Genomic DNA, 144,179 nt, shown 5'->3' with positions numbered 1-144,179 from the left:
CACACTGTGCAAACAAGAACCAGAATGCATCCTGCATATAAGTCCCTTGTTGATTTTGTGTCTAAATTAATGCCCAAGATTCAAATAGCAATTACAAAGGCACATTTTTTTCTTGAAATGTAAACACACCTGAAGAAAACTACTTTAAAAACATTGCTTTAGATTCCTTTTAAAAACTTGAAAATATTTTTTTTCTCAAAATTCTGGAAAATACTGGTAGTTTAAATTTAGAGTTTTAGTAGCTCATTGAACCACCAGAATTTCAGTTCATGATGAAGTTCCAGTTTATGTTATTTTTCTTGATAATCATTTTCTTCCAAATAAACATGCACAAAAAACATTCTTAAAAGTTTACTCTTGATTCTGTGGATCTTTCACTCAGAGAGTCTCATAAATATGAAATTCAGCATTATAAAATAGCCTCATGTGAAATAGGAGAGTTAGCTCAGCAGTTGAGAGCACTCAGTGGTCTTGAAGGGGCCAAGATTCGGTTCTCACCAGCCACATGGTAGCTCGAGATCATCTGTAACACCAGTTCCAGGGCAGCTAATGCCCTCTTCTGGCCTCCATGGACACAGTAAGCCCCCATGGAGTACACATGCATACACACATGCAGGCACAACATTCATGCATATAAAACAAATAAATACTTGTTCAGCCAAAATATTTATGTGTGAGTGAACAACATATGAAATAATAACTTTAGTTTGATGAACAGAATTTTCATTTTGATAGGTTAAGTATATATGTCATAATGGTGAGAATATTTACCAACGAAACATGAACTATCATCCAGCAGGTAAACACATTCTCCAGTAACAGGCCCAGACTTTGGTAATGTAGGTTGGCAGTATGTATGTTTGTAAGAGCAGCTTCTGTCAAAGTTTATCAGTCACTGAGACTGAGATAGTAGTTGCGAAATGCACAGAAAGTAGCCAAAGCAGCAGAGATTCTCTATCTCCTACTATTTCTGGATTACATGGGGATCATAAAGAAAGACCAGAAAAGCAACAGCGCAACTTTAATAGATCAAATTTTCAGCTAAGAAAACTGTTCCTCAGGTGTTTCCGTCTGCGAGAAACAAAGACGAGAATTATTCTGCTCTGCTGATAAACTTCCTCCCTTAACAAACCCTTATTGTTTTCATTCTGATTTTTACAATTTAGCAGAAGTACAAAGATGTTTATTCTCAGGGGGTTTGCTCCCCATTGCACCAGCTTTTGCTAATCCTCTGCAGCCTCGGTTCCTTTGGTTGGTGGCCATCTGGCACATGGCCTTTGATTTTATGAATAGGGTCTCCAATTGTTTCTGCAGCTGTTATCAGTGCAGCCTGACCTGCTCCAAATGGGGAGAACAGGGGGGAAATAGCCCCACAACCCGCACAGCATTCCATTCCTGTGGCTCTCTTCCCAGACCGCTCATTGTGATTTTCCTAGTGTATTTTACTCAATGCAGATGGTGACACCGCTAGACCTGAGTGTAAGGAGCACATAAAAGTGAGCTTTTCTCGGGAATCGTTGTTTATAACTAGACTTACGAATTACAGGTGAGACGTATTAAGTCTCTGCATCTTACATATATCATTGTTCTCATTCATGGTCCTTAAAGATGCTTGCAACTAATTTCTTTATATTTCCAATGAGCTGTTTCTCATGTCTTCAGTAAGGTTAATTTTTGACATAATGATTTCATAATATATAATTATTTTTAAGCTGTGTGCCTAGGAGCCCAGAAGAAAAGGGGCAATGGACAGCTAGCTGCTGGTCTCAGTTTCAAGGACTGAGATACAGGGGTCTTGAGTGTGAGGCCAGTGTGAATTATGCAACAAGACTGACCATATTATGACATGGGAGGATGGGAGCATTTCAGCACTGTTTTAGAGGATAATTGGTGTAGAAGATAGAATCCAGTCAAGCACATAGGTAGACAAGCTAGTTGCTTATTCTTTCCCCCTCCAAATGGATCTCTTTGTAACAAAACTTCCTAAAATTTCAGCCTCTAGTCCTCTAGTTAAAAAACACACAAAGAATCCATTTTCGGGCAGCTGTTCAACCAGGGAGTATGTTAAATCACCTAGGAGTCCCTCTGTGGAAATACATGCATCTGCTTGCTCTTGGGTTTTAGTAGGGTCTCGAGAAAGCCTGGGAAGATCTGACAGGGGATGACAGTAATAGAGAAGAAACATGTTTCCTAGGTTATCAGTTCAGGAAACCGTAATGCGTCCTGGGGGCCACCGAGTTAGGTATGGAGGGGAGTTGAAAGAGGAGACAGAGAAGGCAGTGATAGGAAGATCAGGCTCTTGGACCTGAAGGGAAAGATACTCAGCAAGGGGAGGGGCCTGCCTGGGAGATGCTAGGAGGTGCTCTCCTCCTTTATCCCAACAGTTAGTCAACAGTGTTCCTACTTCTAAAGCAACACAAGTCTTTCTTTTTCTATATGAATCCTCTATTCCTCTGATCATAACAACAATAAAGATATATTTTCACTTCTATATTATCACCCTTACCCATAATAATGATAAAATGTTATTTATCTGGAGTTATCTCTTTCATTAGACACTTTCATTAATCTCTAGGTTTGGCCAGGAAACTTCAAATATGCATGAAATATGTCATACATCTTGACATTCATTGTCTCTATTTTTCATGGAACTTTACTGGAGGGTGCTCAAAATATAACATTATAACTCTATAAATATATTCTCCCTCAGAGAAAGAAATGATCTGAGTATTTATTTAACTTAAAAAAATATTTATTTATTTATTTATTTATTAAAGATTTCTGCCTCCTCCCCGCCACCGCCTCCCATTTCCCTTCCCCTCCCCCAATCAAGTCCCCCTCCCTCCTCAGCCCAAAGAGCAATCAGGGTTCCCTGCCCTGTGGGAAGTCCAAGGACCACCCATCTCCATCCAGGTCTAGTAAGGTGAGCATCCAAACTGCCTAGGCTCCCACAAAGCCAGTACATGCAGTAGGATCAAAAACCCACTGCGATTGTTCTTGAGTTCTCAGTATTCCTCATTGTCCACTGTGTTCAGAGAGTCTGGTTTTATCCCATGCTTTTTCAGACCCAGGCCAACTGGCCTTGGTGAGTTCCCAATAGAACATCCCCATTGTCTCAGTGTGTGGGTGTACCCCTCGCGGTCCTGAGTTCCATGCTCGTGCTCTCTCTCCTTCTGCTCCTGATTTGGACCTTGAGATTTCAGTCCGGTGCTCCAATGTGGGTCTCTGCCTCTGTCTCCTTTCATCACCTGATGAAGGTTAATATTCAGGAGGATGCCTATATGATTTTCTTTGAGTTCACCTTCTTATTTAGCTTCTCTAGGATCACGAATTATAGGCTCAATGTCGTTTAAATGATGACAAAGTCTATGGTATCACCTTTTGTATTATATTAAAGTGAGAATCAAGACTGAGTTATTAGTGACTCCTGATGTTTGAGTTGTTTTAGTCTTGAGCTGTCCCCGAAGGAATGATCTTTAAGTATGCCTCCGTTCTCACGCAGTGATTTGGGGTTTCTGAATTAAGAGTTAATTCTAAAAGACAATTTGCTGGCAACTTAATTTACACACAGGAAAAAGAAAGCACCAAGACTGTTTAACTACAGCTTCAGCAAACGTTAGCTTGAGATAAGAACCGGAACTAAAATGGAGATAAATTAGAACTCTGCCTGGCATTTTCTTAGCAACTGTTCTTGCACTTGTATGTGAAATTTCCAATGGTAAATAATATTGCCGTCGAATCCTTTACAGTGGGCAAAGCGCTTTGATGTCTATGATCTCTGCCTGCCATCAGACCAGGGTGAGTGATATCCAGGATGCCGCTGTGGCTGAGAGCACAGCTCCTGCTCCTTTCTTTTTTTCAGTAAGTACCAACTCTGTGGAAAGTGACGAGGATGCAGCCACGATCTGCCTGTCCCTGCATCAGTGCAGTTTTACTACAGGAGGCAAGGTCAAGACCAGGAACACCCTGTGCCTTCTGCAAATAAGAGACCTCTTATTTGTCCATCACACTGGGAGGTATGGGGTAGGGGGAGACTGGTCTGAAGTGCAAATACCTTTCACAGTACTCAGCACATCAGGGAGGCTAGCAAGGGCTGATGTCTCCTGAATTCTCACTTCCTTTGATGATCAAATTAAATGAGCCCAGCTGCCTGCTGCTTGAAGCTCCGCTCTCTCCAGTCTCTGCAGTGGGAGGCCAGAGCAGCAAAGGTGCTGAAGACTTACTTACTCTGAGCTACCAGTTCCTGCTGGTCCACAGGGAGGGAAGGTCCAGGCAGCCTGTAGGTGTCTTCTGTGATCCATTTTCTAAAGCTCCATTTGTACAAATTACCTTCTTCTTCCTTTCATTAAGTAACCAGAATTTCTTTTCTTTTCTCCCTGTATCAATCAGGAACACATTCATATGAAGAACCGATCAACTTTTGTGTTCTTATTTACTTTTATTTCTGATGAGGCAGGTTCAAAACAAACAGCAAAGTCAGAAAAAAATAATCAAGCAGCTAATGGTGGGTTATTTTTTACCTTGATGTGATTATCCCTTTGGGGGATCATTTTTAATTCTCTTTTTTTATCAAGGGATAGATGGTAAGTCCGGATCTTTGTACTCAGCAGGGAAAGGAAGCTGTAAGAAACCACAGCAAAACTCCCACACTCTGCAGGCTTGCTCACCCTGGGGCTCAAGCGTCAACCTCCTCTCTAAAGAGACCTCCAGTTGAGAGAGCAAGAATCCTTTCAGAAAAAAAAAAATCAGCCGAGTCCCGCAGAACCCCAGACAGCCCTGGCCACCATTCATTCGGTACATTCTGATTCTTGCCCAGGCTTTTCCAGCATCCCTAGATCAGGGTGGTAGGAAGGATCCCAGGCAGGAAAAATCCCAATTCAAGGCTGCTAGAAATTCTGCTCCCTTGGGGAAGGACATAATGTGCTGCTGCTTCCTCTTCTTCTTCTTCTTCTTCTTCTTCTTCTTCTTCTTCTTCTTCTTCTTCTTCTTCTTCTTCTTCTTCTTCTTCTTCTTCTTCTTCTTCTTTTTGAGGTTTGCTTGGTAACAGGGAAGACTCAGAAGAATATAAACTGCTCAGAAGACACTAACATTAGAAACCTTGAGTAGGTGAGTCTCGGATTAATGAGCAGCACCCTTTGAAAGAGACAGCACCCTCCTTTGAACCTCCAGATCCTGCAGATAAAATTGGCTCTGGGACGGAAAAGGAGTGAGGGGCATTGTTGTCGTCTGTTATTAAACACTATAGTGGCCTTATGGAAAAGCTGGTGTGTTTGTGTGTTGGGGGGGGGCGGGTTGGAGTAATCTAAAATGCACCTATGAAGTTCTTAGGCGAGGAGGGAAAGCTCCATTGAGGTGCCCAGAGTTGTGTCTAAAGGAAGACTTAGCCTAAAAATCTCAGCGTCTCCGTGTCAGTCCCAAATGAGTCCTGATATAAACCTGATCCACTCACCTAAACAAGCATTGGTAGGAGATTTGTGTGTACTGTGTGTGTGTGTGCGCGCTCGCGCGCGCGCGCGCGTGTGTGTGTGTGTGTGTGTGTGTGTTTCAGCAATCCTCTCCCCAGTGCCTCAAACAGGAAGCCCTAAATAAGGATTAGCAAAGGGAATGATGGGATATCAGAATCTAACTACACAATGGAACAAATGCGCTTACTAGCGAAAGAGAGAAAGGAACAAATCCAAAATGCTCTTTACCCACAGTTTTGGGGGAAAATGTCCACAGATAGTGTCCCAACACTTTTTAAGTACTCCTCATACTAAAGAGAAGCAGAGTCCTACGTGGAAGGAGGTTCAAGATTACAGAGTGCTTGTAGGACATCTTTTTTAGTTTCTGGAGAAAAGGGATCCCGAGATGCAGGGTTCAGTTGAGAGGTGGAACAAACATTACTTCCCGGTATTAAAGGAAAATCTGCGGAACTTTCAAATTGCAGTCTAAGTCGAGGTCTGTCCTGAGACTTAAAACCCGACTGTTAGGAGGGCTCGGGAGTAGCTGCAGTGGCCGCATTGATCCTCTTAGATCTTGAAGCTTCCACTCGGTTCCGCTCTGCACCCTAGACGCTGAGGAAATGGAAGCCCCAGGGTCCCGGAGGCCCACAGACTTGACAGTGGACTTGGTAGGGCACAGCACAGTGGGAGACTTTGGTGTTGGATTCCCAAAGCCCTCTGTGGGGCCCCAGTCACTGTCATCACACTCTCTGGCTTGGTTACTGACAGAGGCCATATGCAACCGCCGTAAATGTATATAAAAGCATCTCTCCAAGGCGTTGGTTTCGTCTGTTCTTTGAATGCTTTCTGGCAGCTCCTCCTCGTTTTCCTGTTGTCATCGGAATTCGAAATACGTTTTCCTCTTTATTTCAGACAGGACTCTAAGTGTGAACTAGATGGTGCAATTCCCACCACTGACTTACCGTACTTCCTGGGCCAATTGCCCACTCTTTGCAGCCTTAGAGGCACTACAAAACTGGCCCCAGGAAATAGAAGGGACCAGGCAAGTGTCCTGTGGAAGGTGGTTGGACCAAACTAGGAACCGCTGCAGTGGCTAGCTTTCGCAGGTCACCTGGAGAGTGCTGGGGCTGGAAGGAGCGCCAGCATCTTGCTAAGCAGCGCAACCACGTTCAAGGAACCGCCCCTTCACTTTGCCTCCGCCAGCAACGTTTTGAGAATTAATCGTGAGTGCCAGTGGCGGGTAGAGAGGGTGAGGCCAAACCAATGAGGATGGGGGAAGGGCAGTCAGGGGAGAAGCACCTGGAAAGGCGAAAAGAGGAGTCTGCTGATTTAAGGCTCCAGGCTTTGATTTTTAAGCGGCAGTCAACCTGGGTAGTTTGACACTCCACCCCCTGCCTAAGGCTCAGCTTGATCCTGGAGCTAGTTAGGGCGTTAAACGGGTACGCGGGTGGGGCAATTCATTAGGCAAGAAATGGATTAGTTGTTTATTATCTATAAACATTCCAACCACAGCAACGGATCATAAAACCGCGGAAGGGCCTGTAAAGGGAAGGAGCGAGGAAGCCTCCATGTGGGCCGTGCGGACTTAGCGATTGTTCCCATGTGATAAAGTGTCCATTAGAGAGGGAGAGGCAGAGAAGGGGGAAATGATTTCCAAGGCTGGGAGTCACGATTTCTCGAAGCTGCATGGGGGTAGACACGATGTTGGGGTGAGTTGGTAGGAGATGATGAGAGAATGCACTGAAGATTGAAAGGCCGCGGTGGGGCCATTAGCAAGGCTCATGCAATAAAAGCTGTGGATTAAATGAGGAGAGCAATTTAGTCTTCAGTTTCTTGGCGAAATCCTTCGAAACCATGAAAGCAGCCCAATAAGATTTTATGGAGGAAAAGAAGTTTAAAACCCACATCTTTCTGAAGGCAGACCCATTGCTGAGGGTGGGTTTTTAAAGTTTTCGTTCAGAATAGAAAGTTTTTAAGAGGAGTTAATCTCAAACAATTAAATACTTTTTAAAGTATAAATTTAGTATATATGTACATATATAAAATATATACGTATATTAACAAATAGCTTTTCTGTTTAGTAGTTATTTCTTGGAACAAGTTTTGAACTCTCCTGACTATATCAGAAGCAGGGAAGGCTTTATTTCTATTGATTCCTAAGCAGCTTATTGAGTTCATTTTCAATCGAATCCAGAACCTAGGAATTATTGGTAACTATCTTGGTGCAGTTTATGCAATATATTGTTTTTTAGATGTTTAGGAATGGCAGTTTGATAGAATAGTGCTATAGAATAGAGAGGGTTCTTAGTTCTCCCATTTTCAAAACTTAGTAAACAGAACATGCCATGGGGGCATGCCTCATAGGTGAAAAGACGATAAATTATAAAACATAATAATCCACACAGAACGACTCAGAAATCAGGATAAAGGGGTTACCAGCATCTCAGGAAAGTTCTCCTCCTACAACAGTTTTTTTTTTTTAAAAAAAATATGTTTTAATCTATTAAAAATAAGCATACTTGGGGAGATGTTGCTATTGAAATAATTGCTCCAGTTCAGGAATTCCTTCGGGGTACCAGTGTTGGTGCCCACAATCTTTTTGAAAATAAAAACAAAACTCCTTTTGGGTACTCCAAAGAGGGAACAAAAGGGGGCCTCCACATTCAGAGCCCAGCCCCCACCTCTCCTTGTTCCACATTGAGAGACATAACAAACAAACCATTACATGTTGAAAAACACATCTGAAAACAGAAAGGTCACATTGCTGCCAGTCCTGGGGAACATTAGCTGGTGTTTGGAAAATAGTTGACAGTTGAAGGTTGAGGTTTCTCTCTCTTCAACTCAGAAGGGAGAAAGGGAAGAAGGGAGGGGGAAGAGGAGGGGAGGGGAAAGAAGGGAGTGGGGGAGAGAAAAAGGTTAGAATGGAATAAGGGGGTGGGCGGGAAGAGAAACTATGAGGTACAGCCTTGTAAAAATAAATTATTTGAAGGCTACCAACTTTCTATCTAGATTCAAACACACATATACACACATACACACATACAGAGACGTAAGCACACACAAACACACACAAGTGCAGGCACTAAAATAATATGAAATGACGGGAATTTGCATTGACTCAAAATATGAAGAGGAGTGGGTTTTTGTTTGTCATCATGAAACATCTAGAAAATAATCACAGTAATATCAAACCCTGGCTTTCTCAAAGGAAATATTGTTGGACAAAGGAGGGTTCCTTTGCCAGTATCTTCAGGAAAGGTAAAAACGGTGGCTTGATGATAATCTCAGAGCACCAGGATCCCTCTCACTCCAGTTAATGCGCTAAATACAGAGTCCCGTAGACTCAATTGAGTGAAAGAAACACCCCCTCTTCCCACCCCTTGCGCGAAGTATCTTTTTGCCTCTTAGATCTCTCTTATCGGAAGGCAGACATCCCCGGAACACTAAAAATCATCTTATTGAAATCTGTATTGGAAAATGGCACTGACAGTCAATAGTGAATCCTTCGTGGCCTGTTCAGGTCTCCAAAACATAATGCATTTCCGAGGCAGGACCAGGGAGTGAACGATGGGTAAAAGATATTTGGGATTAGACAGAACTTTGCGTAACCTTGAGCGTGTCATTTTAACCCGAAGGGGCTCAACTTTCCCAAGACACCTAACTGTATCTGCTAATAAGATCCTGCATTCTTTGATTGTGGGACAATGATTAAGACATAGCAGGTAATGTGAGCCCCGCCCTTTACTTGTCTGTTAAGTGTGTGTGTGTGTGTGTGTGTGTGTGTGTGTGTGTGTGTGTGTGTGTGTGTAGATCTGTCTGCGGGAATTTTCTTAGCAAAGATTCGGGCCTGGGAAGTTTCGAGCCGCCCAGACCCCCCGCAGTGAACCGGCTTAGGGTGAGGCGGCTCTGCAGAGCTGAACTTGCTGAATCCAGTACCAGCACGCTGATTCTAGCCTGTGTGACCCACGTGGGTTGCACACCAGGTTTGTCAGACTGTTGGGAACAGCGACTGCTGCAACTCTCAGATCAGAGGACCGGTCTACCCCGGTCCTGCGCTCTGCAGCTCCAGTCCTTGGGACCTCAGGTCTTTCTGCTCTGTTGGAACCACTTTGAACACCCCAACCCACCAAGTCCACTGTGACCATGCCCACTGCCATCAGACCTGCAGGCTCCTGGGGGGAATTTGCAAGAGTCTAGTACGCAACACGGCGTTGCAGGGGGCTCAGAGCTCCAGTGCAGACGAGGCAAAATCACAGCCGCTTGCAGTAGGAATGGCCCGCCTGGTGCTGAACAGGAATAGCCTCGGCAAAAGGAGAGGAAAGGATCCTTTGCCTTGGGGAAGAATTATTCCTAATCATTTGTTTTAAGATGCAATCTCCCCTAGAATTCAGACAGTGGTTGCAGCCATTCATAGCACCAGTAAAATGCAAGAAGCTAAACCGTGCCTTCAATGAAGGAACAAAACTAATTCCGCTCATCAGCAAAAGGTTTTGTTTTTTAAAGCAGTCAGGTCCCTAAGCGCATTCCTCCTACCCCCAGTCACTTTTCTCAAAGACTCCCAACCACCTCTCCAATTCTGTAGATATCAGCCACCCAGTCTCTTGTAGGGTGGGTGGAAACTAATTTGATGCTTTCAGGTCTGTTTCTCAAAGCATCATTTTAAAAACTTAATTTAAAAAAAAAAACTGCTTTCAAACAAGCTGAGATGTATTGCAAACATTTAAAGCACCCCGCGTCAGTATTTGGGAAAGGTTTCACTTGGAAGACAGAGCTGGATGTCCGCCCTCATTACAAGTCACATAACTTCCTTCGTGTTATTAATATTCCTTCCCGAGTCCGAATTGCTGACCTGAACTACAGGTCTTGATACCTCCTGCAGACGTACTGGTCTGGAAATGCAGGGGAAAGTCAAGAGACACTGAGAACCAAGGTCCTGTGGAAAGTCTGAGATAAAGAAGACCGGTGGGGGCCTTTAGAGCAGAGATAAGGCCTGCAATCTCGAGGAATTTAGCCTGGTTTCCGTGCTTCAGCAGGCTGCTTTGTTTTAATTTCACCTCAGGCCTCACCTGGAAGATGGAGTGGTCCCAAGAGGGAGGTGGAGAAGACTTTCACACCCCCACCCCCAGGCTTAGCCCCAGAGATGCTAGAGAGAAAATACATCAAAAGCAGAGCAAGGAGAGTTGGAGAGACACTTTCCTGACTCAAAAGGAGTAATCCGAATGTGCCTGAGTAATTCTTATTGTTCAGAATGTTGATTTATGGGGAGAAATAAGGAAAGTACACAGGCATGCCTCTTTAAGTAACCATATCCAAGGGCTTAAGTTTAGTATGTCGGTTACAACTAAGAAATTGCATATAATAATTAGTTCTCTAAGTCACTTTGTATTTTTTTCTATACCAAGGACACTTGGCTTTTTTTTAATTTGCTATAAGTTTTTCTTTATTAAAAATGATTTCAAGTGATAGCAAAGAGTATCTGACTTTTAAACATGCTCTAATTTTGATACAAAATGCTTTGACCCACCTGATGTATACACAACACAGTACAAATAAAATTATACTTCAGAAATTAACAGACTTCATTTCCTAATACAAGGACTCACTCCAGTCTAACCAGGAAGGAATGGGCAACTCTGTGTTAAACAAGCTTTTCTTTGACATTCTCAGCATGGGTGGATTAGTTTAAAACAATCACATTTTCAGAAATTATTAAACATTGCAAGAAAAAAGTGACCATAATCTTCTTGGTAAATTATAAATACATTTTTGCATCTTATGCAACATAACTCATTTACAAAAGATCCAATTTCATAGCAAAACGAGAACAAGAAATATTACTGGTCTTGATTTATTTATTTTTCTTGTAAAAGTCACCAATGAGAGAGAGACTTTTTTTGCCTTCTTAAAAGGCAAATATTTAAATTTACAATCTAAAGGGATTAGCTGTTTGAAGATCTTCTTTCAGCTTTTGAGATTGTATTTGTTGGGTTATCATTTATTTTTATAAATTTTCATGTGTGGATATTTGGATGATGCCTAACGATTTTCCACATGTCATGCATATTAAGCAAGAGAAATTAATTTATTTCATTCTTACCTAGTTTTAACTTGACATCCATGGCCACTGCGACCTGAGTGAGTGATGCAGTATTTACTCCCTGTGATGAAGCAAATATACACACTAATATGCTGGGGAGGTAGGATGGCAAGACCTCTGGACTATGAGGTTTTGAAAGATGTTCACAGAAAGTTTGGACCAGACTACCCATATAATGCATGCTTCTTCATAGTAAATATTAATGGCGGGACCATAGAGTTAGAGTTGTTCCTATCCACGAGATCTTTTGAATGACAGTGGAGAGTGAAGACATCTCCCACACACACTTCCCACCCCTGATGCACCAGGAACACTTCCTCTCATTAAAATAGTCAGTAAGAAAGCAATGTTTGAGTCTCCTACCTGAAAGGGTCACTGTGAGAGGGATTGGCACTGTCACTCCCCTGTGCTGTCTGTTATAGTCCTGGCTTCTGTGCTGTATTGTGTTTGTGAATCCTGATATAACCACGGATGACTATAGCCTCCAGGGATCCTTAGGAAAACGAGATATGTAGTTGGTGCAAATAAACACTCATGACCTTGACCTGGGAATCCAGTTGAGAAAGCAAGTTGCTTCTCACATGCTAAAACATAATTAAAATGGCATTGTAAACTGGTTTTTGTGTGTATAGTATTTTGTACGTGCATATTAATTCTATATTCAGTCACAAAGCTATGTGCATGAAATCACAGTATGCATGAAAATGTTATGTGATCTTTCCTTTTGGAACGCCAGACATTGACTGCAATCGCCTGTTGCTTCCATCTTCAAATATCTTCCAATATTGCAGATTTTTTTCTTAAGGATACATTTTAGACCCAGAGTTTTGGGGAGTGCTTGTAATCCTAACTCCTGGAAGGCTGAGGCAGGAGAATTGAGAACTTAAGATCAGCTTTAGATTCACACCAGAAACTTGCATGTTCTTGCATGCTCCCTCCCTCCCACTCCCTCCCTTACTCTCCCTCTTCCCACTCCCTCCCTCCTGCTCCCTCCTCTGCCCTCTCTCTTTCTACTCCCTCCATCTCTCAAACAGAGCCTAGTACACTTTCAGAAGGCAGCAACCGCCTTCCACTCCCCACCTTCAACATAATCTTTTATTTTTTTTTCTTCCAAGTTTAAACTTTCTTGAGTTCTTCATTGCTGGCACCTCTGGACTTTACAGTTTGGCTCTACAAGCATTGTTATATCTTCTGTTGATTTCGCGAAAATCAAGTTTGCCCCTCACTGAGGATTTACATGTTTTTTGAAATTGTATTTGAATTTGTCCAAAGGGTATTAATTATATGAAGCACAAATGAGTTTTTTATAAAGAGTATAAGCGCTAGAGAGACGGTGCAGTGCTAAGAGGGCTTCTGGGTTTACAGAGGATCCCTTCCAGTTCAGTCTTCAGCAACCTCTTCAGAGTTGCTAAGGGCCTGTGTCTCCAGCTCCAAGGGAATCTAATGCAGCCCTCTTCTGGCCACCACAGGTATTGCACCCATGCAAACATAATTTAAAAAAAAAATAAAAAGGAGCACATACATTTTTCAGCAAAAGAAAATGAGATTTGCATCTTAACAACATATTAACATGATATGTCATCATCACTCCAACTGTAAATTCACTTGAAAACAAAACAAGTAAGATCTTCCAGGGTGTGATTGACAGCTTGCCGCCATAACCCACGTGTATGTATGTGTTGCTGACTCCAGAATAGAAATTGTTCCTTAAAAGAACTTTGAGATAGATTATCCAGTAGTTTTTCAGTGTAAATGTATTAGATTTAAGATGTAATCATATGCTTTCGTTGTAAAAGATCATATTCAAAACAAACTCTCACAAAATATATAAGACTAACTCTAAAAGTACAATGATAATTTAGCTTGTTTGGCTCTTTGCTTTGAGAAAGAGTTTCTCTGTGTAGCCAAGCTTTTTCTGGAACTCACTATGTAGCTCAGACTGGGCTCTAATGTGCGAACCTCCTGCCTCAGTACCAATTTCCTGAATCCTAGGATTATATGCATATGCCATTATTTTCTATGTCATTCACTATTTAGACTTATTAACTAAGCACAAACTGTTTTTTTCAAAAAGATGAGAGAGAATAGAAACATGTTATTTTGTATGCCTATATGTTCTTTTTTAAAGAGAGGGTTAAAGACAGCATGGGGTTTATGCCTGTAATTACCCTGGGAGTAGAAGCTTAAGTTTGCCTATATCATCTTTTCATATGGAGCCATAAGGACACTTCCTATGCCTAATAAGGTATATCACATAATCACTACCATGTCGCTATAGACTTCATCGTTTACTTTGGGAACAATTCAGAAATCCCCCCTCAGTTTTATGAAGCGTATTTCTATCGACATAATTTTGAGATTGTAATTTCAGTAACACTGCCCATCAAAATAATCTTTTTTGTTTGTTTGTTTGTTTGTTTTTGAGACAATGTTTCTCAATGTAGTAATGGCTGTCCTAGAACTCACTCTGTAGACCAGGTTGTCCTCGAACTCCGCCTCCCTGAATGCTGGGATTAAAGGCGTACGCCGCCAACACCCGGATCATCAGAACAACTTTTAAGTGAAGTATACCTCTAGTGACCATGCTGACTGCCAGAAGTTTGGCACTATTCTGGGAGCAACAGTAAACAAAACAAAAGGCCTGCTGCAGGTAGAAATAGGGCAACCTTTTCAACATCAAGAAAATGAATCCTTGGGAGAAGAAAATCTGTAATTCTTGATGTAGCCACTAGGTGGCAGAGTGCGCGATACAGATAGCATTCTGCAGAGGAAAATTTGTTGCGAAGAGTCGCTTTCTGTAAAACTGTCTAACATAGTTCGTTGCAAGTGTTTCTTCTTTAGCAATACATCTAATAGCTAACAACCACAGCACATCAAGTTCTCAATTTTACAAAGTGTCCATCCCCTGCTAGGCACTGGTCTGTTCAGAAGGAAGAGAGCCTGCTGGGTCCATTCAAAAGCCTGCCTTCCAGCTCCCTAAATTTATGTTAAGTAACTCATTTCTTTTCTTCCTTACATGTGTTTGTACTCTAGATGTACAGATTATAACAAGAGTCTGAACATCTGAATTCAGAGTCAACTAAGCCTTGGCTCGATTTTATTTAAATCTACGTAAATACATTTAACTATCACACTTTTGTCTGTTAATCTGGGAAGTTAGGATCCAAACTAACATATTGGAATAATATTCATGGGGACAAGAGCTAAACACAAGCCCCAATAGAAATACACATCATCATGCACATATTCAACCAGATCTCTTCTTTTTTTTTAATTTTTTTCCACTCAAAAATTTACACTTCCTCCCCCTCCCACTCCCCCACTCCCCCTCCTCCCTCCCCCTCCCTCCCTAAGAGAGGGCAGGGAATCCTGCCCTGTGGGAAGTCCAAGCCCCCCCCCCCCTACATCCAGGCCTAAGAAGCTTTGCATCCAAATAGACTAGGGTCCTAAAAAGTCAGTATGTGCAGTAGAAACAAGACCCAGTGCCTTTATCAATGGCTTCTCAGTCAGCCCTCATTGTCAGCCACAATCAGAGTCCAGTTTGATCACATGCTCATTCAGTCCCAGTCCAGCTGGAGTTGGTGAGCTCCCATTAGAACAGGCACACTGTCTCAGTGGGTGGACCATCTTCTCACGGTCCAGACTTCCTTGCTCATCTTCTCCCTCCTTCTGTTCTTCAACTGTACCTTGGTAGCTCAGTCCACTGCTCTGATAAGGGTCTCTGTCTCTATCTCCATCTGTCGCTGGAAGAAGATTCTATGGTGATATTCGAGATAATCATCAGTGTGATAGTGGGGCAAGACCAGTTCAGGCACCCTCTGCTCTGCTGCCCAAGGACCTATCTGGGGACATCCCCATGGACACCTGGGATCCCCTCTAGAGCCAAGTCTCTAGCCAACCCTAAAATGGCTCCCTTAATGTAGATATCTTCTTCCCTGTTCCTATATCCACCCTTCCTCCATCTCCACCCTCCCACCCCCCAAGCTCTCTCCCTTCTCCTTTCTCCCTTCTCTCTCCCCCTATCCCCTTCCCCCAACCCCACCCCCACTTCTCAGCTAGAACTCACACCCCTACACTGCAGAATTAAATTGCTTCATTTATTCAGACTCCTTCTATGGAACAGAACTGTTATATTTTTTTCCAAATGAAACTGGACTTTCATTTATTCTTACATCGGTCATAGAGGTTAAAAAAGGAAAGCAAGAAAACCACATTGTCTTCTTTGATGAATAGTTTGTACAAGATGCAGAAATATCTGCAATCATTTAAATACAGACTCTGAGGTTCCCTCAGCATTGGCCTGTGAGGTCCATATTCTCGTTTTTAGATAAGTGCTCTTTGATTCTAAAAGAGAGATGAGTAATACCACTGTCTGAAGACATTATATCCAGGTGATTATGGTCCTTTTCTAAGGACATACATGGATTTTATTTTTTGACTTTGGTGTTGGAGACCGAATTCAGGGGCTCACACATCTCATGCATGCTAGGCAAGCACTCTGTTATTGGACTGCGTTTCCTCTCCCTCTCCTCCTCCCCTTCTTCCCCCACCCCCATCTTCCTTCCTCTCTAGAATCTTGCTATGTAAGTAAAGTCAGTTTCCAACTTGCTGTTCCCCTGCCTCAACTCACCCTTTTTAGTGCTAGAATTACAGGTGCCCTTCCTCTGTAATCCTAGCAACATTGTATAGCCCAGCCATAGTTATCTTATTAATTATCTGACTTATCTTTTTAAAAATATTTATTTGTTTATTTGTTTGTTTGTTTATATAGTATCTGCCTCCATGTCTGCCTGCATGCCAGAGAGGGCACCAGATCTCATTACAGATGGTTGTGAGTCACCATGTGGTTACTGGGAACTGAACTCAGAATCTCTGGAAGAGCAGCCAGTGCTCCTAACCTCTGAGCCATCTCTCCAGCCCTTGACTTATCTTTTTTGCAAAATCTCTTTCCATGCAATCATCTTATGAAATGCGGTAATCACTGAACTACAATTCAAATAAATAGATTTCTGAACAAAGAATATTGATATCGTACCACATGTCATTTTAGACACAAACTCTCTTTCATTAAGATTGCCACTGTAACTGACATTACAGCAAATCACAGTTTGCAAAAAAAATAAAAAACCAAAAAAAACCCCACACATCTCTCTTCAGAATATCTCGTAAATGCTAACGGGTTGTGAAATGGAGACCATTAGCAAAATCAGTTCAGTGAAAGACTAAGCTGCATGTTATCTGCAACTCTCATTTCAATATCATTGTAAATTAAGTATGTAAATTGTAAATTAATATGATTTCTGCAATCCAGATAGTAATGGCATTTTTTTTTCCTACAGGAAGCTACTGGCGAAATGCATTTCTCAAGCACGAGTTTCTGTCTCAAGCCAGTGCTGAGTAATGAGGCATGATACAAACGGTCCCGGCCTTACAAAATGGCTTTGCCTTTTCTTTTTATCATGGATTCCAACTGAAAAACAATTTAAGGGTGTGTTTTATTAAAACCAAATTTTGAGCCCCGTGTGCATCCAACAACTCCACCTCAAAGTGTTTAAACTTTTATTATTGCCTTTATCACATTGTATTACAGTCAAGAGGATCACGACCATACATCCTTAGTTTATGTGTCTTATGCTGAAGTGCCATATGGTTTAGCATTTTAACACTCTCAAGCATGTCCTGGTTTAGGCAATAAACCCCAAAGTTCTTCCATTACAAGGCAGGTGCCTGGCCGAGAGGCTAAGACTCACTGTAGTGGTCCGAGGCTGAGAGTGAATCTCCGTGACTAAAGTGATGTCTGGCTGGTTTGTCTGCAGAGAGACTCAGGAGAAACACAGGCGAAGGGTCAGAGAGGCAGAAAGAGTCAGTGGAGGTATGTCTAGAGGTTTCTAAGAACAGAACATACTCAAGATTGTAAGTACTAGAGATAACTAGTTATTTCTATTATATTATTCTGTTATTTCTATTATTACTTTTTATTTCATGACATTGGTACCTTCCCTGCATGAATGTCTGTGCGAAGGTATCGGATCCTCTGGAACTGGAGTTACAGTCATTTATGAGCTGCCATGTGGGTGCTGGGATTTGAAACCGGATCCTCTGGAAGAACAGCCAATACTCTGAACAGATAAGCCGCCTCTCTAGCCCCAGTACCTGTTATTTTAAAATTTGGTCTCTGTAGCCCAGGCTAGCCCCAAGCTCCCTGTCTCACTTGCCTCAGTCTCCAGTGTGCTGGTACACCAGTGCAGTTTCTTTATGTTTGTGACGGTGTTAGGTGACAGCCCCTTGGTGAAGAAGGTAGAGTGACAAAAAACACTAGGAGGTGACATGCAACTCGGAAGCATTCCCACGACATGTTCAACGCCGAGGTCGAACTTGGAGTGAAATTGTGGTTGCTCATGTCATAGTCATCAGGGTTAGATTTAATTTGGGTTAGTATATTTGGTTTTGAGTATTTTGAGTCTAAAATTGGTTACATTGTATTAAGTAAAAGTAAATATTCTTACCTGATTTTTGAGACAGGATCCCACATAGCCCCAGGCTGGCCGTGAGCACAACATATAGTTGCTGATGACCTGTATTTTGGGTTGGGTATGTAGACTTGCACGCAGTAAGCACGTAATCTTTGATGATATTTCACTGAACTCTATCCTATCTTGTTTTCTAAGGTGGTTGTTTGGTATTTTTGTTTGTTTGCTGAGGAGAAAGCTTCATGTAGTCCAGCCTGGACTAGAACTCATTGTGTAGTTGAAGATAGCCTTGAATTTCTGTTGTTCCCAATCTTCCTTCCAGATAATTAGGTGCGGTCATTGAAACTGTACATAATAAAATAGTCACACATGGGGTTTCTATGCATATCAATTGCCTCAATTATTCATCCGATTTTTTTTCCAGGAAAAAACATTCAAAATATTTTCTTCTAGCTTTCAGAAATATGTGCTACATTAGCAGTACTTGTACTGTGAACTGATAAGAAAAATATCGGTAATGGAACTCCTCATGTACTGGCGAGGACATAGGTTGGCCAAAGAAAACATTCCCGAATGCAGTCACTTGGAACTGAGTGTTAAATACATTTGTAAAAGATTTTTTTAAATTCACTTATTTGAGAATTTAGTTACAAATGTGGATGCGGATGTATGCACACATGTAGGCAGTGATGAGCTACCATGCTCCCGTGGAAACCAGAGGGTGAACGTCAGGAATCTTTCTTGCCTTCCGCCTCATTGAGGTGAGGTCTTTCTTTCCATGCGGGTTGTGGTGGCTGAAACCAAGTCATTAGGTTTAAGTGGCTAGCTCTTTACCTGAGCCAGCTGCCCACCTCCAATACTTCAAATTAATAAAGGATGGCCAAGACATGTAAATTAAATTCTTTGATATTTCAGGACGTTGGGTTGAGAACACTTGTGAAAATCAGTTTTGACCATTCAGTGAGTCCTTGTTTAGATCTGAATAAGTGCCGTGTACTATGACACGGGTCTATGCTTCAATGGTTTCTCTTACTGGCCTATATTCCTTCAAGGTTCTGTCTTTACCTTTATTTCCCAAATGAATACTAGATTACCGAGGAAATCTGAATGAGAAATGTCTCCCGTAGACTTGGTCATTTAAACACCTGGTTCCCAGTTAGTGGCACAATTGTTGGGGGTTTGGGAGGTCTAGACTTCCTGGAGGAATTCCATCACTTGAGGAAAGCTTACGGGTCTAGAAGTCTCCACCACTTGCTCTCCTTTCTGCTTGTGGGTCAGTACGTGAGCTCCCAGCTTGCTGCTCCTGCTGCCATACTTGATGCTTGCTGCGATGCCTCTATGATACTGTGGAAGCAAGCGTAGGCCTCTGGAACCAGAAGCCAAATACCCTGCCTTCTGTAAGTTGTCATGGGGTTTTGTCACAATGACCGAGAAGTAGCTAACACCACAGCTGTCTAGGATCGCCTTTACAGAACTGTAGCTTCTGTCCTTTAACCAATTGAAAGAGAATGTGCCCTCTCTTGTGCTAAGGCCCTCCCAGCTTGTTCTTATCTTCTTCCCAGCCCAGGGAAACTCGCCTTTATTCCCTGCTCACCTTCTGGCGGCAACACTTTCAGCCCACATGGAGTAAGCGTTTTCACTCTCATCTTTGTATCCAACAGTCGGTAATACCCTAAGATGGTTTACTCTAAAAGTGCCTCTCGAATCCTTTACTGGCGATTCTTCTCCACTGACACTGCTGACGTTCATATTTCAATTGCATTTCACTTGCATAACTATAAGCACGTAATTATGAATCTGCACTGATTTCCTTATAACAGAGTTCATTGAAGTTCTGCTCTGTGCTTTGTATTGTCATTAGGAAGGATGAAAACAGATCAGGAGTGACATATTTTGTTTTTCAAAATCCCAAACATAAAATGCTGAATCTCTTTTTCAGTGCTGCCCCCATATTGTTTAGTCATTTCCTAACTAAACTGTGTTTATACTTTACTCTCCCACTACAAAGGGTAAGTCAAGAATCCAATACACATTTGTGTCTGTGCTTCGGCTGGAGAACACTTGTCAAAGTCACGTTTCCGCCAGTAAGGAATTATTCAAATAACACACTTGCTCTCATTATGCTTATGGTTCCTAATATACACAAAGCACTTGAGTGCCTTTAAAGAACGGTGGGAGTTTGAACGGAACTGGTTCCCATAAGCTAATTATTATTGTTATGGTATTAGCGGCATTATTAGGAGGTATGGCTTTGCTGGAGTGGGTATGGCCTTGTCAGAGAAAGAGTGTCACTCTGGGGGCAGGTTTCGAGGTTTCCTACACTCAGGATATCACCCAGTGTCTCAATCAACTTTCTGTTGTCTGAAGATATAGGACTCTCGGCTATTTCTCCAGCACCATGTCTACCTGCACACCGCCCTGCTCCCCACCGTGATGATAAAGGACTGGACCTCTGAAACTGTAAGTGAGCCAACCCTATTAAATATTTTCCTTTGGAAGAGTTGCCCTGGTCATGGTGCCTCTTCACAGAAATAGAAACCCTAACTCAGACAAATACCACAAGGTAGAGTGTAGCTTGTGGGCCCTGTAATGGTCTTGTGATCCTCCGAAAGCCACACTACCTCATCTCCTGCGACATCACGTGTGCCTGTGTGATCTATGACAGAACTGAGTCTGGCCGCGCCTGCCTTCCTCCACCAACATCGGAACCTTTGACAAAAAAGGCATCGTTTTCTTCCTCTATGTTTTCTTTGAACCCCATAAAGTCCTTCCTGGCAAAAAAAAATTCTTTTTATTTGTTTTATATTAACAATTTTCAATTTTGTATATGCCTGAGTTCAGGAAGGTTATGTACATAAAAGGCCAGCTGCCAGCCGAGGCACGAGGCATAGGATCCCCCAGGAACGGGAGTTAGTCACGATATGTGCGGACCGGGAACCACACCCAGGTCCTCTGCCAGAGTGTTGTACTCTTAACCTTTGAGTTGTCTCGCCAGCTGCACAGGCTATCTTAATCTGCTGGAGAATTTGAATAAATTTAATGTACAATCATGTCCTAAGTTTCTTGCCCCGTTAGGTACTAGGAGCTATGTTAACCTTGGCTCTACGGAGTAGAGTATGAATATGTGCGGACTGAGACTTTTCTTTACAAAGTGAGAAAGCCGTAGAACGCATCAGAAAGACTTAAGCCTTCGATAGAATATGGCTGGCTAGATAAACGCTGAAGTACACTGAGGCCATTAGCGAAAGTACTAGACATAGTCTGAGCCACAGTACAGAAAAATGAGTGAGGAAGGGGCAAGACACTTAGAATAGGGAATATAAAAGTGATAGCAATGAGGTTGGAAACACAAAATCTGACAAAATTCTAACTTTAATCCTTTTCTTAGTCTCCAACTCCATAACCACTGTCTTCACTCAGATTTCAGCTGTTCCTTTTATTTATTTCTTCATCTCATCGCACTTCCTTGTCCATGAACATTTTACAAAGCAGCAATACAAATTTCTCCTCTTTAACCTGCCGCTTTCAGGAAATCTACAGCTAAATATTTTCATGTTAAAGTTTTTACTTACTGTGAAACCAGGGTTCATTTTATGGTGAAGGCACAGAAGCAAATGCTGGTAATACCCAGAAGAAAGTGATTTTAGCTATCAGGTTTTATATGTGCAAAATGATCTCTATTTAAAAATGCATTTGGCTATTGTGCCTGACATGAGATAGGAAAGCATTCCATTGGGGTAGGGCCCCTTGCGATGATTCTATGAACACCAATCTACTTTATATGTCAACTGGCAAAGTGACAGACTTTGCTGGCAGGAGGTGAGCACTGAAATATTTTCTTTTTTTCCTGGGTTTAGAGTCAATGTCATGAAAAATACATTTGCTTCAGATGTGTTGACAAAACCAGATTTCTGAGGTGGAGAACCAGACCCAGAGTCAGCACAGATCCGTCATGGTAATAAATTCTCCCCTGGGACGGCAGTGGCAAGGCATTGGGTTGTACCTAATCTGGGAAAGTTTGGTTCCACTCAATATTCTAGAAATGCCTATTGCTTGTTACTCAATACTCTGTTGATGGACATCCTAGAAAACTGCGCACATTGGCTTTGTTCTAACATAATTAAATGAAAAAGAGTTCTGATTTTTTTGGTACAGAAGAAAAATTTCCAAAGGGAAGTAAAATGAGTAATTGTGATGTCTTTTGTAAACACAATTGGATTTTGTGGTTTATTTTCTGATAGTTCTGAATTCTATAAACTAAACTGTGTGTATGAGTTTATGAGTATCTTTGAGATACAATCAACTATTTGAGAGCCTTATGAGGCTTTGGAAGAAACTCACCACAGGGCGATGTGATGGGTGACTGATGTACTGTTAATACACATACAAATATGTCATTTTACTTCTTTGTTATCTGAGTAGAACAGGCAGCCTTGGCAAGTGACACACCAGTGAACAGTCACTGCAAACCTGGCTGTGGCAGAAGCCTTCTCCATGCAGGGACCAGATAGCCAAAACTGATTCAGCATCAAGGTACTAATTCATCCTGTTCGGTGAATAAACATCATATTAGATTTCTGTAGAAATAATCCATAGGTGTTTATTACATCCTCAAGATCTTTTGAATGATGCCTTTGTTGTAAGAAATTTCTTTTGAGTGAAACCTTTTGAACAGATTTAAAAACAAACTCACAAACATTGATACTTAATTGCTGTTGATAATTGATGCAAGTAACAATTTGTATGGTGTTATTGCAATTTAGTATTGATATTGATAACTGGTATTTTTATACTTGATATTGGTACATATGTTTAAATTATGTACAATACAGTAATTTTATAAAAACATGTTTATAATATCAATACAAAGAAAAGCTTTTTATTTTTACTAAACAGATAGTCATATTCCATCCTTCAGTGTTAGCTGATCATGCAATTCATTTTGGATGTAAATTCATGAATAAAATGATATATTAAGTCAACTTTTAATCACACAGATTAACTCAAAATCTCCACGAGATAGCAGGTCATGCTTCTCTGTAAAACTGTGTTTTAAAAAGTGTAAAACAATTTTTATGTTCAAGTGCTTTGACTCAAAAAAAAAAAAAAGGAAACAGAAGGTAACCTGAGATCCTAAATTCTTTGTTTATTTTAATTTTTGAGATGCATTGGAGGGGAGGGAGGATATTAGCAAGGATTTTTGTCTTTAAATATTTTCCTCTACAGGTTGTCAAAAACCTTAACATTCTAACAAGTGATTGACTGTTTGAGAAAAGACTGGAAACAATATCTTAGGTTTGTGTCCCCAAACATATAATTTCTGATGTAGACCTTTAAAGTGTCAACACAAAAGAGACAGGGCCATTGACTTGTACCTGGCACTAGTCCCTCCAGTTAATTTCGTTCCTGGAGAGTGGCTGTGGGCGACAGAGCGGCGTCCCAGTTTCCCAGGTTTGCGGTCTGACAAACTGCAGTGGAGCGAAATTTAAGGAGCCTGACAAAATCCCATTCATCATTTTAAATTAAAGCCAACCATCCTGTCCTGCCCCACCAAGAAGAAAGACCCTCCCCCAACTTTAACAAATGAAAACTTTTTCCCAGTATAGGTTTGGTATACCTCTCTCGTTGGTTTCTAATTCAATTAGACATAGATAAAATAAAACAATCTACTTTTCTACACTTGAAAACAAAACATTTTTCCGAAACCCAATTTAGTAGACTAGCCCACTGCCTAAAAAATATCAGGAACTTTCGATAAAAAAACTTGAAATCATTCTGAGGGTAAACTCTTCCAGTAACTTATAAACAGTGTTTAATTTTATTTTCTTAATAGTACAGTGAATTCATTTTGTTTTACCTAAAATATGTTTTTCTTAAGCATTTTTTAAAAGAAGATAAGAAAAAAATCTTTATAATGTATGTTGGTATGTTCTTTTCCCATCTTTTTTTCCCTTCATAACTTCTGTTTTGTTTCAAATGGTAGTTGTAATGTGTGTATATATTTATATACATATTGGTAAACCTTCATTAGAATGTATTTGGGTCCACCCAGATACCTTGCAGAGTATCCTATGCCTAGGTAAATATCTCTTAGGACTGACTCAAGATAAGCACATTCCAGATGCTTCCAGTTTTTCTGCTTTTCTTTAAAAACAACAAAATAGTTAAGTGTGTGCTTACTCTTTTGTGTTTGAGAATATTTCCTGAGGAAGGCTTCCAGGAAGAAAACAGATTCTTGGGTGGATTTTTGACGTGAACTCTGCTGTGGAATATGGTGATATTCAGAAGTTGGCAAGCAGATTTCAATTAGGATAGACTGCTATTTTAAATATTGAGGCTTGTGAATAAGCCTTGTTCTTGTGAACATCATCCTCGGTGGTAATCATAACATTACCACACACTTCAAAGAAAAATTAAGAGAAGTAGAATAGGAAGAGTAAAGGCTTCAATTTCTAAAGTTAAAAGAGGGGGGAGATGACTCAGCCATTAAGAGTACTGACTGCTCTAACAGAGGACGTGGGTGCAATTCCTAGCCCCGACATGGTGGCTCACAGATTTGTCACCCTCTTCTGCTCTCCTATGACACTGAAAGCTCATGGTCCACAGACATGCACACAATCAAAACACCATACATATAAAAAATAAAAATAAGTAAAAGCAGAAAATGTTTTTACTTTAAAAACTAAAGCAGCAGTGATTCGTCCAGTCTCCTCAACTTAGGAGAGTGGGAGGTTGAACCTTGTTATACTTAGTCTCAATTGTCTACTCCACAGAGTCTTTAATCACCACGGATACTGGCTACTAGGTTGGGATAACTGGGGTGGGAAGACCCAACATTAGGAGGCTCCATTCCATGGATGGGACCCTAGTATGCACAAAAAAGAGAAAGTAAGCCACATGCGAGCATCCATCACTTTCTTCTTCCTGGCTGTGGACACACTATAATCTGCTTCAAGATCCCGCTGACAAGATCTCTACTGTGGTGCTCTGTACCCTTGAACTGTGAGCCAAATAGACCCGTTCTTTCTTGAGTTGCTTTTTCAGAGTATTTTTATTACAGCAACAAGAAGTAATGTGTGCATGTGCGGTCTCTCCTCTCAATCTATCTCTCTCCTCTCAACCTTCTCTCTCTCTCTCTCTCTCTCTCTCTCTCTCTCTCTCTCTCTCTCTCTCTCTCTGTCTCTCTCTCTCTCTGGTGTATGGTGTGTATCTTTGTATTGTGTGGTATGTGGTGTATGGGATATGGTATGTGGTGTATGGTGAATGGTGTGTATGTATTGTGTGTGTCTATTGTGTGTGTGTGATACAAAAGTAGAAAAGAGATTTATGAGAGGGGAAGAAGAGATATAAAGGAAATGGGAAAAGGGAAAGAAATGGAATACTGTGATGTGAAAGCAGACACATATTAAATGATTTGAGAGGACAAAGGGGTCAGTATGAGGGAATTTGTGAGGTCAGTATAGGGCAAATAAACAAGTATACAGATAGATATGTATGAAAATGTCACAATTAAACTCATTATTTGGTAGCTAACAAGAACAACTATCAGTGTTAATTGATAGAGTGTCCTTGGGAAAGAGCTTTTGGTGACAAATTTGGAGGAGACTAAAAATATTCTTAAGCACGTTCTTCTTCCTCTTTCTCACTCCTCCCTTTTGTTTTCCTTTGCCTCATTTTCTTTGTTTCTCATGTTTTCCTTCTCTGTCATTTTTCTTCATCCCCCTGCTTTCCACCTTCTCTCCTTTCTTTGCCTTTTCTTTCTAAACATGACTTCTCTCAGAAAACATGACTGGTGACTGTATATAAGAATTTGCCCACTTGGTACAATGGTACAATGTAGACTTGAGACAACCCAGCCCTTATTGGGGAAGGAAATTGTAGACAGGCTAAGTAGCACTCTTGGGGGTTTCAGCAGAGGTCAGATTACATATTGGGTGAGGGAATAATTGTTTAGTGACAATATAAAAGCCATTAGCAGTAGTGTGACTTTCTAGCCTCATCAAATTTAGCCCCAGGTGGAAAGAGATTCAAGAAGCCTGAAAAGAAATGGAATAACTTCAGTGTATACTATACAGTAAGGGTCAAACTCAGCATCCCTTTGGAGAAGTGAAACCCATGACCTCACATGCTAAGCAAGTTCTTCTCTAGTGAGCTATACCCCTAGCCCTCAGTACCCTTCTAGACAGTCTTCTTCCCTAGCCCCTTCAATACCAATTTCCTTTAGTCTTCTAAAGTTTTGGTTTTCTTTTCATACCTCCCTTTTCTACCAAAATTTAAAATTATATTTATCAATTTTAATTTTTTATTTTATGTATTTGGGTGTTTATACGCATGTATGTCCATGTACCGCTTGAGTGCTGTCTGGAAAGACAAGAAGAGGATGTTGGATCCCCTAGAACTTGGTTACAGACTGTTGTGAACTGTCACGTAAGTACTGGGAATCAAACCTGGGTCCTTCAGAAGAGAAGCCAGCATTCTTCACTGCCGAGCTATCTCTCTAGACCCCCAGCATTGCTTTTACTAGATATTTTGTGTGTAGGGAGGTCACAGGACCTCTGATCTCTACACCATGACCAGGCAAGCACACAAGCACACATACACAGCTATTTTGTCTAGCAACGAGAAAAGTCACATTTATAGATGACAGGCACTGCAGCTGCTGCTATGCAAATGCGACCCCACGGATCATCAGCCTGGAACTGGCGAGTGGGAGGATTGTGGGAAGGTTAGGAACTAGACTAGAGAAGCCCCTACACGCTGTAGTCAGAGCGTTCGGGTCACTCTACAGGAAGTGAGGCAGATCAGAAGGATAAAAAAAGTACACGTGGCCGGGCGGTGGTGGCGCACGCCTTTAATCCCAGCACTCGGGAGGCAGAGGCAGGCGGATTTCTGTGAGTTCAAGGCCAGCCTGATCTACAAGAGCTAGCTCCAGGACAGGAACCAAAAAAGCTATGGAGAAACCCTGTCTCGAAAATTAAAAAAAAAAAAAGTACACATGGCAAACACTGGGTGAGGGGAATGTCAGAGGGGAATAGAGATAGGAACAGAAGATTTCGGGGAAGATAGCGATCTGGAAAATCAACTGGCACATTCTGTCTGTCTTTAAGTGAGAATGAATTTTAAGATAATGGACTGTTTTTAGGCAGCAGAAAATTGATGGTAGCGTATTTAGATTGCAGTAACGTTATAGTTCTCTGCTCTCAATAGATTTACAGTGAAAGACAGCAGAAAATGTGGGAAATGTACATTTGGGCAAGAAAAGAAGAATGAATGAATTTCAAATTGAGGACAAAGTAGCTGAGGAAAAGCTGGCAGTAATGGCTAAAGAAACTAGGATCATAGAAGAGTAGCTTTGGAAACTCACAGTGATTGGTGGTCTAGAATGCACTTATACCATACTGCGACAATCAAGAGGAGGACTGTGCACATCACCTGTCAAACCCCAAGGGTGTGAAAACAGAAACCCAGGAGAGTGCCTAGGTAGGTAAGACCCTCCAGGGTACATGCTAAAGCTGGACTGGCTGGAGAAGGGACTTCCCAGGTTCAGGCAGAGTGGCACACAGAAACTACATCACCTGTGGTCCAGCAGTCCAGTGGTCCATGGTATATCTTGAGCTGGCAGTTGAATTTGGGGTCATTACTGACATGAATGTTGGCAGGAGTTTTTGGAACATCAAGGTACTAGAAAGTTGTTGTGGCCAGGCAAGGTGTAGCAGGGAGTTTCCTTGGACTTTCTGAATGAAGCATGAAACTGAAATTGAAATCTGTAAGTCACAATAGCAATCTCAGGAAACCGGAAATGTCAGAAAAATGAATGTCTTCCAGGGTCAGCGGAAGGGACTGAGTGTAGCGTCTAAGAAGGAGGTCATGTGTACTTCAGGTGGCAGAGCTGGGCTAATAAGATTATATACGTCTGTTGGAGCCTAACTGATGTCATCAATGAGCTCTAGATCCAGGTCAGGTGTGTAGAGTTTGTTATTTTTCCTGCTGGGTTTTGATCTCGCTTTCTTCCAATTCTTCCTTGCTCTGTCCACACTCGTCTCTTTTGCAATGGGATTCTGTATGGCACTGCATATTTGAAACATATAATACTTTGTGGTTTAGAATCGATTTTACAGAAGCTCATTACTAAATAGGTTGCTTTAAGTCTACAAGAGACAGGTTTGGATTTCTGAAGTATTTTTGCATTGAGACGGCCATGGGGTCAAAAGGGATATTATCGTTTAAATGTGGAATGTCCCCAACTGACTCATGTTCTGGAACACTTGGTCCCCCAGATAATGGTGCTGTTTCCAAAGGCTGTGGGACCTTTAAGGAATAAGGTTGGCTGACAGAAATGAATCCTTAGATTTTACATTATTGTCTGACTTTGCTCTGTGAAGATTTCCTTTCTGATCTGCAGAGATGTAAAGGGGGTGTGCTGGATGCTCCCACCTTCTCTGAAAGCTTTCACCACCAGGGTACCAATCTGGTACCAATTGCCATACCTTCCTTGCAATGCTGAACTATCATCTCTAACTCATAGGCCAAAAATAAATCATTTCCTAAGGAGGGGTATAAAAGAAAAGGATGTCAAAGTAGAATTGCATATTCAGCGAAAATTTCTTCAAAAAGAAAGGTAATTTCAAATATAATTATGAGTTCTGGGCTAGAGAGATAGATAGCTTAGAGGTTAAGAGCATTGGCTGCTCTTCCAGAGGTCCTGAGTTCAATTCCCAGCAACAACATAGTTGCTCACAACCATCTATAATGAGATCTAGTGTCTTATTCAGACATGCAGGCATATATACATAGTAAACAAACAAACAAACAAACAGTCTTTACAAAAAGTATGAGTCCCACAAAAACACCAAGCTAACAGCAATAATATATATGCAGAGAACTTGGTGCAGACATATGCAGGCCCCACGATTGCCACTTTAGTGTCTGTGAGCCCATGTGAGGTGAGGCCTGCTTAGTTGAGTTGGTGGATCATGGTGTCCTGGTATCCTCAACCCCTTTAGCTCCCAAGAGAGGAACCTAATAGAAACCTCCAATTTTAGACTCTCTCTGCATAATGCCTGGCTGTGGGTTTCTGTACTTGCTTCCATCTGCTGCCAGAGGAAGCCTCTCTGATGATGACTGGACAAGGCACTGATCTAGGAGTATAGCAGGATAACATTAGGATCATTTCATTGATTTTTTAAAACCAGTTGTGTTTGGGTCTACCCTATGCCTCTGGGCTATCCAGTCTCCAGTTCCTAGACAACCAGGTAGTGTAGAACATGGGTTCCCTCTCTGATTATTTTGCCTGCTCTTGAGACTCTTCCTTCTCTTGGGTTACCTTTCTCAGCCCCAATACAAGAGCTTTTGTCTTGACTTACTACATCTTGTTTTGTCCTATTCGGCCATTGTCTTTTGGAGGCCTGATCTTTTCTGAAGAGGAAACAGAGTCAGGAGTGGGTTTAGGGGAGAGGGAAGGAGGGGAAAAGCTGAGAGGAATGGAGGGAGGGGAAACAGTGATTAGGATGTATTGTATAAGAGAAGAATCTATGTTCAATAAAATAAAACAACAACAAATCAAATGAAACTATGATAACTAGATGACCACAATTACAATAGATGTTCTCATTTTGAGAAGAAAAATACTGTAAAAAGGGTTTGAATCTTCACACACATACAAAGAGTATTTAAAATTATATTATTAGTAAATACAAAAGATTATTTTTTCTTACTTCATTTAAAGTAAAGATGCTTGTTAAAAAAATAAAAGACTTTGGATTTTATAATATATAACAACTCGAAGATTGTGGGTAGAGAATATGCCACACAAAGTGGTATAATATTAATTATAGTTAATTACAGTAACTTCATATAACTGACATAATTTAATTTGCAGAGGGTCAGCATTTGGAAAGAGTCACATAATACTTTTACATTTCCTTGAATGTAAATTTTACCTCAAAATGAAAAATGGCTAAAAATGTAGACCTCTAGTCAATGATGTAGAAATTTAGCAACAAAGAATATATATTTTTGAAGCTAATCTTGGTATGTTTAAGATATTAAGGTAAGTTGGCAGATGGAGGGATGAATGAATACATGATGAAGCAAATAGTGAAACTGTAATTGCAGAATTACAATGGGGGAGTGTGCAGGCTTCCACTGAAAAATGTTTCGACTTTCTGTTTGACTATGTCCATAATAAAACTATATTGAAAAAAAGAAGGCAGAGTATGAAAATCAAAAGGAAAACAATAGGGAAATGAAGGCTTAAAAAAAGACAGTCAAATTGAGAAAAGGGGTAGGTAGAGAGGGAGGGAGATATCAGCAGGTATGAGAGACATCTAAAAGTGAAGGAGGTAGACAGAGGGAGAGGTCAATGCATCATTCACCAAAAAATAACAACTAACTTGAGGAAAAAAAAAACCCACAGCTTCCCTCTTATTCCACCAGCATGAACTCAGTCTAAGCATCACTACTATAACCTAGCACAGAACACATCACATGGGAGCCCTTGACACACGCCTGAAGAGTAACGAGTATATAGTGTGATTCACGGCGTAATATCCTTTTATTAATTAACTCTGAAGATAGATTGAGATTAGGAAAATAGTTAAGACCAAGTACTTCAGAAACAAGGAAGTAAAGACTTCCACAAGTTCTAGGGAAGTGTGACTTTTAAATTCTGACTTTTTTATATTCTAAATATTTTATATTCTAAATGTATTGAAACTTTATTAACTAAGTTTTAAAAATGAATCAAATGATAAATGGTATACAAATAAGGCCAGTTTTGCATAGTATATTAATAGAGTAACAAATCAACATTCTTTTCAAAGTTCCAAGAAATGGGAAGCTGGTATTGGTTTCCAGGTCAGATTTGACTTTGACAAAAAAATTTCCGAACTCAGTTCAAGAGAAAAGGAAAAGTTTTAGTTAAAATCTTTACAATAAAATAATTACGATTATAAATCTCTTTAGTTAAATATGCATACATTACATGGTATTTTAAAGGATGGAAATGGATCGTTTTCAGAGAAATCTAATGCACAAACACTCCACCTTAGAAAGCATATGTCAGTTTAACATTCTCTACAGCTGTGTTATACAATGGCTGTTTTGTGCAAACATGATGAGCAAAATTGAGAAATATTCACCAATATTAGTTAGTTTTGAAATTTCTAAACTAGAAAACAGTGAAACAAAAAGAGGCTGTGCACTCCAGGTTGATCGCATACAGAGGCTGAGAGACCAGCATTGATGCAGCCCCCATTGCTGCTAAGTCCTTTCCTGGATAGACTTAGTCTGGAGTAAAAGTTGAAGTACCAACAATTGTGCTTTTATGCAGCCACATGGCCAATAAGGTAGATGTTGTCATAAAGGTGTCCTACAAAATCTTCACTAATGTTCTGAGCAGCACGGCGGGTATTTCGAATAAATTCTCTTTTTGACATTTTATTCTTCACATGGGGACTAGTGAGGTCAATGGACAGCAGAATCAAAGAGTAGCACAGTACGTAGACAGCATCTGAAGGAAAAGGAAACACACCGGTTATTGGTTTGCTCAAAATATCTCTGGTGCTAAGGAGACAAAAGTTTCTATCACAAAATGAGTCAGGCTTTTCTTCCAGGTTAGTCTTCAAAGCTCTGGGAAACTGCCTATGACCAGGCAAACCGAGGTAAACTCAGCCAGTCTGATTACCAAGGAAACCAGCAGTCTCTCCAGTTCAAAGGACCTTCAAGATTTTTAGGAGTTTGTTGTGAAAATACATTCCAGACGTAACATTTCAGAATTTGGTCTACTTTCATTTTCAAATGGGATATTTACATCCAACTATAATTAAAATAAATTCTACCATCTTGATTTAAAAAAAATCATGATATTTATTTACAAAGAATGCTTTTTACAAAACCTAATTTAATTTGAGAGTATTTTTAATGGCATGAAATGTATTACCTTGGCACTAAAAAGAGATTGCAAAACATTTTTAAGGTTGTTAAATTACTATTCACATTTGAGAGGTGTACTCTGAACGTGGGTGGAATCTGTATATGACCTTCAAAAATAAATCTTTAGGGAAAACATTGCCCTGCTTGAGCACATGCAACAAAGGAATTTTCTTTTTTCATATAATCACAGGGTGCTTAAGATCACAACAGTAGCAACACTTACGATATTTATAGTATTATACTATTTTAGAATCCTGAAATCTTATGTTATATGTTAAATGTTATAAATGTTATATCTCATAAAACATACTCGGCAAATTTCATATGACAGGTATGTTTTGTTCTGCAATCATTGCTTAATAAGCCTAATCTTAAAAAAAATACAAGTAAGTCTATAAAATGAAAGTACACATACGAGACTTGAGAGCTAGCATGTGTATATACGTACACACAGTGAAAATTAATTGTATTAAAACAAATTTTAGTGGAAAATATATGTTATCTATGTACAGCTTATTAAAAGCTTCAAAAAACTTTACATCAGCTGGTAAAAAAATAACAAATAACTTTAAAAAATTGACATAGTTAGTCTAACTTCTTCCTAATGCTGTGCATCTGTTATATGCAAAGGGTTAGTGCATGTCCTTCTGAGTCTGCTCCCATGTCATCCCTGTGCAAAGCGTAAGTGCATGTCCTTCTGAGTGTGCACCCATGTCATCCCTGTGCAAAGGGTTAGTGCATGTCCTTCTGAGTCTGATCCCATGCCATCCCTGTGCAAAGGGTAAGTGCATGTCCTTCTGAGTCTGCTCCCATGCCATCCCTGTGCAAAGGGTTAGTGCATGTCCTTCTGAGTCTGCTCCCATGTCATCCCTGTGCAAAGCGTAAGTGCATGTCCTTCTGAGTGTGCACCCATGTCATCCCTGTGCAAAGGGTAAGTGCATGTCCTTCTGAGTCTGCTCCCATGTCATCCCTGTGCAAAGGGTTAGTGCATGTCCTTCTGAGTCTGCTCCCATGCCATCCCTGTGCAAAGGATAAGTGCATGTTCTTCTGAGTCTGATCCCATGCCATCCCTGTGCAAAGGGTTAGTGCAAGTCCTTCAGAGTGTGCACCCATGCCATCCCTGTGCAAGGGTAAGTGCATGTCCTTCAGAGTGTGCACCCATGCCATCCCTGTGCAAGGGTAAGTGCATGTCCTTCTGAGTCTGCACCCATGTCATCCCTGTGCAAGGGTAAGTGCATGTCCTTCTGAGTCTGCTCCCATGCCATCCCTGTGCAAAGGGTTAGTGCATGTCCTTCTGAGTCTGCTCCCATGCCATCCCTGTGCAAAGGGTTAGTGCAAGTCCTTCAGAGTGTGCACCCATGCCATCCCTGTGCAAAGGGTTAGTGCATGTCCTTCTGAGTGTGCACCCATGCCATCCCTGTGCAAGGGTTAGTGCAAGTCCTTCAGAGTGTGCACCCATGCCATCCCTGTGCAAAGGGTTAGTGCAAGTCCTTCAGAGTGTGCACCCATGCCATCCCTGTGCAAGGGTTAGTGCAAGTCCTTCAGAGTGTGCACCCATGCCATCCCTGTGCAAGGGTTAGTGCATGTCCTTCTGAGTCTGCACCCATGCCATCCCTGTGCAAGGGTTAGTGCATGTCCTTCAGAGTGTGCACCCATGCCATCCCTGTGCAAGGGTAAGTGCATGTCCTTCTGAGTCTGCTCCCATGCCATCCCTGTGCAAGGGTAAGTGCAAGTCCTTCAGAGTGTGCACCCATGCCATCCCTGTGCAAGGGTAAGTGCATGTCCTTCTGAGTCTGCACCCATGCCATCCCTGTGCAAAGGGTTAGTGCAAGTCCTTCAGAGTGTGCACCCATGCCATCCCTGTGCAAGGGTTAGTGCATGTCCTTCTGAGTCTGCACCCATGCCATCCCTGTGCAAAGGGTTAGTGCAAGTCCTTCAGAGTGTGCACCCATGTCATCCCTGTGCAAGGGTTAGTGCAAGTCCTTCAGAGTGTGCACCCATGCCATCCCTGTGCAAGGGTTAGTGCATGTCCTTCTGAGTGTGCACGCATGTCATCCCTGTGCAAAGGGTAAGTGCATGTCCTTCAGAGTGTGCACCCATGCCATCCCTGTGCAAGGGTAAGTGCATGTCCTTCTGAGTCTGCACCCATGCCATCCCTGTGCAAAGGGTTAGTGCAAGTCCTTCAGAGTGTGCACCCATGCCATCCCTGTGCAAGGGTAAGTGCATGTCCTTCTGAGTCTGCACCCATGCCATCCCTGTGCAAGGGTAAGTGCATGTCCTTCTGAGTGTGCACGCATGTCATCCCTGTGCAAAGGGTAAGTGCATGTCCTTCTGAGTGTGCACCCATGTCATCCCTGTGCAAGGGTTAGTGCATGTCCTTCTGAGTGTGCACGCATGTCATCCCTGTGCAAAGGGTAAGTGCATGTCCTTCAGAGTGTGCACGCATGCCATCCCTGTGCAAGGGTTAGTGCATGTCCTTCTGAGTGTGCACGCATGTCATCCCTGTGCAAAGGGTAAGTGCATGTCCTTCAGAGTGTGCACCCATGCCATCCCTGTGCAAGGGTAAGTGCATGTCCTTCTGAGTCTGCACCCATGTCATCCCTGTGGCAACACTTAAACGTTTACAGTTTGTGGAAGTATTTTCCCCACAGTGGAAAAAATGCCTCATATTATGATTATTTTTTCCACAGATGGTAGGGATTGGAAAAATAATGCAAAACTTGTGCATGCGCACACGCACACGCATACACATTCACACACACAGAGTTATCCTTACCAGGACTAAGGCCAAGTTCTCGCATTAGGTCAGGATTACAAGCACAGAACCTATGTGAGAACTTTGTTATAAGAGTTTCAAGGTACTCCCCACGTTCCTCAGGAGCATGAATATGACGAAAAAATTCTCTCAATGCATTTGGCAAGAATTGATTCCTAAAATTATGCAAGGTTACAAGGTCATCCAAGACATCTCTCCTAAAGAAGGAGAAAAAAGGTGCAGCTGTAGTTAATATTTCTAAAAAATGAAAAATTATAATTTGTCATTTTTGTATAAAATATAAATCATCATTGATTACTGTATCAGTCAGTCCTATAAAGTATATAATATCTGTACCCTTTAAAAACATTAAATATAATCATTTACAAAGTTAAGATACTTTGAACCCCTGCACAAATAGCCTAAAACAAGATAAAGTGAAATATGGAATTTTACTTAAAAATAATACACTTATAAAATAATTCTACTTATCAAAAATTTGAAGTATAGAAAGTGCTACTGAGTTGGTATAGTGGCACTCATGAAGCTGAGGCAGGAGGATAATGAGTTCAAGGCCAGTCTGGGCTACACAGAGACAAACACCCTTCCCGCAGAGAAACAAAGAAACACTGCTTCTTTACCAGTCAGTACCTTCTGATCTAAGCCAACCAGAAGTAGAATTCATGCCCTTTAAATTAGAAGGAATCTTCCTGTACTGAACCAAGACACATTTTCAGAGGTAAGAGCTATTTATGTAGACTTCCAAAAACACCCACATAGAGTATATACACACTGCTTTACAATCTGCTCCTCCTTCCTCATAGTGTTCATTGTACATGGTTTTGTCTTTACAAATAGATTCACTTCATTCTTTTCAGTGGCTGCTCACCATCCCAACATATGGTTATAATAATTCTATGATATATATTTAAGTGTTTATAATTATGTAATTATTGTATCATGTATAAATATATATATGTGTTATATATTTTAACCTATAGAATTAAATACTCTTTGTGACAACATTCTCTAATTGTTGCTGAACTCAAACTTGATTATATGACCATAGCCTTCATTTTGACCAATTGCTTATGACAAGACTAGGCAAATACAGCAAGTAGGCAAACTCTGGCCCACTGCTTATATTTGTAAATAGAGTTAATGGAATAGGGCCATACTGCTTTGTTTGTAGTTGGCCTATGTCTACTTACACAACACAAATGGCAGAGTTAAAGCAAATGCAACAAGAGAGCACAAGGTCAGCAAAGCTAAATATGTACAGAAAGATCTACAGAAGAAGCAACAATCTCTAGGTCTCTAGCATTTAACGACACAGTAGCAAGGACAACACCTTTCATAGGAGACTTCATTCAATGACAAGTAAGCTGATGTAGATGCTCTCTTAATATTTTCATGTCTCCAATTAGCTAAAATATAAGGGTACAAGTGAATAATTACCAGATGAGAATGCAATATGATCCATTATCTCTACCTGTGTGATTGACATACTTAATGTCACCTTTTTAGACTTTTTTTTATATATACATGGATGTTTCATCTGCATGCTTGTCTGTGCATCACTGAGGCCAGAAGAGAATGAATGATCTGGAACTGGAGTTATAGACGGTTGTGAGTCACCATGAGCCTGCTGGGAACCATACCTGGATCCTCTGCAGGAGCATCAAGTGCTCTTAACTGTGAGGCATCTCTCCAGCTTCACCTTTTCAGACTTTGTAGACATGTGCATAATGTCTATGCAATATTATGCAACTATCCACAACCCTTAGAGTCCCTAGGTTCTGCAGTTTACAGTTTGTCTTTACAATAGATTTTTAAATGAGCAGTTTCAGGATTTAGAACTTCTGGTCACCTAAACACTTAGTTCATGGCTAACTATTAAGTTAGGGCTGCAACTTCCACAAAGATGATACTTGATCTTAGATTGCGTCCCAGGGATGCTGGGCTATCATTTTGTATCTATTTATGTTTCTGAGACAGTGCCTCACTCTATGGCTGTGGCTGGCCGCAGCTCTGAGATCCTCTGCCTCAGCTTCTGATGCTGTTATTACAGATGTTTATAAGCTTATGTCAGACCACACGTGGCATCTGTTACTTTCATAATGTCAAGGTTTCATTAGCATTCGAAACAAAAAGTCTAATCAATTGTAAGACATAATAAACCTTTTTATGCTTTTACTCAGTTTTACAACTAGATTGTTCTATGTACTATAGCGTTTAAAGTAAAAGTTAAAACATTACTTAACTCATTTCTGATAAAAATTTAATTTTTGCTTTACCTTTCATCAAGGTAGATTCTCAGTTTTTTCCAATTTAGTGTTCTTGTACAGAAGATAAATTTTGCTATTTCCTTTGGCGAATCATCTAGGATACCCTTGGACATAAAGTAGCTCACTCCCTAAGGCAGAAAGACAAGTCTACATAAGCAAAGTCAGCCTTGGTTTATAAATTTTAGTAATTAGGCAATTGCAGAACCATAGCTACGGGTCTTTCCAGCATTACTATAACGTTGATAGCTTTAACATGCAAAAACACAAACTGGAGCCTGAGCTACAACTAGTATGTAGAGTTGATAATTCACATGCAATGAAAAATAGGAAATTCAAAGTTGAGATTCATGAAGAGATCCTATTTTCTGGCTCATGACAGGTAGTAAGTATATAGAAATATGGACTAATTTAGGAGGGATGTGGACACGCCATGATATAGACTATAAAATGAGCTTTGCAACAGATACTTCCCTTTCCTAATAGAAAGCATAATTTTTTAAAGCTCAGGTATGTACTGTGGTATACATTTTAAGAAAATAGCTTTTGGAGAAAAAACAATTAGATTCTCCAAATGGAAGGAACACTAACAACTTCTTTCTGGAAACAAAGGTAATTACATTATGTAAGTTACAGGGAAAATGGCCAAACTCCAGGTCAACTCATGGGTTTTACTACTTTGGCTTTGAGCACTACTACATTTTATAAGCATCTAGTTAAAGTACCACTGAGAGAAAGCATGTAAGACAAAGCTTTCAGTTGTACTTGATATGTTTCTCTTTGAATTTCCTTTTCTCTGCATGCAGAGTTGTCCAGAGAAGCACTACCCTCACATTTGTATCTACTTTTCACTTAAAAATCAACAACAGAAACATCAACAGCAAAAAACTAAACGCTGAAAGCAATGTTCTCGCACATATAAAAAAGTCACATTCAAATAAATGCCAGATTCATTTGAATGTGCAGTTATTGAAATAAAAGGCAGGTGTGTTTATTTCAACTTGTAGTTCTCCAGATACATGCATTCCCATGAATCCATGTGTCTGGATACTAGTACAATGTGTGCAGCTAATTGGCAGAGAAAATGACATATAATGTACATGCAACATACTGTTTTCACACATAAATTCCTTCAGCATTTCTTCAGTTAGAAATATTGCACATATTAGAATTTTAAGAGTTGGAAGAATTTTTATGAAAGACTCTCAAAGATAAAAATGTTCTCATTAAAATTTTGCATTAAAATTTTTAAAAAGCAATTTGGTACCATGAGGTAATGCTTTTGAAATGTTATAATTATCTACAAATTGCAATTTGAAGATAAGGGTTTTTATATAAAGCTGATTTTATGAGCCAACAGAATCTTAACAGCAACACTATCAACTTTTCATGTGAAATGTAGTCCTATAAAGCAATGCTAAGGCAGCACCTCGAAAATGCACACAAAAAAGAGCAGACAGTGATAGCATGAGGCTTTCCTGTCAGTTTCGGCTGTATTCCACTGGCTCCTTGGAAACAAAGGCTACATGATGTACTGTGATCAAGATAGAAAGCCTTTTTTCAGAGGCAGGCTTTCTTGGCAGTGTTTGAGGGGCGGGGACTAGACAAATTTTAATGCTTGTTCCATCCTTTCCTCCATTAGTCTGAATGATTGAGAGTTGACTGTATGTTTACTTGATCTAACTAGACAAAGGGAGTCATGTTTGTTTGCCAAATGGCTCTATGTAAAACTGATAAAACTACGTTAGAATTATTGCAGTGTTTTATTTTAACTGAAGTGATTTAAAGAAAAAAGAATGTTTATTATACATTACAATACTTTATTCATATCAAAATTACCATTTAAAAGATAAAAAATTAATTCTAGTCTCCCTGTTAAAATTACCCAAAAATAAATTAATTCTTTTTCTAGATAGAGTGTGGTGACATTTCAACATCATTTAATACTATTTAGTTATACTTGATATTTGGCTCATTAAGTATCATAAAATTAATAATAACAATGCACTGTTGATCATTTCTTTTTCACGGAATGTGTTTTGAAAACTTACATTCTAATCTAACTTAAGTTCTCTAAAATAATTAAATGAAAAAAGTAAGTATAGATAGTAGTTTTAAAGACAATCCTGAAACCTGGAAAAACGATCTGAAATAAGCCAACTTTATTGTTTTGAAGAGGAAAGGAAGCAGGTGCCAGTTTTGAGGTTGAGCTTTCCCTGGAGCAGGCAGGTCAGTCCAGGTAAGCACAGGAGGTATAGGCAGCGAGCACGGGGATCAGTTCACATTAGAAGCATGTAAGAAACAGGCTTGCAACTATAGCTCAGCTGCTCAGTCAGTCTGTCATCTGCTTGATTCTTCTTCCTTTTTGCTTTTCCAAAACAGACTTAGGTTTCAAATTTACTACTTTAACCTCACATTTATTTATTTAATCCCATTGCTTATTAAAATTTTAATTCCTAATATACTCTATTCTGTTCTAGTTTTAGGATTATTTAAGTTGTGATCAGAGTGCAGTTGCTAGTTGTCACTTGTGGAGAAATCTAAAATGTATTTGTTAGGTGAATGCAATTGACCACATGGTGTTCAATCTTGTAGTGAGCTGCCCCAAGGCATAAAGATAAACTCAGAAATATTAGCCAAAGCAGATGTTCCCTAAAAGTATTTCTGAAGAAAAGTTACCATGGGGGTAAATAAATTGTATAGAAAAACAGACATCATGCCTAATATTTCTTCAGAAAATGATAAACTCATAATGTTTATACTAAAAACCTATTTCTTTCCTGCAACTCCCCCTTTGTAGACGAGGCTGGCCTTGATTCCAGAGATCTACCTGCCTCTGCCTCCTAGGTGCTGAGATTAAAGGTGCACACCACCACTGCCTGGCTGAAAAACCTATTAATATTTGGTTCATAAAAAAGTTCTCACAAGAATTTACCCCTAACAGAGGCTCTAGAAGGCCATTAATGGGCACAGGCACCTTGACTCACTAACTGAGCTATATAATCAGCCCAAAAGAATTAGGGACATTTAAGGAAATAGCCACTTAAACTTCATAGTTGAATATAATGAATACCCAGAGACTAGTTTATAAAACAGATCCATGTGCATATTTACATATTTTTCTATATACATCAATCTTAAAAGTTTACATAGGTATGGTATTCAGTAGCAGGTTTTACCCAGAGAAGAGACACATAGGTAAATAACAATACACCCACAAGACAAATTAGTGATACAAGATGGTTGAATAAAGCTTAAATGAACATGTAAAATAAGCATTTTAACAGTTCAATGCCAGAAATAATTACTAGGAACTAGGACACTTGGATAAGACTTGAAGGAGTGGAAAGGTCTCATTAGCTCTGATGGGGAGAAACACTGAAGAAGGCCATCTTAGTTTATATTGTATCAAGAGAGCCAGAGAAACACAATATACCAAGTTAGGCTGTTTTTAGGAAAGAGGGAAGTATTAGATATTTGAGAGCAAGTTTCAAACTGGATTTATAACATTATTTAATTTTATGGTAAGATTTGTATATTCTATCCACATATAAGTGAATACCTCTGAAGGTTATATAACAAAGAGGAGCAATAGTCTATAATGTGAATTTGGCAATGTAACAATCCTTTCTTACTATGGTTTGGCTTTCTGGCCTGTTATTTAGTCAACCTTGATAAAAAAAAATACAAAATGTGGAATTCCAGAAATATTTCCTAGAACTTCTTAAGTTTTAAATTAATCAACATACTTAAGATTCTCAGTCCAACCTCATCTGATATGCATCCCTCTTGTATCTGATACAAGTTCCATGCTGGCTATGAGATCACTTGTCCTTGTGTTACTGTACTTGTGTTTAACTGATCTGTGTTTTACTTAAAAGTGCCCCCAAAGCATAAAACCACACAATGTTAGCAATGCTAGCAAAGGGAACCCAGAAGGGTATTGCTTTTAAAGAAAACATGCAAGTGCCATAAGTCATATTAGAGAACACAGTCACATGCTTTTTATAACAATATATTTTGTGAGTTTTCTATTAATGTTGTATCTATTCCTCATTGATGAGTTATGGTTATAATAGTTACATATACATAGAAAAACAAGGTATACGTAGACAGCTTCACGACTGTACACACAGGAAGTTTCAGGGAATCTTGAAATGTGTACCCTGTGGAGATGACTATAACATAAAAACAATAATGCAATATAAATTCCAATAGTCTGCAGTAGTTGGCTATCACAGATATCCAAGTATGAGCATGTAGAAAACCAGTAGAAGTAGGAAGTAGTAGATTCTAAAACCATATTTTAAAACTCTATATGTTACAGGAATGAAGTTAAGAGAGGAGCTTACTTGATAAATATGTTGGACATCAGTCCACAATGTAATGAAAAGTGAAAGATAACCAATGTTTCTGGCCTGATAAAGAGAGAAATGACTATAAAAAAAACCCCAGCAAAACAAGAGATAGGCTGAGATGTGGCTCCGCTGGTCTCAAGAGTGGTTGGCTACACACAAGGCTTTATCCCCATCAAGACATAAAAACAAACAAACAAGCAAAATTAGGAATGACAGTGCATGTTTGCAATTCTGGAATTCAGGAAGGGGAGACCGGAGGATAAGGAGCTCAAAGGCCAATATGGGGTATGTGAGACCCTGCCTCAAAACAAACAAATAAGGGTCTTAAGGCCTGGGGAGAACTCAGTGCTATAGTACTTGTTCATTGAAGTTCACTGTATGCAGGACCCTGGGCTTGATTCCAAGATGAGAGGAAAATTGGGAGAGAAAGAGGGTAGACAAGGATCACAAAAAACATTACATTAAAAATAAGACCTATATATGCATGGTTGCCCCCAGTAGGAGTTAAAAACAAAATGAGTGGATAAAGATTAAAGAACTAGAACAAGAAATATGAGAGGAAAGGAAGATAACAGAAGAATATCTCAGAATCTAAGAGACTGAGATTATTTTCAAAGGTTTATTTATTATATTTACAGAGTATACATATTTATTATGTATACATACACGTCTGCATGTATGCCTGCAGGCCAGAAGAGGGTGCCAGATCTCATTACAGACAGTTGTGAGCCACCATGTAGTCACTGGGAACTGAACTCAGAACCTCTAGAAGAGCAGCCAGTGCTCTTAGCCTGAGCCATCTCTCAAGCCCAGAGACTGAGATTTTTTTTTTTTTTTAAAGGATCCATAAAGACCAGTGCTAGGCTGGTGTGGTAGTCAATACTATAATCCCTGTAGCAAGAATGCTGAGGCAGGAGAGTCAACACTAACCTAGGTTATGCAGTGAAGTCTAGGCTGGCTAAGACCCAGTTTTAAAAAGTTAAAAACCTCACATACACATTAATACACAAAACATCAATCAAAAATACAAGACAAAACAAAAACAAATGAAAAATCAAAACAAATTCCTGAATGGCAAAAGAAGCAATTACTCAGTGGAGTTACAGGAGCATAGTTTTCAGATGTGGCATTAAATCTCAGCTCTGACCACAGCTTTGCCACCCAATGATGTGGAAATAATGACTTAAACTTCCTGAGCCTGGGGGTGGGGAGCTGGAGAGATGACTCAGCTGTATTAAGAGCACTGGTTGCTTTTCCAGAGATCCTGAATTCAACTCCCACAACCACATTGTGGCTCACAACCAACTGTAATGAGATCTGGTGCCCTCTTCTGGCCTGCGAGCCTACAAAACATGAGCCTGTTCACTAAACAAAAAGTCTTGAGATTGATCCCGAATTTCCGGAGAAACCGAAACACTGACTTCCACAGTGGTTGCACAAGATTGCATTCCCACCAGCAATGGATGAGGGTACCCCTTCCTCCACAGCCTCTCCAACAAAGGCTATCCTTGGTGTTTTTGACTTTAGCCAATCTTACAGGTGTAAGATGATATCTCAAAGTTGTTTTGATTTGCATTTCCCTGATCGCTAAGGAGGTTGAGCATGACCTTAAGTGTCTTTTGGCCATTTGAACTTCTTCTGTTGAGAATTCTCTGTTCAGTTCAGCGCCCCATTTTTTAATTGGGTTAATTAGCATTTTAAAGTCTAGTTTCTTGAGTTCTCTATATATTTTGGAGATCAGACCTTTGTCTGTTGCGGGGTTGGTGAAGATCTTCGGAGCAGAAGGAGTGAGAACATGAGCAAAGATGTCGGGACCACGAGGAGTGCACCCACCCACTGAGACAGTGGAGATGATCTACTGGGAGCTCACCAAGGCCAGCTGGACTGTTACCAGAAAAAGCATGGGATAAAACTGGACTCTCTGAACATGGCGAACAATGAGGGCTGATGAGACGCCAAGGACAATGGCACGCGGTTTTGATCCTACGCAATGTGCTGGCTTGGTGGGAGCCTAGCCAGTCTGGATGTTCACCTTCCTAGATATGGATGGAGGGGGGAGGACCTAGGACGTACCACAGGGCAGGGAACCCTGACAGCTCTTTGGACTGGAAAGGGAGGGGGAGAGGAGTGGGGGAAAGGGGAGAGGGGTGGGAGGAGGGGGAGAGGAGTGGGAGGAGGGGGAGAAGAGTGGGAGGAGGGGAAGGGAAATGGGAGGCTGGTGGGAGGAGGTGGAAATTTGTTTTTTTTTTCTTTTCTTTATCCTCCTTTTATCAATAAAAAAAATCAAAAAAAAAAGAAATGATTTGGTTTGCATATAATTTTTAATTCATTGTGTCTTCAGATATGTTTACAGAATAAATAGGATATCATTTCCATGCCAAAATAAAAAAAAAAAAAAAAGTCTTGAGAGAGTTTTTTACGGCAATCCGACAGTGACTGACAAAAGCACAGTAAGTTTCCTTCTAGACAGATCCAGCAGATTAATGGGAAAAAAGGACACTATAATCAATGACTGGGAAATAAGAAAGCAATGACCTTAAAGAAGTCTCTCCATAGACTAAGTTCAAAACTACTACATAAGGAGTGAGCTCATGTAGCGTGGCTGTGTATGGCACACTTACCTGAAAATGTCTTTACACAGTGGAAAAAGATGGAAAACTTAATTATTGAGAGAAAGAAAAAAAGAGTATCTTTAAAGATAATTTTGAGTTATACACATCAGGAGAAGAAAGAAAGTCGACAGAAAGGAGACCAGAGCAAAGCAGGTGAGGAGAGCAGGAAAAGACCATTGTCTCTGGAGGGATACCTTGCTCAGCCTAGATATAGTGGGGAGGGCCTTGGTCCTGCCTCAAAGCAATGTGTTAGACCTTGTTGACTCCCCACGGGAAGCCTTACCCTCTCTGATGAGTGGACGGAGAGGTGGGAGGAGTGGAGGGGGAGAGGGAGGGAGCAGGAGAAGGGAGGAAGTGAGAACTGGATTTTGGCATGTAAATGAGAACAGATAGTCTTAAATTAAAATAAAAAACAAAGCTTAGATAATTAAGAATGATTTATCTGAGGGTTTTTGTTTGCGAATAAAAGTCACCCTTTTTTACTTGCAGTGAAACAAATGCTTAAGATGTATTAATGAGAAATTTAGACTGTTTTTATCTTGTTAATTCATCTTGCCATATACACTAAGTTTTGCAATATTTTTCTCTCCTCTGTAAGTGTGTACAGCCCTCTCACATGCTGCTTAGAGACCTTAATAATTCAAAAGTATTATGTTTTTAAGAGTAACCAAAATGAGTCATCTCAAAATGGCATATTTCCCAATGCCTTTTCAGAGGTGTTACAGATACAGGGAATGATTCTGAAAAGTTGGACTTTCGTACAAACAAACTTACACCTGTCTCTGTTACCAAAAATCTTTTCATAGCAAAGAGTGATTAGGGAAAACCCTTTGAAGAAAGACTTTTTTCCTTTAACATAAGCTTTCCTATTTCCTATAAGATACACCCACACTGAAGTTATTTACTGGAAGGTTCTATACTGCATAGAACTAAGAAAGGATATCCCACCTGTAGCTGTCATCTCTTCTTCCTAAGAACAGTGACCACATACTGCCCACACTGTGGAGAAGTGACAGTGTGGACAGTGGCAATGTGCCATGACTAATTCCCTCTAATGTCATACCTGAGCACCACATCTCATCCAGAAGGTGGGAGAAATCATATTCTGGCTTGAGTATGGGATTCAGGAAGAAACCACATTATTTAAGCATACTGCTTAAACTGGCAGAATCTTGGCTTTCAAGGACTTTGTGGTATATAAAAATGTAGGTGCTGAGAAATGGTTGAGTATTGACCACATGAGTCTGAAATGCCTTGTGCCTAGAATGGGTCAATAGGAACTCTCAATATAAAAGATAGATAGGTAAATGAAAATTAAAACAGAAATATGGGGAAATGGAGGGTAGATCCAGGACAGATTTTTCTGCCTGTTTTTCAAAAGAGATAAAGTGTAGGGCCCTGGTCTCCCTTATTCCTGTGGTGCATTTGTGGGGACAGTTTATGATCAACTTACTAAGCTTCCTGTGTGTTTCTGTGCTATGCCTGCCCCGCCTGGTGGTTAGCTGCAGGGCATTCACTCCATTGATAATATGGTAATTTCCTACCTGCCTGGGCGGAGATCCTTGTGCTGCAGTCAGGTAGATAAAAACTCCCCCAACGCTGAATAAAGTGGCATTCGGCTGATCTCCTTCCGAATGACCCTGGTCTCTCTGTGTCTTCTTTTCAATCTCCAGGCCCTTGCCCGACTCGCGTTCAGTACAGTGGCGCGCGAACTGTACCGAGGGTGTAACACCAAATCGGGTGTTACAATTGGAGGCCTCGCCCTTCTACCTATCTATATCGGCAGCCACAGCTGTTGCTGCCACAGCAGCTAAGCTGCTGGATTTTTCATTAGTCAGTCAGTTGCTTCCTGCTAGCACAAAGGATACCTTCTCAGGGCAGGTTGCAAATGCCGTAGCCATTCAAATTGAGCTAAATTTACAAATAAATATTGCAGTTAATTTTGCTCTTGGTTGTGGTTAAAGACCACTGCTAGATGTTACAGTAATAAGCTTATTGCTGTTGTTTACGGACCCTGAGGTGTACAATTTACAAATTGGCTCTTAAAATTATTCTAGTTAGCTATACCAGGGTTATTTTCACCAGCGCTGAGACCTTACTTAAAGGGCTCCTATTTGGGCAAAATTATTAAAAATTGAACAAGCACAGTCTCCTTAAAGGATGCTTACATATGCTGGAGCATCATCTTCATGGTCATGATGCCAGAGCCAAAGGCAAGCTCAGGTCAATGTTGCCACGTGGCAAGTCCCCTTAGCTATTGCCCCAGAAAATCTTTCAGCACAAATCTGGCTGAACTCGGTGTTGGATGACTAGTGAGCCAAAGACAGGAAAGGCTTTTGGGGGGCTGCCTCAACCTAAGACAGGAAATGTGTTTTGACCTGGATGCTTTCCCATGACGGGTAAGGGGTATTGCCTGACGTCCAATGCCACCCAAGACAGGCCTAGTCATAATTTATACAAAAGGGGGACCTGTAGGGCCCTGGTCTCCCTTATTCCTATGGTGCATTTGTGGGGACAGTTTATGATCAACTTACTAAGCTTCCTGTGTGTTTCTGTGCTATGCCTGCCCCGCCTGGTGGTTAGCTGCAGGGCATTCACTCCATTGATAATATGGTAATTTCCCACCTGCCTGGGCGGAGATCCTTGTGCTGCAGTCAGGTAGATAAAAACTCCCCCAACGCTGAATAAAGTGGCATTCGGCTGATCTCCTTCCGAATGACCCTGGTCTCTCTGTGTCTTCTTTTCAATCTCCAGGCCCTTGCCCGACTCGCGTTCGGTACAGTGGCGCGCGAACTGTACCGAGGGTGTAACACCAAATCGGGTGTTACAATAAAGCAATGATATTAGAAAAATAACATAAACCTTGCTATTTAAGTTTTAAGTACTAAAAGCCATATTAATTAATTTAAATAGAATGAAACAGAAAATGAGCCACATCTGTGAGTTACTAAAAGCCTCTAAAAGAGCCACACCTGTGACTAATGGGCATCATTACAATCACTGACTGATACGATGGTTTTTCTCAAACCACAAATTACTACCAATGATTAAACCTACAGTCATCATTGTGATTGTTTCTGAAACAGCTGTTCTTATCTGAGGTACAACTCTAAGAAGAGCCCGTTTTCTCTTCAGCCAACTTTGGGCTAGGAAGGGAAGCATGGAGAGGAAGTTTGATTAGCTAAGGTGTGATTGGCAGTGATCCAAACTGAGGAGACAGTGATATTTCGCACTATGAGCTGATTTAGAGTTCTTGCTTTGTAAAAATCATATATAAATATATAAATATTTCATTTGCAATGTATACATACATCTAACCCTGAAAATAAAATTATAGTTTTATCATGATTCCTACATTTGAATACTCTTAGACATATGGACATTTGAAATACGTCTGAAGCAGTTTTTGAAATAATTAACGTTTTTTAAAAGCCTTAAGAATACAGAAGTAGAGAAACATATTTATCAAAACAACATGTTACTGTGTATACATGTCAGGCAACACACTATTAAAGGCAAAAAAATCTCACCAGAGTTTGAAGATCTTGACCTGAATGATGCACACTTTATGAAGTACCACTTCCCAGGCTGCAAAGAGGTATTTACTAGCATCTAAAGGTTCGAGAGGAGCTTCAAGGCCTAGAGCAGCATGATGCACTTCTTCAAATTATAAGTTACTGAAGCTGTGCCTGGGGAATACATATCTAGACATAGCTGGTGAGGAGTTGGAAACACTAACCATTGAACTTCTTTTATTTTATTTTATTTTAATCACTACAATGTCACTAGTATTTTAACTCCCTAGTCTATGGAGCAGAAAACAACACAGAGGTTATTTGCTTAAAATCAAAGTGACATTACTCAAACAAAGTAAAGATGTTTAGTAAGACCCTCTCCAAGGATACATGGAAGTGCCTCACATTTACTTCCTGAAGGTTAGAGCACTGCTCCAATCAGCAGCTGCCAAAGCAGATCACTGCATAAGACTAACCATGGCCTAGACACTTCAGTATTAGGACCCTGAATCTAAAGAAGGTACCCCGAAAAGCTTAATGATAAAGAAGAAAACATGAAATAATCTAATGGGTAATACACACCGTCGTCCATTTGTTAAAATAAAGTTAATGTTATACTTATGCTAGTCCCATACTTTGAAAGCCATGACTGAGCTCCTGGAAGCTTCCAGTCAAGACATCCAAAAGCTGAAGGAAAAATGTCATTTATATTTTTGATACAGCAGCCATGTTGCTAAGCATCAATTGCTAAAGACAGGCAATAGAGGCAACTATCTTATTAAATCTGGAAAGTGAAATCAAGTATCTGAAACTATGGTTATAACAAGTGAGAAAACCCAGTCAGAGAAAGTATGCTAAAAGAAATTATGGAAAAGATATTTTTCTTTGAAATGTATTAAAATATTTAATATAAGATTTGTAAGTATATTTATCTAAATTGATAACAAAACAATTCAAATGAAGAAAATGTCTTGTTCATATATATTGTCCACCAACACACTGTCTACTAATTTCCCTTAGCATTACAAATCCTTCACTATACTTCTGCTCCTGTTGTAGCTAACAGGACTAAACTACATAAACACTTCTGGGTCAGCGGAGAGAAACAGAAAAACTGAATGGTTGGTTTAGGCCTGTAATTCAGAGACTCTGCTAGGATGCAAAGCAGGAAATCAGACTTTCATTAAGCACCCCTAACACCTTTTTAATGAGCAACCACTTGCAAAGGTTTGATTCTCTCTCCTCTAGTTCTTGTAGGGCCCATGGGTCTACCTCTCCTCCCAGGGTTCATCTTGAGGACATTTTCTGGCCAGATATCTTGCTGCATTTTTCAGCTGAACACCCTGTTTGTTCTTTGCTCCCTCTGCCCCCCTGGTGGTTAGCTATAGGGCCATTGTTTACTCCACCTTGGCCTCGGTAATTTACCACCTGCTGGGGGAAATTCTATTGTGCAGCAGCTAGGTATATAAGGGATTTCTGAAACTTGAAGACAGGGCATTTGGTATTATCTCCTCAGGAATGACTCATGTCTTTTGTGGGTCCTTGCAAGAATTACAGTTCTGGTGTCTGCTGGGCCAGATGCCTAATACCCAAAGGAAGAATATTAGCATCAGAAACAAAACTGAAGAACTGCTTTGCCATTTTAAATCCTCCTACCACTGAGTGAACAGAGGGCTATTACTGCACAGTAAAGACAAAGGAGGTAGATGTAGAACTGAGCTTCTAACATGACAGAAAAGAAAAGTTAATCACTATATATATATATATATATATATATATATATATATATATATATATATATTATAGTGTTATAATATTTTGGCTTTAACTCCTCACTAGAGAGACCACATAAATGACAGGTTACAGTCATGGCCTTTAGAGATGAAAATCGATTTTCCTACGATGACCACATTGATTGTATCTTCCTTGGATTTCTTGGCATCCATGTGATGCAGCTCTAACAAATGCATTTGCTGATTCTGATATGCATGCACATGTAACAACAAAACCACCTCCAGCCATCTTCCAGTTGTGAGGACTCTTAGCAATACACTGAGAAGAGAATATTGGCAAGAAAGAAATGAGTCTGATGTACCAACTCTAAGGCTAATAACTTTTTAAATCAAATGTATCCCTTCATGTGATTGTAATAAAGTTCCCTGTTGTTGATAGTTCAAAGAGTCCTTATGTATTGTTATCTTCATTACTACCCAAACATATAGGAGTTTAATAGGTAATCCTGAATGTAAGTTATTTTAAAACACTGTTAATTATCAAGGTAATTGATTTATCTTCATATTTGCTTGTGAGAATTTAACTGGAGTAAAAGGAGTTATTTGACAATTAGAGCAATCCCATACCCAAACACAGCTCATGTAGCTTTTCCTGGGGGAAGTTAAGACTTTTAATCTGTTAGTGGATTACAACATGACAAGTCTTGAAAAATGTGCTGGGGCAATGGTGGCACAGAACTTGTGGAAGTGGCCAGTCAATGTTTGGTTCAACTTGAGACACATGCTCTATACTGCCTGGATGACCAGGAACTGAAGATTGGAAAATCCAGAGACCTATGGGAGAGAACCAAACATGGCTGGTCTAAAAAGAAAAAAGAAAAGAAACCAATGACATGATTCTTAATGATACTCTGCTAATTCATAGACCGCTGTCTTGTTCAGTTGTCACCAGAGAGGCTTCTTCCAGAAGCAGATGGAAGCAGGTACAAAGATCCATAGCCAGACATTATGCAGAGGGAGAGTCTAAATTGAAGGTCCCAACTGGGTCCCTAACCTCAGAGCTTGGGGAAGCTGGAAGAAGAAGAGAAGAAAAGATTGTAAGAGTCAGAGGAGATAGAGGACATCAGGAGAACATGGCCCACTGAATCAACGAAGCAAATCTCATGTGGCCTCACAGAGACTGAAGGGACAAGCACAGGGCCTGCAAGCGTCTGCACAAGGTCCTCTATGTATACGTTAGCGCTGTCAGCTTTGTAGGACTCCTAACAATGGAAGTGAGTGTCTCTGAGTCTTTTGTCTGCTCTTGAGACTCTTTTCCTCCTATTGGGTAGCCTTGTCCAGCCTTGATATGAGGGCTTTTGTCTTGTCTTGTTGTATCTTGTTTTTTTCCTGTTTGGCTTTCATTTCTTGGTGGTGTCTTTTCTGAACAGGAAACAGAGGAGGAATGGATCTGGGGAGAGAAAGAGTGGGGAGGAGACAGGAGCAGACAGAAGGGACACTATAATTGGGATGTATGAGAGAATATGAGAGAATAATCTGTTTTTAAGTCATTATGAGACATCACCCTCAAGATGCCTTAAAGGAAAAAAAGTATACAGTTTAAGCCACTGTCAGCTTAGGTTCTCTGTCCCTTGACGTCAGAGCATTCTATTGGATACACACTGAAGGTAGCAATTCATAAAATGAGGCACTTCCTGAGAAGCACACTGCCAGGCAGCAACAACTCAATCATTCCAAGATAAACTTCAGTTTATAACCTAGTTAAGAATGGCCTTGATGCAGGGGGAGGAGCTTGGTCTCAACGCGTGACTGTGAAGTGCTTGTTGCCGCCAATGGGAGGCCTGCCCCTTTCTGGACAGATGAGGAACAGATGGTGGGAATAGACTAGACAGGAGGTGGGGCAAGGGAACAGGAAGAGAGATAGGTGGAGAAACTGTGGCTGGTATGTAAAATAAATAAAAAATGTAATTAAAAATAAGAAACTCAAGTTTCTTTATCTCTAGCTGTAAAAGATCGTTCAAGGTCTTTCTTCTTTATTTCAACTATCTACAACATAGAGTTATTACTGAGACTATTTTCTGCACGGGTAGGCAAGTCCCCGAAACTCCAGATCCCTGAGTCTCTTTGTTTCTGCTATGCCTCCACATGTTTGCCACTGACATTGCCTCTGGTATCTGGCACAGGGTGAATGGGAGTGAGGAATAAAGAAATAAAGAATAAAGAAAAAATCAGAAGGAAACCATTAAGAGTGTGTGTGTGTCTTTTCCTTCACCCCCTCAGATAAAAGGTCTTAATGCTGACTCCATGGATTTCCCTAAAGCCCTGAGCTGCTGGTCCCCCGAGATATATGACCTGTAAATCTTCACTGGAAATAGAGGAGATACTTAGACTTTATACAGTAATACATAGAATAAGACGTCGAAGACATAATTACAAATAGTTGATTAGTATCAAATTACTTACAGGGAAATTTGCATCAATCTATAGCAATACTGAATATTACTTCAGAGGATTATTTTCTAAAGTAACATTTTCCTTAACAAATTAGATAAGAACCAAAACATGAAAATTACCTCAGTTTGTCAAGAAACCACAAAACTGCTGTTTTTAAGTAGGAAGTACTACTAGACAATGGAAAAGAAAACAAATAATTACAGGTATATAGAGTCCATTATAGAGGTTACAGCTTAAAGTTTAAAACTAGTAATTATAACTCAACAGAGTTTTATTGGAGAGGTCACATTAGATAACTGTAAATGAATAGGATGGCATCTCAATCATTCTTAGATTTATAAATGTGTATCTAAGTGTGGTCCTTGGAACGTTTAAGAAAACCAAGTATTACTGTATCAAATAAACTTGGATGATGCTACACACCATGTTTACCTGTTGAATATTCATCATACTTCACAATGCTATATCGTAAATAAGCTAACTAACCAGAAATCTATCCTATTCAAATTTACCAGACTTGAGAACACTTCCCTTACTATGTAATTAGGAATGTTCTGTACGTCCTGATGAAACTTACTGGGGCTTTCTATCCTTAGGAGTGAAGGTTTAAGTTATTTTCACCACCGTTCCTATGCTATGAAGTGGATAATAACCATTTTTATACTATAAATAAAAAGCTCAGTCAAATCTCTAACATTAAGAGAGCTCGCTCTTAAAAATTTTCCTTTAATGGTAGAACTTAAACATTTCCTGATTCAACAGCAAAAAGAATATGTAGTTTTAACAATAAAGTATACATGTATATGAGTTCATTTCCATTTAAAGTATGTCAAACAAAATATTTTTATAATAGGTTTTTTCAAGATCCATTTTAGTAAAATGCATTAAAGTGTATGTAATTTTGCATTTCTGTATAAATATAAAAGAAATATGTTTATATATTTGAAGCATACTCTCAAAAATCTGACTAGATGATGTTAGACTATTTAAAGCATACAGAGATTAAAAACAAGTCTATATTTACTATGTGTACTACCTGTTTTCAGACTCTAAATTTAATGATAACTATGTCCAGAAAATAATCTAAAACAAGAAGGATCCCAAGAAATACTGGATGGTAGCTAGAACTACTTCATCACAACACTCCTAGAAGGGCAGAATTGACACAGCGAGCTGGTACATGCAGGAAGTACAACTTCATGTACACAGAGAACTCAGCACATTCCTCTACTAGAATGTGGTCACCACCACAAAGTCCACAAGCTCATGCACAAGATCAAGACACTACATACAGCTGAGATCACAGGGGCATGCAGATAACAACAGCGTGCTAGATCATCGTACCAAAAGTGTGCAGATGTTCTCCCCCACCCCATGAGCCACTGCCAGCAGTTGCTATGGAGTTTGGTTACCCATATCCATGACATGAACGGTGTCCTTTGGAGAATCTTGTTCCCTGTGGCTGTAAGTATTCTTATATTTATATTTTAATGATGTTTGCTATGAACGATCTTAAGTACAAAACTAGAAATCATGGAAAAGTACACTTTTTTTATAATAGTCAACAATTATATGCACCTTATCTCAAGCAGCTATGATAAACACCACTTATATTTGAACATATCATCAACAATAATTTATCGTTCACTTAGATGAACCCAGAAAAATATGTCTGATGACAGTGCTCCAGTGAGTGGGGGAAAAATAAATCTCCAAAAAGTACTTTGACTCTAGCATTCAAAAATCTGGGTAAGAACCACCCCACGACCTGGCTAATTTCACTCATATTGCCAAGTTCTACATGAGAATATCTTCCTGATAACTTTCTTTTATGTGACTTTGATTATACAGGCTTTACTTTGTAAACAACAAACAAATTTATAATGAAAATTAGAATATAGTCATTAAAAGGTTTTCCCCCATTTTTCTGAAGACATTAAATGATTTTCAGTATTTAAATGCCTTTTGGGGAGTGGCCTATTTGTCCTATAAGTGTATTCTGGTAAAGACAGAATTTTATTTTCCTATAGGTAATACCTACTAAAGTATTACTGATATTCACGCAATCAGAGACTCAGAGTCTGGAGCCACAGACATCTGGAGTGGCTCAGCTCTGTGCTGTTTGGCAGCACTATACAGACCTTTCAGGATAATGAATTAAATTATTCAAGAACACTCTATGGTATTCTAAACCAGGCCCATGAGTAAAAAAAAAAAAGAAATACAGCCAACTCTCAATAACAATGGAAGGTAGGATGGAAAAGCAAACTGACAATCTAAAAATCTTATTTTGATCAAATACTTAAAAAATTCAAATCATCACCACATTAAAAAAGGACTTGAATACTACCTTTTTTCTTATTTCCCTCAAAACACTCTTAAAGTTATTAACGAGAACTCTATGGTATATTGCACACAGTTGCAAACATAGAAACATATTTTTGTGTCTAACTTTTCCCAATTTAGACACTTAAAACTATCAAGCCCATTTCCTGATGTGTGACTTACCATGGTCAGTACCAGCAATGACATCTCTCTCTCTGACTGCACTACTTGGCACTTTCTGAGTTATACTTTACTTACAATGGATCATTTGCAAGTCATATGATTAAAGATGATAATTTGATTCAACATTAGTATAATTTATGACAGAAGCCAGTGAGACTTCATAAACTGAGTATAGTAAGATGGGGGCTTACAAAAGCTGTCTCTCCTGATTCTCACACATTCTGGAGCAAAACACTACCTACCCTAGCTGTCCTCAGTCTTCTCTGGCAATCACCACGCAATTGCCAAGCAGACCAAAGCAAAACATCAGAAAGCTCACCATATGTGCTGTTTAATCAGCAACCAGTAACAGCCTAATTACAATTAAAACACAAAGGCTCTGAAGCTACTCCAGTCTCTGAGTAACTATAGTGAGATCACTGTACAACACATGTTTGCCACAGAACAAGACCTGAAGGGTGACATGCTCATATTGCTATGTTTACACAGAAGATGTTATGAAAAGAAATTATACTCTGTAGCAAAAGAGACTGGGAAATTATAATAAAGGGATAAGTGATAAACTCTAATTTGTGATAATTCCTTATTGTTTATTAGCGTTTATAAGTGGCTTTTTACATTATAATGGCTTTAAATATATAGTTTGAATGCTAGCTTTTAATAAATTATTCCATTTTAATTAAGAATATCATGAGTTTTTTGGGCATGGTAGCACACTGTTTAAGGTCCCAGCACTCAAGAAGCTGAACCAGGAGGATCAGAAGTTCAAGGCCAGTCTGAGTAACATAGTAAATTCAAGACAGGCCTGGGTAATAAAAAAAAAAAACTGTCTCAAAAAGCCCAAACCACAACAGTAACAAGAAAAAAAAAACATTAGAATTTTACCTACTTCCTTAAAACATTGATAAGAAAAAAGACAACAGACATCTGATTGTCAATATTACAGCATATAATTTGCTATACTTGTAAGAATAAGACTAAATAAAAAAAAAGAATAAGACTAAATGATTAAGTGTATGTTTAACAATGACATTCAGTTTTATAAGTGTACAAGAAAAATTTAACAAAGAAACTATAAATAGTAAGTGAAAATCAATTTATTTAAAATATTCTGTCACTGGGTTATTTCATTCATAGTTATAAAGGTAATACTTAAATTTAAGCTTAAAATTAAAAACTGGCAAAATATTTTCCTAGTTACAACAAAATTGAGATAATTTTAAAAACTACTTGGATGCATGACTTACAATTCTTTTCCTCCCTGATTAAAAATGTATTTATTTATGCATTTTATGTATATTGGTGCTATACTAGCATGTATGCCCACATAGAAGAAAAGGACATCAGATTCCATTATAGATGGTTGTAAGCCACCAAGTGGCTCCTGGGACTTGAACTCAGGATCTCGGAAAGAGCAGTCAAAGTGTTTTTCTTAACTGTTGAGCCATATCTCTAGCCCCCAACTTAAACGACTTTTAGTAACTTTATAACAAGTGAAATCATCTTAAAATAACTATTAAACTAAGATAGTTCTGGTTAATGTTCCCATAGAAAACAATGCACCCAGAAGCAGTAACTTCCAAGGTCATTTCATTTCTATTTGGAGGCATGAGTCCAGTAGATGTGTAAGCATTTCTGAAACTTTTAATTTTTAAAAATACATTAAAATAAAAATAGGAAAAGGTGTGGGAAATTTTTCTTTTCACATTTTCATTGTTACATATTATGAAAGAAGTAAACATCATTTTGAAACAAAATCAAGAGGAGGTTCTAGATAAAGTGAAATTATGCTTTCTAATTAAAAAAATTATTATGTTTGTACATGTGTATGTGCTGGTTCCGTGATACAAGTATGTAAGTTAGAAGGCAACTATGGAGTCTGTTTTCTCCCTTTACCTTTGTAAGAGTTTTAGGGATTGAACTCAAGCCGCCAGACTTGCATGGCAAGCTCCTTTACCTGCTGAGCCATCTTGCCAGCTAAAGTCATCAATATTCAACATCTTGATACAGTACACTAGAATAATATTTTCTGTGATTATCTTTAATAAAGTACATTACTACTAACTAGAATAGATGGAAAGATAATGGTGCAGATATAATTTGGTGAACACATTACATGTATGTTCTCATTAACAATGTTTTGTACTTCCTGGTAATATGTACCTCAGACTGGTAGAGTACTGTATACACCTCAAGATGTTGTTATACAATGTTAGCAGGTGGAAAGATTAGAATATGATCAGGGAAGGCAAATAAAATGCATTATGACATATAACAGTAACAATACTTGGTTTTTCAGAGATTGGAAAGGCATGTTCAATTACTTTTAATTTCACCTGCAAGTTTATAATATTAGAAGATTGCAGCAAAATCAGAAAAGTCAGCCTGAAGCAAACAATCCTGTTCTCTCCTTACCTCCTCTGGGTTGGCATTGAAGGTGAGGCTCCCTTCATCCAGCTGCAGGTACAATTTCCTAAAAGAGAATCCTAAAGGTGGGCTCTTATTGTATATAGAACAGTGACCCCAAGTGGATTTACACAACCTAAAAAATAGAAAATAAAACCAAAGTTATAACATTTCCTAAGATAAACACATTCACATGATAAATTCTAAAATTAGATGACACCAAATTAGACTCTGCAGCTGTCAGAAAACCATCTAAGAATGGAGTCATACAAAGAGAATTCTCAGTGCTCATGAAAAAACTCCAAGAAAACAAGTCTTGTGACCTCGATTTCTTCAAAAACATGGACTTGTTCTTCAAATGTGCTCTCATGTTCCTCCCAGGGGTAATGGATAGGAGAGAGTTTACTTCAGATATCCATTACAAGTGGCTATTGCTGTTTGTTATATGCCTTCATGGAAACCATATTTTGCCACATAAGGCCTGTCCTTGTGACTGAACACCTTACTCATGGGATTCTTCTTAATCCTCAGAATGCAAGCTGTCTGATGCTCTGAATAAAGTTGGCTATACAGGAGAGTTTAGTCTGCCTCATTTTAGGGTCCTTTCTCCCAGGTCCCACTGCATTAAGAGCAGTAAATATGTGATTATAAACTTTTATTTTACATTTTTTACTTTTGCTTTACTAGAATATTACAAGTGCCATACAATTAGCAATTTCGGTTGCTTCTAAGAATTTCAGTTACAATGATTAATCATATTCATGAATACTATCTGAAGTTAAACACAAGCAATTAAAAATAATCAGTGATAAACAACAATCACTTAGAGATTACTGAAATGACAGTCACTATTTTCAGAGTTTTAGTTGTATTGGCTTGCTCAATCCTATCAACAATTCTCTGACATTGGTTGTAGTCAAAATTTCCTTTGTGAGACTGCCAGCCCACAAATAATGAGACCAAAACTTATTATTAATTGTGAAAGCTTGGCCTTTAGTTTAGACTTGTTCCCAACTAGCTTTTATAATTCAAACTAACATGCTTTTATTAATCTACGTTCTGCCTTGTAGCTTTTACCTTCCTCCCACCCTTTTTGTTTTGTTTTTCAAGACAGGATTTCTCTGTTGCTTTGGGGCCTGTCCTGGAACTAGCTCTTGTAGACCAGACTGGTCTCGAACTCACAGAAATCCACCTGCTTCTGCCTCCCAGATGCTGGGATTAAAGGTGTGTGCCACCACTGCCCAGAGTCTCTCTCTCCCATTCTGTACATCTGACTTGTTCCACATTTTGGTGGCATCTTTCGGCCTCTCTTCTTCCCAGAGTTCCTCTCTCTCCCTGGAAATCCCATCTATTCTTTCCTGCCTAGCTATTGGCCATTCATCTCTTTAGTAAACCAATCAGAAGGTGTCTTAGGCAGAGATACGTCTTCACCCAGTGTAAACAAATATTCTGTAGTAATTACTACACAATACAAGAAACAGAAACAAGAAAATTCCCAAAAGAAATTCAGCTAACATGCAGGTAGCAACATTTAGTCTTATTCAAAGCTCACAATGCTAAGAAGTTAGTCAGAATCTATTAAATAACCCACACCAACTGTGATGTAATACTAATGTTGGACAAGGAGAATTCACTTGCTTTTTCAAAAAAGCATATATTAACAAATTAGCAAAGAATAATTCTACAACTGTGCACATCAAGTACTGTGATGATGACCATGCTTAAGATACTGTTTCAGATCCATGATTCTTCACTATCATGAAGACATCAGCTGTTAAAATTTCTATTCAACGTTGAATAAGAACTGTACTTCATAATGCTCCATTTTTTCTAGATTAGAACTGTGCTTTCCAATCTATAAAGAGTATCTGAAAGCTAAAGCATTTAGTGTAATGCCTCAGAGTCCTGGAAATACATCAGGGGACTAAGTATATTACTATCAAGACAAAGAAAATACTGAAACTATATCTGATTATATTTTAAATGTCTTTACAACCCTGATTACAAGGAAATTCAGAACTGATTCCACTAAGTTTAGAATTGAATATCCTTTTATGCACAAATAGAGACTCAGTTGGGTGTGGCAGTGCACACCTATAATCCTAGCAATGAGAGGCCAAGGAATGAGGAGTTGCGGCCAGTTTGGGCTACAAACAAAACAAACAATAAAGTAAAACAAATTTAAAATAAAAGCTCGCAAGTTAAGTTTGTGGAAAATGCTAAGATGTAGGAAAAAAAAGGATGACAAAGAATAAGCCAGTTTTAAAGTATTATTCTAATCCCCTTTTATAATGATCAAAGCATTAAAGACTCACTTATTTTAAATAATACTACACAAATTTGTGCTAACTCAGTATGACAACACAGCAAATGTTAAAACAAGTTATTTTATGTATTTTAAAATACTTTTATACTACAATTCTGAGACCTTAGAAAGCTTACGTCAGAAATGCTGCTCCTAGAAATATTCCTCCCCTGGGATCTGGCAATTTCAATTAATTTATCAAGTCTCTCAATTAACTTTCCAATCTAGGTATGCTATCATTATTGATAAGTTCTTAATCATTATGAAAGCTACTTTAAACGATGAGTCTTAAACTCTGGGAAAAGTACTAGGACATCTGAAATCCAGTGACTCTTCTGATTGATAGCATTTTCAGGACTTAAAAGAAGAAACCACGTTGCTATGAGCTTTCATTAGAGTGGGAAGCTATTTAGGAACAAATGACATCTTTTGAAAAAAATATAGATTCCATTCTACAAAAGCTTGTGTGCAACAGCTACTAAAATGTCCACGTAACCAACTGTCTGTCATGGTTTCTAATGTTTACCTGCCTCAGTGATAAAAATGAGTTTTAGAAAAAAATATAGGTGAAGTTGTCACAATTTAAATGTTGATGACAGCAAATGCTGTTAAACAGAAACACGAAAACGCACCTGCTCACTTTGAAATTAAGGAAAACACTGTTTTTGACTGATGTTTAAGTATGCCTGTTCTTCAAATGGTACTCCTCTGGGAAATACAAACTGTACCAAGGTATAAAGACTACACACATTGAATTATAACTTCTTATGCAGCATGGGTGTGTTCTCAAATGGCTGCTGTGTACTAAACAGACATGTTTTGATGTAACTTCCTTCCTTCTCTCTGTGCACTCATCGTCCCATTGTCTTCTCTACTGTCTTTCTGGCGATATCAATACTGACTGAGAAGATAACTAAGAAGATAATTGTTCTAGGATTTAGTAAAATAAATAAGCTCATATTACATGAAATTATTTCACAACACATGCTAAGCAAAGAACATTAAACAAGACAGGGATCCGACTTAAATGCTCGTGGGTTGAACTTACCCTTGCCAGAGAAGTTCATCATTAGCAAGGTCTTGCCAAACACATGAGGCTAAGCAGAGGTCAGTTGCATTTAAATAGGACAAGATGGTGAAGCTTAGCTCAGGTGGCAGCATTTCCAGGTTAATGAACCCTTCCTGCTCTTTGGACTTTTTTGCTTTCAGAAGATGATATATATCGATGCCTCCTTGGGCTTGTTTCCGTTGGCTGGACTGAGAAATGTTGCTTGAAGTCCCTCTCCTGCTCTGCTCTCTGCTGAGGTAGCCTGGCTCACTGTAGGCTTCCTGTTGGAGATGCTGGTTTCTGGCCACTCTCCAGAGTCCTTGACCCATCTGCAAGCCTGAGAGAAGGGCAGAAGGTAATGAGGGTGACATGAAAAGTTAAACCATCAAATCTGACAGGACACTTGTTTACCAGAATTATAATTTCTCACTAAAGCCCCATGAAATCTGTAGGGTATTATAAAAAAGAGTTGGGGTGTTGGGGTGAAGCATTTGGGAGAGAAGTTTAACTACCTGGTCTGCTCATTGCCTCTTTCAGCTTGCTTGCTAAAGATTTTTAAGGTCCACAGGTGACATAATCATTTTTTCATGTGGTAGGAGTTAAGTTGCTGATGTCCTGAAGACACTTAAAATGATATTTATGTGAACTTGTGGGCCAGCATTAAAGCCAGCTCTGAGCAGAGCACAGGGCTTCAGTTAAACGGCCTCCAGACACTGCTTTTTATCACAATTCAGGCTCAGCTAAGCTAGTCCCTTTTAACCAGACTCCCAGATGCACACCAGCTGTGATGCAGGCTTTCCGTTTAATTCCTGCCAGTCTACACTTAGGCTGGAGACTGTAATAAACTGTAACATAGGCCCTGAAGTCTAATTCCAAACCTTATAAATTAGACACCTAGAACTCAGGGATAAATTTCTCAGCAATAACCAACTACTTGGTTTCACTGGTGCCTACAAATGAAGTTGTAATTTAGAATAACTTTCAGTTCTTCTCCAAACAGCCCTGTGGATTTGTCCAAGGCACCTGGGAAAAGGTGTAAGGTGTGTTCCAGTCTCCCCCACCATGTCACCTGGACTCACCAGACACAGGTATTTAGAAAATGACAGGCTTAAAATTATTTGACGCTGCTTTCAAAACAAGCAGTTTTTTTTCCTGAGCAAATAAGCTTACTATGAAAAACTAAACCAGAAAGAGCACTGAATACAAATAATTACTTTCACGAATCCCTTCTCAAAAAAAAAAAATCTTTTCTCATTACTCATTCAAAAATTGTAGAAAAAAAACAGATTTTCACATAAGTTAGTAAAATAACTTTCATGGTATGATCTGAACCTTAGATGAACACAAAAATACAAAACAACCCATTAGACACACAAAACGAACTACTAGTTAGCAAAATGGAAACGTCCTAGAAATAACTTCAGTTTCCAGAAGAATTTCAAGAATACTGAGAGTATTATTTTCTTACTTAAAAGAAGTCACATGAATATTTACTAAGTATTTGGCTATTATTGGGACAAAGCTACTATATGAGGTTGCTTATGGATCAAAATAGAAAAAAATGGTTCAGGGCGAGTTTAATTCTTATCCCTTACCTTGATGTCTTTGGGAGTCCACCTATAAAGGGTGCATACATATGCATATATAATATATATATATACACACACACATACATATACGTTCCCCCTTTTTGTGTTTGTGTGTGTGTGATGGTCACAAAGAGAAGGAATATACTAATGATTTTCAAATGTGGGAAATTTTGTTTTTGTACATAAAGAATAAACCTTTCCTGTCCTAAAGCACAAAACTAAATAATATTATTAAGTTGGAGGCCTCATCCTAGCCCCTGGCATCCATCTTTGGAAGCCCCCTCTCCTGAGAGTTGCCTCAGTCCAAACTCCACCTCCCCAGGGAGGGTCAAGACCATTCCCACAGGCTATTTAGACTGCCCCCCCCAGAAAATAAACACATGGTCTTCCCTCTTCCTCCAAGATGGTCGTGTAGGCTTGTTGTCCCCACTTCCTTTTTCCCAAGGCCACCGAGAGCACAGACGTACAATGAAACCTAGATATCTTTTAATTTGTCTGATTTGGGCTGCTAGGACTGGGATTATTTTTCCAATGGAGATGCTTGTTGGTAAGAAGTATTCCTAACATTTATCAGTTTAGCTAGCCTCAAATTTTAAAAATTAAATTCATGGGACTGAAGAGATGACTCAGTGGTTAATAGCACTGAATGTTCTCCTAGAGGACTGAAGTTCAATACCCAACAGCCACAAGTGAGTTCATAATAATCTGTTACTCCAGTCCCAGGGGTTCTCCAACGCCCTCTTCTAGTTTCTGCAGGCACTACACAGAGAGTGCATACACATACATTCAAAGAAACACTAAGACACACAAAATCAAAATATTAAGACAAACCACAATCTCAACTTCATATGGAAAAACAAAAAACTCAGGATAGTCAAAACAATGCTGTACAATAAAGGAACTTTCAGAGGCATCACCATCTTTGACTTCAAACTCTACTATAGAGCTATAGTAACATAATAAAAGCAGCTTGGTATTGGCACAAAAACAGACAGGTGGACCAAAGGAATCGAATAGAAGACTATGATATAAACTCACACACCTATGAACACCTGATTATTGACAAAGCAGCTACAACTATAAAGTAAAAAAAAAAAAAAGAAAGCATCTTTAACAAATGGTGCTGGAATAACTGGATGTCAATATGTTGAAAATGCAAATAGATCCTTATCTATCCCCATGCACAAAACTCAAATCTAGATGAATCAAAGACCTCAAAATAAAACTAACCACACTGAACCTTATGGAAGAGAACGTGGGAAGTAGACTTAAAAGCATGGGCACAGGAGACCACTTCCTAAATATAACCCCAGTAGCACAGACACTGAGAGCAACAATAAATAAATAGGACCTCCTGAAACTGAGAAGCTTCTGTAAAGCAAAGGACATGGTCAACAAGACAAAATGGCAGCCTACAGAATAGGAATAGATCTTCACCAACCCCACATCTGACAGAGGACTGATCTCTAAGTTATACAAAGAACTAAAGAAACTAGACATCAAAAGACCAAATAATCCAATAAAAAATGGGGTACAGATCTAAACAGAGAACTCTCAACAGAGGAATATCAAATGGCTGAAAGATACTTAAGGAGATGCTCAATATCCTTAGCCATTAGTGAAATGCAAATCAAAACAACTCTGAGATTCTATCTTACACTTGTGAGAATGGCCAAGATAAAAACTCTGATGACAGCTTATACTGGAGAGGATGTGGATCAGGGGGAACACTACTCCATTCCTGGTGGGAGTGCAATCTTATACAGCTACTTCGGAAATCAGTATGGCGGTTGCTCAGAAAGTTAGGATCAATCTACCTTAAGACCCAGAAATATCACTCTTAGGCATATACCCAAAGGATGCACACTCACATCACAAGGGCATTTGCTCCCCTATGTTCATATCAGCATTATTCATAATAGCCAGAACCTGAAAACAACGCAGATGCCCCTCAACTGAAGAATGCATAAGGAAAATGTGGTACATTTACACAATGGAGTATTACTCAGCAGAAAAAAAAACCCAGTGACATCTTGAAATTTGAAGGCAATGTATGGAACTAGAAAAAAACATCCTGAGTGAGATCCAGAAAGACAAATATAATATGTATTCACTTATTAGTAGATGATAGACATAAAGCAAAGAACAATCAGGCTACAGGCCACAACCCCAGAGAACCAAGGTAACAAAGACGACCTTAATAGAGATATACATGAATCTGCCTAGGAAGGGGAAAAAAGACAAGATCTCCTGAGTAAATGGGGAGCTTGAGTAGGAGGGGGGGGTGGAAGGGGAAGGAAGAGGGTGAAAAGGGAGTGGGGAAATTGTATAGCACATTCCTATGCAAACAATTAAAATAAGAAGGATGTGTATGTGTGTGTGTGTGTGTGTGTGTGTGTGTGTGTGTGTGTGTGTGTGAGAGAGAGAGAGAGAGAGAGAGAGAGAGAGAGAGAGAGAGAGAGAGGCAGGCATTCGTTCAGCTGCTAAGAGCACTCATTGACAGCTCTTGCACAGGCCCTGAATGTGGATTCCAGTACCCATTTACAACTGCCTAGTCCAGTCTCTGTCCAGCATGAGCACCACATTTTCCTTCATAGGCACTAACGCTTGTTAGGAAATGAGAAAGTGGGCACACTTGGAAGATAGTTCAGTAGTTTTTTGCAAAATTAAAATACTTTGCATCTATAATCAAGACTCATATTTCTTGTTATTTACTTACAAGGTTAGAAGCATCTGTCCAAACAAAAACCCTGTTCATGAACGTCTGTAACAGTTTTATTCAAAATTGCCCAAATTAAAAAAAAAGATATACTTCAGCAGGGAGTGCATACACAATGGCACATCCATACAATGAAATATTACTCAGCATAAATAGTTTAAGCACTAAAACACAATGCTAAAACAGATATAAAACTATTGTCACTTGTGACAGTTACTTGGTCAAAACAATTCAGATGAACACTGAGATCACCTAATATGTCAAAAATTCTAATTGAAAAACACATTTTTTGCCGGGCGGTGGTGGCGCACACCTTTAATCCCGGCACTTGGGAGGCAGAGGCAGGCGGATCTCTGTGAGTTCGAGACTAGGTCTACAAGAGCTAGTTCCAGGACAAGCTCCAAAACCACAGAGAAACCCTGTCTCGAAAAAGCAAAAAAAAAAAAAAACCAAAAAACAAAAAAAAAAAACATTTTTTTATATTTGTAAAAATGAATTTTGCTATAAATATTAATTTTTGTGATGAAGTTAGTGTTGGTTATTTATCTTTACTAAGTAAAATAGATAATTCTATCTTTAAAATATTCTTGTAAGAGTATACTAATTTACATGTAAATAGAAGTTACTCTCATTATGCATGGTAGTGATTTCTATAAAGTTGTTATAAACACTGGAATAATGAAGACAGAACCATCTTCCTGTGGAAAAATGGAAGGTTAAGTTTCTGCAATGACCAAATGAGTAAATGAACATGATGAAAGAATTTGTTTTCCTAAATTATGCAAACAAAACCCCTGACCTATCAAGTACTTACTTACTCCTTACACTATCAAGTAATGGTATGTGTGTCTCAAAGATATTGTATACATTTTTGTTTTAAGAGCAAAATAATTCATACTCAATTTGAAACACATGCACGTATGTCACAGTGGACAGTAAATTCTGAACTCTTACCTTCATGGATGCTAAGTTACCCTGAACAGTCACTGGGAACATGTTACAGGGACTGAACAATAGCTGTTTTTACTAATTTAATCATAAGATTTTTTATTTTGATTTGTTTATTAATATTTCTTACATTTCAATTTTCTGTTTCTAAATTTCAATGCTGTTATAGCAGAGTAGCTCAGCTGACATTAATTGAAACAAGATTTAGGATGGATTTGAAAACAAAAAAAATCTTTTGAAAACTATTTACTTATAATTCATAAGCTTAATTAGCTAAAGCTTCATTTAAAAATAAATAGCACATGAAATGGCTTAGCCAGCAAAGGCATTTGCTGTAAAGACTAACGACCCATGCTGGGTCCCCAGGACCCACAGAGTAGAAGAGAAACAACTCTCATAAATTGTCCTCTCGTCTTCTGATGGAGGAGGGTCATCTGTCTATGTGTTACTCTCACTGGTTAATAAAGAAACACTCTTGGCTTTTTGATAAAGCAGGATCTAGATAGGTGGAGTAGACAGAACAGAATGCTAGGAGAAAGAGAGCATAGTTGGTCAGACGCATAGTTCTCTTCTCCGAGATGAATGCAGATCTTTCCCGGTAAACCACCACCTTGTGGTGCTACACAGATTATTAGAAATGGGTTAATCAAGATGTGAGAGTTAGCCAGTAAGAGGCTAGAGATAACGGGCCAGGCAGGGTTTAAAAGAATACAGTTTCCGTGTAATTATTTCAGGTAAAGCTATCTAGGAGCTGGGCTGCAGCCCACCACTCCTATCACTACTGTCTTCAGATATGTGTAGTGACAAAGGTACACCCACACGCATACTGACATACTCATACAAATGCACACATATATAAACAACACAAAGTAAAAAAAATTACAATAGAGAAAGAGTTACCCTCCTTTGGAGACATGGCCACTAGTAGGTGGCTCAAGCCCCAGAGGGTGGCCCCACACTCATGTGCATATGGGCAGGACTAACTAGAGTCAAGAGGGTTTTTTTTTTCGTCCCTTTTTTAATATTAAGGAGAACATGACGTTGTGTGTATGGGTGTGACAGAAACTACAGGGAGCTGAAGGGAAGTCATGGTGGATGGCTATGACAAAAAACATTGGATAGATGTATGAAAAAATGTAAAGAATTATTTATAATGGAAGAAGAGTAGTTTTGAATATTGCAGAAAGGGAATCAGAAACTTAGATGTCTTAAAGATGTCACAAAAGGTGGAGGACTTGAAAACCACAGGAAAAAGAAGGGAAGAACTCAGGGGAAGATATGAAATGAAAACAAAAACTGCTTCTTTACTTCCACAATAAGGATAAAAAAGATTCTTCTTTTGGGTCTGGAGAATAATTCAGCAGTTAAGAGCACATACTGGTCTTGCAAAGGACCTGAGTTAAGTCAGCAGCCACTCTGGGCAGCCCACACATGCCTGTAACTCCGGATTGGTGAGATCGAATATTCTGACCTGTGAGTGCCTGAACACACATCCACAAAACAGACATACAGCACATACACAGAATTAAAAATTATGTCCTTTTATGAATAAATGGTTACAAAAAACACACCCTAAAGTAAAGACCATCAGTCATATTGGGGTCCATACATCTTAAGTCAACATTTTATTTCCTCAACAATCTAATGGTCAGTCATTAAAGTACTACTAAACACATACACACAGTCTAAAGAAATTTAATCAGTGACTCTTCAGCAAAGCTAGCAGTTTTCTAGGTGTATTTGTGTGTTTGGTTTTACAGTATGTGTGCATGTGCACAGGGAGGCCTGAAGCCCTCCACTGCTTTCCATCTTTGGTTATTAATACAGAAACAGAAGCTCATGGGCTTGGGGCAATACTGATTGGTCAAGGAGCTTCAGGGATCAGCCCCCACCCAGGCTTTGCTCATGACTGCTAAGGATCCAAACTCATCTTCATGCTTGTATAACTGAGCAAGTCCCCAGCCCAAAGTTAACAATTACAACTCTGATTTTAACAGACATTTCTCCTCCACACGTTGCATGTTCTGGGAGCCGCCTACAGCATTTCTGGAATATGGAGTTAGTGAAAAAGGTTCACCTTTCTCTTAGCTTTCACATTTCCAGGCCATTTGATATTTCCTTAAAATCTTGAAATAAATATTGTTTTGTTTTGTTATTGAGATTTGGTCTCTTTGTGTAGCTCTGGCTGTGCTAGAATTCAACAGACAGATCAGATTGGCCTGGAACCCAGAGATCCATCTGCCTCTGCCTCCTGAGTGCAGGAAGCATGTGCTAACATACTTGGCCTCTCAAGAATTCTTAAGGCAGCATTTCTTAAACACAGACTGAGTTAGCTAAAGGCAAATTAAAACAAAAGCAATTATGATACCTTGAAAAGGGAAGCTTGGAATTAACTTGACGATGTGTCATTACTCTTGAACAAACTTTGGACAATTTGGATATTAAGTAAGAAGAACATTCAATCAACAGTAGGAAAAAATAAAGCAAAAAGACAATGGACATTTAAAAGGCAAAATAGTGCAATTGGTATTGCTGTACATAACTAATATGATCAGGACTGTTTCAAATAGTTCTTATACATGTGGAAATGGTTTTACTCAATACTTTCTCAAAACCAGAATAAATTTAATTAAGTCACCTAATTTTTATATATACTTGTTTCTGCTAAAATAGTAAGATAAATATTAGAACAGTTTAATTGCACAAAACCAAATATTTAATAGAAAACCCAATTAAAAAATCTAGACATTAAGTACTAAAGTCTTGGGTTTTATTGTGTTGAAACTGGAAACTGTGAAGTATATAATGCCTGCTTCAGAGAAATGAACAAAGTGTTTTTGGCACTAGTCCTGTGAAGAAGTTTGTAGCTCTAATTATTTCATAGTCTGCTGTCTTTTAAGCCTCCATGTCACAGTGTGGGAGAAACTAAAAATCTGCCATGATATAAGCCAAGACAATTCATACAGAAATATCTTTTTTTTGTTAATGTGAATTACATTATCTTTTTTCTATTCATTTTTTCATAGGGCACATTTTGATAATATTTTCCCCTCCCTCCAGATCCTCTCATATCCTCCCCAACTTTCTTCTCAAACAGTCTCACATTATTTCTTTCTCTTTTTTGTTTCTTTTTTTAAAAAAAGAAAACAAACTATATTTTTCATTTCACATACCAATCCCAGTTCCCACCCCATCCCCTCCACCTTTCCTCCCTACACCCCCCCCATCTCACTCCTCAGAGAGGGTAAGGCACATTGCTTTGGGGAAGGTCCAAGGCCCTCCCTACTATATCTAGGCTGAGCAAGGTATCCCTCCAAAGAGAATAGGTTCCCAAAAAGTCAGTACATGCAGTAAAAATAAATCCTGGTGCCATTGCCAGTGGCCCTCCCTACTACATCTAGGCTGAGCAATGTATACATTCAAAGAGAATAGGATCCCAAAAAGCCAGTACTTGCAGTAGACATAAATCCCAGTGCCACTGTCAGTGACCCCTCAGTCTGCCCCAGCCATACAACTGTCACCCACATCCAGAGGGTCTAGTTTGGTGTTATGCTTGTTCCTTCCCAGTCCGGATGGAGTTGGTGAGTTCCCATTAGCTCAGGTAAGCTGTTTAAATGGGTGTCCCCACCATCGTCTTGACCTCTTTGCTCATATTCTCACTCCTCCCACTCTTTAACTGGACTTCGGGAGCTCAGCTCAGTGCTCTGCTGCAGATCTCTGCCTCTGTTTCCATCAGCTGTTGAATGAAAGTTCTATGGTAACATGTAAGATATTCACCAATCTGACTATAGAGCAAGGCCAGTTAGGGTACCCTCTCCTCTATTGCTTAGGGTCTTAGCTGGGGTCATTCTTGCAGATTCCTGGGAATTCCTCTAGTTTCAGGTTTCTTGTTGGCCCCATAATGGTTCCTTCAATCAAAGTATCTCTTTCCTTGCTCTCATCTCCATACTTCCTCCATGTTGTCCATTCCGTTCCTTCAAGTTCTCCTCCCCTCTCCTCTTCTTCTTCCCCCCTTTCCCCTTCTGCCCTTCCTTCTCCTCCCCACCCCCATGCTCCCCACTTTGTCAGGTGATCTTGTCTATTTCTCCTTTCGGCTAAAATCAATTGTAGTATCTGCTCCTATCAGAAATATCTCTTAAATGAAAAAGCACTACATAACCACCAGTTCCATTTTTCAAAAAAGTTGAATGTGAAAACCTGAAGGCCAACCCTACTGGTCGGAAAAGACTTTTGGATGTATCTTTTGTATAGAAGAAAAGCAGCCGAGGACTGGACAATGGCTCAGCACTTAAGAGCACAGATCTCTGCCATCCAGGGCACTCAGATAATATCCCAGCACCCACAAGGCAGCTAACAACTGTGTGAGACTCAGGGGAATTGATGCCCTTTTCTGGCCTCTGTGGGCACTTCATATGCACAGTGCATAAACATACACGCAGGCAAGATGCCAAACACATAAAATAAATGTCAGAAAATAAAAAAATAAAAGCACAGTTCTCATTTTTAGAAATATTTTATAAAGGATTTTTAAGACCTAAAAAATGACAAAGCTATTAGCAACAATGATATTAGTTTACAATAAAATTTTCTATACAATTTACTTCCAGTAGATGGCTGTAATTTTTAAAGATGGTATTTTTGACTATCACTTTTTCATTCATCACATATGTGTGTGTATGTGGAGAGAAATATATAGTTCTGTTCTTTTCAAAATAAGACTACTTCTATGAAAAACAAAATAAAAAATTTATTTGTAGCTCTTATATACTAAAATAAAGCCTGCCTATTGAAGAATGAACAATTTTAATCTAAACATTCCTATATAAATTGGGTGGTGGTGGCGCAAGACTTTAATCTCAGGACTTGAGAGGCAGAGGCAGGCAGATCTCTGAGTTTGAGGCTAGTCTAGTCTACATAGTGAGTTTCAGGATAGCCAGGGCTACACAGAGAAACCCTGTCTTGGAAAAAACCCAAACCAAACCAAACCAACAAAATTCCTAAGAAAAGGCGATTGCACTAATGCTTTTACACATTTCACTGAGCTCAGCATTCAGGTGGCACATGCTACGGCAGAAACCCTACTTACGTTACTACTGATTTGGTGAAACACCATGACCAAAAGCAGCTTAGGAATGAAAAGGTTTATTTGTTTTTTACTGCTGAATAGTACTCTAATATGTATATATTCCATACTTTCTTTATCCATTCTTCCATTGAAAGGCATCTAGGTTGTTTCCAGGTTCTTGCTATTACAAACAATGCTGCTATGAACATAGTTGAGCATATACTTTTGTTGTATGATAGAGCATCTCTTGGGTATATTCCCAAGAGTGGTGGTATTGCTGGGTCCAGGGTAGGTTGATCCCGAATTTCCTGAGAAACCACCACACTGCTTTCCAAAGTGGTTGCACAAATTTGCATTCCCACCAGCAAGGCCAGCTGGCCTGGGTCTGAAAAAGCCTGGAATAAAACCGGACTTGCTGAACATAGCGGACAATGAGGACTACTGAGAACTCAAGAACAATGGCAATGGGTTTTTGATCCTACCGCACGTACTGGCTTTGTGGGAGCCTAGGAAGTTTGGATGCTCACCTTACTAGACCTGGATGGAGGTGGGTGGTCCTTGGACTTCCCACAGGGCAGGGAACCCTGATTGCTCTTTGGGCTGAGGAGGGAGGGGGACTTGATTGGTGGAGGGGGAGGGAAATGGGAGGCGGTGGTGGGGAAGAGACAGAATCTTAATGAAAGAAAGAAAGAAAGAAAGAAAGGAAGGAAGGAAGGAAGGAAGGAAGGAAGGAAGGAAGGAAGAAAGAAAGAAAGAAAGAAAAGGTTTATTTGGCTTTTACCTCCGCATCCCTGTCCAGCATTGAAGGAAGTCAGGACAGGAACTCATACAGGGCAGGAAGCTGGAGGCAGGAATTGATGCAGAAGCCATGGAGGGGAGTTGCTTATAGGCTTGCTTATCATGGTTTGCTCATCCTACTTTCTCCTAGAATCTAGGACCATCAGCTCAGTGACAACTCCATCCACAGTGGACTGGGCCCTCCCTCATTGATCACTAATTAAGAAAATGCCTCATAGCTGGATTTTGTGGTGAGATTTTCTTTGTTGAAAAGAAAAACCATCTCCTTTCAGATGGCTCTAGCTTATGTCCAGCTGACATAAAAACTAACCAGCATACCCAGTAATGAAGAATGGTTCATCTTTCAGTTAGTATCTACACAAAGGCAATAGGAATAGAAGAGTCTCTCAAAGTCACATTTTAATTATTTATTTTCCTACAGCTAATTCAATTCCATAAAGTTCTTTCTGATCTATTTTAAGTCATATGTTAGTGATGACTGACAAAACATGAACAGTTTTATTTAAATACTCACTGTAAGATGCTAGCTTTTTTCCACTATTTTTTAAATCTAGATAGTGGAAATGAAATTAGTAAATAAACATCCTATCTCAGATAAAGTGCTAACATATTTCAGACAGTTATGTCTAAAATACAAACTTGATTAAATTTTAAAGAAAAGAAATCCACATATCTTAAAAAATGTTTTTCTCCAACAGACTGTAACAACTTGATGCTTGGTTATTTAGGTTTTAAAATCTTCAGGTGGCACGCAGTGATATTAATGGCATAACAATGTGGGTGAGTCTGTGAGAAAATTCTTTCTGCAAGGCATTCACAATCAGATTGGCAGGCTATAATTTATGTCTGGACATCCAGAAGAACAGACCACCAAAGTTGTTTAGAATAGACTGGTGAAAAAAATTTAAAAACACCTGATAACCAATCACACTCCTAAAATTTCGAGTCCATGACTCCAGAGAAATGAAAGAAGGTAAGTCTGCAAGGTGGGCTTTCTAAAGAGAAAGGCAAACAGCTAAGCACTAAGAGGTCACAAGGCGCATTAAACACATAAAAGCCCCACTCATTAAATGTAGAGATCTGGCCCTGCAAGAGCGGTTTTCCTTTCTAAAAGGCAGACCATTTGTGGGTTGTTTTAATTCAAAAAGATTTACAATATTGCCTTGTTTTCTAAGGTTCACCCCACCCCCACCTCTTTAATTTCTTCCTATAAGTGCTAGCAAAGAACATTTAAACAAATGTAAGAAAATGAAGACATGCTATGCAAACATAACCACAATCTGAGAAGTTCAGGCTTATTTAATTTTTTCAGTTTGCTTTAATCTAAACATGCTGTTATGTTTTAACTTGTAAATATAATTAATCTATCATATTGTTGACAGATACCAATTTTAACTAAATTGGCTCTCCTTTTAAAGAGTCACTATTTAGCATCAGGACTGCACCAGCACCCACGATGGCACATTCCAGTCTACTTCCTCAATGCACAAGTATAAAGCCAAGGACTGAGAGCAGCCAAACTAGGGAGGAGTCAGAAGGAAGCTGGTTTGAGCTCAGCACCTTCCTTAGCAAGCTGTGAGAACTGGGCTCTTAAATTTTAAAGTCTCAGTTTCCTCGTGTGTAAAAGAAGGGTTCTGAGCTTGATACCCCAAATCTCTTTCAGGCATACATTTTTTTTTTTGCTTCCAAGGATTCCTGCAATTAGTAAAGAAATATAAGACATTTAAGTAGGAAACCAAAAGTAAAATTATCTGTTTGCAGATATGACCTTACATGCAGAAAATGCTAAGCATTCTACAAAACCAAAAGTAAAACTATAAGCTAAAACTTACAAAGGAAGCCACACCATGTCAAGGATTCTTTTTTATAATACTGATTGATTGGAATTTTGTGATTATGGAGAGTTGGAATGTAGCAGACCTAGAATCAAATTATCTTAGACTACTTTTAACCCCCTAATTGCCATCCATTGCCCACTTGAGTCTGACCTAATGTCCTTGTGACTGTCACATGAAACCTTTTGGGATGCATTAACTTAACAGAGCAGCAGCTTTCACCAACTGAAAAGCTAAGCATGTGTCAGACAAAGTCTGAAACCTGTGGCAGAGATTTCCTTGATGTATTATAACCTTCCTCATTTTTTACCCTGCTTTTGAAGAGTGCCTTGATCTAGACTTTCTTTTGTTCTGTAGCTATAAAAATGTCACAAAACCGATACATGCTGGAACACGGTATTTGGGATAACCTGAAACCATGTTCTCAGACTGGAGTCATGTCTGGCTCCATAATAAACTATCTTTTAATCTCTTTGAAGTGAGAGCTGAGTTTTTGTGTCAAAAACAAAACAAAACCCTTAGAATTAACAAATTAATTCAACAAAGAGGCAGAATGCTAGGTCAACAGAAAAAATGAATTGTATTTCTATATCCTAGTGAACAATCTGAAAAAGAAATTAAGAAAACAATTTCACTTACAAGAATAACAAGAACACAATATTTAGGAATTAATTTAACCAGACTTCTACAATGAAAGGTGGAAATGTTGTTAATAGAATTTAAAGGTAAATAAATAGAAATACATTCATGCTCATGAATTTAAAAACTTAATATTGCTAAGATCTCAATACTATATACAAACAATCTACATGACAGTGCTTACATGAAATACTTAGAGTAGCCAAAATCATAGAATATAGAATGGGATTACTAGGACATGGGGAAAGTCACAGGGATCAGATGGTTGGTAGCACAGACTTTTAGTTTTATGAAACGCAAGGAATTATGGAGACAGTGGAAGTGGTCACATGCCACCAAGAATATACTTACTACCATTGGTCTGTATGTTTTTAAAGTGGATAATATGATGCATTTTATTTGGTGTACATTGTTTTACTGAAACTGAAAACTAGAAAACCAATTTCATGATTGCATAAAAACAAAGGAAAAAGGAAAAATACCTAAAAACGAACAACATGAAGTTGGTGGAGATGGTGGGGTATATTTAGCATCCATGCTTCCCACCTCACTTCTCTACCACCATCACATCTATAAAAAGCTAAGGAGTATGGGCAGATAAAGGCTAAGTTTGGTTTACTTGTTAAATCTGGTTCCTTCATTTAAAGTTTAAACAACCCTATGCACTTTATTCTTGAAGAATATGTAAATGGTCAATTCTAGAATTAAGATTCATAAATTTCTTGCCCAAACTTAAACTGCATATATTTGTTTTATGTCTATGAATTTGGATAATAGTTTACAAATAAATAAGCATTTGTAGAATCTTTCAAATCTGGGAAGAAGCACAGGCAATTTTATATTGGGTCTTAGCCCAAACAGTGCCATAACAAACACTGAAGCCAGAACCTTTGGCTCCCAATAAGCTTTTATAGTTTATGGTAAAAGCTGCACATATGAAGTGCAGTGAAGTGGATAGACAGGAGGTGGTGCCAGATAATGCAGAACAATTAAGAAAGGAAGAGAGATGCCAATCTGTACTGCTGAGAACCAAAGAATCTGACAGGATTAGGAATCACGTGTACAGTCAAAACATGTTCTGACTTTCTTGTGACCCACGGATTACTTTGACTGTTTTTTAATGCCTGTATCTTTATCTGATCACACTCAAACCTACAAAATAACATCAGAAACCAATGTATCTTATGTACTAAAGGAATGGTACCTAGATAAAACTAAGTAGACCCAAATCAGTCTTATTTACTTTTGTAAAACCCGAAATAATATAACTTTAAAGGCAATCAAAATTTTATGTATTGCTATTGTTAAGACACTTGAATACAACTCTATCTTCAAAAGTCCAAGACCACATTTGAGTGTGTACCCTCTTTTTCTTAAGTCCCTCTCCCTCTTTCAATGCTACTACTAAATTTACACTAAAATTTTTCTTAATTAACATTGCTTCATAGGTCTCATCCTGAGTTGGTTTTATGGTGTAGTTGTTTGAGGTTTTTTTCAGTATAGTTAAAAGTATTTTGGCTTCACTTGAGGAGAGGTTTCTACAAAGCACCCCTTGGGATACAAGTAGCAACATGGGGTATAGCTTATTCTGCTACCACTACCACTCACAAATGCCATTTAATGCTTTTTTAAAAAACTCAAAGTATGTTTCAAAAACACACCTCTCCCACCCTATTTAATCACATGGGTTTAGCACAAATTTGCCACTGACCTACCTGCATTTTATGTATATCCATTGCTACCTAGCCTTTCTTTACTTGTTTTCCTTTTCAAAAAGCTATCTTTGATACATTTATTTTGACCAAATTTCAGCTACATAAAACGGCAACAGGTAAGAAATACACAATCTCCAGTTGTGATATGTAGATCCTAAAAACCAAACATTCCTTTCAGACACTCTATTTTTCAGGTGATTAAATGATAAATGATATTCTTTCGTATAATTAATATAAAATAGATTTAAAACTATTTTCAGAAAGGGCTGATACTAGTACATATTACTTCAAAATCAGGCTGTTTCTCCACCTTGTCAGACTCAAATTCTATTGGACATATTTTGCCTCAATTATCCTTACTTATTAACTACTTTAACTGTTATACGTTATCAGCCACAGTAGCTACGCCAGGTGCTTCCAAAATGCCTTCCAGAGATCATGCCTCCTGAGCTTTGAGGACTGTGTTATACTTTCCCTTTCTAATGTGAGTTGGATTTAAGACTCCTAAGCACAGCAGCAATGATAGGGTATCACCTCTAAGGTTAGATTATAAAATACAGGTATTTTCCTTCAGTTTGTATCCTCTTTCCTGGATTGCCTGTAGTAGGGGAAATCAACTACCAATCTGTAAGGTAATGAAGAAACTCGAATGGCAAAGAATCTCGGCCAACCAGAAACCACATGTATGTCCTTGGAAGCAGACCCTTACTCCATCTCAGTGGAGCTTTTCAATAATATCACAATTCCCAACTACAGCTTAACTGATATCTCAAGAAACAACCTGAAATACCCTGTTGATTGTTGCCCTATTTCTTGACTCAAAGAAACCAGGATAATTCATGTTTCCTGTTGTAAACTGTATTAAGTTTAGGGATAACTGTTAACCAGCAGGGCATAAATAATGAAGTAACTCAGATAAGTGTCCATTTAGACAAGCTTCATCAAGATGGACGTTTCTAAATTAACCTGAATACAATCATATTTATTCTTCATTCTGAGACTCCATTCTGTAAACCACTTCCACAAAGGTAGTAGGAAGTTTCTCCCTTAGCAGTGTAAGTACCAAAGTTTAGACATTAAACGAAAGGGTAGAGGGCTTAGTAGGCGGTTGCAAATCCATGTTCTGAACATTGGGAAGCCAGGTCGAAGGGATTGCTAGCTAGGAACAGACGGGACTACAGAGTGAATTGTATACCAGCCTGAAGTATATAGGAAACCCTGTCTCAAAATAAAGCGAAAAGGGGAGGGCTGAAGTAAAAAACAAATTGCATTCAATTTCAATAATACAGGTAATGCTTTGAAAAGACCACTGGGGGGGGGGTCCTTAAAAATAAACGTATGGCTTGTAAACCAAGTAGCCACAATTATTAATTAGTAAATACAGAACGCAAACTTAAAATATATCAAACAGGAATTGCAAATTGATATGATTTTTGTCTGACGAGAAATATGTATTAAGTATATACCATATTGGGAAGTGTAGTCTAGTCAAAGAAAAACAAAAGACAAGAATTTAACTAATTTTATAGTCAAACTGACATCTGTAGCAACTAGCAATCAGCAGTGATCCTAAACTGTATATATTTGGACCCGTATTAATGGGGTGTCATAAAAAAAAAATCAGAGCGCCTGAGCACTTAATAACAAACACAATCATCACCATAAAAGCAACACATACACCTTTAAAAAAGTAACCTTCCCCATTCGTCATCTTTCTTTGAAGACGACCCACACCAAGTCGCTGCCGGCAAGTCCCAAGTCGACCTCTGTACCAATGGCCTTGAAAGAGAAGGAAGAGACCTACGCCCGCCTCTCGACAGTGAGACACCGTTTTCATAAGCTACCGCCGCTGTCACTCAGAATGTCGTACCGTGTCATTGGTCCTAAACGACAGCTTACTGGGCCGGTGCTGCCAAGTGGCGAGCACCCGCCGTCTTGATTCCCGAGCCGGAAAAGTGAAAGCGTACAGGTGGAAGAGGCCTCGGAAGTATCGGGGCCGACGCGAGTACCTGAGCGACCTGCGATCTTCACCGCCGCCGCGACGACTCAGCCTCTGGGCGGGAGCTGTCAGCCGAAAAGAAAATGGCTCAGCCGGGAACCGATGCCCAAGCCATGGAGAGGCCTGTGCAGACCGCACGCGTTCACGCTGGGGAACACGACTGCTGCGGGAGCACCAGAAACAGCCCAGCCTCCTGGAAACTCACAGCACCTCCGCCTGCAGGAGCCGGAGGGGCGGACAGGGCAAGTTTTTGACGTTTCCTATTGTTGCCGGAAGTGACGTCGCGGAGGGCTCCTTAAAGAATAAAGGTGGCACTTTCGCAGTTGCAGATTCTCCAGAACGTCTTTATTTCTCGCTTCTCATTCTGAACCACTATAGTCATAAAAATTGTACTAATTGAAACGTGACACTTACTATAAGTCATATAATTGATAATATTATCTTGAGCTTCAAACTTTCCGAGAAAGACGCGCAAACGGAGTATGGAATCTGCACCGAGGAATCTCAGAGTGTGGGGCAGCCCGTGGCTCGGAACGTTTAGCCGCTTTTCGCGGTGCGCTGGAACCCACGGTTCCGAATACAAACGGTCGGCGCGAGAGGAGCCCCGGGGCGCGGGCGCTAGGGCTCCGGGGCTGGACGCCTGGTTCTCGCCACTTTCTCGAGTTACTTGTGCTCCCTTCTCCTTGGTCCGATCGCCTTGGGAACCCTGGCGGCTGCTGGCTGCGCCAAAGCCTGCGGACGGGCTGTGCTCCGTGGACAGGGTCTCCTGAATGCTGTGCGCACCGAGGATCCGGAGTTGTAGGCGAATGATCAGGTCTGCTGTTCATCCTTTCACACCTAAGGGCAGAAGGGGAACCCTCGATGGGACTTGCTTATGTACCCAACTGGTAGATGCTTTGGAAGACAGCTGAGTAGGAAGACTCGCAGTCCACCTCTTAGAATTGATGTGTGACTGACTTAATTCTGCGAGGTTAAATGGACGCTGATATCTCTTGGGTCTTTTCAGTCAAGGATACATCTAGACTGGCTGGAGGAGTCGGTCCTTCAGGTTTTCATGGTGCTTTTAAAGAATTCTCTATCTACTTTTAAGACTACAGGTTTTTCTCTCTATAGAAAGAAAACTAATTTTAACTTATTTATTTGTTCTAGACTTAGAGCTGCATCAGATTATTTTACAGAATTACTTGCAAGCATTTTTTTAATCAGTTTTCTATGTAAACACAGTGATGCCACTGAGCCGTTGCTTACATTTGGCCCAGCAAATTCCTTTTTTAAATCCCTCATCAAAACATTTCTCTTGCAACAGCATTTTCCTAATATCTGGAGTACGGAGTGATTTTGTAAATTTAATTGCTACCCATCTGTATTCCTCTATCTAAAAATATGGTTTTTAGACATTTGAGCTGGAACTCAAAATCATAGCTATCCATTGCAATTATGAAAGTCTAGTTACTTCACCCTGCAAAAAATGATTTTTGAGTTCAGTGACACCTTATGTATGTAAAGACCTGTAACAACTATGAGATTGAGGTGGGGTTATAATGAAAAAAATCTTAGACAGCTGGGTTGGGGATCTAGCTCAGTAGTAGAGCCATTGAGTGGTATGCCAAGGCCCTGGGTTTAATTCCCTTTCCCCACCAATTCAGGTTGTGCTATTCTCACAACCTTTTCCAGAAATTCAGTCGGCAGATTTGATTTGTTCCTAATTCTTCCAAAAACTCCGTAGACTATTGAGACCTTAATGATTGAATCTGTATATTTTCTTTATTTAATGTCTTGTGATAGGTCATATAAAGTGAAAATGAAAATCAGTTTTATTTTTAAGTAGTAAGTTTTTTTATCTCAGAAATATGTTGAAGATCACTTTCTGGCCGTTTGACTAAGATCAAGTGTAAGTATGTAACAGTACTTGATTGGGTTCAATTAATAATCTTGATTTTAGTGTTTACCAATTAAAAAAAATAGGAAATCTTTCTTGCGAGCATTTTTTCTATGATCTTCCTTTAACGTCTTTGTGTTTTTCTTTCTTGTCATCTCATCTTTTCCTTTCACCTACAGATCCAAGCTGTACTTGAATCTTACTCTTCTTCAAATATTTACTCTGCTGGTAATGAAGAGGATGTGTTCCCGGGACATACTTTATTGTCAGAAATTCCATTATCAGAGGTAGAAATAATATAAAGATAAATGTGTTCTAGAATATGAGAAAAAGAAAAGATACCACAGAGTATTTGATAAAATCACATGTCCTGGGAAGATGGGATAGGATTGAAAGGAAAGAATTGTGTTAAGTCAGATGGGTCTTAAGACCTGCAATCTTAAATCCCATGAGCAAGGAGGTTTTTAGTTACAGCAAGAGCAGTTCCCACTTCACCTTTTCTAGACAATAAAGGCCGGTGTGGGAAGTCTGTCTTACTATTTCCATATGTCTGTCTAGCCCTGGCATCTGCAAAGTTGTGAAATAAGGCTTACAGTATTAATCAATACTTTGTATAATTTGATTTTAGGATCGCTTCTTTTTTTTTCTCCCTAAAGTCTTCATTGTCTAAATATGTTAATCTTTTTTTTATTAAAAATTTCCGCCTCCTCCCCACCTCCCATTTTCCTCCCTCTCTCCCCACTCCTCTCCCCTCCCTCTCCAGTCCTAAGAGCAGTCAGGGTTCTCAGCCCTGTGGGAAGTCAAGGTCCTCCCCCCTCCATCGAGGTCTAGTAAGGTGAGCATCCAAACAGGCTAGGCTCCCACAAAGCCAGTACATACAGGAGGATCAAAACCCAGTGCCATTGGCCTTGGCTTCTCATCAGCCCTCATTGTCCGTCATGTTCAGAGAGTCCGGTTTTATCCCATGCTTTTTCAGTCCCAGTCCAGCTGGCTTTGGTGAGCTCCCAATAGATCATCCCCACTGTCTCAGTGGGTGTGTGCACCCCTCGCTGTCCTGACTTCTTTGCTCATGTTCTCCCTCCTTCTGCTCCTCATTTCGACCTTGGGAGCTCAGTCCGGTGCTCCATTGTGGGTCTCTGTCCCTATCTCCATCCATCACCGGCTGAAGGTTCTATGGTGATATGCAAGATATTCATTCATCAGTATGGCTATAGGATAGGGCCATTTCAGCTTCTCTCTCCTCTGCTGCCCAAGGAACTAGCTGGGGACATCTCCCTGGACACCTGGGAACCCCTCTAGAGTCAAGTCTCTTGCCAACCCTAAAATGGCTCCCTTAATTAAGATATGTACTTCCCTGCTCCCATATCCACCCTTCCTTTATCCCAACCATCCCATTTCCCCAAGCTTTCCCCATCCTCCCCTTCTCACTTTTTTCTCCCCATTTCCCCTTACCCCCATCCCACCCCACCCCCAAGTTCCCAAAAAACATATAGTTGCCCTCCTGGATATTGGAAGTAAATATGTTAATCTTTGATCAGTGTAATTTAATGTTTCAAAAATGGCGACCAAAATGCCAATGCAAGAGTGCTTAAAAGTATATTCAGCAGCTTATTCTACACCATGTGTATAAAGAGCAGACTGGAAATGGGAATGGTATTCCTGCAGAGAGAGAATAGGGTGCCCATATCTAGGGAAATGACTGTGGAAATGGGTGGTGGCCCAGGCTTAGAATTTTGCAAATTGCCAGATTTGTTTACCTCAGAAGAGGTATCTGAAAGGACCATTTTTATGTTGGTTGCTGAAATGTAGACTGGGAAAAATCACATAAAGTATATTTCATCTAATTCTTGACTTGTTCTTTTTTGTTTTTAATGTCAGTGATTTTTTTTTAAAGGAGTTTCATTCTCAGAGAATTTGTTTCTCTAGGTACTTTTATAACTTTCTTGAGCAAGATGTTGGTGAACTATGAGTTTGTTTTGTTTTTGAACACAAGCATCTGATTGGCAACTACATGAAATCCAAACCATGGGGATAATAACTAAGTCTGTGCTGTTTGTCTTCATTTCTTATTCTTTATATAGCTTTTTATAAACATTCAAGATAACCAGTGATTGATGGAGACTATTTCAGCTTGGTATATTTTTGCAGATGGTACCAGCTATGGTTTGGATGAAAAGTGTCTTCCATAGACTCTTATGGTTGATCTCTTGGTCTCCAGCTTGGGGTGCTAATTGGCAGGTTGTGGAATTTTTGATAGGTAGAACCTAGCTAGAGGAAATGGCCTGGGGAGTGAAGATGCTTTGAGACGATAGCCTGATCCCACTTCTGTGCTGTCCTGTCCTCTGGACTGGTGTAATGTGAGCTAGCAGCCACCACACACTCCCGCCACCTTGGAGCTGTGTGTCACCATGGTTTCCATGCTATAAGGGTCTATATCCTCTCAAACACTGAGCCAAGGGGCCACTTTTCCACTGGGTGTCATCCTTCTGGTAGGTGTTTGGTCACAGCACAGAGGTAACTCTTGTAGTCCATCATCATCAAGGTAAAATATTTGGGAGAGTGCTAGATAAAATACGTTGAATGAATATAAATATAAAGCAAACTTATTTTTGTGAGGAAAAATTAAAGGGAGTGGTTCATGCTAAGTTTATATTTAGGGTTTAGAGTCAGTACCATGCAGTAAGCACTTCACCTGCTACCAAAGCGCTGTTATAAGAAGTAAAGTAGTGTGGTGTAGACGTATGGGGCCTGGAAGAGGCGCACACAGAGTAAAACAGAGCAGCTTCCCAAAGCACACGCTTAACTGTACTCATGATTTTATTTTTAGATGAAAAGTTACAAGATTTTTTAGGAGTTGGAGCTGAATCTAATATTCAATAATGGCAACAGGCGACTTAAAACGAAGCTTGCGGAAGCTAGAACAAGTACTTCGTTTGCTAAATTACCCTAATGAAGTGGATTATGTTGGGTAAGCTATAGTACATTTGGTATTTGAAACTTATTTGTGCTTTTCTCATTTTGCTGAAAGTTTGAGATAGTGTGTGACTTGATGGGGGAGGGGTCTTAGGTGAAAATAAAGGGCTAACAAGTTGGGAAAGGACCTGACTGCCAGGCCTGATGACCCTGACTTGCATTCTCAGGACTCACATTGAAACTAGAGATCCAACGCCTTCAAAATGTCCTTTGTGCTCCATAGCTGTACCGAGGGGTATGTGCTGATGTGCTGAGAATTAAACTGTTTCTCGGGTGGAGCTGCAGGTGCTCTTAACTACTGAACCATCTTCCAGCCAAATTTTAAAGAATGGGGGCTGCCATAGGAAATCTCGCCACTTAGAATTTTCCATCCTAAGAGCACACATGGTGTAAATGTATGAAATCTATCTTCTGTACAGTGAATGCACAAAGAAATAAATTTGCAAGAAATGGTAACATCTGTGATCTTATTGGCTATATTGAAATGAATACAATTCTGTGGAATGAGGAATGGAAGACTATATAATTAATAAAATCCATTATATCCCATTGAGTTTAAAATTATATGGAGAGAATATCTAGACTGCTATGCATACAGTTAGAGTGCTCAGCACTTATATTAGGTGCCCTACATCTGCCTGTGCTCTGGGCATGTGCACATATGTGGCACACATACACAACATAAAAGAATCTTTTTAAAATTTTGGCGTGGAGATTTCTGTGGAAAATATGCTGTTTATATGTAAGAACACTATAATTTTAGTTAACCAGTAGTACTGGCTAATTGAAGAAATAATTCATTTGCTGTTTTGTGCAGCAATCAGTAAGACATTTTGCACCAGTAAATGGCTAGACAATTAGAAGTTGACAGTACGAGGCAGCAGGTATTGAGAGATCAGTATGGATCAGACAGACGATGGCTTCATGAAAATCGGCATTTACCTAATGAGTTACAATAAATAAAGATGGGCAAAGTGTAGAATGCCCTCCTAGACATGAGCACAAGCCAAGAAGGTGCAGTTCTCATGCAAGCAGAAGGGGAATGTCTAATCATAGCATTCACTCTTTCCAGGGTGTTCCTCATTTGTAACTTAGAGTTCATACGATTAACCTATGCAGGTTTGTTTAGGAACAAATGGGTTAACGTAACAAATGTTACAAAACCTTAAAATATTTTTGAGAGCTCTAGGGTAGTATTACTAGGAGAAATAAGATATATCAAGTAAGAATAAACTTTAGAAACCCAATAAAAACTGTAGGAGATAGACTGTACAGCTGTAGTGAGGTTTTGAGCACATGAAAATAAACAGTACTGTTTCCTAGTCAGTGGTTTAGAGTAGGGTATAGAATCTAGAGAGTCAGAAATTACATCATTATTGTGTCTGTAATAATAACTAAATTCCTGACAACGTTGCTAATTTTCCTCAATCAGCTAGCTTTTGGAACTGTGCTTACTGAGTCTTTTCCCTTTGCCCTGGCAGTTTGATGAGAGGGGACACCGCAGCATCCCTGCCCATCATCAGCTATTCTCTTACCTCGTACTCCCCTTATGTAGCAGAGCTTCTCATGGAATCCAATATAGAGCTCATAGCAAAGAATGATGTGCGCTTCACAGACACCGTCTATAAGGTATTTTGAGTTCACAAAATAATAATTACTTGAGAAACTATTGAATGATTTTTAAAATTAATACTTTAGTAATAATTACCGAAACACAGTTGCGTATTTCCTTAACAATGTTATACATTCTGAGAAACTGATAGGCAATTTTGCCATTGGACAAGCATCAGAGTGTGCTTGTACAGACCTAACTGTAGTCTGTACACATAGCCCATTGCTCCAGAGCTACAGCTTGTAACATGTCCCTGTTCTGTATATAGTGTGAATTATAGTGCAATATAAATATTTATGTGTCTAAACATGTAAGAAATTTAGTTAAAATACTAGGCAATAGGAAAAAAGTCAGCTTTATCATAATCTAGGGCCACTATCATATGTTGTTATGTATCACATGTATGTTTATTTGACAGAGTGTTTTTGTAGGTGTTTATCTCATTAAAATGTGGTCTCTGTAGCTGACCTGAGCTCATGGGAGCTCACAGACTTTGGACCAACAGCTAGGGAGCCTTCATGAGACTGACCTAGGCCCTCTGCATGTGTTTGACAGTAGCTTGGTTTGTGGGGCTCCTAGCAGTGGGATCAGGACATGTCTCTGGAGCTTGAGCTGGCTTTTGGGAACCTATTCCCCATGCTGGATTGCCTAGCCCTACTTTGATGCAGGGGAAGGAGCTTGCTCCTGCCTCAACTTGATATGCCATACTTTGTTGACTTCCATGGGAGGCCTGCCCCTTTCTGAACAGAAACAGAGGAGTGGATGGGGGAGGGGCAAAGGAGAGGGGGAAGTTGGGAGGAGAGAAGGGAGGGGAAACTGGTCTGGATGTAAAATGAATGAAAAAATTTAATAAAAAAATAGGATCTGTATCGAAATTAAGTTGTAATTCATGTTTGCTTTGTCTGTTTACTCTTAATTATGGCAACTGGTAAATATTTGTCACTGGCTATAATTTGCCTGCCTTTTATGAAATTTTAGTAAAACTTTGTGTACTGGAGGAAGCAAGAGAGAGAACTTATAGTCCACAGGCTTCTGCACTTGTGAGATACAAACTGAAACTTGTGTAGTTTGTTCCTTGAGACCTGAAACCAGGTCTCATATCTGCAGTAGCATCTGCATACCTAGATGGTGACTAACTTTGATGTCAGTTAGTTTTGATTTTTAAGAACCTTAATGTTTACCGTTCAGTTTGGTCAAGTACTGTGATTTGTGTGTATGTGTGTAGCTATTACCTTCTGACCAAGTGCCTATATAATTTTGAACTAAATATTACCTTTATTTCTTCACAGCTTCTTCGTGATCAGTTTGATTATAAGCCAATTTTGACAAAAAAGCAGTTTATACAGTCTGGATTTGCTGAGTGGAAAATCCAAATTGTCTGTGATGTGTTGAATTGTGTGATGAAAAAGCACAAGGAATTGATTGGCTCTGACAAGGTGATTTAATGAATAGATTTCAGTAGAGACTTATGCTAAATACCCAAATATTTGAATAAATAGCAAATTATTTAAAAATGCAATTGTCACTTGACTTGCTGGACCCAGAAGTTCTTTGTCTCATTAGACTTTAATGATTAGAGAAAGAATTCAAAGACAGACATAGAAGAGATGTAAGCATTGTAACAGAGTTACTATCAAAGCGAAAGCAATAGTGCCTTTCTTCTGGGATGGGAATGGCAGCTAAGCGGGTAAGTGAATATCCCAGATGCTTAGGCATCAGCGTTTTATGAATGGAAGGGAATTCTTCTGTTAATGCTATATGCATAGTTGTGGAATTTCCTAGGAATTTCAGGGACGTTTCTAGGAACTAGGGTTAGTTTGGACCAAACATGGGTTGTTGAAAACCAAGATGGAATTTGAAGGAATGAGAATGTAAAAACACAGAGATGCTGAGGAATCCTCCCTCCAAACTTAGGTCTCGGGATTCCTCTACAGGACGTACATTATTTCATAGTTAGCTTCCTACAGAATACAAGCCACTGCAATACCCAGATGTCCTACAGTCTGTACCTGGATAAGGCCAGGAGCGCCTAGTTAATTCTAAATCCCATTGGTCCACACAGCCCATCTATCCGATGCCATAGTTGCTGCATTGTCCACATATGGGGCATAACCCTCTTAAAGGTCATTATGTCTCTGATAGCAGCCACATTTCTTACATATCTGTGACCTGGATCTAAGTTAACAGTTCAAATATAATGTATTTTGTCACTTCTAAAAGTTTTTGCTTGTTTTATTTTCTTGTTTGTTTTTAACTGCATAGTCCGGGCTGGCCTTGAACTTTCAATGTAACTAAAGCTGGCCTCAGTCCTCTTCCTCCCACTTCTAAATATGGGATTAGAGCACCACCATACCAGTCTCACTTAAACTGACAATAAACAAATAAGCAAAAGCATGTTTCATTACTTTCACTATTTGCTGTTATCAAAAATAAGTACTGAAATAACGGAATTTAAATGTACATCATACTTTTCTATAAGATATATTATTTTGTCTAATTCTTTTCCTTTTTTAGAATCCATCATGCCAAAAGAAGAAGAACGTCTCTAAAAAGCCAGAACCTTGTTTGAGCAGTGAGAACCCCACTGTAGAGGCTGTTGGCGTTGAAATCACTGGCAGGTTCATGACTTCAGGGAAGGTGTGAAAATAGAAAGAACGGAGCATATCTGAATGCAGTAAAGATTCTTCTCTGACTGGCATTTGGTGACACATTGTGGTCAGATACCACAGTATGCAAGGCATTTTTATTAGTCTTTATTAGTTTGTTTCATTTCTTTATATAGGTACTTTGGTCATATCCACCCCCACTGCCCTTCCCTTCCCTCCCCTCCCCTCAAATAGTCTCAGCAGAAGAGTATAAAATTGAAAAATCAATTGTACTTTATTTTTCTAATTTTCAATCATTTTAATTTCCTAGATAAATTTAGTAAGGTTATATTACAGAGGTGTTGGCATCTACTCTTTTAAAATGTGTGTGTGTGTGTGTGTGTGTGTGTGTGTGTGTGTGTGTGTTTCTTTTAATCTTATATGTATGTATACCAGAAGGGAACAGAAGAGGGTGTCATATCCCTTGGAACAGGAGTCATGGGTGGTTGTGAGGCTCCAAGTGGGTGCTGGAAATGAAGCCTCTGTCGTAAGTGTTCTTAACCTGAGCATCTTTGCAGCCCTTGAGAATATGCTCTTAATTACAAATCTGATCATCCTAACAACCCCTTAGTAACCAGAGTGATCATAATGATCCACTTAGATGCATTAATAACCTAGAATATAGATTATCTAATAACTGCTTTTGGGTATTCTCTATTACTAGGTATAGATTGTCTCGGCCTTTGTCTGCTTTGAGCATCTGTGGCTAAATGAATCTAATATGTGTAGAGATAGCATTTTTCCATATCTAAGGGAACTCAAAGCTAAAATGCCATTTGCATAATAAATGTGTTTCCAGCTATTTTACTCCTGGGTGAGAGGACAGAATACAGACAAATAACCAGCACGCAATTAGATAAAGATGTTAAATATTTCTAGATAAAGTAAAATACATAGAATTATTTATTCCCTAATCCAAAATACATGACTAGCAGAGCCTTAATACCAAGAGCTTGAATAACTGCTACAAAACTGATAGAATTTATAAATATATTTCTTTATCAACAAAAGGTGAGTCAGTGCTGAAGCTAATTTTCTTCTTCCTGATGCCTCATGTCATATCGATGCATTTTATGACTTCTTTATCACATGATAGGGGTTTTCAGTGTCTGTATGGACAGTGCATAGGCATAAAGAGTGGGTAAAGAGTTAATGTGAGGTCCTTGTTAGTACTTCCCCCTTTTCAAATTTTGAACTTTTAGCTGAAGGTAAAATATATATTGTGATTCTTTCAATAGAAAATATTATAGTGTGTCCTCACTATAGTATTTATAGTGATATTTATAGTAATATTTATAATATATATAGTTGTTGATTTTTTGATTATTTAACCTATAAATTATGTCACAACTTTTGTTTATTTGTTTATTCATTGACAGAGTCTCACTGTATAGCTTAGGCTAGCCTGGACCTTATAATTCTGCACGGGCTTACTGAGTGCTGGGATTATGGTTGTGTGCTACCACACCTAATATATTTTTTTCTTCATTTGTTTGTTTTTAACTTTCTATCATGTAACACTTCAAACATTTACAAAAGCACAGAGCATCCTATTTCAACAATTAATCAAATCTTTACTAATTCTCTTTCATCTTTTCTATAACCACTTTCTCCAGCATACTGAAAAAACCTAGATATGTTTAAAGTATATTTTAGTGTTTAACCTAAGACATAAAAATGCTTTTAAAAAGGTGAACCACAATTTCACCAATGCATTAAAATATATAAATATTAACATGCTGTGATACATTGTATGTGGTAATTTAAGTGTTTTAAACAGTTATAGTCTAGAGCATTACTCTGAATATACATAAAGTAGTTGTGCAATTTCACAATTAAACTAGTCCTTCCATGCTCGTCTCTATGCAGAAGAAAGCTGTGGTCATCCGTCACCTGTACACTGAAGACAGCGCTGACATGCCCGAAGGGACAGGATGTTCGGCAGAAGTGAGTGAAGGCTGTGAAGATTCAGAGCAGACCTCTGACATCATGATTGCTGAGGAGCAGGTCTCCAATGTTGTGATTGCTGACGAGCAGGCCTCTGACGTCAAGACTGAGCTGAAAGTAAGGGCTGAGGACCTCTTTGACAGATTTCTTCAGTATCTGATTATTTCAGTGTTTGAAAGTTGGAATATTTAAAAGTTATAATTTAATATAACTCTTAAATGATGACATCTGTGTTATAACTTAAGAGCCAGTCAATCTTACTAAATGTGATTCAGTGAATTCCAGTTGTCAGATCTGATTGGAGATTTCCCTGAGTTTGAAGTACAGCAAACAGAGGTAAGAGATGGTATGCCCAGGGAAATTACTCTCCAGCCAGAGACTTGTGCCGCTTTGCACAGTGCAGTTTTCTACCACTTGTTTCCTCTATTGGCAAATAGAAAAAAGCTTGGCCTTTTATTCCTCTTTTCTCTTTGGTGAGTCTTTGCTGTATTTTCTCCAAGGGCCGTGGTCTCACTGTGTAGCCTTGGCCAAAGTGTAGTCCAAAGTGGCTTCAGATTTGTGTTAAACTCCTGCCTAGCCTTTTGTGTGGAGCTTATAGATGTTCGCTATCCTACCTGACTCCTTGCTGTCCTATAATTTCTAGTACTCCTTGCTGACACAAATACCAATATGTATATAATCTCTACTCTTTCTGCTAAAATGCTCATATATTGTCATTTCTATACACTTTGGATTACAGTTGGATTTATGAAATTTTATTTATGGGCCTACTTTTTACTATCTGGCACTCTAGGTAATCTGCATATTGTCACTTGCTTATTTCCTCTTAGATTGTCTAAAGAAACTGGCAAATGATAGTTGAATTGTACTCCTTGTCTAAGAGCATCAGACAGGTTGATTCACAGGTAGAGGCTGTGAAAATGAAGTCAACAAAGCCACATCTGACAGCCTTCTAGTAAGGCCCACTGCTGTCTGCCTGGAGGGCTGTTAAGGCCCCCTGCTCTCTACAGGGGGAGCTCCTAGTTCCATACTGTGTTCCTTCCTTAGCGGTGAAAACAAAGGAAGTGGAAGGACATTGATCCTTTTCAAAGGAATGTGACTTCAGATCATCTGGAATCATGTTGTCATTTCAAGACGTATGTGATAATCCTGAGATTATTGCACTTCAGATCGCACTTGCTGAATGCCAAGAGAAGCTTAAGAGGCTGACCTGGGTAGAGAAAAGGCTTGAGTGTTTGGAAGCCACAGCAAAAGGGAAAGTGATGGTCGATGAGAAGGCCTGGAATAACCTCCTGAGCCGAGTCACTCTGCTTGAGACAGAGCTGCTGCTGTCTAAGAAGGTAGTAAATATGTAAAGCTTTCCTCGAGTACAGTGAAGTGCGCATCTTAGTGACATCTGTATTCTTTTGGAAACCACTACACATGAGGCTCCAAAGGAAATAGAAAATGTTTGGTTAGAATAAAGTCTACTTAAGTTTAACAAGTTTTCTTATACTTCCTGCAGCTATTTTTTTCTATCAAATAAGATAATTTATGAGACCTGTAAGTAGAGCTTTTCTGATTAATAGTGCTTGGAATAGTTAGAGTGAGGTAAGAATTTTTTGAAAAACTTAAAATTATTTTGTGTATTTTAGTAGGACAAAGCTTCTTCAGTTTACAGGAAAAGTTGTAGAAGACTTAAAACTGAAACTTTCTTTACACATTAACTTCAATGATAAGGTGAATTCATAGAAACAGTTACTAAATTTACTGTCTTAGTTACTATTCTTTTGCTGTGAAGAGACACCGTTACCAAAGCAGCTCTTATGAAGGAAAGCATTTAGCGGCTGGCTCACAGTTTCAGAGGCTTAGTCAGTTATCAGCATCATGGCAGTGGGCATGACAGGCACTGAAGCAGTAGCTGAGAGCTACATCCTGATCCACAGGCTTAGAGAGGTGGAGGAAAAGAGAAACTGAGCATCACATGGCCACTTGAAAGCCCAAAGCCCTCTGCTTCTTCCAACATGGCCACGCCTGATTCAACAGGGCCATACCTCCTGGTCCTTCTCAAATAGTACTGCCCCTCCGCCAGGTGACTAAACATTTAAACACTGAGCCTATAGGACCATTCTTATTCAGACCACCACATTTACCATTGTCTTATGAAGTCTGAGAAATATGTCTTATTTCTTAGGGTTTTGGTTTCTAGTTGTCTTATTTTTAGAGACTGGAGTTATAGATTCAAGGTTACTCTCTGCTTCCACACTTAAGTGGTTGTTTTTTGTTTTTTATGCAGACAACTAATTACTTATTATTGGTAAATAAATTTATTAAAACTAAACATTTTCTGTGCTTTGCTTATATTTTATGTTAAGTAGCATAAGTTGAATCACCTTTCATTTTATTCTAAATATTTACCTGTATGTTCCAGAATGAATGCGTAGAGCTTAATGCAGTAAGTGAAGACTCTGACTCTGTTAGTGGCTTGGATAATGTGCCCTTTGGTGAGTTCATGAATTGTATTAGTACTGCTGACTTGTAAATGTTTTCTGAAGAGTAGTTTTTATGGGCCTTTGGCATCTTTAGCATTTGTGTGTGTATGTGTGTGTGTGTGTGTGTGTTCACGTGTGTTTGCATGGAAGCCAGAGATTCGTTTGAGACGGGTTTCACTATATTGCCTAGGTCATCCTTGAACTCATGGTTCTTCTCAGTTTCCCAAGTACATGTGATTTCAAGCGTGGTACACGAAAGTGTGTTTTGAAATTATTAGAGAATTTTTAGCATCTATCTCCATATGTATACAAAGTATTAACTCATTTTTAACTATACCAATAACCATTTTAAGTTAATTTATCTGTAAATAAAATTTTAAATATTTGACTATATTGTGTAGTGCAAAGATATCTATCAAATGTACTTTCTTCACAGATAAACAGTACAGTATGGGGGCACCAGCCAGTACGCACCGCTCATCTGGCTATAGCACAGTGTCAGCAGAATCAACGTCCAGGGGCTCCACTATTCATTGTTGTGGACTGAAAGATTTTTCGGAGGTAAGAGAAGCTGTCAGCTGCTTAGATGATTTCTAAGGTAGAGAAGAAGAAAGCATCATTTTTAGTAAATGCTGTGTAGTATATGCTGTTGGCTAGAAAAATGCTAAAATTCTAAGTTTCCTCTCTCAAGGGTTCTTTGTGTTGACGAGTCTTCTTATGAGGTGTCTCAGAGTGTGTTTCATTTATTCATGGTCCATCTTTGAGGATTGTTTACTTTGAGAAATTGCCTAAATTTGTTGCTTTTTAAATTAAAGGAAACAACAATCCAGAAAATGGAAAGGATGAAAAAAATGTAAGTAACAGAAAGGGGCAACAGAAATCATTTCTCTGTAGGGAACTGTACTGGAGTGTGGTATGCGGATGTACGCATGTGTTTTAGACCTTGTGAGGCTCAGTCAGTGTGGAATTTCCTTTAAGACTCCAGTGGATAGTAAATCTACTTCCAGTTGGGTGTGTGTGGGATGAGTCACTGCTTTGGTTTCCAGTAAGCGGTGTAAAACACAATTCACAGAATTTATCATGGGTTACAAAAGGCAAAGATGCTTTGGTTGATCATTAATTCAGATTTCTCTACTTCTGATAATTGATTGACCAAAACATTATGATAGTTGGGAGACATTTTTAATATTATGATAGGCTTCAAAATTACGTTGTGTTTCCAGTGAGCTATTGATGGAATACCACGATGATGCTTTTACTGGGGACAAATAATATTATATCGAATTTTAGCAAAGAGTGGTTTAAAGGAAATAAATGATGAAATGGTGTCAAATGTTTTATACCCTACTACCTTAAAAAAACCACAAAACTCTTTGACATTTGGAAAATTCTAAAATAATTTATGCTGCAAGAATTGGCTGATTTATGTTTGTTCTATTTCTATGTATTAATATTAACTCTGCCTAAAATAAGGAAAACACTCAGGTTTATCTTAGGCTCAGAAGCATATGTCTAACAGCTTCAAGCCTATTACATTATGAGTTGTGCACTTAGCTGATACATCATTTGTTCTATTTCAGGTTTGAAGAGACTGCAGAGCTACTGAAATGCTCAAGTCGCTAACTATAGTTTTTTGCATGAACATCTCTAGGACTTTGGCTACTTATAGATGGTATATTTAAGAATCCCTTTTATAATTTTAATATATTGTAATATTTTATTAAGAATTTGAACTCTATTTGATAATTGAGGTTTTTTCTTTTTTAAATAAATACTTTTAATATTTTAAGCTGTAATTGGAATGATTTTCTCTTTCAATTTTCTTGGTAACTTTCTGTTCCTGAATATTGCTGTTACAGAGTGAAGTCGTTACAGCAAGCTCTGTATTTTTGTGTTGACATTTACTGGCTGTGTGCTAAGTAACATGTTTTTAGAAGTAAGGGCTGGAGGACCATTGTCTACATCCTACTGAAGGCGTTGCACCTAGGACTTGTATATTGTCCCCAGGAGGCAGGCTCTCATATGTACAGTCTTGCAGTCTGTGCAGGTGAATAAATGTTAATGCAAAGTTAAAATGTTCACTGAGAACGAAACAAGTGCAGCTGTGTCTTCTTTATTAACACTGCCATACTGAGGGCATGGTTCTTTAGTGTGTTCTATGGGAAATGTGCAGAGTGCCTAACACCGTCAGCACAGACATAGAGGGAGGCCGTCCATGTGATACACAGTGAAGGAGATTTTCACTCCCTAAAAACGAAAAGTTATCAGCTTTTAAGGGCAGAAAAAGCCTTAAAGTTAAATTGAAAGAAAATTAAAATCTCTTAGAAAGTTACTATGTAAATATCCTTCTAACTTTGTAGATAAAAATGTGATACTAATTCTGGGTGATAGTCAACATCCTGGAAAGATATCCTTCGATTTTATATTTTATGTTAGTCATCTCATTATATTACACAATTTGACTTTACTGTTGAGTGAAATATTCATTTGTTATAAATAGAAGTAACTTGAAGCAGTGTTTAGTACTTTAATATTTAGTGTTTACACTTAAAAACTGTAATATGTTAGCATATAGAAGCCTATAACCTTGAATTTAGTAACATTTCAAGAGAATTTCTAGAATAAATCCTGTTGACCTTATTTCTTTTAATTGCAAGTTTTGTAAATGCTGGTACACCCCAATAGAGCACCAGCGTGGGCTCACAGTGCCACCTAGTGTCTGCCACGCCACTCTCCCTTTTTAGTAATACTCATAAAACTCAACCCCAACTTCTCTCTCTCTTCTCTTCTCTTCTCTTCTCTTCTCTTCTCTTCTCTTCTCTTCTCTTCTCTTCTCTTCTCTTCTCTTCTTTCTCTCTCTCTCTCTCTCTCTCTCTCTGACAGGGTGTCCTGGGACTCACTGTAGAACTGGAACTCTGTGTAAAACTCACAGAGATCTTCCTGCCTCTGCCTTCCAAGTGCTGGAATTAGAGACGTGTGCCACCATACCTGGCTTTGGGGAATATTCCTAATCTAATATATTTATAATATACAAAATAATAGATACCGAAATTTGAAATTTTATGTTAGAAACTAGAAATCTGGAATATAAATTTCTTTGGATTCTTTCTAACAACTTTAATAAAAAATTTTTAATAGTGTCGTATACTTAACATTTACCAAGAAACTTATATTGAAACAACTTCTAGAAAGATAAAGTATAACTCATTGAAATTGTTGAAGATAATTGTCAAATTATTGTCATTTAGAAAATACTTTCTCAGGCTGGAGAGATGGCTCAGCAGTTAAGAGCACTGGCTGCTCCTCCAGCGGACCTGGGTTCAGTTCCAAGCACCCACATGAAGACTCACAACTGTCTGTAACTCCACTTTCAGGGGACCCAATGTCCTCTTACAGATGTGCATGAAGGCAAGACACCAATGCACATAAAATAAAAATAAATAAATACATTATTGGAAAAACATGTTTTCTCTCAGGGCTTTGATAGTGGGTTTTAATAATAAAACATCCCCTTAGGTTAAACAGAAGGTCTTCAGGAAGGTGTAGTTTGTCATGTACCCTCAGCTAACGTTGGTTTTCAGTTTAGCCCTTAAAAGTATTGGGTTGCCAATGATGATTTTCAGTAGCCGTTTGCATTTGTTCCTAAGCTGAGAAACCAGGAAACAAGTGTGTATGGGTCTAGATGAGAGCAGGCAGGAATACTGTAAGGAAATGAAAGGTAAGTTCCTGTCAGGGTTGGGGAATAACCGCGGTCACAGACTGGTCTAGGTAAAGGCAAGGACTGCCGCCCTGGTGCTGTAATGGAAGTTACGACGGAATACATTCCTTATAAAACTTACAGGCTCTTTCATGCCATTCTATACACAGAGCTTTCTGTAATTGACGGCACCTGGGGAGGCGTAAAAGACTAAAAGGACCTTGTCAGTTTACACATGGCAACACTTCGTTTAGTTCAAACAACATTAGAGCTTTGATTCTACAGTTTAATAATCCCCGGTTGTCTGTCCTTTTCTCTGGGACTTCATACTGCAGACTAAGGGCGATGCAGGAAACAGTACGAAACTTGAAACTTCAGAACTAGAGCTTAATCGTGGTGTCACCTGAGCTTTCCTGCTGAAAAATCACAGGTTTCTTGTTAGCAACAATGGCTAGAAATGGTCCAGGGCCGACAGCAGCAGCCATGTTGAGAGCACTCAAATTGATTTTTATCGGGAACATTTGAAAAGCTGTACTTTTGTCATGATTTCCAGGAATACTTGTAGGAATAAATAGCTATACAAGTCTTTTTTTCTTCTCTAAACCACTAAAGTGAGATCTCTCTTTCCTCGTTTTTGTGGTACTTGGGTTTGAAGACAGCTCCTCACATATTAGATTAGTATCTATCAATAAGCTAATGTCCAAAATCTCTTACTTACATGTTGAAAGTAAAGCCCTGGTCAGATAGTGAAGCTGTACAGAGAAACCCTGTCTCAAAATAAATAAATAAATAAGAGCTGGCATTGAATTTATGATTCTCCAGCTTTATGATCCTTATAGCTAGAATTTTAGGAGATGACCCCATGTTCCACACAACATATGTTTATTTATATTTGATGAGATTTCTCTATATTGCACAGATTACTCTGCCACTCGGCAGTACTGATTTGTCTGACTCCGAATTTTATGAACCTACAAACACGTGCAGCCAAACTCAGCTCAATACTAAAATTAATTTGCTTTTGACTGTTAGGACAGAGGATTTATGCAACAACCCAAATGGATGAACTGCTTGACTTTTATGTGATGGAAGAGTGCTAAAAAAAGATGGGGACTGGAGAGATAGCTCAGCAGTTCTCAATTTTTTCTACTCTTGGAAGAACTGGGGTTCAATTTCTAGCCCCACGTGGTGGTGCACAAGTGTCCTTAACTTCAGTTCTAGGTGATCTCACACCTTTATTTTTTTTTTGACTTTTAGGATACTGGACATATATGTGGTACACAAATATACATTTGGACACAAACATAAAGGAAGAAAGAGAAAAAAGACAAGGAAATGTCTATGAGAGAACTGATGACAAGAAGGCTAAATATTTGTAGTCTCAATGGTTGAGTTCAGTTTGTATGCATCTGCCATACAACCAATTTACTAAATCATTAGATTATAGTTCTTTGGTTAATGTAGTGTTAGGTATATGGAAGTTTCTGTCCCTCCTAGTCCTGAAGCCATTCAGTCCCAAAGAAACACACAGAGGCTTATATTAATTATAAACCGTTCAGCCTCTTAGCTCAGGCTTATTATCAGCTAGCTCTTACAACTTAAATTAACACATAATTCTTATCTATGTTTAACCATGTGACCTGGTACCTTTCTTCAGTGCAGCGTTTTCATCTTGCTTCCTCTGCATCTGAGTGGCAACTGCAGACTGAGCCTTTCCTCTTCCCAGAATTCTCCTAGTCTGGTCGCCCCACATATACTTCCTACCTGGCAACTGGCCAATCAGTGTTTTACTAAACCAATACAAGTGACAAATCTTTACAGTGTAAAAAAGCATTATTCCACAGAAATATTGAAATTTGGAAAGATCCTTGGAGGCCCCTGAATTATCACATTTCTCATAAAACTTCTTGCCTCCCAACTCTTAACTCTAGTATATGAGGACAATTTTTTATGGTAGAGTGCTGATTTCTGCATCCCAGTCAATAGTTTCCACTATTCGCTTGTTATTTTAAAAACTTTTTCTCTGCTGTGAGCTGAGACCATGACCTGACACATTCTGAGAATTCACTATGCCTCTATGACTCCTAGCAATCTATCAAAGCTTTGAGTTACCACTGCTGGCATGTTTATGGGAAAAAAAAAACTTTTAAAGATAATTGGAATAACTTTTGATAATTATTAAAACTGTCATATTGAGCTACAGTGGAGTCAGTAAAGCTATTGTCTAGTTAGCTCTGCTACCTTCTAGAAATGTCATTCAAAGGTAAGACCCTCATCCATTCATTATTAACAAATGAATTCACAATGAAAGTTCACTGAGAACCTACAAGACCCACTCTATCCCCCAAACCCACTGAGCCTATCACCCTTCTCCTGGCCAAACATCCAGCTTAAGATCACAGTTCCTAGAAACAGAAGCACTGCCTGCACCAATTGGAAGAAATGAGTGACAGGTCTCCCAGCTAAACTACCCTAATCCCTAGGTCCTAAGCCCCAAGGCACATTCCCTGCCCTTCACCCTCCCATCTCATCCCCAGTAGCCAACTAGCAGGTAAGAGTCCTGCTGACAGGATGCTCTATTACCACCCCCAATCACTGGACACTGTAACCTGTTAAGACCCACTCTGCCACCCAAACCCAGTGAATCCATCGCCTTCCCCATGGTCAAACATCCTGCTCAAGATCAGCAGCCCCTAGAGACACAACCACTGCTTGCACCAATTAGGAAAGAGATGGATAGATGGCCGTGGAAGAATACTTCAGTACATAAAGAGCAATGTGGCACCAACAGTACCTAGTGGTTGTACAACAGCAAGACTTGAACATTCCAACACAGGTGAAGCAGGAAAAAAATGACCTTAAAATAGCTTTATAAAGATGACAGAGACCCTTAGAAAGGAAATGATAAATCCCCTTAAAGAAATCAAGGAAAAGACAAACAAAAAATTGGAAGAAGTCAATAAATCCCATAAGGAAAGCCAAGAAAAAGCAATCAAACAGGTGAAGGAAACAGTTCAAGACTTGGAAATTGAAATAGAGGCAATAAAGAAAACACAAACCAAGGGGATTCTAGAAATGGAAAATCTGGGTAAATAAACAGGAACTAAAGAAGCAAGAATAACCAACAAAATGCAAGAAATGGAAGAGAGAATCTCAGGCTTTGAAAATATGATGGAGAAAATAGGTTCATTGTTCAAAGAGAATGTTAAATCTAACAAATTCTTAACACAAAGCTTCCAGGAAATCTGGAACACCATGAAAAGATCAAACCTAAAAATAATAGGGATAGAAAAAGGAGAATTCCAGCTCAAAGGCCTGGAAATTATATTCAACAAAATCATAGAAAAAAAAAACTCCCATCCTAAAGAAGGACAAGCCTAAAAAGATACAAGAAGCTTACAGAATCCCAAATAGGCTGGACCTACCAAAAAGTCTCCTCTCCACATTATAATCAAAACACTAACATACAGAATAAAGAAAGAATACTAAGAAGTACAAAGAAAAACAAACAACTAACATATAAAGGCAGAATTATACCTGATTTCTCAATGGAAACCATGAAAGCCAGAAGGTCCTGGACAGACATTTTGCAGACACTAAGAGACCAGAGATCCCAGTCCAGACTACTACACCCAGCAAAACTCTGTCTACAAAATCATTGTAGACAGAGAAAGCAAGATATTCCGTGACAGAACCAGATTTAAACAATAACTACAAACCCAGCCCTCCACAAAGTAGTGGAAGGAAAACTCCAATGCGAGGAAGTCAGCTACAGGCACAAAAACACAGGCAATAGAGTGATCTCACTACATCAAATCCCAAAGAAGGGAAAAGGACACACAATAACATTACCAGCAACAAAAACTAAAACACTAGTACCACCCACCACCACCAAAAACAAGAAATAACAGGAACTAATAATCACTGGTCATTAATTTCAGTGGACTCAATTAACCTATAAAAAGATACAGACTAAAACAATGGATATGAAAGCAGGATCTATTCTTCTGCTGCTTATAAGAAACACACCTCATCTTCAAAGACAGATATAACCTCAGAGTAAAGGTTTGGTAAAAGATTTTACAATCAAATGAACCTAAGAAATAAGCTGGTATAGCTATCCTAACATCTAACAAAATAGACTTCAAGCTAAAACTAATCAAAAAAGATGAGAAAAGCATTTCATAGTCATCACAGGAAAAATCCAAAAAGAAAATTTCAATTCTGAACATCTAGGCCTCAAATAAAAGAAGCATTACTAAACCTTAAATCATACATCAAACTCCACAGACTAATAGTGGGAGATTTAATACCCCACTTGTACCACTAGATAGGACTGCCAGATAGAAACTTAGCAAAATAAGAGAACTAATAGATGTTATGATTGAATTGGACTTAACAAACATCCATAGAACATTTTACCCAAACACAATAGAATATACCTTCTCTGCACCTAAGGGAACCTTCTCAAAAACTAACCACATACTTGGTCACAAGGTAAATCTCAATAGATACAAAAAAAAATGGAATAAGCCCCACTTATCAGATCACCATGGATTAAAGTTAGAATTCAACAACAATACAAACTACAGAAAGCCTGCAAACTCAATAAAAACTGATAAATTCTCATCTGGATTATGACTGCATCAATGAAGAGTTTAAAGACTTTCTAGATTTCAATTAAATTGAGTACACAACATACTCAGATTAATAGGACACTATGAAAGCAGTTGTAAGAAGAATGTTCATAGTACTAAGGGTACACATAAAGAATTTGGAGAACTCTCACACTAGCAATTTAACAGCACACATGAAAGCTCCAAAACAAAAAAAGCTCCAGTAGAAGCAGGTAGCATGAAATAATCAAACTCAGGACTGAAATCAATAAAATAGAAACAAAAAGCAATACAGAGAATTAATGAAACAAAGAGTTGGTGCTTTGAAAAGATCAACAAGATTGGCAAACCCCTATTCAAACTAATCAAAAGGCAGAAAAAAAGAGATGATATCCAAATTAACAAAATCAGAAATGAAAAGGGGGACATAACAGACACTGAGAAAATCCAGATCATAGAATTCCAGAGAATTGTCAGATCATACTTCCAAACCTGTACTCCACAAAATTGAAAAATCTTAAAGACATGGACAATTTTCTGGATAAGTACCACATACCAAAATTTAATCAAGATCAGGTAAACAATTTAAATAGACCTATTACCCCGAAGGAAATAGAAACACTCATAAAATGTCTCCCACAACAACAAGAAGCCCAGAACCAGGTGGTTTCAGCACAGAATCCTTCCAGAATTCAAAGAAGAGCTAATACCAATACTCCTCAAATTGTTCCACACAATACAAACAGAAGGAACATTACCATATTTTTTTATGAGGCCACAGTTACTCTGATACCCAAACCACACAAAGATGAAACAAAAAAAAAGAGTTACAGACAATCTCCCTCATGAACATTGATGCAAAAATACTCAAAAACAATTAATTCAAAATACTGGCAAGCTGAATCCAAGAACATATATAAAAATCATCTACTATGACCAAGTAGGCTTCATCCCAGAGATGCAAGGTTGGTAAAACATATGAAAGTCTATCAGTGTAGTCCACCATATAAACAAACTGAAAGAAAAAAAAAGATAATCATTTCATTAGATGTTGGGAAAGCCTTCTACATAATCTAACACCCTTTCATAATAAAGATCTTGGAGTGATCAGGGATAAAAAGAACATATCTAAACATAATTAAAAAAAAAGGAGTATACAACAAGCCAACAACCAACATCAAATTAAACAGAGAGAAACTCAAAGTGATTCAACTAAAATCAGGAAAAAGACAAGGCTACCCATTTTCTTCATGTCTATTCATATAGTACTCAAATTTCTAGCTAGAGCAATAAGACAACACAAGGAGATCAGGAGGATACTAATTGGAAAGGAAGAGATCTAACTATTGCTATTTGTCAATGATATGATAGTATACATTAGTGACCCCCAAAACTCTACCCAGAAACTGCTACACCTGATAAACACCTTCAGTGGTGGGATGCAAGATTAACTCAAATAAATCAGCAGCCCTCCTATATACAAATGATAAACAGCCTGAGAAAGAAATCAGAGAAACATCACCTTTTACAAGGGCTACAAATAATATAAAATATCTTGAGATAACTCTAATCAAACATGTTAAAGACCTATGTCCTTTCCAACTCCCTCAAATTCATGACTTCTTTTGTAATTATTATTATTGCATGTGCACTCGTGTGTGTGTGTGTGTGTGTGTGTTCAACTTACTGAGCCCAGTTACAGTTATTCTTATGGACATTACCAACCAACATGCTAATGTAGTTTTAAAAGATTTTTTGAACATATTTTTTTATTATTATTGTAAGTGAAGGCTACGAAGCTTTGAGAAATGTATGCTTTCTTAGAGTAGAGGCTTTATCCCATTAGTTTCGATATTTTTATCAACTAAAAATCATACAGTTTGTACAAAATTACCATAGAAAAATCCAAATCCAAATCCAAAAGTTCCGAAATAGTCAATTCTTCCCTACTTTCTCTCCTCTAGTTGAGTTCACACACTGGCACGGCTGTGAGTACAAACTGCCCAAGGAAGTAAAGTGAAGAACAGTTCAGTAGTGAAAAGGATAAACAGAGAAAATATGACAGTCTTTGGTTTGGAACGCTGAAGGCACAGTATTCACACAGGGTCGAGCAATAAAAAGGATATAAATTAAGTTCTTTGTACTTAAGAGTCCTAAATCATGGTTGGCTACATATTCTGAGTTGGGCTATGCCAATCCTTTAAATGGAGTAGGAGAGATAGTGGTAGTAGGAACAAAAAAGAACAGCAGAGACATTGACTCATTGTGTGAGAAATGACTAGGGACATTCTGCTAAGTGAATCAACTGCAGCTGATAAATTATATTTCCATAGGCTGTGTGTAATAGCATGGTTTCTTTCATTGTATTTATTGATGCCTCAAAAAGTTAATATTTTTCTCTTCATTTTCATAAAATAAAATTTTAGTAAAATATTTACAATGAAAAGTATGTTTCTCAATTGACTGTACGTGCCTCAAAGCTTCACAACTGAATTGGCAAAGGTCTTCAATAAAGCATCTGTTAGTCATGACCATTTACTCTTTTGGTTCACATATTTGCTCAGTATATAGGTCTGGTATCACAGTATGCCTTTGGAGAAAGGGAAACTATCCTCAAAGTTGAACATAGCCATGAAGTCATGACTGAAACAATGTATTTTATCCTAGGACTGTACCTGTTAGTTTCCTGGAATAGTATCTTAGAACACGTTAAACATTCTTGTTGCTTATTAATAGAAACTGGTGGTTTGAATAGGTATGGTCCCCATAGACTCAAGTGTTTAAGTGGTTGGCCCATAGAAAGTGACACTATTATGGGGTGTGGCCTTGTTGGAATATGTATACCCTATGTCGGAGGAAGTGGGTCACTGTGTGGGTGGGCTTTGGGGTCTCGTATGCTCAAGCTACTCCCAGTGTGGCACACAGTCTCCTAGTGCCTTCAGATCAAGATGGAGAACTCTCAGCTCCTTCTGCAGCACCATGTCTGCCTGCACACGTCCATGGCCCACCATGATGAGAAAGGACTGAACCTCTGAAACTGTAAGCCAGGCCCAGTTAAGTGTTTGCTTTTATAAGAGATCCCATGGTCATGGTGTCTCTTCACAGCAATAGAAATCCTAAATAAGACAGAAACAATCCACCAGGGTGTTGAGCCAACATTTCTCGCACAAGATAGAGCTCTTCTTTAGAATTAACCAGAAATGGGAAACTGACTACACTGGGCAGAGTGGACGTTTATATTTACTGAAATATTTTAGGTAAGAGAAGACTTATAAAAACCAGAAATCAGGCAGAGCGCCTCCCTGCTCAGCCTGCTTGGGCGCTGGGTCCTAACCCAAAGTGGAGGGTAAAGGGGAGCTCGGTAGCTCCTTTGTCCCCATAGCCTGCCTGCAGCAAGCAGGGTGGGCCCTTTGTTTGCGAGCGAACCAAGCAGCACGGAGTTTCGATCCGGGCACCTAGTGAAACATCATTGTGGTGAGTGAGTGCTGCGGCACCCGGCAACAGCCCGCCTAAACTTCCTGGTCATCCTACAGGGGCTATACTGCCCGGTACCTCCTCTCTCTTCCTATCCCATCCAGCTTACATCCAGATCCCCACCCCCTGTCTCCCTCCCCCCCTCCCTTCTTTGGTGGCAGAGCGCCTCCCTGCTCAGCCTGCTTGGGCGCTGGGTCCTAACCCAAAGCAGAGGGTAAAGGGGAGCTCGGTAGCTCCTTTGTCCCCATAGCCTGCCTGCAGCAAGCAGGGTGGGCCCTTTGTTTGCGACCTAACCAAGCAGCACGGAGTTTCAATCTGGGCACCTAGTGAAACATCATTGTGGTGAGTGAGTGCTGCGGCACCCGGGAACAGCCCGCCTACACCTCCTGGTCATCCTACAGGGGCTATACTGCCCGGTACCTCCTCTCTCTTCCTATCCCATCCAGCTTACATCCAGATCCCCCCACCCCCTGCCTCCCTCCCTCCCTCCCTCCCTTCTTTGGCGGCAGAGCACCTCCCTGCTCAGCCTGCTTGGGTGCTGGGACTGAACCCGAAGGGGAGTGCAAAGGGGAAGGTGGTAGCTCCTTTGTCTCCATAGCCTGCCTGCAGCAAGCAGGGTGGGCCCTTTGTTTGCGAGCTAACCAAGCAGCAAGGAGATCCGATCTGGACACCAGGAGAAACATCACTGGGGAGTGACATCACTGGGAAGGTACATCAGTTGGCAAGAAGACCTGATCCTATAAAAGAAGATTCATAGGAGAATATCGGGAGGAAGAAATGGGGAGATGCCAATGCAAGAAGTCACCCAACAATCTGAAAAACAACACGAAACCACCAGAAGCCAGCGAACTCACAACAGGAGGACATGAACACCTTAATCAAGAAGAAGTAGAAAAAACTGACTTCATGAAAGTGATTGACACCCTTAAACAGCATATAAAAAACGCTCTTATAGAAATGGATGAGAAGTATAACAGAAAGTTCGAGGAATTGAGTAAATCAGTGAATGATACCCTAGGAAACCAAGGAAAAACAATCAAGCAGATAATGGAAACAGTTCATGACTTGAAAACTGAAATGGAGGCAAAGAAGAAAACACAAACAGAGGGCCGACTGGACATGGAAAATCTAGGTAAACGAATAGAGACTACAGAAACAAGCATAACCAGCAGAATACAAGAGATAGAAGAAAGAATCTCAGATTCTGAGGATAACATAGAGAAAATAAATGCACTGATCAAAGAAAACAGCAAGTCCAACAAACTCTCATCACAAAACATTCAGGAAATATGGGACACAATAAAAAGAACAAACCTAAGAATAATTGGAGTAGAAGAAGGAGAAGAAGTGCAGCTCAACGATCCAGAAAATATACTTAATAAAATTATAGAAGAAAACTTTCCCAACCTGAAGAAGGATGTACCTATGAAGGTTCAAGAAGCATACAGAACACCAAATAGGCTGGATCAAAAAAAAAACATCCCCTCGCCATATAATAATCAAAACACAAAATATACAGAATAAAGAAAGAATATTAAGAGCCGCAAAGGAAAAAGGCCAACTTACTTATAAAGGTAAACCTATCAGACTTACACCTGACTTCTCTATGGAAACCATGAAAGCCAGAAGGTCCTGGATAGATGTACTGCAAAAACTAAGAGACCATGTGTAGTAATATGAGCGGCGGGGCTGCGTCCCCAACACCCCAGCCGCCTGCCCGGCTAGCTTTACCCGAAATAATTACACAGACACTGTATTCTTTTAAACACTGCTTTGGCTCATTTCTACCTAGCCTCTTCTAGGCTAACTCTCGCACCTGGACTAGCCCATTTCTTATCATCTGTATAGCACCGGTCTTACCGGGAAGATTCTAGCCTAAGTCCATCCTGGGTCGGAGCTTCATAGCGTGCGTTTTCCCTGGAGCAGGTAGCATGGCGTCTCTCCCAGGCGTCTGCTCCAGAGAGGAGAGCTGTCGAGTCTGACCTCACTTCCTCTTCCTCCCAGTGTTCTGTTCTGTTTACTCCACCTACCTAAGGGTGGGCCTATCAAATGGGCCTAGCAGTTTTTTTTTATTGCTTAGTCAATGAAATCATCAGATTGATATATGACACTCCCACATCAACCATGGATGCAAGCCCAGACTACTATATCCAGCCAAGCTTTCATTCACTATAAATGGAGAAAACAAAATTTTCCAGGATAAAAACAAATTTAAGCAATACGTAGCCACAAATCCAGCATTACAGAAAATAATAGAAGGAAAATCACTAACCAAGGAGTCCAACAATGACCACAATAACTCAGACATCTAGAGACCCTTCACCAGCGCAACTCAAAGAAGGGAAACACACAAACCCTACTACTAAAAAAAGTGACCGGAGTTAACAACCACTGGTCATTAATATCCCTTAATGTCAATGGACTAAACTCACCTATAAAAAGGCACAGGCTAAGAGATTGGATACGAAAACAGGATCCAACATTCTGCTGTCTACAAGAAACACACCTCAACCACAAAAACAGGCACCTCCTCAGAGTAAAGGGCTGGGAAAAGGCTTATCAAGCAAATGGACCTAAGAAACAAGCAGGTGTGGCCATACTAATTTCTAACAAAGTTGACTTCAAACTTAAATCAATCAGAAGAGATGGAGAGGGACATTTTATACTCATAACAGGAACAATTCATCAGGAAGAAGTCTCAATCCTGAATATCTATGCTCCTAATATAAAAGCACCCACGTACGTAAAAGAAACATTGCTAAAATTCAAGGCAGCCATCAAACCGCACACACTAATAGTAGGAGACTTCAACACTCCTCTCTCACCAATGGACAGGTCAATCAGACAGAAACCTAACAGAGAAATTAGAGAATTAATGGAGGTAATGAAGCAAATGGACTTAACAGACATCTATAGATTATTCCACCCAAAGAGGAAAGAATATACCTTCTTCTCTGCAGCTCATGGAACCTTCTCGAAAATTGACCACATACTCGGTAACAAAGCTAACTTACACAGCTACAAAAAAATATTACTAACCACCTGTGTCTTATCAGACCACCATGGATTAAAGTTAGAATTCAACAACAATGCTACCCCTAGAAAGCCTACAAACTCATGGAAACTGAATAGTCAACTACTGAACCATACCTAGATTAAGGAAGAAATAAAGAAAGAAATTAAAGTCTTCCTTGAATTCAATGAAAATAAAGAAACAACATACTCGAACTTATGGGACACTATGAAAGCAGTCCTAAGAGGAAAGTTCATAGCACTAAGTGCCCACTTAAAGAAAACAGAGAAAGCACATATTAGAGACTTAACAGCCCACCTGAAAGCTCTTGAAAAAAAAAGAAGCAGACTCACCTAGGAGGAGTAGAAGACTGGAAATAATCAAACTGAGGGCTGAAATCAACAAAATAGAAACACAGAAAACAATCCAAAGAACCAATGAATCAAAAAGCTGGTTCCTGGAGAAAATCAACAAGATTGACAAACCCCTATCCAAACTAGTCAAACGGCAGAGAGAAAATTTGCAAATTAATAAGATCAGAAATGAAAAGGGGGACATAACCACAAACACAGAGGAAATTCAGAGAGTCATTAGATCTTACTACAAAAGCCTGTATGCCACTAAACTGGAAAATGTAAAAGAAATGGACACTTTTTTAGATAAATACCATTTACCAAAATTAAACGAGGACCCGGTGAACAATCTAAACAGACCTGTCAGTCGCAAAGAATTAGAAGCTGTTATCAAAAACCTCCCTACCAAAAAAAGCCCAGGGCCAGATGGTTTCAATGCGGAATTCTACCAGAACTTCCAAGAAGACCTAATACCTATACTCCTCAATGTATTCCAAAATATAGAAACAGAAGGGTCATTACCAAATTCCTTTTATGAAGCTACAGTTACTCTGATACCAAAACCACACAAAGACTCAACCAGGAAAGAGAATTACAGGCGGATCTCATTCATGAATATCGACGCAAAAATCCTCAACAAAATACTGGCAAACCGAATCCAAGAACACATCTGAAAAATTATCCATTATGATCAAGTAGGCTTCATTCCTGAGATGCAGGGCTGGTTCAACATACGAAAATCTATCAATGTAATCCAGCATATAAATAAACTGAAAGAAAAAACCATATGATCATTTCATTAGATGCTGAAAAAGCATTTGACAAAATTCAACATCCATTTATGTTAAAAGTCTTGGAGAGATTAGGGATACAAGGGTCATACCTAAATATAATAAAGGCTATATACAGCAAGCCGACAGCTAACATCAAATTAAACAGAGAGAAACTCAAAGCCATCCCGCTTAACTCAGGAACATGACAAGGCTGTCCACTTTTGCCATACCTCTTCAATATAGTGCTTGACGTTCTAGCAATAGCAATAAGACAACATAATGGGATCAAGGGGATTCGAATTGGAAAGGAAGAAGTGAAACTTTCGTTATTTGCAGATGATATGATAGTGTACATAAGCGACCCCCAAAACTCCACCAAAGAACTTTTACAGCTGATAAACAGCTTTAGTAATGTGGCAGGATACAAGATCAACTCCAAAAAATCAGTCGCCCTCTTATACACAAAGGATATGGAAGCAGAGAGGGAAATCAGAGAAGCTTCTCCATTCACGATAGCCACAAACATCATAAAATATCTTGGGGTAAATCTAACCAAGGAAGTGAAAGATCTATTTGACGAGAACTTTAAGGCATTGAAGAAAGAAATTGAAGAGGATACCAAAAAATGGATGGACATCCCTTGCTCTTGGATTGGGAGGATCAACATAGTAAAAATGGCAATTCTACCAAAGGCAATTTATAGATTCAATGCAATCCCCATCAAGATCCCATCAAAATTCTTCACAGATCTGGAGAGGACAATAATCAACTTTATATGGAAAAACAAAAAACCCAGGATAGCCAAAACAATCCTATACAATAAAGGATCTTCTGGAGGCATTACCATCCCTGACTTCAAACTCTATTACAGAGCTACAGTAATGAAAACAGGGTGGTACTGGCATAAAAACAGAGAAGTCGACCAATGTAATCGTATAGAAGACCCGGATTTTATCCCACAAACCTATGAACACCTCATTTTTGATAAAGGAGCTAAAAGTATACAATGGAAGAAAGAAAGCATCTTCAACAAATGGTGCTGGCACAACTGGATGTCAACCTGTAGAAGAATGAAAATAGACCCATATCTATCACCGTGCACAAAACTCAAGTCCAAATGGATTAAAGACCTCAATATCAGCCCGAAAACACTGAACCTGATAGAAGAGAAAGTGGGAAATACCCTACAACAGATGGGCACAGGTGATCGCTTCTTAGGTATAACCCCAGAAGCACAGACATTAAGGGCAACATTGAATAAATGGGACCTACTAAAACTGAGAAGCTTCTGTAAAGCAAAGGACACTGTCACTAAGACACAAAGGCAACCTACTGACTGGGAGAAGATCTTCACCAACCCCGCAACAAACAAAGGTCTGATCTCCAAAATATATAGAGAACTCAAGAAACTAGACTTTAAAATGCTAATTAACCCAATTAAAAAATGGGGCACTGAACTGAACAGAGAATTCTCAACAGAAGAAATTCAAATGGCCAAAAGACACTTAAGGTCGTGCTCAATTTCCTTAGCAATAAGGGAAATGCAAATCAAAACAACTTTGAGATATCATCTTACACCTGTCAGAATGGCTAAAGTCAAAAACACCAAGGATAGCCTTTGCTGGAGAGGCTGTGGAGGAAGGGGTACCCTCATCCATTGCTGGTGGGAATGCAATCTTGTGCAACCACTGTGGAAGTCAGTGTTTCGGTTTCTCAGGAAATTTGGGATCAACCTACCCCTGGACCCAGCAATACCACTCTTGGGAATTTACCCAAGAGATGCTCTATCACATGTCAAAAGCATTTGTTCAACTATGTTCATAGCAGTATTATTTGTAATAGCCAGAACCTGGAAACAACCTAGATGCCCTTCAATGGAAGAATGGATGAAGAAAGTATGGAATATATACACACTAGAGTACTACGCTGCGGTAAAAAACAATGACTTCTCGAATTTTGCATGCAAATGGATAGAAATAGAAAACACTATCCTGAGTGAGGTAAGCCAGACCCAAAAAGATGAACATGGGATGTACTCACTCATAATTGGTTTCTAGCCATAAATAGGGGTCACGGAGTCTACAATAGGTGAACCTAAAGAAGCTAAGTAAGAAGGTGAACCCAAGGAAAAACATATAGTTATCCTCTTGGATAAGGGAAGTAGACAAAATTGCCGGGGAGAAAAGTGGGATCTTGGGGGTGGGGTGGGATGGGGGTAAGAGGAGATGGGGAGAGAAAAGGTAGAAGGGAAGGAGGGGGGACTTGGGGAAACAGGAGGATCGGGATAAAGGAAGGTTGGATAGGGGAGCACGGAACCACAATTCTTAGTTAAGGGACCCACTTTAGGGTGGGCAAGAGACTTGGACCTAGAGGGGCTCCCAGGTGCCCAAGCTGAGGTCCCCAGTTAGTTCCTTGGGCAGCTGAGGATAGGGAACCTGAAATGATCCTATCCTAGAGCAATACTGACGAATATCTTGCATATCATCCTACAACCTTCATCTGGTGATGGATGGAGATAGAGACAGAGACCCACACTGGAGCACTGGACTGAGCTCCCAAGGTCCCAATGAGGAGCAGAAGGAGGGAGAACATGAGCAAAGAAGTCGGGACCACGAGGGGTGCACCCACCCACTGAGACAGTGGAGCTGATCTACTGGGAGCTCACCAAGGCCAGCTGGACTGTTACCGAAAAAGCATGGGATAAAACTGGACTCTCTGAACATGGCGAACAATGAGGGCTTATGAGACGCCAAGGACAATGGCACGGGGTTTTGATCCTACTTAATGTGCTGGCTTGGTGGGAGCCTAGCCAGTTTGGATGTTCACCTTCCTAGATATGGACGGAGGGGGGAGGACCTAGGACTTACCACAGGGCAGGGAACCCTGACTGCTCTTTGGACTGGAGAGGGAGGGGGAGAGGAGAGGGGGGAAGGGGAGAGGGGTGGGAGGAGGTGGAGAAGAGTGGGAGGAGGGGGAGAAGAGTGGGAGGAGGGGGAGAAGAGTGGGAGGAGGGGGAGGGAAATGGGAGGCTGGGAGGAGGTGGAAATTTGTTTGTTTGTTTTTTTTTTACTCTCCTTTTATCAATTAAAAAAAAAACCAGAAATCAGTTTTAGAGAGTATTTTCAGAAAAGTATTATAATTTTCTATTCTCTTTGGCATAAAAGAATTGTTATATTTATTGACGGTGACAACAGTGTATACGGTTAATTGGAAATTTTAACTTGAAAGGATGAATTGCTCAAACACCATTTTAGTTTTTTCATTACTATGCACAGTCTGGCTCTGTGGTCTGGCAGATGCCCAGTGACTATTTATCTAGTGTGCATACCTTTCCACAGCTGGATTTTCAAATATGATTATAAAGTCCACATGACAGACCTATCCTGGAAATAAATATGTCAGCAAGCTTGGTTTTATTTTATGTATTTATCCTAGATGTAACTTAGCTTGGTACAAGCATATACTACAGTTTATGACATTTGGCCAGAATGGTTCGGTATAGACAGCATCATTTGGGATTGTGGAGGTAATTTAAGAACACCTGGACTTAATAGTTATATCTATGCCTTAAATCCAAAAGCCTTGCTTTTTTATAGTCCTTTTGGGGAAAGATGGGAACTGCATTAACACTTGTCAGCATAACAGATCCTGAAATACTGAGACAGACTTGTAAAAGGTTTGAAAATTATACAAAAGAAATGAAAAGAACACTAAAGGGGTCAGCATCTCATCAGGATTTATAGGTTTAGAAGTATACCATTTAGAGTTTATTTTTAGAAATATACTTTAAAGTTTGGGTACATAAAGCAAAAGTTTACTGAAATGCATTTTAAATCTTACATTTTAAACGAGCGTCCACTGTTTTGAGCCAGGCTCTCATGTAGCCCAGGATGGCTTTCAACTCCCTACGTAGTGGGAATGACTTTGAAGTCATTATCTTCTGCCTGCCACCTCCCAAGTGCTGAGATTATAGGCTTGCAGCATGCTTTTGCAGTAATATGTGGTAGAATTTAGCTAAAAGTTCTAGTTAGTATAGAAAGTAACAAAAGCTATAAGAATAAACTACTATTATCTTGGCCGGTCAGTGTTGGTGAAGGCCTTTAATCCTAGCATTCGGGAGGCAGAGGCTGGCAGATCTCTGTGAGTTCCAGGCCTACAAGAGCTAGTTCCAGGACAGGCTCCAAAGCTACAGAGAAACCTTGTCTCAAAAAACCAAACCAAAACACAAAACAAAACAAACCACCAACTACTATCTGATTGAGATTAAGGCCTACTCTATGAGAGGGAACCCATGCCCAACACTGTCCAGGTAGCCAAGAAGCTAAGAATAAATAGGACTTTCACTTAGGGGGAACCCCAAATACTATTGTTTTATTAAGGGAATACATAATAAAATGACTCCTAATGGCATTCTGCTGTACTTATAGGTCAGCATCTTACACAATCTCCATCAGAAAACCTTTTTGCAGAAGATGGGAACAAATACAGAGACCCCGAACTGGACAATGTGTAGAAAGTAAGAGAACTTGGAAGACTCGGCCCTAAGTAGGATGTCTCCCCTCAAAGCTCAGGGAAGAGAAGGCAGTAAGATTCTAATAAAAAATGAGGATAACAGTCATGAAAGATGTGCCTTTAGACACAGCAGGATGAATGCGAATATGAATTTAGAGACTGTAGCAGCAAGTCTGGAGCCTACACAGCTCGAAGTCCGTTGACATCCAGCTTCTGACAGGAAAAGTAGGCAGATGATCCACCCCTAACCCCAAACTAGCTCCAATTGATAACTGTTTTCAAAGGGAAAAATTATTTTCTCCAGCAGAGTCTGATTGGATATGCAAGCCACACTTAGGGGCCAGCCCAGCATTGACAATCCACACAAAACAAACTCAATGGTGCTTTTGGATAGTCTGGGTATTTATTTATTACAGTTTTTGCTCATGTATTATGGTTTCCAATTTGCTTTTCTCTTTTTTCTTCCTTCCCTCCTTCCTCTTTCTTTCTTTCTTTCTTTCTTTCTTTCTTTCTTTCTTTCTTTCTTTCTTTCTCTCTCCTTCTCTTCTCTCTCTCTCTCTCTCTCTCTCTCTCTCTCTCTCTCTCTCTCTCTCTCTCTCTCTCTCCTCTCTCTCTCTCTCTCTTGAAACAGGGTTTCTCTGTGCAACAGTCCTGGCTATCCTGGAACTCATTTTGTAAATCAGACTATCCTCAAACTCAGAGCAGAGATCCACCTCCTGAGTGCTAGGATTAAAGGCTTGTGTTCCACGCCCAGCCTCTAGTTTGTTTTTACGGGTTTTCTATGTGTGCAAATATGTATCTTGTGTGCATTTGGGATTATCTGGTTATTCAGTGAAGTGACTGGCCTATAAAAAACCTCACTCCAGTATTCTTGTCTTCATAGAACATTTCACTCTTCAATCTAGCAAGCCAGGTGCGGCGGTTTAAATATGAATGACACCCAACGGTCATATCCATAAGTGCTTAGTCACCAGGCAGTCGAACTCTTTGACAGAATTAGGAGGTGTGGCCTTGTACAAGGAAGTGTGTTTCTGGGGTGTGGGCTTTGAGGTTTCAAAAGGCCCTTGCTCTCTCTCTCTGCCTGCCCTGCCAGCTGCCAATGCGCCCCACTGTGATGATAATGAACTAGACCTTTGAAACTCTAAGGAAGCTTCCAATTAGGCACTTTCATAAGAGTTGCTTCAGCCATGATGTCTCTTCACAGCAGTAGAATGGTGAATGCTGGTTTTCTCGTTGGTTGCAGCCTGCCTCTGCCACTAAAAGTCACCGCCTGTGGCCTTGCCCTTCAAAGTGTGCCCCAGGCACAGTTCTGTCCCTTATGCCTCTTTCCTAGCCTATTCTCTCTCTCTCTCTCTCTCTCTCTCTCTCTCTCTCTCTCTCTCTCTCTCTCTCTCTCTCTCTATCTGTAGGTCTGCCTCATGTCTCTCACTGTGAGATGGCCTTTCTGCTCTGCTCTTTCCGCCTCACCTCCCTGGCTCCAATAAAGCTCTTGCATTTACTCTATTGCACGTGACATGTTTGTTTAGTGGCATACCTTTGCAGGGCTCACTGAAAGGTACCCACTTCACTTTTTTTTTTTTTTTATCCTTTCAGTAAGTTACCAGGCTCAATCATGTGGTAGTCTGTGAATTCTAGATTCTCTGGAATGAAACTTTCAGGTCTGTTTGGAAAAAAAAAAAAGATTTGGAACTAGCCTAATCTAATCTTTATAGTTTTTTGATGGAAAACAAGCATTAGGCCTTATTGGAGGCGCTTCACTGTGACTATATCTGCACTGTTGTAAGCATGAAAGAGGTATCATAATTTGCCAAATATCATATAGTTAAGCAGTAAAGGAATTGGGTTTCAGTCTAGACATTTGAAGTCATTTCAATGTACATGCCAACTTAGTGTTCTCAGTGTCAATTTTAACTCTTAGACTCGTACTGCATTTAATGCAGTGGGCCCATAGCAATCTCTAATGTTAACTTCTTTTAAAAAATAAAAGAAGCTTATTAATAAAAGCAGTAGCTTTGAATGTTCAGTCTGGAAGCTGTTAAATAATCCCTGTGAAATCTAATGGATGTAGAAACAGAATGCAGCACCCACTCCATGGAGTCTTCAGAGTTCGGGTGTCTTGACCAAGAACTGCAAAGGAAGGGTGTCACATCTGAGGCGGAAGCTAATGACTGGTTCTGTAACTGATAGAAGATTTTACACCTCTTCAGAAATGTCTCTGAGTAAGACACCAAAGGTGTAGTGGGTGAGAAAAGCTTTGGGTAGAGGAGACTATACTTCTGAACAGACAAATGTAAACCAAATAAGCAGGATCAGATACAAAAGAAAATGTCTTACCTTCAATTCCACAGTTACCATTTTCAGCAAGCCTTTATCTATTTAATGCAAGAAACGTTTGATTCAGTCGTATCTATGGCTCTTCAATCATCAAAAATTCTTTTGAGGTTACTTTAACTTTGAGTTCCAGATGACTGTTTTCCCCGGATCATTTATCCATGGATTCAGCTCAGACCTTACTCAAAACTCTAAGTTCTCTTTCTCTTTTGATTATAAGTGAAGTCATTTAATTGATGTCTCACTTTTTAAAGCTTTACAGCAAATAATGGGAGAAGTTATGCTGCAGGCTCCACACTTCCTGAAGACTCCTCGAGCAAGAAACCGAGTTTATCACTCTGTAGTAATAAGGGCGGCAGGGCTGCGTCCCCAGCACCCCGGCTGCCTGCCAAGCTTATGCCCGAAATAACAACACACAAACTGTATTCATTTAATCACTGCTTGGCCCATTTCTATCTAGCCTCTTCTAGGCTAATTCTCACATATTAATTTAGCCCGTTTCTAATCATCTGTGTAGCGCCCCTAGGTGCGCTTACAGGGAAGATTCTAGCCTATGTCCATCCTGGGTCGGAGCTTCATCGTGTGTGTCTGCCTGGCAGCTGGGAGCATGGCATCTCTCTGAGGCATCTGTTCCTGAGAGGAGAGCTGTGGAGTCTGAGCTTACTTCCTCTTCCTCCCAGCATTCTGTTCTGTTTACTCCTCCCACCTATCTTCTAACCAATGAGGGCCAAGCAGTTTCTTTTTATTTAACCAATGACCTTCCTCCATCATCACTCTTAAATTTTGACATCACCATTGGCTCAAAGATTCATGTCTGCTAAGTACTTTTCCTGTTCCCATTATTTAGCTGGTTAGTGGGGTGGGGGCAGGGTGGGGCATACGCTTGCCATGGCACCTGTGTGGCAGTCAGAGGACCAACATCAGGAGTCAGTTCTTAATCTGAGGATTGAACCCAGCTACTCAACTTCAGCAAGTGCATTTGCCTCTACTGAGCCAGCTGGCCCTCCCTCTGTCAAGTTGTTGGCCGCTTAGTAGCAAGGATGGCTTTCTTTCCTGTTTCCAATAACTTTTAGTTCATTTCTGTAATGGCTCATTACAGTTGCTAAATGGTAGATGCTAGGCATAGTGGCTCATACCTGTAATCCTAGCCCGTGGGAAGTGGACATGAGAGGCACAACAGTTTGGGGTCATCTCAGATATGTAGTGAGTTTGACAGCAGCCTGGGCAACATGGGACTTTATCTCAACTCTGAACAGTTTCATACAAATGTTAAAGAAAATACTAGAAGGGAATAGCTTCATTATGCTAATATCATGTTCATACCCATGTAGATAATCTCCATTTGACCTTAGTTTAAGGCCAAGAAGCAGTTTTAGTAGGTGATATCCAAAAAGATTCAGGACTCTCCTTAGCTCGTCTCTGAGCCCTCACCAGAACCACCACTGATTTTCTGTTCACATCATTCTGGCCTTTCCAAAACATGCACCTCCAAACTCAGTCTTTATACATCACCCAATTCCAAAGCCAAGTCCACATTTAGGGAGTTTTGCTAACTAATCATTCTTCTTCTGGGTAAAGAATTCTCTTTATTCTGTCTGGGATGCTATCACATGGTAGCATATTCAATAGTAAATAATAGCTTATTTCGTTTAGTTATAGAAGCTGAAAACCCCACAATGGAGCCTCTAGCAGTTTCAATGTCTAGTCAAGTTTCACCCTCTGTTTTCCAGATGGCGCTTCTTGCAGTACTGTCACTTGGCAGAATGGCTAAAGGGATGAGGTTGCTCCCTTCAGCTCCACTTATTAATGACTTAATAAAAGCTCATTAATCCCACTCACCTAATTGCTTCCTAAAGGCTTTGCCTTTCCTTGTTATTACGTTAGTAATGAAGTGTCAAGTGTTAGCATATGTCTATTGGGGAGATATATTCAGTCCATTACATTCACCAACACTTGACCTGGGATCATGTCTTTAGTTTTAGCTAATTACTTGTATCACAGTGATATTTTATGAGATCCTAATTTATATTTCTCTGGTGATTACTGGTTATGAGCATATTTTCACCAGCAAGTCCATTCTCACTTGTTATCAGTATATTTATATTCTTTTGTGAAGCATGTGTTAGAACTTTGGCTCACTTTAAAGCTGATTTGTTTATGCTGGTTAGAGAATCCAGTGGGTAAAAGTGTCTGTTACCAAGTCTGATGACCCAAGTCAAGTTTTGGAATCTGAAGAGTGGAAGGAAAGAATGAATTCCTCAGACCACTGTATGTACATTGAGGCACATACTTGCTCTTCCCCACCCCAAACAAATAACTAAAAATATAATTTAATATTGATTTGTCATACTATCAGTGTGTGTGTATGTGTGTGCATATTTGCATATATGCGAGGGCCTGTGTGCACAATAGTGTAGATGCCAGAAGACATTAATATGGTTTCTCAGGACTAGCTTGGAATGCATTGATTAGGCTAGGTTAGGCTGGGATCCAATTGTCTCCACTCGTCCAGCACTAACTAGGATGTATGTTCTGCAGGTTAAATTCAGGTCCTTGTGCTTCACAGCAAATGCTTTACAGACTGAGCTATCTTCCCAGCCAACCCTAATGTGTTTTTAAGAGAAATCTATCATCTGGAATTTTTACTATGATTATTTCTCTGGTTTCTGATTTTCCTTTCTCTCTCTCTCTCTCTCTCTCTCTCTCTCTCTCTCTCTCTCTCTCTCTCTCTCTCTCTCTCTCTCTTCTTTCTCTCCTTCTTTGAGTCAAATTCAAGCCCTGCACATGGTAGGTCAAGTATTCTACAGTGAAGCTACATCTCTAGTCCCTCTTCATTTTCTTTAATGGCATTCTTTCTTAAGATCAAAAGCTTTTCATCTTAATGAAGCTCAATTTCTATTGCTTTCTTTTATTGTCTTCTGCCTTTATTGTTCTGTTTTAGAAGAAACAAATGGGTAAAAAGATTTAAAAAGTTAAAATGAGTCTTCACATATCTAAAGGTGAAGTCAGAAGTGAACCAAGTGCTCTGTTTCAAAATCTCATGGAAAATTTTGCATTCTACTTAATATGATAGCATTATTTGCTTTAACATAACAATAATGATTTGCATATATGGAGGGAATTTATCTCATGATCAAGAATAAAGGTCATCTTTATCGCACAGTCTAGGACTACACACATTCAGAACATAACATCTCTAGGTAGATGATCATAGAAAAAAGAGGCTCATTGCTTCAGAAATCATAGCATTTTCAGCCAAAATGAGTTCAGTACAAACAAAAGAGGGAAAGGCCGTAAGTAAAAGAGAAAAGAAGGATTGCTATAACAGTTTTATATACACACATGTTTATGTGTATACAATGGATTCTGTTTTATTGTTTTCTGACCATCAATCATATTATTAATTAAATTAATATTTACCAATTCAGTTGCATATATATGTATATATATTATATATACATATATATGCTACCAATAAATGAATGAATAACAGCTGGACAACTGAACATAAATGAAAGCAGATGGCCTGGAAGAAAAGGATCCAGAACTGTCATCAGCTCTACACAGTCACCACATATTTTCTCTAACAGGCTCATAGGCCCACAGCACATTGCCAGAATGTATTGACTTCTTCCAACTATTCTCTATGAAATTATAATTGTGCTCTCGCAGGGTCCAAGATTGATGACTACAAAAGCCTCTTACCTAGGTTGCTCTTCTTCCAAAGAAGTTGGTATACCCATAGTAGTGCTGTGTAAACTCCTTCCACAGCACACAGCTGCGCTCTACGACACCACTAGCATAAATCTTTCTCCATGACTCCAGCCAGGGAGGAAGTAGGATAGCTGAAAATATTCCCCCCTCCTTCAAATCCAATCTCCTACCTAGCCACACCCCCAGCTCCACAGCAGACCACCTGCCACTGCCTGTACTCCCTCCCTGCCCCCAGCTCCATTGGATTACAAAGATCTCCCCTCCAACTTCGTATCACCCCAACTCATAGCTTTATCGCAGCTCACACATCCGACAAGCGTTCCCTGGGAACTCACAGGCTACTATGGAAAGGGAAGCATGCAGGCTAACTGCGGAGCTTCTGGATCTTATGCAGAAAGTGAGAGAGCTTGGGACACTCGGCCCTAAAATGTACCTATTTTGGTCTGAGGTAACTTCAGCAGATGAGGTGGAAAGAGTGTAGGATCCAGAGGGGATGGAGGAAACAATGAAAACAAGACCCTCTAAATCAACACAACTGAGACAGGGATGCAAAGGGCAATGACATGGCTCTGCACCAGACGGGATCTAGGGCTGAATGTTTTCCCTCTGAGTTTTCCACAACTTCACAGTAACAAGAGTCAATCATTATCCTTATCTTGATTTGAAATGATGAACCCAAGAGCATTCTTGCCGTGGTACAGTTAAAATTCCAAGAACTTTTCTGCCTCTTTTCAGCAAAAGAACACTGCATCAACTAACCTTGAGGACAGCATGAAGCAACACATCACCGTGATAAAATGTTACGTCAGCTGAGAAGAGACCATGGGACTGAACTGTACCTGTGAAAAGCTCCCCTATTAAAAGTGCTCCATGGAGTGCATATAAGAGAGATGGCTTTAACACCTTGGGTTGCTGATCTGCAGAGTGCTATGGTAAAGACGTGAATTAAAATCAAGATGCATCTTCTCTGTAGAAATCAGAGTTTTGACGGACATTTCCAGAGCATTGTGCCACACTCAGACAGCTCGACAGAGCAACAAACGTTGCCTTCCACACGTCAGCAGAAGCAGTGTTTTGACAGTTCATAGCCTATTTTGCAGGTGGACTGAGACCTCTGGGATTGTATTAAAGGAAGAATTTAGTTTTGTTTCCATGGTAACCATAATTACTCTATAAGCCTGGTAAACAAGACAGCTTGTAACACAGTATCTTATTCAAAACAAACAATCTTAAAAATACACCACTGACAATTTTTTTTTTATCTGCCTGAGAAAAATCTAAGTCTGTGATACTTTGCAATAAATGAACTAACTAGCCATGGTTACAAGCAAGCCCTGTTGCTCTTCAGGTCCTATGCTGGAAATCAGAACAGCTTGTCCAAAAGGAGAAGGAATTCTACCCAGCAACAAGGACTAGCACTCCCTCTTTGGACTGGTGGGACACAGCATTTTCTTACTGAGCTTCCAACTACGTTTCCATTCAAAACCCACCTTGGTCTACTACAGAGATTAAACCACTTAAAACTGAACGGGTTTACCACCATAAGAATACATCATCATTATTATTATTATTTTAAATCCTGCTCCATGTTTGCAAAATCTCAAAAGCTTTCCACTTTTTAAATCTAAGAATCTGAAATCACTTAATGACCCAGAGATACGGGGCAAGTAGGATTTGAGGCATCCTTTTCTTAAGTATTAAGATTTTGAAACATAAAGTTGTGGGTCCCAGGGCAGTCTAGTCACACATGGGGTCCATGTTGCAAGCTGCCTTATCAGGCAGCATCGGTTCCAGGAAAAGCCACAAGCTGATACCACCCAGGGACAGCCAGCATCAAAGGGGAAATACCCGACATTCAAATCATTAAGATTAGATAAGACCACCAGATGTTCCTGAGCCCAGGATTTACCTATTCTCCTTTTGTCAAGACCCCTAGACAAATGTCAGCCAATCAGGGTCCTGAACCTTGGAAATCCCCTCACCCCAACCTCTACTGGGATAAAAACCCTACCCTGACTGGGTTTGGAACTCTCAGCTGTCAGCCGACGTGTCAGACAGAGAGAGAATCTAAGCTTAAGCTTGAATAAAGACTCTTGGTTTTTGCATACAGTACTCGGTCTCCTAGTAGGTTTGTGGGGGACTCCATGATCTGGGTACATTACATGCATTTGTCAGCTTGACCAATTATATGGTCAATAGTCCTGCATATGTCTGCATACCAGCACAATAAAAAAATTGATATAAATAAAGATAGATAATACAATTCTTATAAAATGATAGTTCCTTTTGGGGTACTTTTCTGAAGAGGTAACTACTGCCTCTCTACCTTCTCCCCTTCCCTTTCTTCCCCCTCTCTCTCCTTTCTCTTTTGTCTTTCTCTATCTCCCTTTCTCTCTCCCCCCATCTCTCCTCCCCTCCATAACCCCTTAGTCTTCTACCATTCCCAATACCCACTAAATAAACTCTATACTTCAGCTCTCTCTGCATGATGTATCTGTCTCTTACTGGCTGCAGTCTCCCACCAGCCAATGGCACCCTCCGTTGACCCGCATGGGACCACTGCCCCTCATGTAACTGGTCTTGGGTCACCCATTTTATAAATGATAACAGTAGCTATATCTTTCTGCATTCTTACTGATATGAGTAAGAGTTTCTATTGAAGCCAGGTGTTGGTGGCACATGTCTTTAATCCCAGCACTTGGGAGGCAGAAGCAGGTGGATCTATGTGAGTTTGAAGCCAACCTAGTCTACAGAGTGAGTTCCAGGACAGTTAGGGCTGTTACAAAGAAAGAAAGAAAGAAAGAAAGAAAGAAAGAAAGAAAGAAAGAAAGAAAGAAAGAAAGAAAGAAAGAAAGAAAAGAATGAAAGAAAGGGAAAGAAAGAAAGAAAAAAGGAGATCCACATTTTATCCAGCACTTTATGGTGTCATTGTTTCTTATTTTAGCTACTCTAGTGCATGTACAGATATATCTCATTGCTGTGGGCCAGAAAAATAGCTCATTTCTGTGCCAATATATGTTGGAAGTATATGATCTGCTTATATTTTATTTTTCTATTTATTTATTAAAGATTTCTGTCTCTTTCCCGCCACCGCATCCCATTTCCATCCCCTCCCCCAATCAAGTCCCCCTCCCTCGTCAGCCCAAAGAGCAATCATGGTTCCCTGCCCTGTGGGAAGTCCAAGGACCACCCACCTCCATCCAGGTCTAGTAAGGTGAGTATCCAAACTGCTTAGGCTCCCACAAAGCCAGTACGTGCAGTAGGATCAAAAACCCATTGCCATTGATCTTGAGTTCTCAGTAGTCCTCATTGTCCACTATGTTCAGAGAGTCTGGTTTTATCCCAGGCTTTTTCAGACCCAGGTCAGCTGGTTTTGGTGAGTTCCCAATAGAACACCCCCATTGTCTCAGTGTGTGGGTGCACCCCTCGTGGTCCCGAGTTCCTTGCTTGTGCTCTCTCTCCTTCTGCTCCTGATTTGGACCATGAGATTTCAGTCTGGTGCTCCAATGTGGGTCTCTGTCTCTGTCTCCTTTCATCGCCTGATGAAGGTTAATATTCAGGAGGATGCCTATATGTTTTCTTTGGGTTCTCCTTATTTAGCTTCTCTAGGATCACTAATTATAGGCTCAATGTCCTTGGTTTATGGCTAGAAACCAAATATGAGTGAGTACATCCCATGTTCCTCTTTTTGGGTCTGGCTTACCTCACTCAGGATAGTGTTTTCTATTTCCATCCATTTGCATGCAAAATTCACAAAGTCCTTGTTTTTTACTGCTGAGTAGTACTCTAATATGTATATATTCCATACTTTCTTCATCCATTCTTCCATTGAAGGGCATCTAGGTTGTTTCCAGGTTCTGGCTATTACAAACAATGCTGCTATGAACATAGTAGAGCATATACAACATTAAGGGCCTCATTGAATAAATGGGACCTCCTGAGACTGAGAAGCTTCTGTAAAGCAAAGGACACTGTCACTAAGACAGAAAGGCAACCCACTGACTGGGAGAAAATCTTCACCAACCCCGCAACTGACAAAGGTCTGATCTCCAAAATATATAAAGAACTCAAGAAACTAGACTGTAAAAGGCTAATCAACCCAATTTTAAAATGGGGCACTGAGCTGAACAGAGAATTCTCAACAGAAGAAGTTCAAATGGCCAAAAGACACTTAAGGTCATGCTCAACTTCCTTAGCGATCAGGGAAATGCAAATCAAGACAACTTTAAGATACCATCTTACACCTGTCAGAATGGCTAAAATCAAAAACACCAAGGATAGCCTTTGCTGGAGAGGTTGTGGAGAAAGGGGTACACTCATCCATTGCTGGTGGGAATGCAAACTTGTGCAACTACTTTGGAAAGCAGTGTGGCGGTTTCTCATGAAATTTGGGATCAACCTACCCCTGGACCCAGCAATACCACTCTTGGGAATATACCCAAGAGAGGCCTTATATACAACAAAAGTATATGCTTATTGATTTTGAATTTACAGAGGGTTACAGTTAAAAGACTTTCTTGAGTCTCGGAAGAGACTTTGAACTTTTGAAACAATGTTGAGACCTTTGAAGTTGAACTGAATTCATTTTTGCATTATTTTATGACTACAAAACTATTTGAGTCAGAAAGTGGGATGTGATGGTGTGAATAAGAATGACCCCTACAGGATCATAAAACTGAATGCTTAGTCACCAGGGAGTCACACTGTTTGAAAGGCACTATTGATAAGGATTTAGAGGTGTAGCCTTATTGAAGGAAGTTAGTCACTCTGAGTTGGCTTTGAGATTTTAAAAGCCCATGGCAAGCCCAGTCTCTTTCTCTCTCTTTCTGTCTACAGAACAGTATGCAAATCTCAGCTACTGTTCTGGCACCTGCCTTGCATGCTGCTGTGCTCCCCACCATGATGGTTGCCAAGATAAGATCAAAAGGATGATACATGATGCCTTGGGGAACTGTGAGAGAGGCTCCAGGAAAAATGGCAGAGTGTCTTTTACCTAAGGTGCATTTTGCTCCCTGGTTTTTCTTGGATGTGATTTTGTGTCTCCTGAAACAAATATTGACATTTAATTTATAAGACATGTTTATTAGTGCTGGATGTTGGATCACAGATAGCTATAGAACCCAGTCTGATGAAAGGATATGCCAAGTGCTATCCTCAGTGTACCCTGAATCTGGATATGGGTTTCTGATGTGGGACAATGGTCTTTTATCCTGTCACTTGTATTATTTTTAATAAAATGCTGATTGGTCAGTAGCTAGGCAGGAAGTAGAGGCTGGGCAATGAGAACAAGAGAATTCTGGGAAGAGGAAAGCTCAGGTTTTTTTTTGTTGTTGTTTGTTTTTTTTTTTTTTTAATTTTTGAGACAGAGTTTCTCCGTAGCTTTTGGTTCCTGTCCTGGAACTAGCTCTTCTAAACCAGGCTGGCCTCGAACTCACAGAGATCCACCTGCCTCTGCCTCCCGAGTGCTGGGATTAAAGGTGTGTGCCACTACCGCCCGGCTGGAAAGCTCAGTCTGCAGTTGTGCCCCAGATGCAGAGAACACAAGATGTGACTGTCAAAAAAGGTACCAAGCCACATGGCTAACACCGACAAGAATAATGGGCTGATAAAAGTTATAAGAGTTAATAGGAAGCCTGAGATACTAGGCCAATCAGTTTATAACTTATGTAGACCTCTGTGTCATTCTTTGGGACTTAATGGCTGCAGGACCGGGCAGGACAGAAAACCTAGGTCAGCAGCCTTCTGTCTTGTTTTCATGCTTTCCCACATAAAATCTATAGTATGTGCCAGATGATTGTATTTAGATTTGTTTGTTCTGAGAAAATTCTGAGAAACCACTGCTCTGTTAATATTTAATATGTGCTTACTGATTTTTTTAAACATGTTTTTCTGATCATGTTTTTCTGAAACCAAACAGCCTTCCTTGGGCCATTGCTTTCTTTGTTTCATTCATATATAAAAGTACACTGAAACTAAAATAAAGTTGTCTATAGCAATAGACTGGAGTCAGCCTGTTTTTTAAGGTTTTCAAATCCCAGGTCTTGAAGACAGATCTGCATAGTTTGGCGAAAGTTGACAGATAATGGACTAAACCACTGAAAATATAAGGAAGTTCTCAAATTAAGTCCCTTCTCTTCTAATAGCTGTCTTGGTCATAGTGTCTCTTTGTTGCAATAGAATAGTAATTAAGGTAAAGGTAGTTGCTCTCAAGCCTGATGACTGAGTTCAATCCCTGCAGCCAAAATGATGGAAAGGTACGTTTCTCAGGGTTATACCCCAACCTCCACATGTAGTCCACTGAGTGTGTGCCCATATTTATACATACAGACAAAATATATACATGGAAAAGAAATTTTTAAGATCATGTCTTATTGCTGTGTTAATTGTATTTCTCTTGGGGAAAATGACATAAGACATGTATTGTTTTTACACTTTTCTCTGAGTGTCTTCTTGGTATAATATCTGCAATGTTCATCTCTTTTTTCAACTGGGTTGTTTGCTTCCATATGATTGAAATTTTGCAAACCCTTTGGATCATTTAGATCCAAAGTTACCACTTAATTACTACCATTAATCCAAGTTACCACGTGGATTCTGGGAATAGAACCTGTGTCCTCTGGAAGAGTAGTCAGTGATCTTTTTTTAAAAAAAATTATTATTATTTTAATTTTTTGAGATTATGATATAATGTAGCTGGGCTCTTAAATGGTGAACTATCTCTCCAGTTCCTCCATTATGTTTAATGAGTACATCCTATCTCTTCTTTCTTACATGGATTCTTTTCTTGCCTAAAACCATTGCCAATCCTAATGTTGTCACTATTTCTCTTACATGTGGATGTCAAGCTGGAACCACTGATTGAAAAGAATAAAACATATTTTCAACTTCTTTCCTAAAGCCTGATGATAGTCTTCTTGTTACTCTTTTCTTGCTTTTCTCTGGGTTACATATCAGATTGTATGCTAGTACACTATCAATTAATAGTCGAGTGTAGAGAGACTCTAAAATTAGAGACAAAGTGTGTGCTGGTGTCTACAGGGAAACACCACATTGCTAGGTATGTGTCCAGGACTCATTTTTTTCTATGTCAGTCTGTTGTCTTCTTCCAGTCAGAATCTGCTTCTCTGAGCTCCCTGTACATTTAAGCCACTGCCCATAATTGAAAATTTGAATTAATATTTATTATAAATTATTTTATAAGCAGTATATTAGAGAGATTTAACTATTAAATCTTTTCTGGAAAGTCTAAAGTTAAGGCAGTGATTTTAGAACTATCAAAATAGTGTATCTGTACCAAAGTTCAGTTTTAAGCCTGGCATGGTATGAGAAACATATAATCCCAGAACTCAAGAGTAATTCTAAATTCAATGGATTGTGTGGTAAAACACTGTAACAAAAAGAAAAAAAAAAAAACAAGTGTCCTTTTAAACCTGTTTCACCAAAAAGCAAAGCTAATCTGGATCTTCAAAGTCTTCACTAAGTTAAAGACAGCACAACGTCTTATTAAATTGTTTTATTGTCTCATTCAGACCTATGTTATTACATCATCAGAAACACCATCACTAGGCAACAATTAATACAATGATTTCCATTGAATGGATTTATATATGAGCATATGTGTACATATGCTGTATGCATGTCTGAGCCCAGGCATGCAAAGATGCATGTGTGAGCCCCGTGGATGTATGAGCCCAAGAATGTGAGCATTAGTCCTGTAGTTTAGAGGAAAAAGACCACTTACCCAAGTCATCATGGCCAAATTAATTAAAGCAAGCAATTAATTATATTTTTTAAATTCATATACATGGGCTGTCTCTGCCTAAAAGTAAGGTTCAACAGATCAACCTTGGACATGAGGAAGGCAAGGTTTGCTATGCAATAATCTTTTTGTGTATTATGTTGATGTATCTCTGTTAAGGCACCTTTTGATTGGTTTAATAAAAAGCTAAAAGACCAATAGCTAGTCAGGAGAGGATAGTTGGGACTTCCAGGGAGAGAGAGAAACTCAGGGGAAGTATCTGAGAGGTGGGGGATTCACCAGCCATACATGGAGGAAGTGAAACTGTTCTGAAGAGAGGTAATGATCCATGTAGCAGAAAATAGATTAATATAAATTTATTAATTTAAGTTTTTAAGAGCTAGTTGAGAACAAACCTAAGCTTAAGCCATGTTTTAATAAGAAGTATCCATGTAATTATTTGAGAGCTGGTGAATCAAAGAAAGCCTGACTATAAAGGTTTTTATACCTAGGGGTAGGGGTTTCCAAATGGGGGATTTGGTAGGCAAAACAGGCAGGATTACAGGAGCAAGATATAATCATAACAAGTTAGCCATAATGACTTCCTAAAAAAAGGCATGATTGTTGTCTTTGAGAAACAGAGATTTAATCACAAACAGGAATAAATCTAATTTATCTTTTCTATATGAAGACTTTTAAGTCCAAGATGGTGACAAGTGGGTTCATCAATGTGTATATGTGTATATATGTTTATCATGTGTATATGCATGTGTGCCCACATGCATATGAAGATGTATTTTCTCATGCACACATGCAGAGAAGCCAGAGATCAACACTGGGTATGTTTCTCTGCTGTTTCTGTGGAAGAGGGTTTCTAGCATGGCTAGATAGTGAGTCCTGGGGACCCACCTATTGCCATTCTTCACCCAATACTATGCAGAGATGTACAGCCATACTTGATTTTCATGTGGGTACTGGAGATCTGTACTCCTATTCTCAGACTCATACAAGAAGCACCTTGCCTCCTGGACCATCCTCACCATCCTTAAGTAGCTCTTTTAGACTGAGAATGTTTCAGATTCTGAACTTTTAGTTTTATTTCATACTGTTCTGATAAACCTGGACAGTAACTCCAACACTCACTAACCATCAGTGGTGTCACAAGCAGAGGTAATAAATAATATCTCTATCATGGAGCTCTCTGAAGATTATGAAAGTAAAAGGTAATATGCATTCCATTTGTGTGTGTGTGTGTGTGTGTGTGTGTGCGTGCACACTCATGTGTATATTTTCCCTCCTATATATCTTCAGCTGTATTTCTACATTTGCTTCCATGCTATCTGTCCTGGAACCATTCAAAAAATTTGGAGACCGGAAAGAAAGTAGAACAGTTTTTGTCTGTCACCAAGTCCTCAAAGCTTCAGAGAATTTAGAGGACTTGGAAGGAGCAGGAAAAGAATGGGGTATCATCTAAAGCAGTGCCTTGGAATAACATAAAGGGACAAAAGTTCTTTGAGAGTACAAGGAAACTTCCCAAGGGTGAAGGAGAGGGTGGGGAGTGATTAAGGATGCTCAGAACAAAGGCTATCTATATGCCTTGCAGTAGTTTCTGAAAAAATAGCAAGTCCCACAGTAGGAAGGCACTGAGCCCCTCCGGCAAGGGGACCTCAGGCAGGCTCACAGTAGATTTCTCCATCCAAAAAGCATGGAAGAGCAGCAGAGACTGCCAAAGCTGAAGGTGTGGTGGTGCCAAGGTTACAGGACAACTTGGACATCCTTTTGGATAGTGGCAGACGACTAGAAGGCCCTGATGTCATTCCATGCCATGTGACCCTAGAACCAGAGCCCAACTCTGGGCTGAGCAGGGAAAGGCTCTAGGAAGATTTTCACCATAGTCCAGTGGGAGGGAGGCTAGAAATTGACATTGAGTTGCTCTGCAAGAGAATGAAGAATCAGAAGCTAGCTGGGCATAGTGGAATTCTACTGAAATCTAACATTTTGGAGGCAGAAAACAAAAGAATTGTGAGTTCAAGGTCAGGCTGGGCTACATAGTGAGTTCCAGGCTAGTCTGGGCTAAACAACAAGACTATGTCAAAAATAAAAGAGCAAATAAAAAAACAAACTAGGAGCTATTGAACTTAGTCACTGAGGCCATATCAGTGACACTCCAGTGGCAGGGGCAGCTACTGGCTGTTACCATGTGAAAGGAGTTAGTAAAAGGAAGACCTTTAAGCTTCTTCCTACTTAAACAGGTCTTCCTTCATTGGTTATACCTAATTTAAGGCTTTTGCTACCTTTATACTGGCACGTGACTCAAACATGGTATAATTACCTCTTCTACTCAAATATCTACATCTTTCTCCTGATCCACTCATTCCATCAATTCTTATTCCCTTCTTTTCCTCATCACATTCTTAAGGTGAGCCATACCTGTGTGCAATTTCTTGACTCCTCTGCGGCCCTCTCCAGCTCTTTATATTTTGATTTATTTTCCTGAGATTGAAGGAGACTTTTGTACCATGAAGCCTCAAGGAAAACTAGCCCACTTGAACGTGTGGCTCTGGTAGGACTTGCCCTTCATCCCATTCCCTCTGCGTTGTTAAAATCCATCCGATTACATTCCCAAAACTGGCCACCGAATTCTATTCCTTTATTTGGTCCTGCACTGGCAGGTGATAATGGTTGGAAGTTAAGAACTTCCTTTGGGTGGTCTGTTCTGATTAAGTTTATCAGGGTTGGCTGAGGCCTACAGTATTAAGCTAATTGTATAGAATTATGGCCAATAGACAGGACCTAGCCCTGCATAAATAACCACCTTCTATTCAGCACAGAAAATGAGATCTAGACTAATAAATGACTTGTCTACACAAGTAGTGGTGTAGCTCGTGAGTTTATTGTTGTTATTCAGTAATTTCTGACATCGTGGAAAGACACAACATGCCATTCTGTTTCTAACGTAGCTGGCTTTTGACACCATTGTCAGCTTGTTGTTGTTGTTTTATAGAATTTCATGAGTCTCTTCTTTCCTTTTGCTGGTTTATTCATTTCTGTTCCTATCTGAGAGGGTGAGGATGAGCATGCCAGAGGACAACCTCAGGTGTGGGCCTACGTTAAGCCTTGAGGTCAGGAGCTCTCTCCTTACTTTCCAGCAAGCTTCAAACTTCAGGCAATCTGGCCTGTGATGTCTCGTCTCTCTGTAGGAGTGCCGGGACTACAGACAAGCACCACGGCTTCTGCCTTTACAAGAGTTGTAGGGATCTGAACTTGAGTTGCCAGGCGTGGGTAGCAAATGCTTTTACCTGCTGAGCCATCAGGCCCACCATGGCTGCTTCACATCAGACACAGCAGTTAACTCCTGTGCTTTGCTGCTTCCAGATTCAAATTTGCGGCACCTTTCTTATTGTTTTTTTTCTTCTCAACTCTGAGATCCCAGAAGTGGCCAAATGTTGTGTCTATCTGAATAGATTTTCTTAGACATTCTTCTTCCTCCCAAAGCTCAGTACAACCCGAAACTCATTTCATTGTTAGAATATCCACTACTCAGAGGCAGTCACGGGAGCACAGGTCTGTAATCCTAACAACTGGAAACACAGGCAGAAAGAGCAGGAGTTCAAGACCAAGCCTGGCTACCATTGCAAACTAGAGGCCAGACTAGGTAACATAAATGGTCTGTCTGAAACGATGGTGACAACAAACCCCGGGGCCAGCGAGATGGCTCCATTTGTATAAGAGATTGTCACTCAAGCCTGATGACCTGAGGTTGGTGTGTGGAAACATCAGTGGAATGAAATAACTGACTTAGAAAGTTGTCCTCTCACGGTCACACGCACCCTGTGTCACTCACACACTGCGCTGCTCTTGCTCTGTCTCTCTCTCTCACACACACATGCAGACTGACAAAAATTTAAACAAAATCTCTGTTCAAACCAATAAACAATAATATTAAAAAGTTCCACAAACCCCAGTTACTTTTTCTGTTTCTAGTCTGCCATATTTAATTCACACCAAATTTCACACACTGAGCCCATAGTCAAGGATACAGGATGCTTTCCCGTGTAGCTCCCTACTGTACGTTCATAGCACCCAGGAAGAACACTAGATTCCTTCACTCCGTATCTCACATAGTTAACCTCAGAACAGGAGAATCAACATTTGTAGATAATTTGTTACCAAAGCAAAATCCTCAGGCCCCACACAAGGTCTACTAATTGCAAACACTTCTCCTGACGGATGTGTGACTTAACAAATCTTCTGTGTGATTTGATTCACACTAAAGGTTGGAGTACCGCTTCCTCAGCTGGCAAGAACCCTGCATTCTGGATGCTCAGTGTTTCAAGTCTGTCCCAAATTTGTATTGGTCAAATAATTTATGTGTTCTCTCCTCTCAAATTATTAACACTACCAGGGTTTAGACTCTTTTCTCTGACTGGGATATGACATCTACCTCCTTCTTCTTTTCTCCCTCCCTCCTTCCCTCCTTCCCTCCTTCCTTCCTTCCCTCCTTCCCTCCCTCCCTCCCTCTTTTCCTCCCTCTTTCCCCTCTTTCTTTTTCTTGACCAACAGGTATTATTCCTTCAGTATTCATCTCTAATACTGTGAGAGTTCTGGAAGCTCTCTGATATGCAGACTAGCCTCATTTACCTTGGTACCACTAGTTGGCTGCCTTGTTTTTCTCCCTCCCTCTCCACAATACTGATCTGTAAGCTTGATGATTATTAGAAACGTTCAATACCCTTTTTTTCCTATCAGAGTAATCTGTTTCTTAAATGCTCTTCCTTCTACCTGCAGCATAAAATGACAGCAATTGTCTGCCAGACAGGCTGATTCCGATGCATTTACCATATGTTTCTTCTATTCTCTATCCACGTGTCCTGATAAACTCCTTTTACAACTCCCCATGTGGCCCCGAGTCTCCGACCAAAGGAAATAATACCTCCCAGGTGATTTGTCTCTACCATTCAAAAATCCTGTGCTTTATTGCTTCCAGAGCAGTGGTGTTTCCCTTTCTTTTCTTTTTCTAAAGTCTTGTTGCCTTTCTCCAGTGAGGGAATCCTGCGTAGTCAGAGATGGAACTGAGCCAGGGAATCTATTCACAATCACCAGCTTGGGCTGGGACTCTGAAGACCATTTGAAATTCAGCCTTCTCCTTTTCAGGGATTTAATTTATTAAGATGGATACTTGAAAAAGAGAAAACTCTTCTCCAGGTCTGAAAACAGATCTTAAGAAATGGAACATTGGTATTTGCAAACTGGGGCAGCTTTACTGTTGCTATGAACGTGTTTCACGTTATCTTCTTGTTCCCATGGTTTGATGTGAAACTGCCTGATCAATGACTCAAATTAAGCACCCAATCTAATTCATCATCTTAAAAATCTCAATGCAGATGCAACTGGAAATTTTTCATTTATTTAAGAAATAAAATTAAGAAGTTAAGTGAAAGTAAGTGATTTTAGTACCAATAAAGCAGACTTGAAATATTTGGATTAATATCTAACAAAACAAACTCAACTAAGGATTTAAAATGGCTTTGCTAACTTCATCACCAATGCTCAATATTCCTTGTTTATTTCTATATTTGATATGTAGAATATGATATGATACTCGGTTATGCCTCTCAGCAAAGGCAAAGCCGGTAACTTTTTCATGTGTTTCTCATCATCAGTAAAAGCAGCAGACTTTGGGCAATCTCAGTGTTACCTCTGAGCTGCCACAGAAGTTTGTTTTTAAGCAAAAGTAAGTCCAACTCCATGTTGCAGTTAATGTGAGCAGCCAGTTCCTATGCAAAGAGCTTCTGCAGTCAGACATCCTCTAGGTCCTCCCAAGGATCAACCCTCAGCAGCTTTTTACAACAAAGAACAGAAGTGCTCCAGTACTTCAGATCCGGAGAGGGGAAGACAAAGGATGGCAGTGAATGTATTCTTGAAGTCCATGAGGCTAGAGTTCCTGGACTCATGGCACCTACAAAGAGGAGGTGACTTTCAGAAACCGGCTGCTTGAGCAGCTGAGATGACCAAGCTAGTAATATTCCTTCCTGGGTCATCTTGCATCAGAGCTTTGTACTTGAATGCTTTTGACAGCCTTTGACAGTAACTCAAAGGCTGTCAGTTAGTAACCCTAAATTTGCCTCCCTTCTCCATGCACCCATCAGATGTTTTCCTTCATTCTTTTGGGATGGTCTACCTCTCATGATTATGCAAGGGAGGAGAACAACAAGCCCATTGCATCCCCTACACAATGGAGGTAGGGCTTAAGCTGACTATAAAATTGTCTGTATGGGGAGGAAGCAGTTTAGTCACTTGCCCAGTGGGATAATTTATTTCATGTAATGACTTTCTAGCATTGAAAACATATTCAAACTCAGTGACAACACAAACAAACTAGTAAATCCACCCAGTAGAATCCCACTATGGTTATTTTTTTCCTGTTTGTCGACTGCTATGCTTTCTCTTGGTGCCCTGGAGAGGCTGGCTGGCTGCATCTGTATAGAAAGACAGTGAGGCTCACTAGTGTTTTGTGAGATGGTGTATCTGAATATGATAACTGATAGTCTTTTATTTTCCTTCATTAATGTTTCTTAAAACCTGCTTACTGAATTGAAGTTTCCTAGAGGCATTTTCATATAGATATATGTTTTTGGTTGACCTCCTGTCCCCAGGTTTTTCTATTTTTGTCAAATATTAAGTGAAATAGGATTACATCACTTTCCCCCTTTCTTTAGCCCCTCCCAGCTACTTTCCTTTCAACCCCTGCCATGTCCCTCTACTTTCAAACGGATAGCCTCTTTTTATTGTCTGTATGCATATATATTCATAAATATGTACAAATATACACCCTGCTGAGTGTGTTTTTGTTTGTGTGTATATGGTTTCAAGACCTACACTGTAAAACCAGTAATTACCATCCTTGGGAAAGGGTGATTTTACCTCCCCCAGCAATCACTAGTTCCCTGTAGAGTGTGGGACCCCAAGAAATTTCCTCCTTTCATGTCTACCTGTTCATTGATATTACCATTATTCCAGTCTGGTTTTTTTTTTCAGCCATTTCTAGTCTTTCTATTTTAACTACCACCCTGCCACCCTTTTAATTTATGCCAAAGAAGTGGGGAAAAATTAAGAAACATCCTTGTAACCCTTGATGTATGCATGTTTGGATGCACCTGGACAGCCAGGTTGCTGGGGTGTGCCTTGCAGAGAGAAGCAGGGAAGCTTAGGTCCTTCTGTGAAAGACTGACAACAATCTCCCTCATGAGGGACACTTAATGACCTGTACACAGTGACTGATGTACATGGAGTTAAAATTCAGAAACTGAAAAATAGCTGTGATGCTACACATCTGGAATCCTAGTCCTTGGGAAGTGCAGGCAGAAGGATCAGGAGCTCAAGGTCAGCCTCCACTACTTAGTGAGTTTGGGCTCAGCTGGGGTTACTTGAGCCCCAACCTCAAAACCCTACCCTACCACACCACCCCTCTCAGACATTTTTTTTAAAAGAACTAGAATGCAAAGAAATGTTATAAATTCATGGAAATCACTCAAAAATAAGACCATGATAGACAGACAAGTCTCTCTGCTATGTTTAGGTTTGGGAAAGGAAGTTGCTCAAATAAGTACTCATCCCTTTCTTGCTCAGTTGGTGAAAGATCTGGAAGCTGATTCCTACAGGCTTGATTCCTACAGAACTTGACTGGCATGCCGCTATGTCAAGTTCATAAAGCTGATGGTGTAAATGAATGATGTCAGTGTGTTAACCACCTTCAGCCACTTTTGCATCTAGCCTATTCATTTCAGGCACCATGGGCAACACAGGGGTTATCTTTTAGGGAAATAAGAAATTTTGATCATCACAACATGATGATATAGTTAAGCCCATTTTACTTTTGAGTACAATGTCAAGTAACCAATTTTTAAAATGAGTTACTTGAATCAGGGCTTGAAGGTGACTCTTAGGTAGAGGTGTTGATGTGTAGGCTTGATGACTTGAGCACAATCCCTGGACCCTACAAGGTGACAGGAGAATTGTATATTCAGGGCATATAAGTAACTGTAAAGGACACACACATACAAACACACACACACACACACACACACACACACACACACATGCAGGTAAATAGAAACAAAATTACTTATTATTTAAATCTAAATATCTCAAGTAGGCTGGCTTTGTGGTAAAGGCCAACCATATATCAAAATGTCAGAAGTTATTTCTAAATAACGAGGGCTCATGGAGTATGAAAATAAATTGCTAACACTTAATGAAACATGAATATAAATTGTCAAAATCTTACATTTTCAGTGAGATGTTAATGGTCATGGTTCAACATCAAGTCATCCTGGTTTATTCAACCAATTACCTGATTATCAAATAGAAAAAAATAACACAATAAAATCAGTATATATTCATAAATTATTTAATAAATTATAAGTGACCAATTAGCTACATGTCTTTGCCCATTTTGTGTTGGTATTGTAGGCTACCACAGACAGACTAGTTCAGAAACAACAGAATATATTCAGCTTTGGGTTCTGGTTGGGATATTGCTAAAGTCTGGCTCTGGTTGAGTTCTGAGCCACAGGAAAGAGGTTTGAATTTGTTGAAAAATGAAGAGCCTAACCACTGGTTGACTTTCAAACAGATGGTGTCAAATAATTCAAGCCATGTTTATTTATACAAGTTCTAATGTAGTTGAGCATAAGCAGTTTCAATGCATTTCTCCATAATCATTTTCCAAGAATCATTAACATTTACCCATTTCAGTATCTTTTTCTCTTCCCCATTCCCTTGACGTCATTGACTTTTACCCCATATCATTAGTTTTTATATTGCAAGCCAAATGAATATATCTATCCAGATACATCTTATTCATCCTGTGCCCTAGCCAGCAGCAAACTTGTGATTATGTAAAAAAAGATTCAAGACCTATGACTAGCCCTTAAAAATGTGATACTTTCATATTTTTTGTATTCACTGAGTGTATGCTGCCATACCTAGGCTAGTATTTTCAGGTATATGTCAATTTCTAAATAATCTGTATATCAACTTTTATGTCAACAACAGTTCTAATTCTTTCACCTGTTGGGACCAAGTTTCTGTTCTTCCTGCCAGTTTCTATGTGTACTTTTACTTCCAAAGGAACTGAGAATTTTAACTGAAAAATAGCTAATTATTCATGTCCTGGTCCCAGAGAAATGCCTGACCTTTCACTTCCTTTACCTTTTTCTTATGTGTCCCCATACGTTTTAAACATCATCTTTGAAGAAACAATCTCCAAAGTTATTAAGTTCTTTGGGATATAATTATCTCTCTTTTTGAGGAGAATTAAACAAACAAGGGTGATTAACCTTAGTGATTTCCTCCTGCTTACTCAGAATGACTACAAAAGCAGCCGGGGCTACCAGAGAAACCAGTTTCTGTGAATGACTGCAGAGAAGCTTAATTTCTTGGTAGAAACTTTTAGAAAAATTATTGACTCCCCCCCCCCCCCCCCAGTGATCCAAGCTACAATCACAACTGAGAAAGCCAAACTTAGATTTACCCTAACAATTAGCATAGTGAAAGTTAGAGAGGCCTGGAGCCCCTGAGGTCCCTGGGATCAGAGCATCTCTTCCACAGCCGCAGCTAAGAGTCCTAGCGATAGGGGTAGGGAATACATAGCCTTAACTGGCTATCTTCTGTGACCAGGAAAGACTACCAGCGGAGAGATTGGGACACCAACCCAGTCACACGATTTTTGACATACAGTCTGTCCTGCCTATGTGATGTGCTGGGGTAAGGGTGGCACAGAGATTGTGGGAATGGCCCAGCAATGACTGGTCCAGCCTGAGACCCATGCCATGAGAGTGAGCCCACTAATGACACTGCTTAGAGTGCCAGGACCCAGAGGCTGGACGACCCAGAGCTATAGGACAGAGCCAAACACGACTGGAGAGAAAAAAAACGTCAATGTAATGATGCCTAATGATATTCAGCTATACTCATAGCTGACATCTCCATTTAAAGAGACAGTGTAGAAATTTGCTAGATTCTGGAAATAACCTGGCTAGCTAAAGGATAAAACAATTGTAATTTTATTTATTATAAGGGGAAAACTCACAAAACAGGAACGAGAAGTCCAAGCTCAGCTGTGCCCCACAGGAATCACACACAGAGATAGCACCTAGGCTGTGTACCCGTTGACTCCTGGTTGCAGAAAGCTATGCCTTAACTTGGACTTAAAGATAATTGGCTAACAAGGTTTCCCCATCAAGACAGTTTAAAAAAAAAGAAAATAATAAAAAGCTAATTAACCAAAGTTTTATGCGACATGAAGACATGGCCAAAGACCTAGAACAAACCATGTATTCTTGTGCGTAGGTGTGATCAAGAATACATAGTTGTGAGAAGAAAGATTGGGTAAAGTGACAGGATTTGCTAGCGATCACAAGGGACTAATGGAGTATCCACAATTTTTACCTCCACAATTTGTATCTTTGGTTGGGACAGGGATTGCTTGGATAGCAGACCTTCTGGGACTGTAATTGCTTTCAGACTGCCATCTGAGTTAAATCTCATTGTGACTTTACCCTTGGGAGTGTTCCTGCAGAACTGGCATGGGCTGCTGGAGTCTCTGCCCAAGTGAATTCATTCTTCCCTTCACTATCAAAGGCTTTAGGAAAACTTGGTGCTGTCATTGTTCAGATCTTGTTTAGGCTGTTGTATTGTTGAGATTTCATGGTTGCAGCTTCCCTGTTGTCTCTAGAAGACACAGCCTCACAACAGGCCTCCTGGTTTTCTGGTTCTTAGCACCTTCCCATCCCCTCATTAGAGATGTTCCATGAGCCTTGCATGGAGTAGCTAGAATGGAGATGCATCAACTGAGGATGGGCACCCTAGTCAGTTATCCTCTGCATGTTTGACCAATTGTACCTTGCTATCATGGTCTGTATATACTGCAAAAAAAAGTGACAGCTACATTTATACATGCGTGTTGAATCAGGGTTTATAATGCAGTTAAAACTTTACTGGTTTAGGAAAGCGGTAGTAATTGGTTTACCTCCTGATTCCGTGGACTCACCAGGCTGAGGCAGCTGGCTATGTTTACAGGACCAGGCATGACCTCCCAGACAGTGACTGGGTCTTAAGTCCAATTAGACAGCTGTTGGTTGCTTCCAAGACATAAGGCGATACTCTGCACCTCTGGGGATATCTCATGTCGGGCTTCATTGTGTTTTGCAGCCATCACAGCTGGGTAGGATTAGTGATTGCTTTACTCCTTCAAAGCCTGTTCAGCACCTTGCAGAAATCTTTTTAAAAATTTAATTTTCTATTTTGTTACTATTGTGTGTATATATTTTTGAAGTTATAACTTAGAGTTCTGTCCTTAGGAACTTGAGTTCCAAGGCTGTGTTTTAATTTTTGAAATTCTATTTAGAAAGAAAAACACTCTTCCCACGTTTACTTGCTCTTCGTCTTTAATGTTGGTCATTTTCCCCCTTCTTCACTTGAAGCTTTGTCTGAGACATGCTGCGACTCTGAAGAGGTTTGCATGAGAAATGACCCCTCCACATACTGCATGTTCAGTGTTTGAACACTTGGGGTTCAGTTGGTGATGACACTTGGGGACGTGGTGCAGATTTTGCTGGAGGAAGTATGTCACTGGCAGCCTGAGAGAATGCAGCTCTTTGCAGCTCTCTCTTTCTTTTCCATTTGCAATTTAAGACGTGATCTCTCAGCCTTCTGCTCTTGCCCCCAACCCGCTTCTTGCTGCCATGCCCCTTCCTCCTGCCATGATGTTATGCCTCTTTCTCCTGCCATGATGTCATACCCCTCCCTCCTACCATGATGGCAGGCCCCACCCTTTTGCTATGATGGCAAGCCCCTCCCTCCAGCCATGCCTCTGGTATCATAAGCCAGAATAAACTCTCTCAAGACTGCTTTTGGTCATGGTATTTTGTCACTGTAACAGAAAAGCAACCAATCTGAAATTTCTGAGTCTTCCTCAGACAGTGTCTGTGATTGAAATTGGAGGTGAGGCAGGCTCCCAGTCAGAACTAATCAGACAGAGCCACCTGAAATGGTATTAGTCTAGGAAACGCAGGACCTTTTTAAGTGTGGATAGTCATATGGTGACATTACAATAAGGTGCTGCACTCCTGGTACTTCAGAGGCGTTTATATCCTGTAAAATCATCTTTTGTTTAGCTTGAGAGAATGACAATTTTGCTCAAACCTATTTTCCCCAGAACTTAATACAGAACCAAACCAAAAGCCTCAAAATCCTCAAAATCATGCCCCTCTCTCTCTCTCTCTCTCTCTCTCTCTCTCTCTCTATATATATATATATATATATATATATATATATATATGGGCAAAATCTCACACTAATTGTGAACTTATATTTTTATTGCACTAGTAAATGTGTAGTTCTGCAATTTCTGTTGTGGCAGTTAAATAGCAGGTACTTTCACTGTAAATTATTGTTCAAACAGTCTTACTTTATTAGCTATCTTCAAGATACCCCCACACTAAAACTACTATTTCATTAGCATAACGCAGTACAGGTCCTTGAGCCACTTGTTTCTTTCTCCCTTTTGGTTGGTTATTAGGATCATAGTTCTCAGGCCATGTACGGTTGGAGGCAGGGGAAAAATGCCAGTGCCTTGGCAAAGGGAGCACAGAAAATCAGAGAGTGGTAGGCAGGAAATGGGAGGTGGCGAGTGTTGGTTCAGTCAGTTCTTGGAAATTTCATTTGGGGAGTGATTGTCGCCCCAAGAAGTGAATTCTTTTTCCTGCTCTCCTTCCAGAAATGATTTAGGTTTGGGGAGTTATTTAGACTCTGGCTGTCTTATCAGGGCTTTGAAAAAGACAGGGACACAAACCTGAGAAGAAAAATATATGTATATGAGTTATGGAACTCGAAGAGTTGTCTTAAAATATGAAATATATGAAAAAATAATTCAGGAGGAAAATGAGACAGTGGAGTATTAATTTTTCAGAGACAATTATTAGACTAGAAAGGGCTTAGTGATATCTCATGGGCTTTGTGTTTCAAACTGGCTCTGTTCACGTGCTGCAGAAATATGAACAACTTGCAAAGGAATAAGGTAAATTTCTAAACCAATGGGAGTCTGGCCCAGTGACTATTTAGTTTATTAAGAGTTCAGTGGTCTTGTCTGGGTCCTATTTGGCTGGATAAGAAGGCAAAGGCAGACTCGAGGTGGTCTTGGCTGTGCTGCAAGCTGATAAGCTGTCAGCAGGTGGCAGTGGCGCCGAGCCAATGTTTCAGCTTGCCACAGGATTGCTAGCAGACGGTGGTTTTGCATCTGCGCAACTCTCCCTACAAGTACCTATTGATTCAGGATTCATATGTTCATCCTAAAAGTTAAATTTAATTTGAATCGTCACCAGAATTATCAGACTTTTATATCAGACCTTATTAACGATATAAAATTACCGTTGTTTGCTTCTTTATCTGTCAAGTAAATTTCCAAGTGTTCCACATTTGTTAGCTTAACTTCAGAGCAGTGCAAAGGCGGATTATTATATCAAAGGCTTTGCCACAATGGCTATTGTTGCAAATAATGGCTTTCGGTAGCTCATCAAAGGCCCAGTCAAGATTTAACTATGGAAGTCTCTCTAAAAGGATTTCCCTCCGTCTTCTACTGATTAGCTGTTCAAATCTCAAATCTTCACTTAAAGCAAAGGTGTGGCCCAGCATGGAAAGGTTTTGTTTTGTTTGGTTTTGTTTTTAAATAATTTTCTGGACTTTTTCTAGTTGAGGTTATACAATGCTACCAAACTTCATTTTTCTTCTAAAAATAAACTCACCAATATCTTTACATTTCTTTTGTCAAAGTCTTTCATGAGGATTTGGCTTGTAATACGCTTGACTAAAAGATGGCCTACAACCTCCAAGTTATCTATATTCAAGACGGCCAGTGGACTGTAACAGAGACACAGGGACAACTGCCCGAAGGAGACTCTCTTTCATGTGGACATCCTGGAAAATGCACCTCAGACTGACTTAGCGATAAGAAGAACAGCAAGAGGGAAGAACAGTAGGGACACCCGGCCTGGCTGAGGGTTATTAAAGATGACATCATCTAGGGCTGAGCACGGAGCACACTGAAGTCCGGGATGGGAGCCCCAGTGCTGGACAAGCTCGGCACGGTGGCTGAGCGGCTCATGTGAAGTTGGAGTCAAGAGGATCAGAAGTCCAAAGCCAGGTGGGAACTTTTGTGATCTTGTCTGAAAAAACAAAACAAAACAAAGCAAGATCTTAAAGATGACAAGAAATGTATCATACATAAGTTTTTGATAAAATAGAGCAAAATGAGAGCGTTTGCTTTGTGAAAGTCATTAGGAGAACAATAAGACATGCTATACAGCAATAGGGCATTTTAAAACTCTGCGCTGGAGGAAAGAATTGTACCTAGATTATCTAAAGAGTTCTTAAAAGGTAACAGGTTTTATTTATTTATTTATTTATTTATTTATTTATTTATTTATTTATTTATTTTGGCCTGAAGACAGTCATTTCCCCAAGAGAAGACATGGATGGCAATAAGCGTGTGGAATGATGTTGGGGAGCGTGCTCTAAGATCACCACGATGAGGCGCCTCATTTCTTGCTTGCTGATGGCTGAAACAAAATCACAGAACCGTGGTCACTGGCACTGCCTGCAGGACTTCAGACTCGGACAACCACTTTCAAAGTTTCCTCTTGGGAAAGTGTGTATTATTACTGTCATGTGCTGTGACTCTCTAGCTATGAAAAGTAAAAATATTTAAAGAAACAGCTTAAATCTAGCAAGACGGAAAGCCCTATTTTCACCATTTGGTCACAATGATAAAAATGACATTACTTGTAGTAATTATGTACAATATAAAGGTGTGGTTTATTTTATTAAGGTTTTAATTTCCAATTGCTTCTGTTTAAAACATCTAAAGCATTTTAGGGCCAAACTTAAAATGCTAGTCCCGGTTTGTTGTAGTAATTTTTCTTTTAAAAATTCATATGACCACTAGGTGGCAGTAGAAGCTTGAATTTTTTTTTTTAAAAAAATTTTGATTAAAAAGCTCGAAAAGGGATTTTTCTCTTAACAAATAAAATAAATTTGTAATGATGGATATTATTGGTAATTGGAAAGGTTTAGACTGCAAATCTAATCTTTAAACATCAGTGTTGGTGTAAGTTAAATAAGATAAAATAAATAAAACCCACCGAGAGGCATGTCGTGCTGTGTAAAACCAAGTAAGATAAACCAGGGCTAGATGACTGAGGTTTAAAATGTGCACGTCGGAGAATAAGAGTTTGATTTTGAGCTCTGTCATGGTACTGGGAATATTTGGCTCGCAATCTTAATCTTAATGGCTCTCAAAAATGTGCAGCCATCCCTGAATTTCTCTGCGGTTTCCCAAGGATAATACCCAGAAGGCAGCTGTTCTTCATTACTTATCTGGGGAACTGTCTTCTTCCTCTTAGACTCAAAGATGAAAGCAGGCAAGTGCAAAGGAACTCTGTGAACTTTGTGATACCACGCTTCAAAACGCTCAGTGTTCTCCAACTTGATAAAAGCTGAGAGAAAAATATAAGACTTTCAGAAAATGCTACTTGTTAGGGGCAAATTGAGACTCAACTTGCATAACCTAACAAAGGCTCATTTGTTTTGGGCTGGGGAGAGTAGTGGTCCAGATGACCAGAGGCCTGAATTCAATACCCAGATCAACAGAACCTGGCACACAAACCTATAATCCCAACACCCAGAGAGAGGAGGGTGGAGGCAGGAGGGTCTGAAGTCCAAGGTCTCCCTCAGACACTTGGTCAAGTTAATAGCCAGCCTGGATTTTATAATACACTATCAAAACAAACAGCCCCTCCCAAAGAACCCCAAACCAACAACACCCTCACAAAGCTTAACCTCATCAATGCAGATTCCAGAAATAAGAATATAGAAACTAAGATATAAAGTTGTAAGCCTAGGAGAATGGGATCAGGCTGTCAGCAGCTTTCTCAGCTGCTTAAGGATTAACTATTAACAGTGGGTTATTTTTTCAGCTGCTCAAGGATCAATTATCAGCGGAGGGTTGTTTTTTTACAACTGGCTGCTCTGTTTACAAGACCGAAGCATCCCTCTGCACACTGAGAGTCAGCCCTAAGATAACACCTGACCATCCGTGATCAACAACAGATACGAGCTGAGTTAACCGTTAGAGGGAGGGATGTACGTGAAACTTTAGATTATGCATTGCACCTGCTATGTGAAACTGGCAGCATTGGGGGGGTGTGTGTGTGTGTGCAGAGCTTCCTAAACACCGTCAGGGAGTGCCAAGGGAAAAACAAAGACCTGAAACACAAGCACTAAATCCCTACTGCTAGAAATTGCAAAGAAGGGCAGTTTGTATCTAAATTTCACCCCAAGATTGTAAGAATTCCTTTGTTCATACCTATTGCTTTTTGCTTCTTGCTATGAAAAGGGGGAGGGGGGGGTCCAAAAAACCGTCTTTTGCCACAGCTTTAAAAGTCCATCTCTGGCTGTGGTCTCAGCTAGCTGAGTGTTTTTTATTTTTTATTTTTATTTCCTGGAATCAAGTTTGCATCTGATTTACTAGACTTTGGTGTTCTGTCCCCCATCTTTGCATGGCTCCTTTGTACCCAACAATCTATACATTTCATTCGAAAGACGCATTGTCATTACATCCATTTCTGAGGTGTTTATTGGCATATATCCTGGTCTTTGGTTTCATCATAGTGACAGATGGACTAAGACAGTAGGTCTGGCGCTCTTCTGCATTAAACATAACTGCTGAGAATTCATAGTAGTGTTCCCTATTTTATGTAAGGTCCTTCCACGCTCCACAGAGAGATGTACTGAGATGGAATTCAGGTGGGACATCCTTCAGCAAGCCAGGAGAGATTCAGCAGCAACTGGAAGAGCAAAGGAAATTGCTTGTTTTTAGAGAACTTCAGAGGAGAGGGTTTCCCTCTCTGGGAAGATGTGTTTGAGTGTAGCAGTTTTGTGATATAAGTAGACAGGATATGAAGTGGTAAATCATGAAGGTAATCTTCATGTCCCATCTTCTCAGTGAATGCTATGTGTTAGGAGCTTAGCAGTTTATCAAGGCATTAACTAGTATATCAGGCGTGACTGATCCCCCTACACAGTCACCATCTGCAATCAGCTTCCTCATCACTGATTGTTATATGGGTTAGTTATAATAACAGTTTTGGTAATTAAAGGGTGCATATTTTTTCATCTTTTAAGAAAAGCTTTTTATTGTTTTTTCCTTGAGCTATATATTTTCCTCTGCCCCTCCCTTTCTCTCCTCTCCCCTTCAACCTTCTCCCATAGTCCCCATGCTCCCAATTTACTCAGGAGATCTTGTCTTTTTTGACATCCCATGTAGTTACGTCTATGTATGTCTCTCTTAGAGTCCTCTTTGTTATCCAGGTTCTCTGGGATTGTGAAGTGTAGGCTAGTTTTTCTTTGCTTTATGTCAGTCTGCCTTCACTTGATGTCTTCTGAATCTATGAATGGTGGGCAATGAGAGAGGAGTGGAGACTCTATAACAATGGACACACATGGGAAATGTGGGAGCCAGCCATGATAAGCTAAGTATGGCCAGGTCACCCAAAGGACGTTCCTTACTTTCAACCATTATCACCTTCCAGAGTAGGACTCTGGCCATCAATATAATTAAATGGAGGCCTGAACCACAAGCTGAGATTACCCAACCTCCACCCAAGAACAGACCATTCAAAGGAAATGCCTAACATTCCAACCGCTGTAGATAGGATCACCTGCCAAACCACACTCACCAGAACAGGACACTCCTAGACAATTGTCAGCCAATTAGGAGTCCTAAACCTCAGAACCCCTTCACCCCCACTTTACTACTATAAAACCCTATTCTAACTGAGCTCAGGGCTCTCCGTTTATTCCAATACGTTGGACATGCAGAGAGATGAAGTTTGCAAACTTGCTTAAAATAAAAGCTCTTTGCTTTTACATATGGGACTCAGTCTCCTTGTAGGCTTTTGCAGGGACTTCACAGATTTGGGCATAACACTAAACATGATAGCATTGTTATTTGGCTACAGTTTGAAGGAACCCAGAAACATTCAGCTCTACCTGAAGGCAGATACTCAGTGAATTCTGTTACAGATGTGTGGTTAGGAGCAGAAAACACTAATGCCCAGCAGACTCAGCACAAGGAAATGAGGAATTCTGTTTTTTTTTCTCAGTGCCTTTCTTTAAACTTTTATTTTAAATTATTTATGAGTATATATCAACTGCATAAAATAAAGGCATTTTTATGACTTATTTTATTTGTAATTTTATTTTATGTGTATGAGTGTTTTTATGCATATTTGTACGTGTACTAGATAGTGTCTGTTGTGCACTGAGGTCGGAAGAGGGTGTTAGATCCCTAAAATTGGATTTACAGATAGTTGTTATTATGATTTCAGTCAAAATAAGGCTGACACTTCTAAGTTCAAGGGTCATGCATATGACCTAGCCCTCAGGCAGAAGTGCCTAATGACCCCAGGGCCCTGCGTGACCCAAATGCAGTGCGGGTTGCATCATCCTCATATGACTCAGCTAAGCCCTTGTGCGCATGCGTGAGTTCTGTCATCTGTGTATGACATAGCCACGTAAACCCCCGTGTGCGAGCACTAGGCAGCTTTTAAAAGTTGGACTCTCTCTCTCTCTCTCTCTCTCTCTCTCTCTCTCTCTCTCTCTCTCTCTCTCTCTCTCTCTGTACACTGACTTCCCCAGTTCCCTCTAATAAACTCCTAAGTGGGTTTGTTGCATGTTCTGTGTTTCCTTCTCACTTGCACCAGGTAATTTCAATTGTTAGCTGCCATATGAGTGCAGGGAATTGTCACCCAGTTCTCCAGAAGAATAGCCATTGCTCTTAGCCACGGAACCATCTCTTTACCTCTATGACTCCTTTTAGAATTTACTTTATGCACACTAGGAAAGCTCATGAAATAGGATTTTTTGTCATAGCTGTTGTATTGGTCAGTTTTCATTGTCAACTAAACATAACTTAGAATAACCTGAGACTGGAGTGTCTGTGAAGGATTTCCCAGATCAAGTAGGCCAAAGAGAGTGTCGGTCAGGAGTGTATATGATTTCAATTGTCCTAAGTGTTAAGAAAAATCAGACCCTCAATGGGACCTCCAACTGTTAAGAAAAATCCTCTCCCTCAGCGCACAGAA

The 144,179-nt window shown here is 39.6% G+C and overlaps 2 protein-coding genes across 11 annotated transcripts; one reads left to right on the top strand and one right to left on the bottom strand.

The window, feature by feature from the left end:
- Positions 1-30,545: 30,545 nt before the first annotated feature.
- Fbxo8 (F-box protein 8) lies at positions 30,546-77,504 on the bottom strand. 3 transcript variants are annotated; one of them, XM_075986800.1, is made up of 6 exons: positions 77,240-77,504; positions 59,923-60,259; positions 56,579-56,705; positions 36,996-37,114; positions 34,720-34,916; positions 30,546-31,521 (listed from the first exon to the last, which is right to left on the bottom strand). In XM_075986800.1, exons 2-6 carry the CDS (start codon positions 60,249-60,251, stop codon positions 31,334-31,336), a joined length of 960 nt encoding a protein of 319 aa, XP_075842915.1. In that variant the 5' UTR covers positions 60,252-60,259; positions 77,240-77,504; the 3' UTR covers positions 30,546-31,333. The 3 variants fall into 3 exon arrangements, with proteins under 3 accessions (XP_075842915.1, XP_075842914.1, XP_075842916.1); XM_075986799.1 differs by having other exon boundaries at positions 77,101-77,503; XM_075986801.1 differs by lacking the exons at positions 56,579-56,705; positions 59,923-60,259; positions 77,240-77,504 and adding an exon at positions 53,000-53,112.
- Positions 77,487-94,129, top strand: Cep44 (centrosomal protein 44). Of its 8 annotated transcripts, XR_012911869.1 has the most exons (13): positions 77,487-78,043; positions 81,936-82,076; positions 83,563-83,710; positions 84,983-85,129; positions 86,208-86,330; positions 88,208-88,403; positions 89,420-89,625; positions 90,696-90,768; positions 91,193-91,317; positions 91,572-91,609; positions 92,337-92,428; positions 92,616-92,803; positions 93,640-93,900. XR_012911869.1 is itself a non-coding variant. In XM_075986796.1 (12 exons), exons 2-11 carry the CDS (start codon positions 81,988-81,990, stop codon positions 92,377-92,379), a joined length of 1,188 nt encoding a protein of 395 aa, XP_075842911.1. In that variant the 5' UTR covers positions 77,487-78,043; positions 81,936-81,987; the 3' UTR covers positions 92,380-92,428; positions 94,005-94,129. The 8 variants fall into 8 exon arrangements, 7 of the variants coding, with proteins under 7 accessions (XP_075842911.1, XP_075842909.1, XP_075842910.1 ...); XM_075986796.1 differs by lacking the exons at positions 92,616-92,803; positions 93,640-93,900 and adding an exon at positions 94,005-94,129; XM_075986794.1 differs by lacking the exon at positions 92,616-92,803 and having other exon boundaries at positions 93,640-93,898.
- The last annotated feature ends 50,050 nt before the right edge of the window (positions 94,130-144,179 follow it).

This window comes from Microtus pennsylvanicus, chromosome 9, assembly GCF_037038515.1.
Source record: "Microtus pennsylvanicus isolate mMicPen1 chromosome 9, mMicPen1.hap1, whole genome shotgun sequence".
In the NCBI taxonomy this organism is placed as follows: domain Eukaryota; kingdom Metazoa; phylum Chordata; class Mammalia; order Rodentia; family Cricetidae; genus Microtus; species Microtus pennsylvanicus.
This window is presented reverse-complemented; position numbering and strand designations above follow the sequence as displayed.

Coding starts and splice junctions, on each gene's coding strand:
- Cep44 (XM_075986796.1), top strand. CDS start 81,988: ATGGCAACAGGCGACTTAAAACGAAGCTTGCGGAAGCTAGAACAAGTA. Junction 90,769..91,192: donor CTTGGATAATGTGCCCTTTG/GTGAGTTCATGA, acceptor CTTTCTTCACAG/ATAAACAGTACAGTATGGGG. Junction 91,610..92,336: donor ATGGAAAGGATGAAAAAAAT/GTAAGTAACAGA, acceptor GTTCTATTTCAG/GTTTGAAGAGACTGCAGAGC.
- Fbxo8 (XM_075986800.1), bottom strand. CDS start 60,251: ATGGGTCAAGGACTCTGGAGAGTGGCCAGAAACCAGCATCTCCAACAG. Junction 56,706..59,922: donor GATGAACTTCTCTGGCAAGG/GTAAGTTCAACC, acceptor TCTATTTTTTAG/GTTGTGTAAATCCACTTGGG. Junction 37,115..56,578: donor TCAATGCCAACCCAGAGGAG/GTAAGGAGAGAA, acceptor TTTCTGCCTTAG/GGAGTGAGCTACTTTATGTC.